Source organism: Psammomys obesus, unplaced genomic scaffold, assembly GCF_907164565.1.
Source record: "Psammomys obesus unplaced genomic scaffold, mPsaObe1.curated_primary_1811, whole genome shotgun sequence".
Lineage (NCBI taxonomy): Eukaryota > Metazoa > Chordata > Mammalia > Rodentia > Muridae > Psammomys > Psammomys obesus.
The window spans coordinates 17,220,510-17,321,467 of NW_026596046.1; the positions used below are offsets into that span (position 1 = coordinate 17,220,510).

General features: G+C 49.2%; 3 protein-coding genes across 4 annotated transcripts; 1 reads left to right on the forward strand and 2 right to left on the reverse strand.

Annotated features, from left to right (window-relative positions):
* Window positions 1-22,967: 22,967 nt before the first annotated feature.
* On the forward strand, window positions 22,968-56,097 carry Acan (aggrecan). Its single transcript, XM_055623673.1, has 17 exons — window positions 22,968-23,037; window positions 25,306-25,689; window positions 27,076-27,250; window positions 28,875-29,002; window positions 30,173-30,466; window positions 31,482-31,886; window positions 32,925-33,099; window positions 33,532-33,659; window positions 34,867-35,160; window positions 37,677-37,892; window positions 38,616-42,065; window positions 49,039-49,152; window positions 52,180-52,338; window positions 52,922-53,004; window positions 53,630-53,774; window positions 54,576-54,758; window positions 55,206-56,097. Exons 1-17 carry the CDS (start codon window positions 22,968-22,970, stop codon window positions 55,280-55,282), a joined length of 6,480 nt encoding a protein of 2,159 aa, XP_055479648.1. The 3' UTR covers window positions 55,283-56,097.
* Window positions 56,098-58,626: 2,529 nt separating this feature from the next.
* Hapln3 (hyaluronan and proteoglycan link protein 3) lies at window positions 58,627-66,671 on the reverse strand. The gene is made up of 4 exons (XM_055623483.1): window positions 66,548-66,671; window positions 63,081-63,449; window positions 59,091-59,393; window positions 58,627-58,910 (listed from the first exon to the last, which is right to left on the reverse strand). Exons 1-4 carry the CDS (start codon window positions 66,669-66,671, stop codon window positions 58,627-58,629), a joined length of 1,080 nt encoding a protein of 359 aa, XP_055479458.1.
* A 10,253-nt stretch (window positions 66,672-76,924) lies between these two features.
* On the reverse strand, window positions 76,925-93,354 carry Mfge8 (milk fat globule EGF and factor V/VIII domain containing). 2 transcript variants are annotated; one of them, XM_055623590.1, is made up of 10 exons: window positions 93,210-93,354; window positions 90,226-90,348; window positions 89,896-90,027; window positions 87,789-87,887; window positions 87,380-87,561; window positions 86,869-87,024; window positions 86,110-86,254; window positions 79,404-79,588; window positions 77,782-77,931; window positions 76,925-77,679 (listed from the first exon to the last, which is right to left on the reverse strand). In XM_055623590.1, exons 1-10 carry the CDS (start codon window positions 93,280-93,282, stop codon window positions 77,542-77,544), a joined length of 1,383 nt encoding a protein of 460 aa, XP_055479565.1. In that variant the 5' UTR covers window positions 93,283-93,354; the 3' UTR covers window positions 76,925-77,541. The 2 variants fall into 2 exon arrangements, with proteins under 2 accessions (XP_055479565.1, XP_055479566.1); XM_055623591.1 differs by lacking the exon at window positions 87,789-87,887.
* Between the last annotated feature and the right edge of the window lie 7,604 nt (window positions 93,355-100,958).

The following is a 100,958-nucleotide window of genomic DNA, read 5'->3' on the forward strand; positions in this document are numbered from 1 at the left end:
TGTGTGTGTGTGTGTGTGTGTGTGTGTGTGTGTGTGTGTGTGTGTGTGTGTGTTGGAGGGCTGGAGGGCTGGCCCTGTGGGCTGGCTGGGGTGTGTGAGAGGCAACTCTGCTTCCTCAATGGCCTTACAGTGTATCCTAAAGAAGCCTTTTGTTAAACTCGTGAATAGGTGGATTGGGGGTGTGAGGCTGGACATCACGAATTGGCTGTTTGCTTACCTTTGAGGCTCCGTTTTTCCTTTCATGACATCCACCCAGAAAAGGAACCATGTCTCCTTCAGGGGAGTCCAGTATGGAGGGAGGGGGCTCCCTGTCTCTGTAGTTGATTTGACTTGGGGAGCAAGAGGGGAAAAGAGACAGAGCTAGGCAATTCTGCAGTGCCCAGCCTAGGGAAAACATCTTCAGTCTCTGGTTCTGGCTGTCTCCAGACCATGAATGCCCAGGGTCTTCAAGGCCTGCAATGATCCTCATTTCAGAGATTGCCAAGCAGACTAAATGAAGGGAAGGACTGAACCTGGGTTACCCCAGCACAAACTTGTGAGGATCTGTATAAGGATGCAGAACATCAGGGTTTTATTTACAGCATTCCACATCTACAGCTACCATTCATTCATTCATTCATTTATTCATTCATTCATTGATGAGTACCTGCTATATACTGGGATCAATACTTAGCTGATCCTACCCTCTCTCCTTCATGGTCTAATGGGAACAGGAGCTGTTATCAACTTGACCCTGGCTCCTCACTTCTATAAAAGAGTAGTTCTCAACTGGGAGCTCTTTTGTTCCCCCTTCCTTAATATGCCTAAAGACATTTCTGTTGTCACGACTTGAAAGGCGACCCACACGCTATGAAGAAAGTACGGTGAATTTGTCAAGTACTTTTTAAAGTACAGGATATCATCTCACACACACATACATGCACGTGCATACAACACAGAATCCAGAATGTCATTGGAGAGGTGGGGGAAATGGCTCTAGACCTTCGTTCCATCATAGGGTTAAGCCACACCCAACAGAATGAGACAACCAGAAGCCAGGGGGAGGATCTGGTTCGAAGCCAGTAGCAGGCAACAAATGGGAAGTGAGGAGAAGGCAGGACCTCAGGGGCCCAACAGAAAGAACACTGCCCTATGAAAGTTGAAATCTTAGCTGCGTGCCTGTGGCAATGTGTTCACCCCTATGAGCCTGTTTCTGTATCTGTGAAATGGACCTGTGGGTCCAAGATAAAGCAGCTAAAGACACTGGCACAAAGTAGACCCTAATAAAATCTCAGCCGTTGCTATCTTTGAGGCTTTTCAAGGTCCTGCTGTGGAAAGTTACAGCATCAGCAGGTGAGAACATGTGACTTCCAAGTCAAAGGAAGTTTCTGTTTAGGGCTGGTTGCCACAGCAATGTTTTCTGCTGGGGAAGGGGAAGGAGTGCGTGGGATCAGCACCTCCCTCTCATACAGCAGAGAGTGCGAAGGCCACCAGGGCTTGCTCTGGTGAGAAGCCAGAGGTGTCCAGGATGAGTAGTAGAAACATTACTAATTTGGAGTCACAGGACACCAGCTCTGTGTGACAGAAGCAGCTTCTTCACCTCTCTGAGCCTTGCGTTGCTTATCTGTAAAACGAGACAAATGGAGACACTGAAAGAAGCCAATGTCCATGAAACTCCTTATAGGGTTGCCTGGAAACCAACCAAGGCAGAGATTTTATATGTCTCTGTCTAACGCAGTGCCAGGCACACATGCTAGACAAGTTGACTGAATGAATAGAGTGAGTGGATGAATGAATGAATGAATGAATGAATGAATGAATGAATGAACACATGAGCAAACAGACTACTACACTTTAAATTTCTTTCTTGACAAAAAGAAAACTTGTATCACCCAGATGGGTAATATTTCACTTGCCCGGTTCTCCATCTCTTGCTCTCCTTCCCCTCTCCCCCACAAAAATGGCAGCCTCTGGTTTCTCTGTACTTCTCCTGGAGGCAGCGCCCTCTAGAGCTAACTGAAGACACAACAGTTGGATCCCTATGGGGAGTGAGCAGGTCAGGGAAGCACCAGAGCTGAGGCCAGGCCAGATCCAGAGAAGAAAACTGAGTTGGGACCAGGAACTCCTTGCAGGCCTTTCCAAACTGCTACTCTGAGAAATGATGTTACATTAACTTAAGACTCAACTGAAAGCCAATAGCCAAAGGAATGGATTTTGATAGCTCACGCAGGGTCCCTGAACCTGAGCTTCATAGAGTCATAAGACATTAAAGCAGAGAGGGTTTTAATATTCACCACATCTCCTTCTTAATTAAGCTGGCAGGGAGGTGAAAGGGGGCATTTGAATGAAGGGGAGCTGCTCTTGGCACAGCCTCAGCTCCAAACAAGCTTCTGTTCTTCATTCATTCCCCCAAGCCACCTGAAAGCAGTGTCAGGAGGGAGGACATGAACTACAGTGTCGTCCCATCAGAACTCAGTCATAGCTAGATGTGGTGACCCAGGCCTATAGCCCCAGCTCTCAAGACTCTAATCCCAAGAGTTCGAAGTCAGCCTGGACTAGGTAGCAAGATCTTGTCTTTTTTAGGAATGCTGGAGCTGATTACCATAGTACCAGCCTGACATTACAATTTCCTGGGTTCCATTGAGTATGGTAGTGTACACCTGTAACCCAAGCACTCAAGCACTCAAGCACTCAAGCACTCAAGCACTCAAGCAGAAGGAACAGGAGGAGCAGGAGGAGCAGGAGGAGCAGGAGGAGCAGGAAGAGCAGGAAGAGCAGGAAGAGCAGGAAGAGCAGGAAGAGCAGGAGGAGCAGGAGATCGTCTTCAGCTACATAGCAAATCTAACGTCTTAAGCTACATGAGTCCCTCTCTCAAAAACACAAGGTATGGAGAAAAGAACCTAAACTCAGACAGTCCTGGGGCCACCACCATCATTCATCTTTGGTTCACCTTCTGGCTCTGCCCTCCATGTCCTGATTGGCTCCTTAGCCACGCTAAGGAATAAAATCTTTTACTAGAGAAGGGTCCAAGCACAGCATCTCAGGCCCTTACCCACCTTAGAGAGCAGGTGTTCCCGGTCCCGGCCAGCACCCTAGTCATATGGAAGAGGGTTTTCTCACAGAACCTGGACCCATGGCCTGATGTTCTTCATCATGTCACCCCACCCCCACCTTCATCTTCCCAGCCTTCCTGCCTCTGCCTTTGTATGTGGACGGCTGAGGGGAAGAGCTAGACTTTAGGATGACCCTAAGGCCTGCGGGATGTTGTCCAACTTGACCAGACACTGAAAGGGAACTGCTGTAGAGAGCAGGTAACCTGCAGCTTGGGAATCAGAACCATCTAAGGATCTGGTGAACAATGTAGAAGGCCAGTCAGCCTCCTCAGTGGGATGAGAGGCGGCCACGGGAATCTGGTCTCCAACATCGTTTCTGGTGGTTCTTCTGGCCTGAGTCTCTCATTGAGAGTCTACTGGCTGATTCTGAAGTTCTCTACAGGGGAGTAGGGGGAAGTCGCCTTCCACCTCCCATGCCGGAGATAGAGCCTTGCTTCCAGAGCACAACTGCTCTTGACCTTGGATTAATTAAATGAGTACTTTTGTCCCTAAGAACAAGACAGAGGTTTCTGCCATCCCCCCCCCCCATAGCTTCTAATAAATATGCCTTCAAAGACAAAAGACAGTATTAAAAAGGCTGTCACCTCTTAGGGAGATCCAGAAGTTAGGCAGGCTGCTTTCCTGCTGGACTGCCCTCGGTGCCAAAGGGTTGGAATCTCCTTCAAGTCTCTCAAGCAGAATGTGGCCAACTAAAAGCTCTCTCTTCCTACAGCAGATTGAGGGACTCAATCTAGAGAAATGCTGACCTGGCAGATTTGTGCAGGATTTGCTGCACTGGGCGGAAGGGGCAGGCCAGGGAAGAGGCAGGCCCTGCAGGTGGCCTAAAAATCCTCAGTCTCCCTCAGCTGAGAGTACGGCTCAGTTGGCATAGTGCTTGCCTAGCATGCACAAAGCCCTGAGTTTGACAGTACATACCGGTAAACGCAGCCAACCAGAGGTAGAGGACCAGAACTTCAGGGTCATCCTTGGTGACATAATGACATCAGCCAAGGCTACATAAGACCCTTTCTCAAAGATGAAAATAAAGAAAAAAAAAATCTCAGTCTTCTATCATCACTGGGAAGAAGCTCACTCCACCCTCCTGTACACTGGGCCCCGCCTCTTTTTCACAGGAGCCACCTTCTATTTAAAAGGGGGGACTACACACTCCTTTTGGCTCCTCTTGCTGCTGCTATTTTCAGAACCTAAAGGGAGGAGGAGCATTCAGTGTTGTCGGTGGGTGGGGTTGGGATGGGAGCCTCAGGCCAGTCCTGCTGCAGAATTGAGCTCCTCCAAACCTCATACCTGGGGCTGAACCCTGTGTGCTCCACTTCCCTCTCTGTGACACCCAAGGCCATGTGTCTGTGGATAGCGCCCCTGGGAGGTGAGCAATGCTTCCAGAGCCCAGGAAGGAGGTGCCATGTCTAGCACTTGCCTCTGTCACCCCATTCATACCATCACCCTCACCCAGGCCCACAGGATCCAGTCAGGAGCTCCTCCACCCCTATCTCAAGGCATCGGCCTCATCCCCAATATCCTTACCCCGGGATACCGACTTGGTTCCCCCAAACCAACCCTCATTAACTTCTGTAGCTAGTTTTGATATTTTAGCAGAGAGAGTCCCCCATGTCTCTAGGACCTGGTTGCTTCTTGTGGGCTTCATCTCCATTCCTTGGGGGCAGGAGTGTGGACTCAGGCTGCGACGAGGATGGAGAGATCTATAACCAAGGGAGAGCTTGGCACTGAGTTATTGCCTAAGCTTGGTAGACCTTCCCTGAGCCTTCCCATTGCCTTCCTCTTGGGAGTTCCACCTACCATCTCAGGTACCTAGGGGCCCCTGCTCTACCAGAGCCAAACTAGGAAGATGCTCCTCTGCCAGATAAGGCTCTGGCAAGGTGTGATGTCTGCGAAAGGGTAACTGGTGCACTCAAAGGCCTGTGAGGAATGAGCCATCCTTACATGTATGCAGCAACCAAGAGACCAAGGCCGTCAATACAGCCTTCCTCAGCACTGCATTGCAGAAGCTTCCAGGAGACCTGAGAGTGGTCCTGTCACGCATGTTGTCAGACCCAATCCTCTTCTGCAGCCCATGGGCCCTTCGTAGCTGGTCTGCAGACATGCCCACCCAGTCTCATTTCTCCACGCCACACTGGCCACTGGGCTCCCGCTTGTGTTATACAACCTACCTGCTCTTCCCACTTGGTTATTCAGGTTCACATGTCACTTTCGTTTTGGTCATCCCATTAAAAGAAGACAAATATCCCTGCTCTCGTACTCTGGCTATCGCTTTTTGCTGTGGCTTTTGTAGTTGATCATTCCTTGTGAATTTCTTTGATGACTTTGTCCCCTTCCACACCCCTGGCAAATAGCGGACAAATAACCTCAACCCAGTGCTCTTCAAACTGTGCTCCAAGGAATCTGCAATGGGGGCGATCTATGACATCTGCACATGAGTCACAGAGGTGCATGGAGTGGGGTAGGGTTGATAATTTGGGGGAGTCTTCTAATAGAATCTATCAGGGCCTCCCCAGTTGTCTGTCTTTTGAAACCCACCAATAAGGTGAGTTTATTCTATTCTTGTAATAGATAAGAAAACTAGGACCCAGGAAAGATCGTTTTCTCAGCCTAGGCACACACTCTGCACAGCCACCTGGGAAGCTGAAGAGTGTAAGTCCAGTTATCCCATTTTACTGATGGTGACCCCAAGGCAGATGTGGTAAGCAACAGGACTGACTCCAAAGCTCGAGGCTCTTCAGCTATCTGTCACACAACAGAAAGAAGCAGGGGCCTGTACCTCTGTCTGGGTCACATCAGTCAGGATGTTTGGGAAGCGCTTTTCTGTGGCCAAGAACTTCATATTTGTGTGCGACAGAGTCGGGGTCCCTTCTATGAGCTAAGAAGAAGGTCTTAGAGCCAGAATCTGCTGGACTCTGACAAGAGGTCTATTTCCCAGCAGAGTCCCATAAGGTGAGAGAGAGAGAGAGAGAGAGAGAGAGAGAGAGAGAGAGAGAGATTTCCATCTGGATTCCTGGATTCCAGAGGTCACCACTAGGTGTCATTCCTCAGTTGCCAGCCAACGTGTTTGAGACAGGGTCTCTCATGGGCCCGGGCTCACAGGTTCAACTATACTGACTCACCAGTGAGCCCCAGGGATGCAGCTGTCTCCACCTCCTCACCCCCACCGCCCCCACCAGCACTGGGATTGTGAGCATGCGCCACCACCCCTGAATTTTTTTAGGTGGGGTTGGGGTTTGAACTCAGGTTATCCTGCTTGCGCAACAAGCACTTTCCCCACTGAGCTGTCTCCCAGCCCAGATTCCCATGTGCTTGAACACACAGAGAGCATGCCTTTTCTCCTTCCGCCGCTGTCCCCAGCTGGGTGCCACCTGGGTCACTGAAGAGTCCATGGTTTTGACACACAAGCTCCAGTTCTCCTCATTGCTAGAACCGATTCCCTTCTGTGATTACACTGAATGAAAATTTTTCAAAGGATTTAAATTCTTATTTTGTTCTTAGAAAGTTTTCGCTCTCAATAACTAGTAAAGGACAGTGTAGAAAGTTTGGTAAAGATAAACACTGAAGTGGAAAAAAGAAAAAGAAAGAGAGAGAGAGAGAGAGAAAGAAAGAAAGAAAGAAAGAAAGAAAGAAAGAAAGAAAGAAATCTATTCTAAACTTTTCAAACCAAAGACCAATGTCATTATGTCTGTCTTTTTTTTTTCTTTCTCCTGAATGTGTGTAAGAATAAACGGGCCATATCCTACATAATATCATGAAGCTTGCTTTTCTGGTGATTAACACACAGAACATGTCTGCATGCCAGTTTCTGTACTGGGTGATTTCCTACACCAAGCTTCTTTCTGGTCACAACAAGGGACACAGTGAGAGGAATAGAAAGTTTTCCTTGTACTCAAGGAGCCTGCGGTGTGGGTGAGAGACCATCTGCAGGGAATTCTCCTAGTCAGCATGGTGCATGGAGTCCTAGCTCTTTGCCCAAGTCCTGCTGCTGATATTGCAAGAGCCAGTGAATTTTTCCACACACATACAAAAAAAAAAAAAAAAAAAAAATCACAGCTGCCACCAGCCAGTTCACATGGATCTGAGGCTCAGCTGAAGTGCCGTTTGGTATCATTAAGGTCTGCAGGGGCTCCTCCCAAAGGAAATGTGTCTCCGTAAGCCTGAGACCCAAACTTGCTGCTCTGAATTGGCCCTGGTTCCCTGGTTCTCCTGGGAGTGTCCAGCGCCGAATGACAAGTATCCCTCATACCACGCGGCCCTCAAAATGAACCAAACAGTTCATATGCTGCTCTGATAAATAATCAATAGCCTGACATCACAATGGAAGAAAGATGAGCTGAGCAGGACTCGTTGGCAGACGGCATGGTGGTCCGAGATATGGCACATGCCTGGGAGATTTCTGAGGGAGATTTTTGCTCAACCTCCATTCTGCTTTCTGTGGTGCTTTAGAACAGATGCCCACAAAGAAATAGCCCCTCTGTGGAGTGTGTGAAATGTCCCCTGCTTTGGATGCTGCTGGCAGTATGGCACCATATATCTTCCTTGGATATATAAGGGACTCCAGAAAGACATGAAAGTTGCCTAATTGAGATAATATGGGAGGGGATCTAGAAACTGTGTGGAGGGGAGCTATCAATTTCCCTCTATAGGAGGAGAAATAGGAGCCAGTTTCAGAAACAGAAAGTAAAGGGTGCCTGCCAGGAGCTGGGAGGAGGGAGAAATATGGGGTGGTTGTTTAATCAATGCAGCTGTTCAATTCTGTGAGAAGAAAATGGTCTAGGAGATGGATGGAGCTATTGGGAACTCAATGGGATGGCTGCTTGAGGCTGTTAACTTGTATCCTTAAAGTGGTTGGAATGATACATTATGTAGTATGTGTATTTTAACACAATTCTGAGGGGTAGTCATTAAAAAAAAATGAGAGCTAGGGATGCTAGGACTTTAGTGTAGTTGGGGAAGTGCTTGCCTAGCATGCAAAAAACCTTGGCCACACAGGCCAGGTAGAAAGGTTCACACCTGCAGTCCCAGCCCTTGGGAGGTCAAGACAGGGAATCAGAAGTTCAAGGTCATTCTTAGCTACATATTGAGGCCTAGACCAGCCTGAGTTAAGTGAGCCCGTTTCTCAAAATAAAATAAAAAGATAAAGGAAAGGCAGATTTGTCTACAAGACCAACCCTAGGAATGAAACGCAGGTTGAGAAGAAAGAGGGCAGCAGTGAGGAGCAGCCGATCTGACCTCCTGCTGAGAAGTTCTTGGACACCAAGCCTGACAGCTTTTCTGATGATGGTCACATAGCCAGAGCAAGCCAGCCAGAGGATAGGGACATGCTGCAGACAGCTGGAGGGGGGTGGGGGGAGGGAGAAGGAGATGGCTTCTGAGTGCTTGTGGCTCTTCTGCTGGCTGCTCCTCTTCAAGCCCTGATTCCATGGTGCTCTGCGAGGGATTCAGGCACAAGCGCCACCCCTTTAAGGGCACAATCATTCCCGAGAACCGATCTGAGAACACTGTATCAGGCATTCAGTGTGCATCTCTTAACCCGTGGTCCTATCCTCCTTTGGTGGTGTGAAGAATGGAACACGTGTTGTTAACTCTGTTAACTTCTGCCCTTCGCTATAGATAGACTCAGCTCCTACTCCATTATTTTGTTTTTAATTTTATTCTATGTGTATGGTTTTTTTGACTGCATGTATAGAATAAAATTTCTGACTGCATGTATATGCTTGCACACACACACACATGAACGCACGCATGCAGCATGCATTTGCACACACATATTCACACACAAATAAATATATAGACATATAAATAAATAAGCAAACGAACAAATTTAGGGCAATACTTTGTCAGAGGCCCTTTAATGACGCCCAGGATACTCTATTCAGCAACATCGTCATCAGTAACCTCCCTGCACATGTGGGAAGTGGGGACTGGTTAGCAGGTTTAACCCTTCTATATAACCAGAACCATCTGACTTCTACTCCAGCCCTGCTAATCCTAGACTGTGTGATGCCAGGTTAATCACCTCTCCGAACCTCTCTCGTCCCCTTGATTCTAAAATAGAACTGATGACCATGAGCCTCTTCCAAGACTAATTTCTATTCAAGCTCCATTGTAAAGGGTTCCTTCCAGGAGCTGGGAGGAGGAAGAAATACTGGTTGGTTGTTTAATCAATACGGGCTTTCAGTTCTGTGAGAAGAAAACGGTCCAGGAGATGAATGGAGCTAGTGGGAATTCATCAGGATGGCTGCTTGAGGCTGTAAACGTGTATCCTTAAAGTGGTTAAAATGCCTCATTTTCTAGTATGTGTATCTTAACATAACGTGAGGTCCAGCCTCTACCTAGAAACACCCTGTGGGCAGAGTTGGAATCATGAAAGAGGAATGGCCAAGGATGAGTGAGATCCAGTACCTGTCCTCCATGGACAGTCTCCTTACAAAGGCAAACAAATGCCCTAAGCAGCATATGCTCCTACTGTGATTAAGAACAATGGTGAACTTGGTCATGATAGCAGTTCTTTGTAGACTTCATGTAGGAGAGGCTCCATGGCAAAGATGGATTCTACCTGGCCATGGTATCCTCTCTGACAACATGTGAGACAGAGTCATCTCCTAAAGCATTGAGCCTTCCCAACGCCATTAAGTCCCTCCAGGGAGGCTTTCCAGGACCCAGCCCAGTGCAGTTTCTAGCTTCCAGATCCTACAGACTTGATCTGTCTGTGGAGCCTTTGGCTCCTGTACCACAAGCTTGCAGATGGTGGATTCCTGTTAAAGGAGGGGGAGGTACAGAAAACCAAGAAGGACTTGGCACTTTCTGAAGGAAAGGCACAAATTCCTGACACGTGAGGACCAGAATGCAGGCTCTTCCAAGAAGAGAGAGCAGTGCCATTACAGGCCCATCATGGGATGCAGAGGTCCCGTCCATTGTCCACTGGCCCATCCTGGATGGGACATGATGTCACTGGTGCCTCAGGGAAGAGTCCAGGATCTGTGTTGGTATTGCTCATGTATTAGAGCTCACCTCAGCCTCCAGTCCCTCCGGAAGCTGATAGCCCACAGCACAAGATCTCCAGCACCAATCTCCACCATTACTATAGACTGCCCAGCCTGGCCCAAGGCCAGGTAAACAATCTTTCTTATCAGGCAGGGCATTCTAAGGGCTCAGAGCTCACCTCTGGGAGCTGGGAGCAAAAGCTAAACTTTACCATAGAGTCATTTATGTACTTCCCAGAGGGGTCGTTCTGTGATACCCTGATCAGCTACACAAAACTCCACAAGCATGGGCTAGGTGTTCTATGAAGTTTGTCCATGATTCTGATTGACTCTCAAAAAAAAAAAAAAAGAAAAAAAGAAAGAAAGAAGGAAAAAAAGAAAGAAAGAAAGAAAGAAAGAAAGAAAGAAAGAAAGAAAGAAAGAAAGAAAGGACCCAAAAAGAGCTCAGCAGATGTTCTCTGTGAAGTAGTTCCCAGCATCTGAAATCAGAGGCACAAATTAGGGTCCAAGGAATAAGATTTGATTCCCCGTAATCTCCCACTATTCTCTACTGGATCCCTAAACTAAAGATGACTCTGCACAACTGTTCTAAAAGCTGAAGGAACTGGGCCGATTGGCTATATCCCAGGCCTGTGACCTCTGCTTTTCCCAGGAGCTCGGCTGTCACCCCTCGATGTCTGGTGGGAGCTTCTTTCAAGCAGGTATTTCCACCAAGACCCTCAACTTTCATTAATCTTTACTAAAGATCATTTTAGAAGTGTGGGCTCAACTGCCACCAAGGAAGGCCATCAAGGGCATCATCACTCTGGGTCACAGCCTCTCCCCCAGTACCTCCTAGTCTTGCCAGGTTGGCAGTGAGCACTGAGTAGCCAGATCTGAGCTCTTGGCCTAAGAGCCCTGCCCCCAGAAAAGTGCTCATTTTTGGTGGAAAGTTCAGGCTAAAGAACACTTCTTTCCAAATATCCAAGTCTCACATTTACACAAGGTCTGAAATTAATACAGAAAAAATGTCCTGGAGTGGAAGGCTGAGACAGGAAGAGGCAGGTCCTAAGTCCTGGGGTCCTTTCCACAGACAGAACAGGCCAGAGCTGAGTGGCCCTGGGTGGGTAAGCCAGGAACCAGAAACTTTGCCCAGGGCTTCTCCAATTCAACAAGAAATTCCTAGGACTCTGAAAGTGAGCACAGGGAAAGTGTGAAAAAGCTTTAGTTGAGTCTGTGCCCACTTTTCTCCAGGCGTTCACTTTGGAGTCATAGATGGCTGTAGCCATTGCTCCATGACCAGTCATTGTGAAGTCTTCCTACCGGGTGGTGCCTGAGGAAGCAGCCTTAGCCAGGACAATGCCCAGTTCTCAATGTTACTTTTGTGACACCTGACCCAGCCTACCTGACTGAGGGGTAGTCCCCAGGCCACACGAATGCCCCAGGCGTTTTGATAGCCCCTGCTTATACTCCTAAAGGCTTTCTAAACTCCCCAGAGCAGAAGAGGCAGCTGACACTCAACAGTAACCACCATCCTTGAACTTAGCTCTACTTCCATTCCCAGAATGAACCCGAAAGAGTGATTCATTCATTCGTTCATTCATTCACTCATTCACTCAACGAATACTGAGTTCCTCTAGTATGTGAAACACTGTTCTAGAGGCTATGAATAAAACAGACAAAAGTCTCTCCTGCATAGAGCATAACTTTAACAAGAGAAATAGCGATCAAATCAAAGAAAAAAGGCAATGATTTGAAATGATGGTACAGGCAGAGTATCCAAAGAGTTTCTGATCTCTGATTTTTTGGAGTATTTGCACACACATAATGAAGTTATCTAGAAAATTAGTCTTAAATGTAAACAATAAATTCATTTGTTTCATCTTCACCTTCTACATAGCCTGACGGTGATTTTGATACTGAGCATGGAATAGCATTCCATGGTGAGAAATTTGACACTTGGGGAATTTGTGTCGGTGCTCAGTTTTGGATTTGGGAGCTTTCTGGATTTTTTTTCAGACTAGGGGTACCCCACATGTGATGCCATCGACTAGGGGTACTTTATATGTGATGTGACAGTTTTGGGGTGCTCCTCAAAGTGAACAGGTGGACGTGATAAAGAAGGAATATGTAAGGAAGGGAACATTTGAACTGAAGCTGCAGATCGAAAAGTAGACATCCTTGGAAGGTTCTGGAAAGGCTGTACCAGGAAAAAGAAAGAGTGACTACAAATGTTGCTCAGTTAGAGGCAGCAGTCAGCATGCTGAAGGCACAGCTAGAAGGGAGCTGGAGTCAGGGGCAGATGCTTCACTTTATTTCCGGGACACTCATCTTTATCCAAGAAGTCCCTAGGCCAAGCTCTCTTGACGGAAGCTACCTGTCCCATGCTCAGCACCTCTCATTTAAGAGACCCATTTGATACCAGCTCTCTTTCTCCCAATGTCCTTGTCCCCTCCCAGCAGAATCTAATTATCCAGGGGCCCTAGTGACTCCTGGGAGATTTGAAAGTATGGAAAGGCATTTTAGAGCGGGTTATCACAGGAAGTCATCTTCCTGTCTCCCACCGACGGAAATTCCAGACAGTGATGATAAGAAACTTGCCCACGACCACAAAGGCAGCAGGTTTTGAGACAAGGTATGAACCCATGGTATGTTCTTAAGACACCTATCTCCCACCATACTGCACTGTCTCCTGGGAAACTGGAAAAGAGGCTGTTTCAGGAAGTTGTATATAGCCTAGGTCCAGAGTGGACCCCAGAACATCCTATCCCTTATCACAATCTAGCCAAGTCAAGAGATATTAGCAGGGAGATATGTACCTGTGGGGTAGAGAGATTCAAGAGAAATCAGTGCTATCTTCTTAAGTATTTAGAGTCTGCTCCTACCAGCATTCCGTTGTGCTCCCTCCTACCTCCACAAACAAAGCATCCTCTACAAACATTCTTTTTACCAACCATCCTGACGGTCCCTACAAGGACGGTAGCAAGGTGTGTCTGCAGCCCAGCTCTTGGTGTGGATGGTGGCCACTCTTGTGCAATTGGCCTGGTGGATGCTGCCAAGAGCCACCAGTTTGGGGTGATACATTTGGTTCTATAATGGGATTATAACTTGCAGTTGAGTGCAGTGAAAACAAGGGCTCAGAGCCCAGCAAGACCCTTCCCTCTGTATGAGTAGAGGGTCCCAGAGTAACCAGGGAATCCAGCTTGCCAACTGCCTTCTGCAGACTGTGAACAGCAGCAGCAGAAGCAGGCTCCCCGAAGCCTGCATCCTCCAGCCTCAAGGAATTTGTATCGATTTCTCTGTTTTTATAAGCTGACTCAGGGTAAATCACTCACTTCTCTATATTGCACATCCTTTTCATCCTGCTCATTTCTGGTTTCCTTTCATTTCCTCCGTGGATTTCTGAGCTCTCCCGTTTCTCTCCTTCGAATATAGTCTGTGTTTTCTTATTCTGACTCTCTCCTTCATACAGAGACTCTCTCCTCTAGCTCACACAGAGGCAGCTTTTAGTCTACCATCTTACCCAGATTCCTTTTCTTCTAAATCTGACATTGTCCTATCTCCTCCTCATTGGTTGAAATGTACTTGATGGATAAATATTGAGTGAGTGAGACTGAAAAATCATAGATGGACTGGGAATGAAGAAGTAAATAACTGTAGCCATGAGATAGGTACTTCAGACCAAGCCCAGCCACCTACAACTGTGTGACTCTGAGCAAGTTAATTAACCTCTCTGATCAGACACCAGCTATTTAGAGAGGATAGCAATACTTATCTTTTGCAAGGTGCTTTGGCTGTTTGGGTTTTGTTTTGTTTTGTTTTGTTTTGTTTTGTTTTGTTTTGTTTTGTTTTGTTTTCAGAGAGTCTCTTGGAGGCCAGGCTAGCCTAGATCTCACTGTGTAGCCAAGGATGATTTTAAAGTGATGATCTTCTTAGCCTCTCTCTCTCCCAAATGCTGGGTTTCCAAGCATGTACCACCATGCCTGGCTTGGAAGGTAGCCTTAAGGATGAGAAACAGACTTGGTAAAGCTAAGAACAGAACTTCTGACCCACAACAGGTCCTTTGCAGCTCTTTAGACTGTTGATCAAGCCATCATGTAAGCTGATTCTTGCTGTAACTGCTCCTTATTGCCTGAAGACAGAGAGAAGTTAGCAGTCCTCAGTGGCCATGGAAGTCCTGAGAGCTACTGAGAACCCCACATCACCGGAGACAGAGGTGGCAGCATCTGGATCCCAATTTATAGTCGACAGTTTTACTTGAAGTCACATCCTATATCCAGTCTCAGTGAACGTCATGAGTCTTCATTCAAGTAGGAGATGTGTTCTCACTGCCTGCTCTCACTGAGTGTGAACTGGCCACGCCCTTGAGGCATCCTTTAAATTAAAACTAGGCATGCATCACTCTTGAGTTACTACACAGTGGATGAGGGAGAGCTTCCTAGGTGCAGGGGCCCAAGGCTTAAGACCTTAGTAGGTAGTCAGCCTGGACTCTAGGTGAAATGCAGCAGTGAGGGGTGGGGTTCTCGGTGAGGGAGAATCCAGTCAGGCAAGATTCTATGATTCAAGGAGACACATCTATTGAAGGCCATACAGCGTCTCTCATTAGATTCCCACAGCGGCCCTGCGCTATGCAATCGATCCTGCCGTATCAGCACTATAGAGGTAGGAAGCAGAGCCTCAAGGAGACTAAATAATTGTACCAGTGCTGTGTGTTTCTGTTTAAGTATCACAGCTGTGACTTAACAAGATCTTTCTGACTCCGGTGCCACACTCCCGAAACTGCATCTTACAGCCTCTCCCAAATCCCTCCTGAATCTTCCTTGGAATCAACCCCCTCCATGCCCCATAAACAGTTGACTTCATAGATTAAAGCATCTATGAAAGAGAAGCCACCAGCCAGGATGTGTTCCTTCATAAATTGGTTTTAACATATGAACCAGCAAAGAACAAGCAAGCCTAGTTGGGTAGGCCTGTAATCCCAGGAGGCTGAGGCAGAAGGATCATCCAGTGAGTTCAAGCCTAGCCTGGGCAACTAAGCAAGACTCTATTTCAAATTGAAAAGTGAAAAAGGGGGTGAGGATGAAGCTGGGGTGTAGGACCCTTGACCAGACAATAGGAGGCTGTAGGTTCCATCAGCAGATCCTCAAAGCAAAAAGAAAAGACATAGTCAAGAGGAGATTGTTTCTTACCAAAGTCCTTAGGACATCTTCTAGGGATGGCTTTGTACTGGACCTCAAAAAAGAATCAGACGAGTCGGGAAGAGAGCTGAGGGGAGAATGTTGTACATGACTAGAACTGCTTGGCAGAAAGGAGGTTAAGGAAAGGGCCAGACCAGAGGCAAGCAGAGCACTACCCGAGACAAGGACAAGGCCACATTAGCATAAAGCTGACATCACAAACACCCAGCTGAAAGTCCCTTCTCTGCATCTCCTTTTCTTTTTTCCCAGTGGTGCCACCTGCTCTTGCCCTCATCCTCACCCCCTACATGCCCTCTCAGTCCTTAAACATGGCAGGACCCTCATGCCCTCCCTCCCTCTACCTCCTCCCTGAGTACAGACAAGAGCAACCAGCATCTTTCCACAGTGTGGGATTCTCCCAGAGAATGGTCTGGCCTATAAAACCCTCATGCAGGCAAGCATGAGGAGATCCCTAACCAAAGAAGTCATGAGAAGGAGATACAAAACTTATTCTGCCCTTGGATGTCAAAAGCTACTCCACTGCATGAACTCAGCGTTTAGAATCTCAGAGAACTCCAGGAATGGCTCTCCCTCCCATTTCCAAAATGGAAAATCAGTTGATGGAGTGCTTGCCTAGAATGTACAAGGCCCGGGATTCAGTCTCCAGCGCCATATAAACTGAGCATGCTGGTGCAGGCCTGTAAACCCAGCCCTCAGGAGTTAGAGGCAAGAGCAACGGAAGTCCATGTTTGTGCTAAAATACATAGCGAGTCCAGAGCTAGCCTGTACTGCATTAGATCCTGTCTCAAAAAAAGAAAACAAACTGAATGCTCAATGTCCATTTTGGTCGGTTAGGACTCAGCACCCCTCCTGCATATCTACTCTGTCTAGGTTCGGGTTTGTTTGACCCAGACATAGGCTACAAGCTAATCTGGGGGAAGAAAAGCCCCTTCCCAGTCGCTGGCCCCTCTCCTTCTGGAGCTTCTAGAGGGGAACCAACTTATGGCCTTGATTGGTTTATCTACAACAGCCCTTAGCCCACCACTAGTGCCTTTGCCACAGGGCTCATTAATTAGCTAGAAAGCGGGATGCAAAGAGCTAGGGTTAGACGTGGAATATGACAGCGATAATAAAGCACTTAATAAATTGGGAATGAGGGAATCAAAGATGAGAGATGGAAGAGACTGAGGGCAGGAGGGAGAAAGTGAGGAGAAGAAACAGGAAAGTATGAAAGAAAAAGGAGAACATACAAGAAAAATAACATTAACTCCAAGCACTCGTGCACGTGTGTGTGTGTGTGTGTGTGTGTGTGTGTGTGTGTGTGTGATGTCTCCAAGTCATTACACAAAGACTGTAAACAGTTCCTCTGTGTGTTCCACAGTGAAGTAAGACTGAGCTGAGATATGAAATCAGCTTCCAGTCCCCCTTTCTACCACCACCACCCCACCTTGTCTGAGATATATGGGAGATGAACAATTGGGTGTCCCCCCTTCCAGCTGGCCCTTCCTCATGCAAGATTAGAAATCTCAGTGTCAACGACACTTGCCAACACTGCTGGGCACAGATATCAGAGTAGATTTCATTCCTGGGTGGGTGACAGCAGGAACATCTCTTCTGGAGATTAGCCCGCAAAGAGGTGACTAGATGAGGGATGGTAGCCAGGGAAATGAGTGACTTGGTCCTTTCTCCAAGACTTGCATTAAAGGCACTGAATGCCTTGGTGCATTGCAAACTTTACTGGCTCACCAAGCTGCCAAATCCAGTGTCCACTCATCCACACAGTGAGGCCATGTCACGTACAGTGTGGTGTAGTTACAGGGTCCCCTTGCAAGTTAACACCGACCGACAGTGTTGGCTTTCAACCTTCAGCAGGCTGTGTTCTCCACATGGAGGCAGAGCTAGCACATGTAAAAATCAGAAAGAGATGCCGAGGACAGAGCAGATGCAGGCCCAGCTGAGAGACAGAGCCACAGGGCGGGCCCTACCGACTGACGAGGCTCCGCGTAGGAAGTGGGGACCTCCAGGGTCAGAGCAATCGCGGGGCATTGCCGTAAGGTGGACTCCAACGGGCGTGAAGATGAAGGCAGCCCGGCCCTATGGGGCTAGAAAATATGCAGGACAGAGAAAGGAATGGAGAATAAGGTTTCATTAGATGGAAAAAGAGAAGCACCTATTGTCTTTCTCCCATATTCATTTTATATTTGCATAAGTTATTTCCGGCATGCTGGTAAATCTGCTCTCAGGGGGAAAAAAAAAAGAGCTTTCACCTCACGGGTGTTTGCTGATTACTGTAGTGTAAACATTCCCATATAACACCCAAGTTCGAACTGCAAATGTGACAGTTGCTGGATGTGGAATAGAAAAGAGATGCTTTATACTGACTGTGGTGAGCTGGTAAAGTTGAGTGTAGCCCTGCCAAGGTTTTTCTTGGAATCCTGGTAGGGAAAGGCCCTGGTTTTCACTCCTCTGAGCTGCACCTAGACGGTGACTTTCCTGAAGTCACATGACCTACTAACGTGCCAGTACAGCCAATGCACACTGTGAGCAAGCCGCGTTGCTCTAGCTGAGGCTTACAAATGTGAAGGGTGGGGTCTGTTTCCTAGGGCTGTGCCCACATGAATGCCGAACCATTGCAAGCCTCCAGTTCCACCTCCCCACCCTCTAAGACCCTGGGCTGAAGGAGCTGACTCCTAAGATACCCAACCCCTCCTCTCTCTTTCTGTGTCTATGTTCATGTGTGTGCATGCATGTGTGTGTATACCACTACAATAAGTGTTTGGGAGACAGCAGGGGGTAAGACAGCTGTGATCAGTACTTTGTGAGGCTCACAACATCACTTGCCCTCTCATTCTTTAAACATGTCGGGACCCTCATGCCCTCACCACCTTGCTTCTCCTCCTCCCGCAGCACAGGCAAGGGCAACCAGCATCTTTCCACGAGTGTAGAATTCTCCCAGAGAATGGTCCTGTCTATATAGCCCTGGCTGGTGAAACAGAGCAGGCAAGCATGAGGAGGCCCCTAACCAAGAAGTCTATGAAAGGGAGAAAAACAAACAAACAAACAAACAAAGAAACAACTTATTCTGCCCTTGGCTGTCAAAAGCCACTTAGACTGCATGGAGTTAGCAATTAGCATTGCAGAGAATTCCATTCTCTGAGCACATGGGAGTTAGGAAGAACCAGTCCTTGGAACTGCACTCCCGCTATGACTCCACTTTTAACCTGCTGTGTGGTCCTCGACAAAATACTGGACCTCTTTGGGCCTTGGTTTCTTCAGCTGTGAAATTAATGCATTGGATTTGAAGTTCACAATGGTCACTCCCAGCTCTGGAGGAAAGAGTTCCGAACCCCGCAGAAGGTAGAACTGAGAACAGACATTCTCACCGCACAGAGCGGCGGGTAGGGAGCACACCAGATCCACCAAGTTGTGTCCTGTGTCTTGTTTGGATTGGGTGGTGGATGCCATGAAAAGGTCACGAGAGCGAGCCATTGGCCATGGAATGATGCACTGCTTAATGGACACACTGGTTAGACAAGGGACGGGTGGTGGGATTGAAACCTCACACTGACTCACCATTCGGGAAGAGGCTAAGGTCCTCCAGGCCCGGACAGGCCTCCTGGAGGGAAGGTCACACTGTAAAAGCCCGTCGTCATCTTTTCTGATGGAACAAAACTGCCATTTGATCAGCTGAGTTCTGCGGAAACAGAAAATAGGTTGCAAAACGATGGCAATTGCAAAGAACAAGCAAAAATAAACACTGGTTGAATTAGGAGGCAGGAGTAGGGCGATTCTTCCCCGCCCTCACCCCCCCTTTCCTGTTTCCCCGGCTTTTGGAAGGGTGGTGATATTAATTTTGAAATGAAAACGGTTTTGTTCTTTACGGAGCGTCGCCTAGTCTAATCCTCATGGCAGGTAGGAAGCCTCCCCTCCCACAACCATTTTCCCCACTTCCAATCAGAGGATTCTACGTGGCTCAAACAGGCTGACAGGTGGGTGATGGGAGGAAGAGACACTGGAGGTGCCTGCTGATGCTAGAGCCTGTGTGTACAGTGCCAAAGGCACAGTGCCTGGCCCAGATGAGAGGGACTGGCTGGCAAGGCATCTCACCCCATCTGTGAAACAGCATGGGCAGGTCTTGTGTTAATAGGCAGTAAGTGACCCAGCAGGGCCAGGACCTGAGTCTGAGTTTTGACTGAGCTGCTAAAAAAGGAAATCGGAATGAGAAAATGAGCTGCCCTTTCAACAGCATGATCTGATAGAGTCCCTGCCTCTAACTATGAAACACGGGCATGTACGCCGAGACACACAGGCACACACAGAAACAGACATACAGAGAGATATACACATATACATACATAACCACACACACACACACACACACACACACACACACACACACCACAGCTGAAAAGCAGGAGCCTGTTACTTTTCCTGGTCAAGCCTCTTAAAAATTGTCTCCCGAGAAGGCCAGTTCCTGGCACACAGGGATCTTGGGGCTCTCTGCTGGGCCATGCGCTGTGCCTCTGAGCCTCATTGCTGTCCATATCAGACCTTCCACTCCATCTTCCCATCACCAAGGTCCTACAAATACCATCCCTTCCCAGTGCCTCACTTTTCTTTCCATTGAGAAAGGCCTCTCTGCCCACAAGTGAGTGTAGGCTGGCAAAGTCACTCTCCTTACATAAAAGACTCAGTGAGTCCCAGAGAGGCTTGGAACCCAGACAGAATGGAATTTCTCCTTATTTTCTTTACAACTGAGAAAACACACACAAACACAAGAGCATATTTATTGCGATAATTCTATCCCAAAGTTTTTAAGAAGAAGAAATAAAATTAGTCTTGCTGCCCCTCTGCACCAACTCCCTCCTTCTCCCTCCCCTTTTCATTCCTTCACATTTCCTGGTCTAAGCCAGGGGGAAAAACAGAGCCAGCCCAAGCCCCACAGAGAACCATTGCATCCCAGACAATGTCCGGCTTGTTCAGTGAGCGAGGGGAGAAACACAACTCTGAAACATACACAAAACTTCCAAGTGAAGGGTGTTCTGAGGGAGGAACAGGCTAGCTTTGTGTCTGGGTCTTGGGTAAAGGTCCCTCTGCAAACACACCTCAGGCTGATCTTCCTTGATCCTCCAGAAAAACCATTTCCTAGCCCTGACTGGTTGGCTGACCTTGAACGAGAGCCCCTCTCCAACTCCCTGTCTCCTCAGAGTACCAGATGTGAGACCCCAGAGATGTTTTTTAAAGTTAGTATCTAAGTCAGAGAATCCCTAAGGAAAAGAAAGAGGTCATTTCTTAGACCTATGGAACTTTCCAGACTTCCTACAGCAAGGGGGTGATGTGCCTCTATACCCTCAGCCACACAGAAGGACATTTCATTTCTCGGGTGATGAATATGTATGGCATCGGTGGAGGATGGATGGTTGAAAATTTTCAAGCTCCACAGACAGGAAAGGGTCATCTTGTCCTGTGCCCAGACTGCCCCTTTCCGGGCAGTCCTGAGTGCAAATGTCTCCTCTTCCCACCATCTCAATGCTCCAAAGGGTGCTTGCTCATCTGATCCCTGCCATCCCTGTGCTGACCCGGCCCAGTCTGTGGTGACTAAGCAGAGAGCGACACCTGCTGGACTGGTCGACTCTGACAGAGCTGAAGTGTGGAGGCCAGGTGTCCTGCTCTCTGTGGTAGCAGACCCATCTGCCCCTTAGTTCCCACTACCCTGTCCCCAAGGCTTCCTTTCTTGTTCTTAGACCAGAAGTAAATGCAGATGCCTGGGGCACGTGGGTCATACAGCGCAAGTCTCAGAAGCTGTATGTCTGACATGGTTGTGTAACCTCCAGGTCAGTGGTACCATGAGGCCCAGACTGTTTCTATGTGCAGCTGGCTGAAGGCCCACTGCTCCAGATTGTGGCTTGATAAATTCAGTTATGTTTGCTGGCTGGAGTTGAGGATCTCCGAGGTTCAGGGGAGAGAGATAAGTGGTGGCTGCAACAGATCTGTGTATATAAATGTGACGACTGAGCAGCTAGTAACAATCAGGAACTCTTGACTTCCAATTCACATGAGGCCGAATCTGGGCCGGAAGAGGGCCCCAGGAGTCCTAGGTTCTCACTTCCTGGTACTGATTGTTCATCTCACAGCCGGTTCTTCCTGATTCTAGCCAGGACCATGAATCTTGCCTAAAACCTTGACACAGGGTCCTTGCTAAAATGTGCAAGGTTCCTGAATTTGAAGTGGCTGTGTCAGGCCCAGATTCCATCAGGGAAGCTAGAGAGTTTGTCATTTCTCTGCATCTGAAGAGTTGTAATGGTGTTCTCTAAAGGAACAACTCTCCTTCCCTTCTTCCTTTCTTCCTTTCCTTCTCCCACCTGCCTCCCTTTCTCTCCCTCTCCCCTCCTTTTTTCCTCCCTCTCTCCCTCCTCTCTTTCTCCCTCCACCGATCTTCATTCCTCCCCCCCTCCTCCCTCCTCCCTGTCCTGTGTCATTAGTGTACTTGAGAATATCAATGTCGTAGAGTTCAATCCCTACTCATGGCTGTTGCTGACTGTGCATGTGTACATACGTGTTTGTGTGAGTCACTGGTTAGGAAGCATGCTAGGAAACACTTGAGCACTGAACCGTGTCCTAGCTTCTCACGTGGCTTCTTGATAAAATTAAGATACGTGGTAAAAGCTAAGTGTCTAAGGCTGCCTAGTGAGCCCATGGTGGACTGTTTCAATTATATGTTTCTAATAAGCATTCTAAAATAATAATAATAACACCAACTGTAGTATAGGAAATATATCGTAGCAGCCATCTATTGTCATTACCAATTATTATATACTATATACATAATTATATCCCTCATACTTTCATATGATTGGCATGCATTACCTTTGTCTGCACCAGCATCATTACAAACAGTTGGGAAGAGTGTTTCGCTGGGACACGTCAGTGTCTCTAGGCAATAGGGAGTTTTGCACCTCGAATCTTATTGTTAGGTACCTGCTCCACCATTGACCAAATTGTCATTATGTATCTTTTTGTTTTTTTCAGCAGAGGACATCCCCTTGCAAGACTCTGTCTGTGTGTGTGTGTGTGTGTGTGTGTGTGTGTGTGTGTGTGTGTGTGGCAGAGGCAGGGGGAGAATAAAGCCAATAGAAGTGGAGGCTGTGGGTCCCCAGAGCTTCAGAGAGATGAGACTAACAAAGAAGCCAGGGCAGCCACTGCCCATCTTCAGTTTGAAGCTCCACATGTTTAAAAAAAAAAAAAAAAAAAAAAAGCTGATGCTCCCCAGAGTCAAGTCCAAAGGGAGCAAAAACCAGGTGGAAGGCCATCAGGGAAGAAGTCTCTCTCCCTTTCGTTCAAGCCTTCAGGTGTTCAGGTGGTAGGCTGTGACCCACCACACTACAGAGGGGAGGGTCATCTCAGTCTACAGACTCCAGTGTTTATGCAAAACTCCACACAGAAACATGCGGAACAGTGTGTAGAGATGAGCGTCTGTGGTACGCATCATTAGCCATCGCAGGAACTCATTAGGACAAGCCTCCACTGGCCAGAAGATGGGAGGACCGATGTACCAACCATCTTAGGCTAGGAAAGGTTAAGGGTTTCTGGTGAGAGGATTCTTGGAGGAAACACTTCCCAAACCACTGCAACCCCCTGTTATGCAATGCGATTTCGGAGACTTGGGCATGGAGTCTACCACCTCACTGTGCCTTAACTGTGCAGTTAACACCTTTGCTACCTGTTCCAGGTGAACTATGACCACTTTACTCTTGGCCTTTGTGACTCTGAGGGCCATCGCTACAGTGATCGCAGAAGAAGTTCCAGGTGAGAACAATTCTGTGCATGGCGCCTTTATTCAGTGGGGATCGAGTGCTGGGTCCTGAGTACAGGACACAACTTTGCTTGGGGACCTTGTTCCTCTTTTTTTTTTTTTTTTTTTTTTTTTTTTTTTTTTTTTGGCCTTTTCCTGGCCCCACCCCTATCTAGCTGCAGTAGGAAGAAACCCACACGTGTTTTACTCTGTGTGCACATTCACTCACACTCGGGCACGCACAGGTACACATCTACCAAGCAGCTACCATCCCTGGATGTCCTCTAGCAAGGACAAGGGCTGGGCCTCCTTTCTGGCACCCTTCCCTCTGGAATCTCATTCCAAACTGCTGCATGGTGAGAATGAGGCAGAGAGAAGACACAGGGGGCCAGAGGGGAAAGGCTTCGGGGAACATGGTGGGATCATCAGAGAGGAGAAAAGAACCTGAGGAACAGATGTGAAAATGATGGTCTTTCCTCTAGAGGTGAGGACACAGCCCTGGTGTGAGTTCCCCACCCCTGACTCAAGGGAGGGGTGAAGAACTTTATACCTGGTATGGGGATCTGGAATACAAGGACTAGACATGTCTGTGAGACCTCCAAACAGTGGGGGTGACAAAAGGACTTGGGTGCTCTTCCTCCCACCAACCTACTGTATTCCAATGCATAACTCCAGGACTTCATGGTCCTGGTAGAAAAAAAAAATCCATGGTCAAAAATGGAGAGGCACACAGTATTTTACTCACCCACATACTGGTCTGATTCAGAGCTTTTGAATATGTAGATGTGGGTAGCTGGACCTCCATTAATGCTCAGAGACCCATGAATATCCAGACACTAGCCATCACCTGGGAGATGTGCCCACATCAGCAAAACAGACCACTGGGTTGGCTGAGAGCTTCAACTACCACCAAGTTGGACTCAGCAGTGGCCTCCGGCTATCCTCTGAGGACCACTACTGCAGAGCCAAACTGTGGCCAGTGGTGTCAGGGCTGGGTGGCACATGGAGGTGTTTGTAGAGAGATGGTGGAGTCTGTCTAGACATCAAAAGATCCAGGCTGGACTCCAGACATTCCTGGCTTCTCTGTCTGTACCCTGCTATGTGTAAACCACCCACAACTATCTTAAACATTTTTATTTCAACCTGCAGCATCCCTTGAAGGGAAAGGTTCTATAAATTTAAGACCTGCCATGAAAGGTGCTATGTGGAAGGCTGTTTCTCTCCCGTTCCAACAGGATTCAGGAAACACTGCATCTTCTCTGTTGACTCACTTCACAATTTTTATGTTGTCTAGTTCCACCCAGGCCTGCATTTCCAGATATGACTCAGGCAAAAATGTCTGAGTTCTTCCCCAGTCTCCTCACCTTTTACTTCAAAAGCCTTGACCTTATACAAGGTCCAGCTAAAGCCCAGAGCAGACCTCCTGGAATGGGATATGTCTTTGAAGTTCTGTGTCTCAAGTTTAAAGGTTGTGTAGAATTTTGTATACTCTCAGACAGTTTCTGCCTCTGTGAGAAAATGTCTCAGGAAAACAGATTGCCTGTGGCAAGGCAAAAAAACATGCCTGAAAGGTACAGTGGAGAAGAGCAGTTCATCTAATGGTAACATGGAAGCAGACAGGCAGGCATGCAGGCAGAGACACAGAAACAGAGACAGAAAGGCAGAAACGGAGAGGCAGAGACAGCGGCAGGGGACTGTGAACAAGATGTGCCTTTCGAAGTCACACTTCCACTGAGCTATCCTCCCTCCAATGAGGCCCCACACCCCCCAACTCAGCTATGAGCTGACTGATGGCCAAATCCATTGACAAGGTTGGCACCCTCATAATCCGATCACCTCTCAATAACCCTGCCAAACCTCCCATACGTGATCCTTTTCTAGGGAACTCATCATATCCAAAAATAAGTACTCCAATATACTTTTTCTAAAAGTGCATTCCTCTGAATCAATGTCACTGCTGTAAGAATAGGAGACTGTTTGTGTATGGTTTGGCATTCCCTAGGTGTCCATAGTTTGAGGTCTTGACTGTGATGTCTCCCCCGTGCTCTTCTGGAACCCTTTCTTGGCTCTAAATTTTGTCTTAAGGTTCAGAGACCATAGATCTTAAGAGATGCTGATCTCAAGAGGGTGTTGTGAAGCTTCCTGGGAATCCCCATGGTGGGCTGAATTTGAGACTCTCATATGCCTGCATTTCCAGGACAGGGATTTGGGTGCGGGGCCAGAGATTTGTAATCTCTATAATGCCTGACATATGTGTCTGTCCTCCTTTCCTTCTCTTACAGACCATGACAACTCACTGAGCGTGAGCATCCCTCAGCCATCCCCGCTGAAGGTCCTCCTAGGGACTTCCCTCACCATCCCCTGCTACTTCATCGACCCCATGCATCCTGTGACCACTGCCCCTTCCACTGCCCCCCTGGCCCCAAGAATCAAGTGGAGCCGTGTTTCGAAGGAGAAAGAGGTGGTACTGTTGGTGGCCACTGAAGGACAAGTTCGAGTCAACAGCCTCTACCAAGACAAGGTGTCCCTACCCAACTATCCAGCCATCCCCAGCGATGCCACCTTGGAAATCCAGAACCTTCGCTCCAATGACTCTGGGATATATCGCTGTGAAGTGATGCACGGCATTGAGGACAGCGAGGCCACCCTGGAAGTCATAGTAAAAGGTGAAGGCCTCCCACAGAGATGCCATGTTGCCTGTAGAAAAAAAAAAAAAACGAATGATGTCCCTACCAGTGTGAGCCTTGGTGGATAGCTTTCCCGCTCGGCCCCTCTACATACCCACTTTATCCTTTCCTTCCTCTAATGTGGGGCTGGCAACGCTGTTCTCTGTAGGGTTGGGACAGTGGGGGTGGGGCACATAATTTGGTATTGGTAGTTGCCAACAGTCTTTGACTTATTGTTGTGTAGATCAGTTTTTCTTGTTGCTGTGATCAAAGACCTGACAGATATCAACTTGAGGAAGGAAGGAGTTACTTTGGCTCACAGTGTGAGGGGATACGGTGTAACATGTTGGGGACAGTATGGCAGTGGGAGGAAGAGGCAGCTGATCATGCTGCCTCAACAGTCCTTTTTCTTTTCTCTTCCTTACTCACTCTGGGACTCCAGACCATGGGATGGTGTCACCTACAGTAAGGGTGTGTCTTCTCTCTTTAGCTAAATCCTCACAGACATCACAGTGGGCCTTGTAAGTGTGCCCATTTTGCACCTGAACAAATAAGTTGAATGGCATGTCTGACATGACCTTAGATGTGAGAGAAAAATGGTTTCCTAAGGTATCATGCAGGTGTCTTTTTCCTCCTCCTCCTCCTCCTCCTCCTCTTCCACCCCTTTATTCTCAGCTTCAGAGGCCAAAGGAATGGCTGAGGACTCACTCCTTGGCCTCCTTTGTCTCTGAGAGATCTCATCTAAGAGATCTCATTTAGTATGCTCCTGAGCTACTGGAGGAGTAGAACTCTCTGTGTCTCCTTCCCGAGGGGGAAAAATTAGATGGTCCTGGGGTGACAAAAAAAAAAAAAATCACAAGGAGACAGTTTCTGCTTTAGTTCAAATAGCATTCTTATTGTTGGAATTATTATAGGTGTTCTTAAAGGAATGCCTTGTGAGGAGGTGTGAGCACCCCATTAAGGTGGTGGCATGGGGTGCAGAGGAGATGGGGTTCCAGCAAGCGCAAACTTCAGTAGTTGAGGATCTATTGACAGCTGATGACTTCTGGGAGAGGAAGAGTTGGTTTCTTTAAGGGTACACAGCCCTTGGTAGGTTGTCTGCACTCCAGTAAATGGCCCCAGACCCAGACTCAGTGATAGGGGTAGCCATGGGTAGAGCTGGAAGAAGTTAGGAGGAAGAGTCAGGGGTAAATGTAATCAAAATACATTGTATGTATGTATGAAATTATCAATAAGTTGATAAAATATTATAATAATAATTCAGAGAAGAATACTACATCAGCTTGGACCAGATAGTGTCCAAGGTCCCCTTGATTCTTGCCACCATTTCTCGAGGGCTTCGAAAACCAGAGCTCACACCTAACCAGCTCTCTGTGTGCCCCCCAGGTATCGTGTTCCACTATAGAGCCATCTCCACACGCTACACACTGGACTTCGACAGAGCCCAGCGGGCTTGCCTGCAGAACAGCGCCATCATCGCCACACCTGAGCAACTGCAGGCTGCCTATGAGGATGGCTTCCACCAGTGTGATGCAGGCTGGCTGGCTGACCAGACAGTCAGGTGAGACCCAACCCCCAGAAGAACCATCAGGGCTAAGGGCCAGGTGTAAGGAGACTAGCAGAGTGGGACAGGCAATGGGGTGGAACACTGACCAGCACTCAGCTGGTATGGACATGACCCTGTGGCCATTCTCCTGAGAGAAAACAGTGCCAGCTGCCTTGTTCTGAACCTCACCCCTCTCTTTGCCTGCTTTTCCTCTTGTCGTGTTTCCTTGCTTTTGGTTTGCTTGTCAGTTTTTAACTTTGGAGTTTCCTTTATTTTTCTTTACTGCCTTACATACATAGACTTTTTTTGTAAGACAAGGCATACATAAATCAAGCGTCAAGAAACATCTTTTCTGAGTGAGTTCTGGGAGTCCCATGGCAAAGCAGAGCAGAGAAAGGCCTTGCCGCAAGGATCCCAGTACAGTGTGGTGAGTCTGTGAAGACAGACTGTCTACCCCTGTGCGTCACAATGCTAGCTCCAAAGCTGGCACACAAGACCTCAGGAAAACAGCTGTGCCAGCTTGGGCAGGCAAGGGGACCATATGATCACAAGGCCACACGGGAATGTTACTGTTTCACCTCTGCTGCAGAGATAAAACACTGATCGAAAGCAACTTGGGAAGGGAAAAGGTTTATTTCAGCTTCTTCTTCCAGGTCATGGTCCATCGTTGAGGTGAGTGAGGGCAGAAACACTAGGAGGCGGGGACCATGGAGGAATGCTGTTTGACCCTCAGTGCCTGGCTCATTGTCTCCTATCTCATCTGCAGGCTCGTGATCCGTTAGCTTTCTTACATATCTCCAGCTCAGCTGTCTAGAGACTGTGTCATCCGTGGTAGGCTGGGCTCACCAACATTGTCCAAAGATGGAAACAAGCCCTTACAGACATGGCTGCAGGCTAATCTAAGCCATCCCCTCAATTGAGACTCTTTCAAATGACTCTAGAATGTGTCACACTGACAGCTAAAGCCAGCCGGGGCAAGCACTAACCACAAAGAGTCCGTAAATAAAAAATAAAAACAAAAAAAAGCAAAACGATAGTCTAATATGGCAGGAGTCCACATATTGGCCTCAGGAAGGGCTACACCCAAATCCCAACCCTGGAATTTGGAAGCTGTGTGACCGTGAACAAATCAGTTAACGATTCTGGACCTTAGCATAACTTTGAATAAAGTCCATCCCCTGTCTCACTTAGTGGACATAAAACTCCAGTAGTACAAAGTAAGCACCATAGCCAAATCCAACCCAACCCATCATTTTATTTCATAAATAATGTTGTGTTGAAACATAGCTATGCCTACTTTCTTACATATTATCTGTAGCTGCTCCTCATTGCTACAATACGAGTGGTCACCACAGAGGCCTATGGTTTGCAAAACTCACAAGATTCTGGCCTTTTATATGAAAAGTGTCTGCCTGGAGAGAGTATGTTTGGTACCAAGAGTACTCAGTAACAGAGGCTGCCTTGACCAGTGAGCACCATTGAGACGGGGGGGGGGGGGGGGCAGCCGGCATTTAGAGCAGACTTGTATAGAGGTAGTTGTAAGCCTTTGTTTCTCCCTAGAAGGCTAAGGCTACAAGAACAGTGACCTTGGTCTTCCCTCTGTCCCCAGTGTCATATTCCCATGTTGGCTTCCCAACAGGTACCCCATCCACACTCCCCGGGAAGGCTGCTATGGAGACAAGGATGAGTTTCCTGGAGTGAGGACCTATGGGATCCGTGACACCAATGAAACCTATGATGTGTACTGCTTTGCTGAAGAGATGGAGGGTGAGGCCACGCCCCCCACCGTGAGAAAGCCAGCTCCCTTCAAAAGGCCTCTTCCATCCCTATCCCCATGCTCACTTTTGGAATAGCTACGGAAGGCCTCCTCTGGGCCAGGGCCCTCCCTCAGTCCTCTCCTGCCATGGAGAGGACTGGGCTCTTGCTGGAACTCTCACTATCCGCTTTGAAGGGGGTCTTGGCAGCCACAGGCATGTATAAGTCATTCCAAAGGCTTCTGGGGCTTTCTCTCTTATCCGGGATCTCAGTACCTCTGGCCAGGCTCAGGACAACGGTGTAGCTCGGTAGCAGACCCCAGGCTCCATTTCCCACTCAGGAGGGATACCCTATGCCACTCTAGGGAAGACACATGGTTTCTTCCCAGCTCCCCTCACTCCACTTCCCTGTAGCCTGAAGTCCTACCCCAAAGCTTTTGTTGGGTTGCTTGAGGAAGAAACCTAGATCGTATCTTTCCTTTATAACGGTACTAATTTTGAACACAGCGTGTAGATAACACCCCTCTCTCATCTGCACCCATTTACCTCTCTGGACATTCTACACCCTCTCTGAATCTGGCTCTCCTATCTCCCACACTCCTCCAGTTGGTGCGATATACCCCACCTTTCTTGCCATCATAGCCTCCTTCTAATTCTCATCTCAGTAGCCAAACTCTCTACTAAGTGATAATATTAAGTCGCCATGTTTGGCTATGCCAGGTTTTAGGAAACATTGTTTAAAAGGTTAGCAGAACCAAAATTATCCCATCATGGCGTCTCTGGGTACTACTGACCCTGGTTTGGATGGCAGTACTCTAAAGGGTCAAAAAGTGAGGCCTGCTTTTCTGAATTTGGGGTGATTTCCTAGGAATGGGCGTTGCCCGTGTTGAAGGAGAGCTCCCCTAGTGGTGGGAAGGTGAACAGCAACCACCTGGTCTTCTGATCTCAGGGCCACTCCACCCCTGCTCTTGGGCAGCTTTTTTATTTGGAGGAGGAGAGGGCGCTTGCTAGGAGATTAATGTCATCCTACCCAAAATTCCAGTAAGGAATGGAGAGGGGTTGGGAGGGTGACAGACAAGCCGAGAAAAAGATAAACCTCTGGGAAAAGATGTGTGCCTCTTGGGGACACAGGTTGGACGGGATGGGAGCAAAGCCCTCAACCAGCGCGATGTGTCCTTCACAGGTGAGGTGTTTTATGCCACATCCCCGGAGAAGTTCACCTTCCAGGAGGCAGCCAATGAGTGCCGGCGGCTGGGGGCACGACTGGCCACCACGGGCCAGCTCTACCTGGCCTGGCAGGGAGGGATGGACATGTGCAGCGCCGGCTGGCTGGCGGACCGCAGTGTGCGCTACCCCATCTCCAAGGCTCGGCCCAACTGCGGGGGCAACCTCCTGGGAGTGCGGACTGTCTATCTGCACGCCAACCAGACAGGCTACCCTGATCCCTCATCCCGCTATGACGCCATCTGTTACACAGGTGAGGCTGGAGCTGAAGGGGGGAGGGGGGCCTCACCGCCGAAATTGGGTCCCGATAAGATCTTGGGAAAGGACCACTGGGTTCCTGAACCCCGTATTTTTATCATCTCCTTACCCGTTTTCACTGGCTCTTAACGCAGAGCCAATGGAGTCACAAGCCCTCTGGAGTAACCAGCCCTGTTTTCATCAGATCCGCACAGAACAGTGATTCGTTTTCTTGGGTTTGAATCCCAGCTCTTCAGTGCAATGACAGCTCATTTCATATTTCACTTCTACAGCCTGATTTTACATGAAGAGGGACATCCTCACTCCCAAAAGCCTCTCTTTCTTCACTTTTTGATAGTCTCACCACTCTTTGGAAGTATTACCCTTATGAATATTCCCTTTATCAATAACTACCTTATGTCTGCCAGACCCTCATTTGTCCAGGACTCTGAGGCAGGCAGTTCTCCAACAACGCCTGCATCAATTACACAAATTACCTCTGCAAGATTCAGGCTTTCCCTTTATCACTGACTCGCATCGTCCCATTGGACACGCAGAGGGCAAATGTGGCAGCTGGTAGAGAGGTAGAAATAGGAACTGATTTTATTTGATAAGCAGTGAACTGGTTGATCAATACGTCATGAGCATCCTAGTGAGCCGACCTTTTATAATAATTTAATTGAATCTATACTGAACAGGTGCAGAATTTTTCTTGCCATTGTTACCCAAACAATACATAAAACAACTATTGAAATAGAGGAATTATAAACAGCCAAAAGATGACATAAGATTCCAGCGGTGACACAAGGGTTAAATAAGGGGCTTCAACATTCGCAGAGTTTAGCATCTGTGGAGGTTTGGAACCACCCTGAGACAATGCGGAAACCGCAGAACTCAGATACCTGAGGCCCTTGTGGTGGGCAGGGCCAGGTCCTCCAGCCAAGCAGGAGAAAGTGGGGCACACTCAGCTCTCATCTCCTCAAAATACCCCAAGGCTGAGCACTAAAGCTTGTCTTCGCCTCCTGTTCCAGGTGAAGACTTTGTAGACATCCCAGAAAACTTCTTCGGGGTTGGTGGTGAAGACGACATCACCATCCAGACGGTGACCTGGCCAGACCTGGAGCTGCCCCTGCCCCGAAATATCACAGAGGGAGAAGCACGGGGCAATGTGATCCTCACTGCAAAGCCCATCTTCGACCTGTCTCCCACTATCTCAGAGCCCGAGGAGGCCCTCACACTTGTCCCTGATGTGCGGGCCACAGCCTTCCCTGGGGCTGAGGAGAGAACTGAAGAAGCCACCAGGCCCTGGGGCTTTCCTGGGGACACCACACCAGGTCTGGGCTCTGCCACGGCCTTCACCAGTGAGGACCTGGTGGTGCAAGTGACCATCGCCCCCGGGGCAGCTGAAGTCCCTGGTCAGCCCCGCCTGCCAGGGGGTAAGTATGCTCCTGGGGAGCAGGCAGGGCAGTTAGGTTTCACTCGCCGGCCACAAACCATTAGCTCCAAATGAAGTCACCTGTGGGAAACAGGGTACACATCAAGGAAATGAAAGTACCACATGGTTCAAAACAAAACAGACCCACTTGAAAACCGTTGCTCTGGGTGACCCCATGGCCTTGCCTGGCCTTGTCCTGCCACCAGGATAAAAAAAAAAAAAAAAAAAAAAATCAACAACGTTTAGTGAGCAGACTGAGTGCAGCTGTGCTAAGGTAGCCTGTGAACTGAAAAGGCCTCCACATTTCTAAGTAATTGAGGAAGGGGGAGGAGTTAAAAGGAGAAAGATGTTTTGTGGTACATGAAAATCATGTTAAGTTTCAAATTTCGGTGGCCACAAATGAAGTTTGATTGGGTCAAAGCCACGGCCACTTGTTTAAGGTTTTTTCCATGGCTAATTTAGGGTAGTTGTGGCTGAGTTAAACACTCGAATGAAATCACATGTCCCACAAAAGCTGTTCTAGAAACCAGGTGTGACGGCAGATTATCTGCAGTCCCAGCCCAGCACAAGAGGTTGAGGCAGAGAGTTGTGAGTTCAAGGTTAGTCTGGTTTATATAGGAAGACTTTATCTCAAGAAGAAGGAAAAGAAGGAGAAAAAGAATAAAAGCCTGATGTACTTATCTGGTTCTCTGTGGAAAACATTTGCAGCCTTTGGGCTAGGCAGGTGGTGTTCCCTACACTCAGGCAATGTCAGGAGAGTCAGGGATGTCCACTTAACACAGAGCCCAGCTGATCCCAGAATGCAAATCTTCAAACGGGAAGGACATTCTGGGGTAGGGTCTTGATAGTGTCCCCCCCCCCGGGATGGACAGATAGATGCTGTCATCTGCCATGACACTCATGTTATCGCCAAACAGGACTTCAGGTGGAATTGCCCAAGTCTATCTCTTAAGTCTAAGTGGAGAAGCTAAGCTTTGGACAGACTCCCACGAGCACCAATCTTGACTCTGTTTCTTTCTCCCCTCTCCTCTCCACCCAGGAGTTGTATTCCACTATCGCCCAGGCTCCACCAGATACTCTCTGACGTTTGAGGAGGCACAGCAGGCCTGCATGCACACCGGGGCGGTCATTGCCTCACCTGAGCAGCTCCAGGCTGCCTATGAGGCAGGCTATGAGCAGTGTGACGCTGGCTGGCTGCAGGACCAGACCGTCAGGTAAAGGACAAGCCTACCGTTCTCAGCCCCAACCAAGAAGCCCCCAGCCTAACACAACAGCCAGAACGGTGGGCACCCAGCACTCTGTGGACTAAATGAACGCACTAGTGATTGAGCAATCCCCTAAATGTCGCACACACCTCTAAACCAAAGCAAATTTTGAAAGACGGTGGCAGGAACTTTGCTATGCCAAGACCTTAGTAATTTCTCTCCAAGAGACAAACAGAGAAAGCCCCTGGAGGCTGTCTTCGAGCACTTCCATCCATGGAGGTATGGCAGAGTGTAGGGGGCTCTCTTCCGAAGTCCACCAAACGCTCAAGAGACTCGCTACATACTCACATCACCTTGCTTTGACTCACAGCAGATGACCCAAGATATGCCTTTTCCACCCCCAAAATGGGCCCTCACCCCCACTCCCGTTCTCTTTCACAGATACCCCATTGTGAGCCCACGGATGCCATGTGTGGGTGACAAGAACAGCAGCCCCGGAGTCAGGACGTACGGCGTGCGCCCGTCATCAGAAACCTACGATGTCTACTGCTATGTGGACAAGCTAGAGGGTACAGACTTATCATCACATTTTTATCCCCAGACCAGCAGGGACACAAAAAGAGTCTCATAAGGGAGGGATAGAATTGCCACCATCCACCTTGACCTGCTCCCACACAGTTTTCTGGACAGAAAACAGGCCTACCCCTCACCTCTTTCCATTCAAGAACCTTCTCCCTGCCAAAGGCTCATATGATTCACTCTCCTATCATGGTGTGACATTGGTCCTTGGGAAAGCCATGAGCTCAGTGGCTAAACTGATCAGTTTATCATAAATAACTGTTTGGCACACCTTTCCAGTGCCCATGAACAAATCAAAGGCTCTGAGACATGCTGCGGTCTAAAATCTCTGTAACTCTGCAACTTAGCATTTGCCCAAGCTTATCCAGCCACAGACCTGTTTTGTTTCTATCCTCTTAATTTCCATGAACGTCACCAAATTGCCTTTCCGCTGAGCCCAATTTGAAAAATGCCAGTGTTCCGTTCCGGAAAAGTTTCAGAGTGGCCAATCACTCAACCTCTGTAAGCCCTGGTCCCGTCCCCTCCCCTCCCTCTCCGTCTGTAAAACACATCTGCTTTATACCCACATTAGAGGTTTTCCTGAGCGTTAACGGAGAGGCATAAAAGCACCCGGGACAAACCAATGCTGGGTAGATGTGAACTTCCATCTCCCTAACCCCAGATAAGGTCCTGGATGAAATGTGGGTGCTGAATCCCCAAAGGAACGTGAATCAGGTCCACAGCAGTCGCTGAGTTCCATGAGGGAGCAGGGAGCATGTGGGGGGGAGGGGCAGCCAGCTGAACCACCTCTGTGAGTCAGGGGAAAGGAGCAGAGGTGGGACTGGAGAACCTAAACAAAGGGGCAGGGGTGGGATGGGTAGAAGCCAGTTCCTCACAGACCGACTGGCTCAGCCCAGCTCAACCACTGTCTTAGTTTTTTAGCAAGGGATGTTCCAAGTCCCAGGAAATTCCCACTTAGTACAAAGTGGAGCAGCTGGTCTCTATTGCCCAGGATCCCAAGAGATCCAAAGGGTGTGCGGGAGGAAGTGGCGGGTGGATGAGTGGGGCTGGGACCTATGGGGGGGTGTGCCACAAAGGTGGGTGAACAGCCCTGGTGAGCAGAATAGAGGTGCCAGGAGCTCTGCCCCAGAGCAGGGGGAACAGGACTGTTCTGGTGACTCACGTGAAACATCAAACCGCCATCGCCTCTGTCCCCAGGGGAGGTGTTCTTCGCCACACGCCTCGAGCAGTTCACCTTCCAAGAAGCGCAGGCCTTCTGTGAAGCTCAGAATGCCACCCTGGCCTCCACTGGCCAGCTCTACGCCGCCTGGAGCCGTGGCCTGGACAAGTGCTATGCTGGCTGGCTGGCGGATGGCAGCCTCCGCTACCCCATCGTCACCCCTCGGCCTGCCTGTGGTGGAGACAAACCTGGCGTGAGAACTGTCTACCTCTACCCCAACCAGACCGGCCTCCCAGACCCGTTGTCCAGGCACCATGCCTTCTGCTTCCGAGGTACTGTAGTCACCCCCATGTGCCCGGCGGGGAGTGGGGGGAGGGACTTCCTTATGGCTTCCTTTCTAAATAGTGACAAATGATTCCTACCTTAAATGTGAAGCACTCGACTTGTGTTTATATTATATATGTTGTATATTCTTGTCAGGTTCTCTTTCACTTGTAACTGTTTTTGTAATGGTTTTAATCAAATAATTCTGGTGTCCTGTGTCCAGTGCGGCCACCTACACACTTAACTGACCCTCCTCGTGCAGACATCACCACTGTAGTCCCAGCTGTCCTTACCAGCTAGACAGCTGAGGGCGACACGCTGGACGCTGACTGGTTGGAATCTCACAGCATCCACAGAGGGTGATGATACACCGGACAGAATGGAGACTGGACTACCGTGGGCCGTGGTTTCAGCATAACCCGGCAAAGTTCGCGGTCCTGACAACTGCTTGTCAATACAGAATTCTTTTATTTTTTTAAGATTTATTTTTATAATGTTTAACTACGTGTATGGGGGCGGGTGGGTACATGTGAGTGCAGGTGGCCTTGGAAGCCTGAGGCATCAGATACCCCAAGAGGTGGCGTTCAGGCAGTTGTGAGCTGCTGCCCTGGGCGCTGAGATCCAAACTCCAGCCCTCTGTAAGAGAAGTACACCCTTTTAACCACTGAGCCATCTCAACAGCCCCCTGAGGTTGCTTTTAACTAAAGGGGGAAAAAAACTGTTTCCAAGTTTCCCAGACTTCTAGGGACAACATTCAACTTGATTTCCTTTTTTTTTTTTGTATTTCAAGAAAGGGTCTCTCATATTGCCAAGGCTGGCTTTGAACTCCTGGTCCTTCCGGCCCCACTTCTTACTGTTTTGATTACAGGCGTGTGATACCATTCCTAGTGGCGGGGAGCCTTGCTTTTTTTTTTTTTTTTTTTTTTATGTGTCTAATTTTAACATGTTAATTTTTATTTAAAATTTAAATTAACATACCAGCATTATATTTCATTTTGCAGTCTCTTCTTTCTGGTCACCTGCCTTTTTATTAGAAATATATTTTGATCATGTTTTTCTCCTCCCAGATCCTCCCCACATCCCTTCCCACCTGACTTTATGTTTGTTCTCTCTCTTAAAAAAAAAAAAGAGAAACAAACAAACAATAGGGCTGGAGAGATGGCTCTGTGGTTAAGAGCACTGGCTGTGCTTCCAGAGGATCAGGGTTCAATACCCAGAATCCACATGACAACTCACAACTGCCTGAAACTCTAGTTCCTGGGGATCCAACAACCTCACACAGACACACATGCAGGCAAAACACCAATGCACATAAAATAAAAATAAAAAATAAACAAAAAAAAACTCTGCTGAAATAAAAATCAAAACAAAGAAGCAAAAGACCAATAAGACAAAAAAAAAAGGCCAAAATGAAGCAAAACATCTTTTAAAATCTCCGTAATTGCCACAAGTTTGAGGGCAGCTTGTATTGAATAGGAACAATCTTTCTCCCCTATTTATTTATTTATTTATTTATTTATTTATTTATTTATTTATTTATCTATCTATCTATCTATCTATCTATCTATTTATCTATTTAAACCCCATAGTTCATTTAAGAGGGCTAATCTCCTCCTGGGGGAATTGTTGAGGTACTTGTCTCAGCAAGAGAGGTCAAGCCAATATGTCTTCTAGTAAATTTCCAACCATAACTTTCATCACCCATCCCAGACCTTCAGTGGACTCAAACCTCTTTTCCGTTTGTCTCTTTGTTTTAAGAGAGGGTCTCATTATGTAGCCCTGGCTATCCTGGAACTAGCTATGTAGACCAGGCTGGCCTCTAACTAACTCATGGAGAGCTTTGTGCCACTCACTCCCAAGTGCTGAGATTAAAGGAATGTGCCACCATGCCAGGCTTCAAACCTCTTATCACCCTATAGAGTTCTGATTCCTTCCTGACTTGCTCCAGGTTGCTGGATTCCCCCAAATCAGAAGTTAGCCCTAGTCTATGAATCCTGTCCTCACCCTACCCTCACCCTGCCCACTGCAAATGCCGTGATAGCTGTGCGTGGAATTTAAAGATGAGCTTCCTATTTGAGGAACTGGCACGCTCAGAGCCTAGCTCTGCCTTCATGGTGGGCAGTATCATGTTAGATCTTGAACTCAGAGATTCACTCTGGTGCTTCTAAGCCATTGACCTTGGGCAAGTCACCACTTGTTAGATGGAATCTCTCATTTTGTAAGGTAAAACATGTTTATAAGCACAAAGGTTTTAGGTCCAGCATATATAGAACAGATTGTGGGGAGAGAACACCCCAGACCACTCTGTCCTAAGCTGCTGGGGATGCAGGGTACAGGGTGATATTAGACAGCAGATACAAATAGCAAACAGTTCTCTCTCTGACTTAGAGTGTGGGGTGGGTCAGCAAGGTTCTTGAACTGGCCAGGTGTAACCCAGGGTTCCCTTTGCTCCTCTACTCCTGAAGGGCGGGGCAGGAATGGGTTACTGCTGAGGGCAGGACCTCACCTCCCACATCTTCTTCAGGTGTGTCAGTGGTGCCCTCTCCAGGAAAAGAAGAAGGTGGCACACCCACATCACCCACTGACATAGAGGACTGGATCGTCACTCGGGTGGGGCCTGGCGTGGATGCTGTCCCCTTGGAGCCTGAGGCAACATCGGTCCCAGATTTCATCACTGAAGCAGAAACACAAACTGAATGGGAGCCAGCCTACACCCCAGTGGGCACATCCCCACCGCCAGGTGGGCATAGCTGGGCCCTGGAGCATGCCCTGAAGGCATGTGCACTAAACACACACACCTGCCTGCTATGGAATGCCCAGATGAGGGTGGGAGTCGGGGGGGGGGGGCTTGAACTCACTGGATAGCCCAAGCAGGTCTTGAACTTGCAATCCTCCTGCCTCGGTCTCCATCAAGTGGCATGAGTCCCTCAAGTACTTCTCTTCTGATATACATTTTAAATCACAGATATTGAGTCTTCTCAATATTGTCTGTGCCAATTAATATTGCAATGTGGATTTTCTTCTCTATCTTGAAAATACAGAGGGCTACATTGCTTCTTAAGAATACTTGAAGGGGGAAGTTGGTTTTTCAGGGGTGCACCCCACTTCCAGGGGGTAGTGTAAAGGGTGCCCCTTAGGGTCCCACAAAGCACAGTTCATATAGCCTGTGAGCCTGAGGGTGTAGAGGGAGGGTCCTAGTTCACTGTCCTTTTATCCATCCTCTCGCCCTTCCTTTATCTTCCCTTTCTTCCTCTCTCCTTCTGTCTGTTTCCTTCATTCCTCTCTCTCCTTTCTACCTCCTTTGCCATAACACTGAAGCATGTCCCTTAACAATCATCTGACATGTGCTCGCACTTTTGAAAGATGTTTTCGGTGAAAGGGAGGAAGTTCAGATCCACATACATCTTTGAAATGGAGCAGTTCCCCATTCCATACTTCACCTTGGCTCCCTTCTTTTCTCCAGGGATCCTTACCACATGGCTTACCACCGTCCCAGCAGCAGAGGAATATACCGAAAGCCCCTCTGCCACTGAAGAGCCCTCTGCCTCGGAAGTACCTTCCACCTCAGAGGGGCCATATACTCCTTCACTTGCAGCACCAAGCGGGACAGAGCTGCCAGGCTCTGGGGAAGCATCGGGGGCACCTGACCTCAGTGGTGACTTCACGGGCAGCGGAGAAGCTTCAGGACGACTTGACTCCAGTGGGCAGCCATCAGGGGGCAGTGAAAGTGGACTTCCCTCGGGCGACCTTGACTCCAGTGGCCTCAGCCCCACAGTGAGCTCAGGCCTGCCTGTGGAAAGTGGACTGGCCTCAGGGGATGAAGAAGAAGTCCAGTCGTCCCGCACTCCCACCGTTGACAGGCTGCCCTCTGGAGGTGAGGGCCGAGAAGGCTCTGCTTCTGGAACAGGAGACTTTAGCGGGCTGCCTTCTGGTGGGGAAGTTATAGACACTTCTGCTTCTGGGTCAGAAGATATCAGCGGGCTTCCTTCTGGAGGAGACGGTCTAGAAACTTCTACCTCTAGAGTAGATGGTATCAGTGGGATTCCTACTGAAAGAGAAGGTCTAGAAACCTCTACCTCTGGAGTAGAGGACCTCAGCGGACTTCCTTCTGGAGAAGAAGGTCCAGAAACATCTACCTCTGGAATAGAGGACATCAGTGTACTTCCTACTGGAGGAGAAAGTCTAGAAACATCTGCTTCTGGAGTGGGAGACCTGAGCGGACTTCCCTCAGGGGGAGAAACTCTAGAAACATCTGCTTCGGGTGCAGAAGATGTCACCCAGCTTCCTACTGAAGGAAGAGAGACTTCTGCCTCTGGAATAGGGGACATTGGTGTGCTTCCTACTGGAAGAGAAAGTCTAGAAACTTCTGCCTCTGGAGTAGAGGATGTCAGTGGACTTCCTTCTGTAGGAGGAGGTCTAGAGACTTCTGCCTCTGGAACAGAGGACATGAATGTGTTCCCTACTGAGGCAGAAGTTCCAGAAACTTCTGCCTCTGGAGGGTATGCCAGTGGGATTCCTTCTGGAGAAGATGGTGTGGAAACCTCTGCTTCTGGAGTGGATGGTGTGAGTGGCCAGCCTTCTGGAGGAGATGGTCTAGAAACTTCTGCCTCTGGAGTGGAAGATCTTGGTGTTTCCATCAGAGAGGGTCTGGATACATCTGCTTCCGGAGTAGATGCTACTGGGTTTCCTTCTGGAAGTGGGGATACAGAGATCTCTGTTTCTGGGGTAGGCGATGACCTCAGTGGACTTTCTTCTGGAAAAGAAAGCCCAGAGACTTCGGCTTCTGGAGCTGAGGACTTTGGTGGGTTGCCTTCTGGAAAAGAAGACTTGGTAGGATCCGCCTCTGGGGCCCTGGACTTTGACACACTACCTTCTGGAACTCTAGGAACTCCAGAAGCCAGTGGCCTTCCCTCTGGATTTAGTGGTGAGTATTCTGGAGTGGACGTTGGAAGTGGCTCATCCTCTGGCCTGCCTGACTTTAGTGGACTTCTGTCTGGGTTACCAACTGTCTCCCTAGTAGACAGTACCTTAGTGGAAGTGGTCACAGCCACCACTGCCAGTGAACTGGAAGGAAGGGGCACCGTTGGCATCAGTGGTGCAGGAGAAGTATCAGGGGTTCCCCTCAGTGAGTTGGAGAGTAGTGGGGACATCAGTGGCCTCCCTTCAGGAACTGGACTCAGTGGCCAAGCATCTGGATCTCCTGATGTCAGTGGGGAAACATCCGGATTTTTTGATGTCAGTGGACAGCCATTTGCGTCACCTGACACCAGTGGGGGAACATCTGGGATTCCTGAAGTCAGTGGGCAGCCATCAGGGATCCCTGAAATCAGTGGGATATCTGAAGTGACTGAGCTGAGTGGACTGCCCTCTGGACAGCCAGATGTCAGTGGAGAAGGGTCTGGCATTCTCTTCGGCAGTGGCCAGCCTTCTGGCTTAACTTCTGTGAGTGGAGAAGGCTCCGGGGTTCCTGACCTCAGTGGGCAGCCCTCAGGGTTACCAGTGTTCAGTGGAACAACACCAGGAACCCCTGACCTGGCTTCTGGCGCCGTAAGTGGCAGCGGAGACTCTTCCGGCATTACATTTGTGGACACCAGTTTTGTTGAAGTGACCCCTACTACATTTAAAGAAGAAGAGGGCTTAGGATCCGTGGAACTCAGTGGCCTCCCTTCCGGGGAGACAGATCTTTCTGGCACATCTGGGACCGTGGATGTCAGTGGACAATCTTCCGGAGCAATCGATTCCAGTGGATTCACATCCCCGACTCTGGAATTCAGTGGCCTCCCAAGTGGAACAACTGAGGTCAGTGGAGAATTCTCTGGAGTGGAGGCTGGGAGCAGCTTCTCCTCAGGAGCATTTGATGGCAGTGGACTTGTCTCAGGTTTCCCTACTGTGTCTCTTGTAGACAGAACTTTGGTGGAATCTATAACCCAGGCTCCAACTGCTCAAGAGGCTGGGGAAGGGCCTTCCGGCATTTTGGAATTCAGTGGCGCCCATTCTGGAACACCAGACATGTCTGGGGACCTTTCCGGGTCTTTGGACCTAAGCACAGAGCAGTCTGGGCTGATGGACCCCAGCACAGAGCCACCAAGCTCTCCATATTTTAGTGGAGACTTTTCTAGCACCACTGATACAAGTGGAGCATCCATAGCTTCCACGACTGGCAGTGGAGAAAGCTCGGGGCTTCCAGAAGTCACTTTAATCACTTTAGAGTTAGTGGAGGGTGTGACTGAACCAACTGTTTCCCAGAAAGTTGGCCAAGGGCCTTCTATGACATATACTCCAGAGCTCTTTGGGGCCAGTGGGGAAGCCTCAGCATCTGGGGACCTTGGTGGAACTGTGACAAACTTCTCAGGGTCTGGGATAGAAGCTTCGGTCCCAGAAGCCAGCAGCGAGACATCTGCTTACCCTGAGGCTGGACTGGGAGTGTCTGCTGCCCCTGAGGCCAGCAGTAAATTGTCTGGATTCCCAGATCTTCATGGAACCACCCCTGCCTTCCATGAAGCAGATCTAGAGGTGACAGGCACAGAGGTGAGCAGCACCCCATGGACCTTTCAGGAAGGCACCAGGGAGGGGTCTGCTGCTCTGGAAGTGAGTGGAGATTCTATCACTACCTCCAGCGTAGACACAGACACTTCAGGTGTGCCTTCTTCCACTCCCACGGCTTCTGGAGACAGGACTGAAATCAGTGGAGAATGGTCTGATCACACCTCAGACTTGAATGTTGTCATCAGCACCACCATCCCAGACTCCCAACCTACCCAGCGCCCTACAGAGATGCATCAAGAAATCGAATCCCCAAATCCCCCATACTCAGGAGAGGAGACCCAAACAGCAGAAACAACCATCTCCCTGACAGACGCCCCCATCCCCTCTTCTTCAGAAGGGTCAGGAGAAACAGAGTCAACTGCTGAAGGTATGGTTGGAGTTATTTTCCCTTTGAATGTGTTCAGAATGTAGGCAAATAAAATCCGGAAGGAGGCATGATAGCCTCATCCGTGGAGAATAGTACCAGAGGAGACTAAATACAGAATACGGATATAGACGTGAACAAAGCAAGCAGTGAGCATCATGCCATGCTCACAGCATGAATGTGTAAAGATAAGTGGCTCACTTCCATTGGTGTTAGATCACGCCTGGGCTCCACCCTCTGTGCTTAGCACAGGGAGATTGTGTTTGCATGCCTGTCCCCGAGTGAGTGTGAGATGACAGAACACTTCTGCCAGCGGCATTAATGTCCAAATATTTATTTTGTGTAGGGCTAAAACATGCACAGTTTCAGAACTATGAAGTCTCACTTTGGCTCTGTCCTGACTTTAGACTCTGTGTTCCCAACCCATCCCAGTCCATGAGGACTTTCCTGGGCTGTTGCAGTGCCTCACCTCTCCCTACTCAAAGCCACCAAGTAGCTTTAGACTACTTGACTCTCCCACTGTATTGGAACAGTCTTCACAGTTGGAGAAAAAGCACCCCACATATTGGGGGCTAAGTGAACAGGAAGGCAGAACTCCCAGAAGAGAAATGACTCAAAGCCATTCTCAAGGACTTGGAGGAGCTCATTACCCAGCTATGAGAGCTCAGAGGAGGTTATTGTGGTCTCTAGGCAGCTGGGTGCTTGACACTCATCCTCTGGGTTCTGTACAGAAGATCTCTGAGGCCCAGGGACATACCTGGCCACGCTGGCAAACACTGTTGACATAGGGAAGCCTCACTAGCTATGAGGGTGCAGACACCTGCTAGACAGACCGACTGCTGCGGTCTCCAGAGGGGGACTTGCACAGAAGCAGACCAAGGTCAGCTGGGAAGGAGAGACAGACAGTGACAGAAACAGAAAGACATAGTTTAAGCAGGATTCATGTTTCCAGAGCGTCTAATTGAAGAGAAGATTGGGAGGAAAAAAAGGCAAGTTCAGCAATGCGCTTGGTAGGTAGTCTTTTGTTAAACCTTTGGTTGTCTCATGAGTAGAGTTCAAAATACTTCTAGGTTCTAAAGGTAAAATGTAAAATGAGAGTTCTATGGCTGAGGAGATGGCTCAGTCAGTAAAGAACTTGACATACAATCATGAGGACTTGGGTTCAGATCCCCAGCACCCATGTAAAAAGTTGGGTACAGTATGCTCATCTCTAACGCCAGCCCTGGCCAAGGGAGAAATCTCAAGAGGATCTCTAGAGCTCACTGGCCAGCTCCTCAGTGAATCTATCCAAATTGGTGAGTTCCAGTGTCAATGAGAGATGCTGCCTTAAAAAGCAAGGTGGGGAACAACAGAGCAAGGCACTCGCCATCAGCCTCTGCTGATGCGTGAGCACTTGTGTGCACACGTGTGCACACAGGCACATGAACACATGCATAGAGCACACACATACACACACAGACTCACCCACCAAACACGTAAGCAAACCTTGAGACTTGAAAGAATCTTTGAACCTGGGGAGAGTATCAGTAGCGCAGATACTCCCCAGCCTCAGCGCAGGGTTCCTGGTGGGGGCTGTCTCTCATCACAAGAGCAAACTCCACAGAAGAACCCTTGTAGCCCTCCAGGTTTGGGTGGGACCAAGGTTCTTTTCTTGCCACCCAACTTGTGAATTCATAGCTGTGACCAGTGACATATTTCCCAGAGACCCCCACCACCCTAGAGGCTCTGCTTGTCTTTTGCCGGGGGCTAAAGAAGGGGGGGGGGGGGGGGGGGGAAGAGTGGGGTCCTCTGATTGGAGCTGGCTCCCTGAAATGATGCTCAGAATCCACCTGCCACCCTACGGACTCATCCTACCTCTTCAACATCAGTGCTTCTCAGGACCTTCAGGCCCACACTCTTGGGTTAGGTCTCTACACTTACCCCGACGTCCTTGTCCCCAGCCTCTCTCTACTGAGGCAGTGACTCTCATGAAGGAGCTTTATTCATGGGACACACTCCAAAATGGAGAAATGGATCCTAGTGGAATCCCAACTAACAAGATTTATCTGCCAGCCAGGTGTGGCGCCTCTGAAGCCTTTACGTCACACACTGATATTTGAATATCCGGGGGATTCTCTCCCAAGGAGAGGAACTGGATTTAGTCCTAAAAGAAAGCATTAGGTAGTAACTGGCACCTTGCTTAGTCAGTATTCTGTATATAAACAAGTTCTTGATAAATTAGCAGTCAGTAAGTTTTTGTGTTTTTGTTTGTTTGTTTTGGTGGTGGTGGTGGTGGTGGTGGCGGTGGTGGTGGTGGTTTTTTGAGACAGGATTTCTCCGTGTAGCCCTGGCTGTCCTGGACTCACTTTGTAGACCAGGCTGAGCTCGAACTCACAGAGATCCACCTGTCTTTGCTTCCCCAAGTGCTGAGATCACAGGCAGGCACCACCACACCCAGCTAGTAATCAGTACTTTTGGCATCAGAATAAATATCTAAAACTGTGTGTGGTGAAGCACACCTATAATCGCAGTACTTAGGAGACTAAGGCAGGAGGATCAGAAGTTCAAGGTCATCCTGGGCTACATAGTACCTTGAAGCCAGCCTAGAATAAATTAGACCCAATAATAGACTCAAATAATAATAATAATAATAATAATAATAATAATAATAATAGACTCACATAATTAGACTCAAATAATAATAATGTTATTATTAATATTATTACTACTATTGCTACACTGGCTTCATGAATGCTCAGGCTCTTAATCTGGTTCAATTAAAACTTAGCTGCCTCAATGCTGGTGAGATGGCTCAGCAGGTTTGCTGCCAAACCTGGTCACATGAGTTCAAGCCCCAGGACCCACATGGGGAAAGGAAATAGCCAAGTCCCTCTGACCTCCACACTCATGCCATAGCAAGCACCTACCCCCAACCCACACATGTTAATTAATTAGATGTACTTAAAGCCAGCAGCCTCTTCTGCTGTCACTGACAGCATCCACACAAAGCAGGCTTCTAACTGGGGCCTCTATCTCCATGCTGCTGGAGAGCTCCTAAGATCGACCCAGACTGGGCTCCACCCCGGGCCATTCTGAGGCTGGGGAGGAGAGAGATTCCACCACTGGTGTCTTTTCAAAACTCCTTTGAAAAAATTAACCACTCCAATGGCTTTAAAGCGTAGCCACGGTTGAAAAGTACTTCTCTAACCAGATTTTACATCCATTTTCATGATGCATCTCAGGCTGGCCTCGAGCTCATGGCAGCCCTCCTTACCTCAGCCCCTTGAGTGTTAAAATCACAGGTGTGAACCACTACACCCAACAAATAGATATAATATTAGATTATATAATATAATAATAGGTATAATAATATATACCTCCTTGACTTTATTTCGTCAAAAAGTCTATGACAAGCAGTTACTAGCTATTTCAGCTAGCAACTAACTGAGTTGAAAAAGCAGCATATCGAAGAAACATTTAAAATCAGCTTTTAAAATGTAAAAGACTTGGAACGCACAAACAACGCAGCCTGCTTTTAATGCAAAGATCGTTCTTTTAAAATGCAAATTGGGATTGGTAAATATACTCTTAGAATTTTTGTCCTTCTGTGTGAGATGCCCAACAAGAAATCAGAGCCAAAGAGGATTCATTAGGGTCAGATTATTTTTTTCTTCTGTGCTTAAAAAATCTCCCATTGCAGCTATACAAGCTGTGCGCTGAGTAACTTGAGGGCTGTAGGGGTTGTAGGGCTCCATTTGCTTATTTGTTTTTTGTTGAGGGATAAGCCATTTAGCTATCCCTTGAGGTAAACCGCCAGCTGTCACTCTCCATTCAGCATTTTCCACGAGCTATAAAAACCTCTTGTTCACTTGGAGGTCAAACTCTGATGTAGGGCAAACCTGGATAAGACCTACTCAAGTGGAGGCCTGATGTGTCTGAGTTAGGTGCCAACGTGGCTATTTGAAAGTCTGTCTCCTTCAGACTTTACTAGGAGGCCCACGGTTATTGTCTCTCCCAAATTAGAGACATTGCTTGAAGGCCTTGCTAAAGAAGCACACAGAACCCCACACACACTCTATATTCAGTGACTATGCATTAAGTTCTTGGGGAAGAATGCATAAATGGTAACAAGATGCTGACAGTCCAGGAACCAGGTCTCCCTCCCGTCTGGGACAGAGAATCAGCTTCCTGTTGCATTTCCTGCCTCTCCTCCATTTCTTCCCAACTGTCTCCCAGACTTGCCAATGTGGGCAAGCCACTTTGCTTGTTTCCCTGCCTGCCACTGGCATAATAGTGTCCATACCACTGCACTGTGAGAATCATAATGGGAAAAGGAGTCCACAACATCCAGTCTTACCAGACATTGGTCCCTTCACTTCCTGTCTTCTTCCGGGAAGGCTGCCATTATCCCCACACCTGCTACCACCTTGTCCAGAACCCCCCAGAACAGTGGTTCTCAGCCTTCATAATGCTGAGACCCTTTAATATAGTTTCTCATGTTGTAGTGACCCCCAACCATAAAATCACTTTTATTGCTACTTCATGACTTCAATGTTGCTACTGTTGTGAATCATAATGTAAATGTCTGATATGCAGGATATCTGATATGCAACCCTCATGAAAGGGTCGTTCAATCCCTCCTCCAAAAGGGTTGTGACCCACAGGTTGACAAACGCTGTCCCAACTACCTCTTCCTTTAATCCCAATAACCAGCCGATGTCCCAAATGCCTGACACAGAAAGAGCTAAGCAGTCAGGTCCAGAATGACTCTTGCAAGAAGAAAGGGGAGGAAAGATGCTCAGGTGCTTTTGAGCAAACCAGATAAGGACACTAGCCCTTTTGCATTACCATAGACACTACAGTGTAGCGCTCACTTGGCCTCTCTAAACTACCCTGTACTATACAGTTCTCAAGACAACGTCGCTTCCTCATCTTGGTGTCCCAAAACAATATTCAAACGTCATACCCTGGCCAAACACAGAAGGAAAGCAACACCACATCCAATATCCCTGGCCAGATGGGAGCCCTCTCTAAGCTTCTGGGACAACTGGAAGCCAACTGGCCTGGCCTCCACCAGACCTCTTCCTTTCCTTCCCTTTTCTCATGGTTCAGCCAAAGACCCCAGAGTTGATGTCTGATTTTTTCCCCCTAAGGCCACCCCATCCCTGCTCTATACAGCTGCTTTAGCGCCTCCATTTGCTTAACCCCCTTGCCCTGGTGCTTCCCATACTGAAGCTAATGAACAAAAGAAAATACAACTAGCTTTCCTGAAACAGGAGAGCTGCCCCCAGCTTCCACTCTGCCCACTGACCTGACCTATTGCTGCTACTGCTGCTGCTGGGAATCCTGGTGCATGCTGGGAAACCAAGTGCATGCCGGGATTTCAGTCAGTTCCTCCACGCATTTTGGGGTTGCTTGGAACTGTGAGTTTCTAATCCGTGGCGTGTGCTTCTTGAAATGGAGCTGAGAACTTCATGGGAAGAGAAAAGATGCCAGCGATATGGAGAAAAGCAGCAGCAAGGTGCCTGAGAAGCAGGCATTCTCACCAGTAAGTCGCATAGACTTGGCCAAGATGATCCGGAGCTTGAAGATCTAGAGGAAAGTGAATCCTGGCACAGGATTGACTTAAAGGTTTAGATTGCTGTTACAGGCAGCCAGATCTAAGTCCTGGAATTAACTAAAATCCTATTCTAAAGCCAAGGTTCTGGCTGAACCTAAGGAGACCGACCGACCACCCATCAGTGTACTGTCGGATCCTGGATCTCAAGTAAACATAATTGCTTGTACCAAGAATTAGTTTCTTCCAGGTTAGATATGTAGCTCAGCTGACAGAGTGAGTGCCTAGAATGTGCAAAGCCCTGGGTTTGATCTCCAGCACCACATAAAGCTGCTGTGATGGCCCATACATAATTTCAGAACTCGGGAAAATCAGAAGTTCAAGGTTGACTATACAGTGAGTTCAAGGCCAGCTCTGGAGTTATAAATATGAAGATGACAAAATCTGCCCCCAATCCCCAGGCCTCCTGGAGTCCCCAAAAGGTGTAAAAAGACAAGTCTAAGAGATAAAGTTCTCACTTTGGCTAACTGTTGGTACACTGAGCCAAAGGCTAGCGATTTACTGATTTGAGCCTCACAAAGACGTTCAGCCAGAAAGAATGCCTTGGAACCAGAAAAGCAGAAGGGAAGAGCCTGCCTGAGACAGAGAGATCTGGGCTGAATCCCAGGCTGGTGATGGGTCTTCCCATGTTTGCCACTGTCCAGAATGGATTGCCCATCTAGAAATCATGACCCATTGAAGATGCCAACATTTTCAAGGCTTTAAGCTAGAAGGAGATCACAAGGAGAAAGGTTCTGTTCCCTATCCCAAAAGACAGACTCAGGCTTCATTTTTTACCAACATCCTCAAATCTTATTTACTGAAAACAAAGACAATCTACAACAATCTAATGAGTTTCATGCCAATCCCATTTGGCCATCTTCTCATGACTCTATACCCTTCAGACCCACTTCTAGATGCTCATCTGGAACATGGTTTTACCCTTTTATAACTTGTCTCACAACTATAGAGTAAACCAGAAGAAGCAAGACTTCTACACAAGCTTTAAAATTTTCACTTCCAATTTCTTTGCTTACCACCATGCCCATGGTTGGCTCACAAGAGAAGGTCTCAAGAAGAAGGCTCAAAAAAGGCATTTGGCTTCAGAAGTACCAGATCTCTCCAACCTGGAAAGTTGGCCCCAAGGCTCCAAGCTTGCCTGTCAAGAATCACACACATCCAAGAAAAATCATCTGGATCTTTGGTTCAACAGTCCAAGATGATGGCAACAGTAGCAGCAGCAGCAGCAGCAGCAGCAGCAGCAGCAGCAACAGTTCTCAGGAAATCCAGCCAGGCCCCTTCCAGCCTCTGGAGAGCAGCAGGGCTGGCCACCCATAATGAAGCCATGGTGCTTGGGAATTGCCAGCAGAGGTCCTAATGGTGGCCCTTGGTTTCTTGCAGACATTGATGAGTGCCTCTCAAGCCCTTGTCTGAATGGAGCCACCTGCGTGGATGCCATCGACACTTTCACATGCTTATGCCTTCCGAGCTACGGAGGGGACCTGTGTGAGATCGGTACGGCCGTCTCGGCTTCAGCTCATGTTACTAACTGCTGCACACCTCTCCCCTCACCCTTCCCTTCTAACCACAGGTTCCAGGCCTGGACTGGAGCCCACAAGTCTACGGGAGAGCCATTCTTGGGGAACACAACTGAGAGGCCTACCTCCCAATTTTAACTCCTGTTCTTGTTCTTTTCCCCTTGAGAACCTTCCTCTTGAAATGTTGGCTGATCTGACCGCAGGAGAGGTGCATACTTTGGAAAGAGGGGCTCAAGGAGCCTTGCAGACACTACTAACCTTTTCCAGGGCTTGCAGACTCGCTGGTGTGACCACAGATCTCAGTGCCTGTGTCCACTAGGACGATACCGCTGGTTCTGTGCACTGGTCTGGAAGGGAATTATGGGTAGGAGCAATGGGTTCTCTACTGATGGCCACGGATATCCTCAGCATGATCGTGGGCACTGTCTATCTTGCTGTGTTCTCTGTGGGACTTCCATGTCCTTTCCTAGGGAGCCACAATACCATGCTAACCAAGCTGCCTTCCTCTTCTCCTGGCATGAGGGCTGTGATTGGTCAGCCTGAGAGGACTGATGTCACCACTATGCTCCAATCATGCATGAGCAGGATCTGTGCATGCCATCCTCTCTCTTCATCACACCATGGCAGCTGCCTTCCCAATGCTACACTAGTCCATGCGCCCTTTCTTTAGCCTGCAGAGCAGTCGTGTTGCAAGGCACAGGGAATGAGTTTCCTCTGGTGGGCCTTCTCAACACCTCTGCTTCTTTAGCTGTGGGCCAGGAGCCATAGGCAGGACCAGAGAACCAGGCTGACCCCAGCACTCTCACTGATGGTGCTTTCTAAGCTCCTGCCAACCTCCCGGGCCTCAGGCCTTCCCAACTCAGAAAAGGAGACCTGAGGCTTTAGGATGCTGGTAGCAATGGCTCCTACAGAACCGGAAGTGTACATGGGCTCAAACCCCTTTTCAATGAACTCTTGTTAGAGAAACTTCCAGAAAGCAGTTGAAAGTCCTGGGAAATCTCCCTTTGAGCCTGAACAGTGTGAGGAGGCAACAAGAATTGCATGGTCCTTGGAGGCATCAGTACAAGCTGATGGAGGAAGTTAAGGTTTCTGGAGTAAGAGGCTGGGACATTTATCTTCCCTGTGGCCTCCTGCCTTCGAGCTACACTCCAAGCAGTCAGATGCATGGGGTCTCGGCTGGGCTTGAATACAAAGTACAGAGATTTTTTTTTCCCCTCTACGATACCACAGGGGAGAAAGGTCTGGGACATCCAGAGAACAGCTCTGGAACTCATTTGGAAAAGGGAGACAAGGGAAACTCTGCTGCAACAGGGGCAGAGTTCTGTATCCTGACAGATCATAAAAGTGGTTCCAGAACCACTCAACTGGGCCCTACACCTGAGCGTCCAGCAAGGAAAGGCTCTGTCAGAACCTGGAATGCAATGGCCTGTGGGATCTTGTGCCTTGTCTCTGGTGTCACTGCTTTGTCCAGCCTCTGGAAGTCTGTCTTACCCTCTCTGCCTCTACTGGCATGGTTTCCATAGCCATACCCAGCTCCTGACCTCCCTGACCTTACCTGGCCAGCTCAGCCCTCAGGTTCTGGCCCACAGGCCTGGGGATGATACCTCTGTCTCAGTGTCAAACACCCTCTGAGGCCTCCTCCTTGGCCTCTGCCCGGACCTTTATCTCATGCCTTGCAGAGGGCACCTGTAGCAGGAGGACCCTCTCCTCTACTCTGCTTCTTTCTTCTCTAGCTACAGGCTTTTCACTCCTGCTCTTTCCCTTCCCAGCCTTGCTAGGCACCCAGCCCTTTAGCCCAAGGAAGACTCCCTCCCCTCAGGAAATTCCCCTGTCCTTCCTGGGACAGCCAGATTATTGAAGCCACCTACTTGGGAAGCTGCCACTCATCCTGAGATATCTGTGGCAGCTTCCCTTCCTCTCCAGGGTCCTCCCCTCCAGATGCAGGCTCCAGGAAAAGAATGGATTTAGGGTTCCCTTGGTCCAGTGCTCTGCTGACAGATGTTAAACTACTGGCTTTCATAGAAGAGAGAGAGGCCTGAGCAGAGGCTTCTTTCCAACCTGAGGTAGAAACCCTTCCGCCAGGGACCAGCTACAATAATCCATGAGCTGCCACCGAAAGCAGCTGCCTCAGAATCTCCTCTTAACAGCTTGGTGAGCTGGCTCCAATATGTGCCCACCTCTGTCCAGCATTCTAACCAGGCCCTCCTCTAGCACACAGCAGCTGTTTCAGATGAAGCTCCTCTTCCCCTCACTGCTGCCACCAAAATGTGAAGCAAAGTAAAAGACAGGACCCCTGAGTCACAGATCAACCTCTAGTTGGCGTGCAGCTCTTTAAGAAGAAGACATGGTGGGGCTCTCTGCTAGAGCAAGCTCGGGGACATGGGGCAGAAACAGTTGCCTAGCATGCCAGAGGGCCTAGACTTTATTCCAGCACTGTACAAAACAATTAGAATTCAACTAATAATAGTAACATCAGCATCTAGCTCAATCCATGGCCTAAAGCTCCATCTCCCAAGAGACTTATTCCTGGGGGGGGTCTCTGGCCTCACCCATGATTCTACCAGCTCCATCATGCCCAGCCTCTTCATCTACCTCCACTTGCTGCCCACAGCTCCTTTTCCCAGAATCCCTCAGAGACTCTGAACTATGTTTTGCCTTAAATTTCAAAACCTCCCACCAGATTGTCCCTTTGTCCCCCAGCCTACTGGACCCTGCCACCTACCCACTCAGGGTATGAATCCATTCATAGGGAATCTTGGGAGTCAGGGTACTACACCAGAGGAAAAAAATATTTTTTTTTTCCTAGGTGGCTTAAACATGGAGGCTCCCAAGAGCCAGATGTTACTGGCTTCCTACTTGAGCCTCTCTCTAGCTGAGTTTGTTGCCTCTCTCTTGGGCACAGCGTTTATGGTGGACTAGACCTAGAAGTCCACGCCACAAGACAAGCAGTGACCACACCCCAAGTGGCCTTGCCCCCTCTTCAAGTCCCTGACCTGTGTTACAGACCAGGAACAGTGTGAGGAGGGGTGGACCAAGTTCCAGGGCCACTGTTACCGCCACTTTCCTGACCGTGAGACCTGGGTGGACGCCGAGAGAAGGTGTCGGGAGCAGCAGGCACATCTGAGCAGCATTGTCACTCCCGAGGAACAGGAGTTCGTCAACAGTGAGTGTGGCAGGGGCTAAGGGAAGCAGCAGTGAGAGCAAAGGGCTTTGCTGGTCAGAAATGAGCATGCTGGAGACTGGGATTGTAGTTCATTAGTCAGCGCTTACAAGGTCCAGCATGTACAAGGTCCAGCAGAGCAGAAAGGGAAGGAGGGAGGAAGGGAGAGAGGAGGGAGGAAAGGAGGGAAAGGGTAGGGAGGGAGGGAAGGAGGGAAGGAGGGAGGGAGGGAGGGAGGGAGGGGTGTAGATTGGGAGCACTGCAGTACAGGGAGCTAGAAGAAAAGGGCCAAGTGCTCCCACAGTTCCCTCAGAGAAGAAGACACAGATCCCTGGGACCAGCAGCCCCAGCTGACCCAGGACAGACTCTGCCAGTCAAGGCCATCCCAGGCTAACCCTATAGCTATCCCCCACCTATGCCAGCCTCAGGAGGTGTTCCAGCATATACCGCAAATATGCATGTCCTGAGACCCTTGCAAGGTCCTCAGAAGCTGGTGGCATGCCTCCTTCCTCCCTTTCCATGAGTTCCAGTCCCCAGACAGGACAGGGTATCCAACATCACGAGCAAACCTGTCTTCCCTTTCCAGAAAATGCTCAAGACTACCAGTGGATCGGTCTGAATGACAGGACTATCGAAGGGGACTTCCGTTGGTCTGATGGACACTCCCTGGTGAGTTCCCAGAGGAAAAAGAGTAGGATAAAGACCCCAAGGACAGCACGCATTCAAGCCTCACGCAAACTCACTGAGCAGATGCTGCCTCTCCAGCGAGCACAAGTGGGAACTCTGTAGGGAAAGGGCTGTGTCTCTTTCCTCTCTGCCTCTGGAGACCAGCCCATGGCTGGATAGACTTCAGGAGGGGAGGCATAAGATGAGAGAAGGAGCCAGAAAGAAATTAAAGCATGATGGCAAGCCACGATAAAGGGTACATGACATTTGAGGGAGTTTCCTATGTGCAAAAGACTGATGTCTACTCAAGGAATAAAATATAGAGATCAAATGGACATTGTGAGCAGGCAGTTACAGGTTAGTGGAAAGCTGGACACCTTGGGAGTTATGAGCTCTAGAAAAGCACCAGAGTCAGGCTACATAACCAGTTGCCTAACCTGGGACCCATAGCATCTAAGATATCCCTGATCAGATCAGATTCCCACCAGCCTTTGCTTGTCCATTGCAACCCAGATGTTGGGTGGAAGGAAAAAGGAAATAGGGGAAAAACTGATTGGGAAGAAAGTGGGTGTCAAGCTGAGCCATGCTGCTTCAGCCTTTCTTTACCATTTTGCCTCTCTCGCCCCAGCAATTTGAGAAGTGGCGTCCCAACCAGCCTGACAACTTCTTTGCCACTGGAGAGGACTGCGTAGTGATGATATGGCATGAGAAGGGCGAATGGAATGACGTCCCCTGCAATTACCAGCTGCCCTTCACGTGTAAAAAGGGCACCGGTAAGAAAGGCTTGTGGGGAGATCCAGGGAGAGGAACAAGACCTTCAGCCCCAAGGGAGCCACTCACCACATGACCTGGGGAAAATTCTCTTGTCCCCCTAGCTAGCTACCGGAGGCTTATGGAAGCATGCTCAAAGCACCACAGGGCCAATGGCAAAAACAAGTTGGCTCCTAGGGACCCTTCACAGGGACAGAGAGGATAAAGGTCATGGGCTAGAGGATAGCCCAGGCATGGATCCTCAACTCTACACATACCACAGCCTCGGTTGTCAGCGACAGAAAGTCACCCATGATGGACCCTTTCTTTAGGGGTCCAGAAATGCTAGTCACAGAATCCAGAAATGCTAGTCACAGAATCAGAGCTGCCAGGCCTGAATCCTTCAACACAAGCCATGGGCGTCACGGTGCTTAGAGGACCCAGCCCTCCTGCTCCTCCCCATGCCTCCTTCGGGCCCTGCTTTTCCTGGCTTTGGACATCTTCATAAAGAAGCCATAGGTGTCTCACCAGACTGTCCTCTTTCCCACCTTTTCCCCTCCTTTTTTATCTTCTCACCATTGTTCCAAATCACCTTTAGACTTCCTTCCTGCCTTCCAGTGCCTCCGAGGAATCCAGATGTGAGCCCTGAATATCTCAGGATTTCTTAGCCCTGTATTTCCTCTGCAATCCAGGCTCAGCTCTGGGTAGCACAACCTAATCCCTTTCTCATCATGCCTTGGGCTCTGGGCTAACCTTGTCTCTGCCTAATGGGCCATCACAGGAGAGCTCATGAGACCCCTTCCTAAAAGACATTTGTCCCTCAGTGGCCTGTGGAGAACCCCCAGTGGTGGAACATGCCAGGACCCTCGGGCAGAAGAAGGATCGCTATGAGATCAGCTCCCTGGTGCGGTACCAGTGTACTGAGGGCTTTGTCCAGCGCCACGTGCCCACCATCCGGTGCCAGCCCAGTGGGTACTGGGAAGATCCTCGAATCACCTGCACAGACCGTGAGTATTGTCCCCCTGGTCCCTCACCTGGCGCAGAGCCAGAGTCCACCAACAGGAACTCCTCCCTTTCCCCAGAACATAGTGGTAGCTGGCACTGTTCTGTAGACTCCATGCCATGCTAGGAGCTAAGCTAGGCAGGGAAGGTATTGGGGGTCCATCCATCAAAAGACATTGGTCCCCGATGTCTCATTTCAGGGAATGTTGCTATTCCCTGGAAGGAAATAAGAAAGCTGGCTGCCTGGGCTCTGACTGTCTCCTGCCTGAGCCTAGTGACATCCAATGAAAAATCCAACCCAGAGGAGCATGGTGGGAGCAGATTTAGGTCGCCTTCGAAGGCCCATAATCCACAAGGAGGGGCTCCTGTGTACATGGGAAGGCTGGGGGGAGTCTGAGCTTGGCCCTGCTTTTTCCCCACTCTGTTTATTTTCCTCCTCCCTTTGGCTGCAGCTACTACTTACAAGCGCAGGCTACAGAAGCGGAGCTTGAGACCCAAACGCAGGAACCACCCCAGCATGGCCCACTGAAAGCAGCATCCAGACTGTGCCCAGGATGCTGAGCCAAGCGGCCAGCCAGGCTGACTGTTCATCCCACCCAGATGGTGTCTTCTTCTTGTCACTTTTTGTCATATAAGGAATCCATTAAAGAAGGAAAAAAAAAATCCCACATTGTGTGTGCCCCCGCTCCCCACATCACCCAAACTGCCCTAATTTATCCCTGCCCCTCTCCCCAGAAAAAAAAAAAAAAAAGCCAAAGCAAATTTTCTGTAACCCGTGAACTGAGTTTAGGGATATTTCCTCAATCTCCCACCGTGCCTTTCAAGGGACCAGTGCAGGGACAGGGTGAGAAGGAAGGGGTTAAATTAAATAAAAAAGATATTTTTTGTTGTTGTTTCCTGACTTTACCCAAAAGAAGTGCAATGGTTGGTTACTTCACCTCCAGGGAGAGCTAGGGGGCAAAGGAGGAGCTGGAAGGAGATGGGGACCAGGGAGGGTGGCCTCAGGGCATTAAAGGACTCAGAAGAGACTAACTACAGCTTAATGTGTCTGACAAAAGGAACAGAGGTCTGTGCCATCTCTGAGGGAAGGGACCTGGGGCAGGGGACAGGCTGGCTGAGGGGAAGTGAGGTTGCCTTCCCTCCAGGGCCCCTCTCCTTGCGACCTCTCACCTGGGTCAACTACCACAGCAGGTGTCATTTCTCGGCTGGACTGGGTAGGGGCACTTCCTTCCCAGGGGTGCTCCGCCGTCCCCTTCCCTCTCCCCACCCCGGGACGGTGCAGGCACCAGTGTTCCGTGCACCTATTTATATTTTTGAAAACTAAAGATTATGATGATTATAATAATAAAGACATTGGAAGAGATCTATTTCCTTTCTTTTCCTTTTTATTTTATTTTATGTCTCAGTTAAGCAAGTGGTGAACACGGTCCAGGACCTCCATGGAGTCACGCCTTCATCAAATGACCCCCAAAATGGTGTGATCCTATGTGTCCAGTCACATCTGTTTACCTCATTCTTACCAACGTAATACTGTTTGATGGACCCTCTGCACACGTGCGTGTGTGTGTGTGTGTGTGTGTGTGTGTGTGTGTGTGTGAATACAGCATGTGTGTGTGAGCACATGTGGCCTATATATGTTTGTATGCCTGAGTATGCCTGTCCACCCGTGTCATTCAGCAGTTTGGACCGAAGGTTTGCAAGTGGGCACACTGGAAACTCAAGATAAGGCGTGATGGTGCACTCAGGGGGCTGAGACAGGTGTACTGAAAGTTTGAGGCCAGCCTGGGCTACACACTAGGACCCTATCTCAAAACAAAAATGAAAGAACTACTCGAGGCAAATGTGTACCAGTCTTGGTGGCCTGGCCAGTAATCTGAGCTACTTGGGTAGCTGAGCTAGCCTGAGTCATTTGGTGAAACCCTGTCTCACAATGGTACAAGAGGGCTGGGGATGCAGCCCGGTGGGAGAGAGCTTGAGCAGCATGTGCAAGTCCCTAGGTTCAATCTCTACTACCAAAATGGGTAACAAGTCCCCAAGGGCTGTGATAGCACACCTGGAGTTTCTGACTCAACAGAACTGAAGCGAGGCTGAATTTCTAGCAAATTTCCAGGGGCTGTTAGTCACGTGTAACGGTGCACATTTGTGATCCCAGCACTGGGAAGGCAAGAGCATCAGAGTCTAAGGCCTTCCTCAACTATACAGGAAGTTCAAGACCAGCACGGGTTAAGTGACACTGTCTCAATCCCTGCCCCTATCCCTTCTCCCAAAACAAAACTGACTGAGGGGCTGCAGAGGCGGCTCAGGGTTTGAGAGGTCTTGGTGCTCTTGCGGAACACCCATGGCAGCTGGCTCGCAACAATCCACAATTTCAGTACCAGGGGACCAATGCCCTTTCTTGCCTCTTGGGCACCTGCACCCACATGCCCATACACACAGACACACATACACACACAAAGAGACATATATATACACACAGACACATACATACACACACAAAGATATATATATACACACACACACACAAATATATACGCACAGACACACACATATACACACAGAAACATACACAAACATACACAAAGAGGCACACATACACAGAGAGACTCACACACATATACACACGTATACACAGAGACACACACATATATACACAGAGACACGTCTACATCAGAGAGACACACATATACACACAAAGAAACACATATGCACACACACATATACACACAGATATACATATACACACATATACATACATACACAGAGAGACACACATATACACATACACAGACACATACATACACACACACACACACAAAGAGGCACCCATATACACATATCACACAAAGCGAGAGAGGCACACATGTACACACACGAAGAGACACAGACACACAGACACACAGACACCTGCACACTCACACTTAGAAACGCTGACTAGACACCTGATTGTTAAGCATCAGGGAACACCTGGTGTCTGGTGTCTGACTCCCTGGAGCACTGTTGGGCTGAGAAACAGACGCTGCAGGGATCCTCAGCCTCTGAGATCCTCCCCCCCCCCGCCGAATGCACTGGTGCCCCTTCTTCATGAAAGGCACCTCCTGCTCTGCTCCTGAGCCCCTCAAAGATGGGTCAGCATGGAGTGGAGATGGATGGAGGGGAGCCGGACCCCAACAACTGGACTAGCAACCTGAGGCAGGGTATGCTACAGGACAGAAAAAGTCAAAACCCAACCAACATGCAGGGGCGGCCCAGGGGGAGACAGAAGACAGAAGTGACCCCACATTTAGCCAGGGCTGGAATCTAGCCCCTGAGACTCAAAGAGACAAAGGGTCAGACACAGAGGTTGGCTGGAAAAGAAGGGAGGAAATCATAACACCATTTATTGGCCAAAGCTACGCACACAGAGAGGGCCACTCCCAAGGGGGGACATGGAAAGGATGCTCAGACTCTGTGGAACCAGGAAAAGGGAAGTTCTCTTTTTCCTAAGTCCTCACCCACAAGTCTAAGGACCCTGTGGAGAAATTTTTAAAAAGTCAGCCTTCTGCCTCCTATAAGCTGAGGAAAGGGAGCTAGCCACAGCCACCGCCCATGCTGGGCACCAGTTTCCTCAGGTTAGGGATGCCAGCTGTGGCAGACCACGGCAGAGCCTTTAAAAGCCAATGGACCTCAAATGCCCCAGAGAGGAATGCCAAAAGAATTGAGAGTTGGGTCTGTAAAATATAATAATAATAATAATAGTAATACCTTAAAAATGTTTAAGTTGGGAAGTATGAAATCAATACAAGCAATGACCCAGCCCACAAGGGACAAAGGTCCCTAACAAACATTCAGCCCGGGGAGTCAGGGGCCAGGGCAGATGCGCAGCTGTCCACCCTGCTAGCGCTGGCGGTAACAGTAGACGCCATAATGGGCGTGTGGGTCTGGGAAGCCAAAGGTCCGAACTCCAGGCTCCAGGGAGCCACAGTTGAGACGGGGGTGAACTATGGGATAGCGGGCACTTCCGTCTGCCAGCCAGCCAGCGTCACAGCGGTCCAGGCCATGGAACTTCCAAGCAGCGAAGAGCTGGCCCACCGTGGAAATTCGGGCGCCATCTTCCTGGCAGGCCTCCCTGGCCTCCTGCAGGGTCAGCTTCTCAGAGTGCTCCAGGTAGTACACCCGCCCTGTGTGCAAGTGGGGCGTGTGAGTGCTGAACAGCAGAGGGATCCCCAGGGAACTGCCCTACGGGAATTTGTATCCTTTCCAGGCTGAGGGTTCTGGGAGCTCCACAGAAGAAGAGATCCTCCCTCAGTGGCGGAGGACCATCAAGCAGGGCAGGTCTGTGCCTGGCGGTTCCAACTCACCCTTGAGGGCAGCCGCGAAGCAGAACACGTCATAACGGTGCAGGCGGTGGTGACGCTGGCCATAGCTGCGAACGCCAGGTGCCAGGCCCAGGCCTCCACAGGGCTGCCGGGGCATGGCTATAGGGTACTGCACGGAGGCGTCCTGGAGCCACCCCGCGTTGCACCAGTCCAGGCCCTCCTCCCACGCTCGGAAGAGCTGCTCAAAGGTGGCCACCACTGCGTCCTGCTCCCGGCAGGCCTGTTGTGCCTCATGGAAGTTAAGCTGATAGCGCCCTTTGCCGGTCTGGTAGGGAAAAACCACGCCTAGAAGGGAAGGAAGGAAGGAAAGGCTCAGAGAAGTCGGAAGGAGGAGGCCGCCTGAGCGCCCTACCTCCACTGGGATGCGAGCGCATCCAAAACACAGACACTGCTAGCTCAGACAGCTCAGCAAATGTCCTGTTTGTGTTCCTAAGCCCAAGGGGAGCCTTCCCCTGCCTCTCACCTTCTTCCAAGACTGGAGCAGAGTTCCCAAAAAGTATATATTAGCTTGTAAGGTAATGAATCTATCAAGTGACTACAGACTAGGAAGAGAGATAGATATAGATGTAGATCTAGATATATCCTCTCACTTGATAGGATAGATAGGATAAAATAATCCATCAAGTGACTATAGAATGTGATAGGAGACGAGGCCACGTTGTTGTGCTTTGGGCTCCGGGGGCTAAGCTTGGCTCCCCTCCTGGTCCTACAGGCATCTGTAAGTATATGAAGTGGCAATGTCTACACGTGACAACATCTGCACGTCCTTTAGAACATCTTGATCTATCTGTTGACTGCCTAAGATACCGACACAATGCCCACACGTCACTTCATCCTCGTGGATCAGTGTGGTGCTTGACCTGCAGTGTTTTGTTTTGTTTGTTTGTTTGTTTTTGGTTTGTCTGTTTGTTTTTAACTTCGTGCATTTGGGGCACAGGTGTATACTTTTGGTTTATGAGCTGGTTTATTTCTCCAATTGTACTATTTATTTATTCATGTAGGAAGGACATGTGCATGAAAGTCAAGGAAACGTCTTATGGCCATCAGTTGTCCCTTTCCAACGTATAGGTCCTAGAGATCAAACTCAAATTGCCAGGCTTGGCCACAAGTGCCGTTACCCACTGAGCCATCTCACAGGCCCCTACGACTCAGTTTAATTTTCAGAGGAGACAGGAAAGGCCAGCTGTGAATGTCATTAGTGCACAAACTCCTTTTTTTTTTTTTTTTTTTTGGACTGTGCTGGATAGTTTTATGTCGGCTGACACAAGCTAAAGTCATCTGAGAGGAGAAACCCTCAATAAGAAGCTGCCTCCATGAGATCAGGTTGTAGGCAGAACCATAATCTTAATTACTGGATTGATATGGGAGGGCCCAGCCAATTGAGGATGCAACCATCCCTGGGCTGGTTGGTTCTATAACAAAGCAGACTGAGCAAGCCAAGGGGAGCAAGCCAGGAAGCAGCACCCTTCCATGACCTCTGCACCATCTCTTGCCTCCAGATTTTGCCCTGTCTTCCCGTCCTGACTTCCTTTGATGATGAACAGTGATGTGGAAGTATAAATCAAATAAACTCTTTTCTCTCCAACTTGGTTTTGGTCACGGTGTTTCATTGCAGTGATAGAAACTCGAAGACAAGGACAGAGTCTTGCGATGTAACCCAAGCTGGCCGCGAACTTACAATCCTCCTGCTTCAACCTTCCAAGTACTGAGATTGTAGGCATGGGCCACCAAGCCTGGCTTCTTCATGCAGAAATTTCTTAAGAAAATAAAGGAAGCTGGGTATGATGGTTCATGCCTATAATCTCAGCACTCAGGAGGCTGAGATTGGGGATTACCATGAGTTTAAGGTCATCCTGGGATACAGAGAAAGGCACCCCTAAAAACTGCTGGAAGAAGGGTGGTCAAGGGTCGTTAGGAAAGGGGCCTGAGGCCAAGGATACCCTGGGGCAGTGGGCCTCCTTCCCGAGAAGGCCATAGCATATTTCCCTCAATATGCTATGCTAGCGGGGTGTGGTGGTTCACTCCTGTAATCCCTGCACTCAGGAGAATGAGGCAGAAGGATTACCATAAACTCAAAACCAGTCTGGCCTCCAGAGTGAGATCCTTTCACAGAAAACAAAAGCACAGAGCAGGTTTCGGTGGCACGTGCCTCTGATCCCAGTACTTGGGGCACAGAGGCAGGCAGATCTCTGTGAGTTTGAGACCACCCTAGTCACAGAGTGAGTTCCAGGACAGCCAGCCAGGGCTACACAGAGAAACCTGTCGCAAAATAAACAAAAAGAAGGCAGAAGAGGAGGGGAGAGGAAGAGAAAAAGAAGAAGACAAAAACAAGCAAAATCTGTGTTACTGTGCATGTTTGAAATTCTACTTTATAAAAAATTTGGGGGTTCGTTTTTGTTGTTTTGAGCTGGGGTTGAATCTGGGACTTCACTCAAATTAGATACCACTCACCACAGGTATAGATAGATAGATAGATAGATAGATAGATAGATAGATAGATAGATAGATATAGAGATAGATAGATATAGAGATAGAGATATCCACAGCCCAGTTAAACATTTTTAAGCATCGTTCAGTCCATATCAAGTCATATGAAGCTAAGGGTCCAGGAGGAGGCTGTCCTTGGCTTGTGCTAGTTAGAAGGCAGAACCTTAAATAAACCTTCCCCTGTGGCCAGGCACCTGGCACAGCCAGGCTGAGGGAGCAGTGGGGCTCATGGGATGGGGGGAGCACAGCAGTTACTGATCATATGCCTAGCCCCACCCTATGTCCTCATTCCTTGATGCCCCAGGAATGAGGACAAGGTTGAGGACTTTGTATCTCTCTAGGCTGGCCCTGATAACTTTTCCCTCCGATAAGCCAGACTTCAGAATGAGCAATTTGGCCCCTCTGAGCCACCATCCTCTAGGCTGGCCCTGATGACCCTTCCCTCTGATAACCCAGACTTCAGAATGGCCTCTCTGAGCCACTGGTTAGGCCCTGTAGGCTGCAGAGGAAAGATGTTAAAGGCTCAGGACGATCTTTTCCAGGAGGCAAGTTCACTCTCAGTACTAGAGGCAGATATCAAAGGAACTGTTATTACTTGCCCAATTATTCCCTTGTTTGTTGTACCTGAAAGACCCAGGGTCTCAGGGATGCGCCCTGCCTAGGGGCCAAAGCTGGGGTGGGCTAAGATGGAGTTAGAGGAGAGAGATGGAAACATGCTACCTCACCCAAAACACAAAGGAGTCCAAGCAAAAAGAGATCTCAAACTTGAGACACCAGAGACCTGCTCATAGGATATGATTCAGACAGTACTAAGTTATTTCTAAAAATTGATTATTTTTACATAAAAACCCAGAGATTCCAATGGCTGTATAGCTCACTGATAGACCACTTACCTAGCATGTCCAAGACCCAGAGTTCTTATTCCCAACATCACACACACACACACACACACACACACACACACACACACAATTTCATACTTAAATATAAAAATCTAACCGCAACAGGCCTGCATTCTTAATTGGCATTGTAACTAGCCTGAATTAAATAGCTTTCTTTACGTGGTGGGGCTTCAGCAGTGTGCCCTGGGCCCTACCAGTCCCTACTGTCACTCATCTTGTTCATATGTTCTGCTGAATAACCCTGCTGGAACCTAGGCTCTAGCTCCAATGAGTGGACCAGCTCCTATTTCCCTCTTTCTGAACAGGACTGGATGCGAGGGAATAGGAGACAGTGACTTTTGGAAGTTGCTCCCTGAGTTCAAATCCCAGCTCTGCCACCTATCAACTATGTGCCTTTATGTAAGTTACTCGATCTCTCTTCACTTCCTCATCTGGAAAACAAGGGCTGTGAGCCTATAATAACTTCCTTTTAGGGTCATTTGAGACTTAAGCATGCTTACCTGTGTAAAGTATAAAGGTCTAGGCCTTCTCTGGGTCCTCTCCCCCTCCCTCGGGTCCCAGTGGCACCAAGTCAGGGCCTCACCCCGCAGCTCCAGCTCTACCAGGCCACTCTCGTCCTCCAGCCCATCAATGACCTCACAGCGGTAGCGCCCGGAGTCCTCCAGCCGCAGGTCTCTCAGGTCCAGCGAGACCTCCTGCTGTTTGTCCTGCCGCAGCTGTACGCGCCCTTGGTAGTCCCCAAATGACCGGTGCCTCTGCCCGATGGCAACCAGCACATCCTGCTCTGGGGCTCCATTCTCCGACAGCTTCCACCATTTAACACGCACATGCCTCGGGGACGCCAGGGCTGGCTCATAGTGGTAGTGGCAGGGCAGGGTCACACTGGCTCCTCGGTGACTAAACAGGGTCTCCTCGGTCGTCTCCACCACCAGCTTCACTCCATTGAATAGGCCTGGGGGCAAGGTGGGGTACAGAGGAGGCGATGGTCTTGCAAGGACATTCCCATACCCTTATTCCAAGCTCCTCCAGACTCCTGTGTTTCAGGATGCAAAAAGAGCCTCCCGGCCCCACCCCTCCAAGTGCCTGCTGCTCCACTCCTCCACATACCCACTACCCAACCACGTGACTTTGCACCTACTTCCACTGAGCTGTGTTTAGTGGCAAATACCGGTAGGAAGGCTGAGGCAGAAGGGTTAGCATTAGTTTGAGACAAGCATGGGCTACATGTAGTGAAACTCTGTCTCACTAAAGAGAAAACAAAAAAGCAGGTGGGTGACATCAGTTCCTTGAATTTGTATTGGCCTTGCCACCTGCTTGCTGCTTGACTGAAAGGCAAAATGATTTTCCTACTGGGCCTGTTCTGAGGCTTGGTCCCAGTGGCTCTTGTTACTCTGCCTTCTCCAGGGAACATTCATTGCCAGTCACTATGTGCACAGGCCCAGACTTGCCTGCCTAGGGCACAAGAGATCCTCAGAAGCAGTGAGAACCCTCCTCAGCTGGGGTCATCCTACACCAAACACCTGTGAGGTGATCCACTACCCAATGGCAGGTCACTCGCAAATCCTGAAATGGGATAATTAGGAGACAGAGGGGACCTGAGGAAAAATAGGACTCCTCTCTCTCTCTCTCTCTCTCTCTCTCTCTCTCTCTCTCTCTCTCTCCTGCTTTGGATCTCCATCTCTCCCTTCCTGGCACCAGGGAATCTCAGTATAACTGCAGGGAGCTACGCTTACCCATCTGAGAAGCATCATCCCCAAGATAGTCAAAATGGCTGATAAGATGTCAAAGAGCTGAGAAAAAGAGAGTCAGTGTTCAGCCCTGCAACAGCCCTCTGTGTTTGATGCTCACAAAACATCGTGGAAGAGGTGGAAAGAATGTAAGAGCCAGCAGGTGGGAGCAGATGTGCCTTCTGGACATGGCATGGCTGTTGCGCTCAGAAGCTCACAGTGGCTGTGGTTACCTACACAAGATCAAGCCAGCCAGAATCCTGGCATAAATGTAGGAGACGATCCTCAGGCCCCTTCCTGAGGAACTATTGGCAATTACTCATTGCTAGGGAAAGGAGAATCACTTTCTATTGAGGATGTGGTTCTGATGGGATTCCAGTAGATGGTACCAGACGGTGTAGGTATGGGTAGCATTAACTGGATTTAGAGGGTTATTTTAAAAAAAAAAGTCAGGCATAGTGCTGACATAATCCCAGCACTTAGGAGGCAGAGGCAGGCCAATCTCTGTGAGTTCAAAGCCGGCCTGTTCCGCATAGCATGTTTCCAGCCAGCCAGGGAGATATATTGAGATGAATATCCAAAAGAAAGGAGGGGGGGAGGGGGAGAGAAGAGCAAGACATGAGCTTGGGATCGTGACACTGGGATGTAGAGAAGTTGGAAAAGGAAAGTGGGAGACAGAGGTGATCGTATTCTGTTGTATATCTATATGAAAGTCTCAAGAATAAAGGGAAAAGGGAGAAGCCATTTCCTAAAAATGGCTAATAAGTCATGCCTCAACTCCAGCCTCCTTGTGGCCCTGGGTAAAGGGCCCCCCTGACCCATGCTTTTATCTCTACCAGAGCTCCCTTCCCCAGCTGCAGCTGCTCGGTGTTTCCTCAAGGAGAGGGTTCTGTAAATTAAACGAAGAGGTGGGCAGATAGACCAGCACATCCCTTCCCTAACGTTGAGCTCAGCTAGACTAGCTGGTGTCACAGCCCCCAGATAACACGTACGGTGACTCCCAACACCCACAGATGCTCTTATAAGATGTTCATCTGATCCTTCTGTTTAATCAAGAACCTCTGACCTGAGCCTAAATTCTTTTTGCTGCACAGTCTGGCAATACTTAACCCCAATCCCACCCATACCCACACCCCCAAAACTGAGAGGGAGACTCAGGATACACATGGAGTTGTATTCCCCCAAAGAGAGGCAGGCTGTAGGATCAGGAGAAACAGACCTCACTCCAAAGAGCTGGGCCATAGGTCTCAGTTAATGGGTATGCCGTTAAGCAGCCATGTTTGGGACAGTTTGTTCTGTACCCAAAAGCTAACATGGTGGTTCCTGCCTGTGAGCACAGATCTTGGAAGGTGGAGGCAGGGGAGTCAGGTCCTCAAAGCTATCTTCAGCTACACAGAAACTTCCAGGCCAGCATAGGAAGCTAGGGCTGTAGCTCAGTTAGGAGAGTGCTTGTGTAACATGCACAACAAGCCCTGGGTTTATACCCAACAGCGCCTCAGCACAGGTGTAGAAGTGCATACCTGTCATCTCAGCCCGTGGGAGACAGAGTCAGATCAGAAGTTCAAGGCCAGCCCTGACTATATAGCAAGTCTCACAAGCCTGTGTGAGACCCTGTCTCAAAACCAAACAAATAAACAACAAAACAAACAAACAAACAAAAAAAAAACAATTTTAAATACTAGCTGCCATGACAGCCAACAAGAACTTTGCCAAGGTAAAAGACAGCTACACTGAATGGCCTGCCTCAAGTGTTCCTGAGTCCCCTTCATTCCACAGGGCCTCCAGAGAGCACAGCACACTTTTTTTTTCACAACCTGGGCCAACTATTGACCAGGGCTCCTCCCAAAGACTCAGTTTATCTCAGCCAAGGCAGGAGGCTGTCAGAGCTTAGGGTCTAAATGACAGAATTCCCTAAGTAACAGAACTAGGTTGATAAGAAGAAACCCACTGCAGGGTCACAATGATGGACATATCAAAAGTCCCATGCCTGAGGCCACCCAGCCAGAAAAAGATACAAATGATATCCAAACTCACATCTCTGTGACTTCATAGTTCCTTCTGCAAGGGAAACCAGGTGTGGCTACACTCCGGCTAGATCTTGAAGAACAAGCCGTTCTAGGAATCAGGACTACCCCAAGAGAACTCATGTCCCATGTCTATGGTACCAGCAAACTCAAGAGTATTTAAACCATCTCCTCTCGCCTCAGAAGCAAGGCTGGTCCACCCCTGGAGGCCCAGACAGGGAAGATCCCGCCATCTCCATCCCTGCCTAGAACCTGCATATCACAGCAGGAGCCAAGAGACAGGCCTAGGAGCCACCCACCTTCCCCGTAGCCATTGCCCAGGGTCCTGCCATGCAGGCCATTGGAATAGTAGAAGCCATTGTAGAATGGCAGTCCCACCACACAGGAAAGTGGCAATAGAAGGACGAGAAACAGCAGGCCCATCCTGGCCAGGGTGGTGGCAGTGCCAGGGTATTTTGGACGAGGCTGGGTCCGGAGGCAACTGCAGAGAGAAAGAAAACAAGCCTGTTACAGAAGTCCCACTATAGAGGGCTGGGACTCCTGCACCAGGCGCTGTCCTCAGCACAACAGGCAGCAAGAACAAGCTAGAACACGGAGGAGTCCACCTTGGGGAGAACTGCCTGCAGTTTGAATTTCAAAGGTGGTGAATAGCACTTTGTAACGGAAAACAGAGAAGACTAGAATAGAAAATTCCAGGGCGGGTTTCGTGTTTAGTAATAATAAGTCTGCATTGGGAAACTTGTTTCAACACCGAAACGTCTGTGTGGGGAGGGCTGTGACAATGTGACATTTATTTTTAAGCCTAGCACAAGGTCAAAGCACTTGAGCCATAAGAAGGCTCAGTGAGTAAAGACGCCTGCTGCACAGATATGAGAACCTGAGTTCAAGCTCTGGAAGCCACATAAAGTGGAAAAGAACCTACTTCACAATGCTGTCTAACCTTAATGTGTACATATACACAGGCACATACATGTGAGCGGGTGCACACACACATTCTTTTAAGAAGTGTTAAAAAAAAAAATCACCAGGGTTTCATGTGGCTCAGTTTTGCCTCAAGTTGGCCGTGAAACAAAGGGTGATCTTGAACTCTTGATCTTCCTGCCTCTATCTCAAAAAGTGTTAGCAATCAAAGTATATTTTAATATCTTTCAAACACAAAATAAGCAAACTACAGCCCACGGGCCAGCCGCCTCTTCTGTGGTCACCAACATGGGAATGGCTCCCCTGAGAGTTTTTTGTGCACACCTACAAATCCAGCACTGTGGAGATGGAAACGGGAGGATCAAGCGTTCAAGACCACCCTAGATCACACGTGGAGTTTGAGGCCAGCCTGAGCTACACAAGAACCTGTCTAAAGATGGGGGCACCCAAAGGAACATTGAAGCTGGGCAGTTTTTGAGATGTACAGGACAGACTGGTCTTCTGAGTAGGGCAAAGGTTTTGCAAGGTACAGTGGCCAGGGCCAGTCACAAGGGATGCTCTGCTTTTGTTCCCATGCGTTCCCTGGTCCACTGTCACCTTGTATCCATGCCTGTGGGTCACTTGTCTTGCCCCTCCCCCAGCGTTCTGACTTCCAGCTGGATTCTGCCGGTGGGAAGCACCGATAAGATGTGAAAGAAGACACTATTTCCTCCCTGCCCTCTCCAGTGATCACATCCTTTGTTGCCTGTGTCCCAGCAGCCTCCAGCTTCTGTTTTATTCATACAGTCGCTCTCTAGACGCAATCCTTTGATTAAAATCTCCTTGCTGCAACCATCTGGAGCGAATTCTGCTCCCCACCCACCCAGCCAATGACTAACACGGGAGAAGGAGGAGGTGATCGGTCAGGCAGGACTCTGAATTCCTTGGGAGGGGATGAACCTGGGATGCCCTTCTCTCTGTTCTGATAATGCAAATGAAGGCTTCAAGCAGGTAAGCCCCAGGCCAGAGTCACATCTTAGAAACCTCGCCTCTGGAGGCAGACACAGGAGGGAGGACAGAAGGCAGGTTTCCAGGCAGAAAGTCCAGAGTGCCCACAGGCCTTTGCAGTAGAACTGTGTGATTATTGTAGAGGGATGTGGGAGGACGCTCAGGGTGTCATTTGTGACGACAAAGCAAAACACACAGTTGCCACACTGATTGCAAACATGTGGCCTTATGGGAATTTCTGTGTACAAGACCAGAGAACGGAGGGGCTCCCCCCCTCCTAAAAGAGAGAGAGGAGAGAGAGAGAGAGAGAGAGAGAGAGAGAGAGAGAGAGAAAGGGAGGGAAAAAGAGAGGGGGAGGTACAGAAGAAGGGAGGGAGGGAGGAAGAGGAAGGAAAAAGGGAGGTTGAAGGCAAAGCTAAATTGACCTGTGAGGTTGACCAGAGACTCTGGAGGGAACATTCTTATTTCCAGAAAAATTAGTTCTTGCTGGAAGGGAGGGAGCTGAAGATTGAATTCAGGCTTCTCTTGGATGTATTTGCAGGGAATCTGAGGTGTAGACTTAGCAACTATGCCATGCACCAGAACCAGGACTGAGACTTACCGACATCCACAAAGCCCCTGATCAGGAACTGGAATAAGATTCTCTGTTCAAAACGACTTCCATCCACTCCTGCCATCCTCAGTGGACAGTTTTTCTCAGGACCCTCATGTGTGCCACTCCTCAAGGACACTCTGACATAAAGTGGCATCAGCCTGGAATATCGCCCCTACATACTCTGCTGCACAGTGAAGATCAACTCTAGGTCACTTAGATCTAATTCTGTATAATCAGTATTATAATGTGGTGGTCGGGGCTGCTGACAAGGGAAAGTCTATACTTTCCCCCTCCTCCCTGCTTGACTATCCACCCCTGGTTGGTTGAGTGTCCAGATGCAGGGATCAGAGGCCCACTGCTCATCTGAGCTAGGCCTGCAGCTGTGACGTGGCAACCAGAACCCTCGCCTGGAGCACTTCTCTCTGGAAGGTCTCAGTTTCATCCTACAGTGACAGGGTTTTAGATCAGAGCAACACAACCTATGAGCAGAAATACCCTGTCTAGGTCTGCAGTGATACCTACCATGGAGGCCGTATCCTGAGGTTCTTTCTCCAGCTTGCACAGTAGCCAAAAGCTTAGAGAACTGGGAACCGCAGCCTCCCTCCAGCCTGGATATCCTCTGCCTACAGTGGCCCAGGAACAAATCCCCTTGTACTTAAGCCATTACAATGAATATCTGCGAGCACAGCTCAGCCTCGCTGCGTCGAAGACACTCCATCCTGTTACAGTTTGAGTGTGACACGACCTCCTAGGCTTGTGTGTATAAATACTTGGTCCCATCTGGTGGTGATGTCGTAGGAGGTTGTGGAATACAGCCCAAATACAAAATAATAAAGCTAATCGTAAACCTTATGAGATTGGGCGGGGTGGGGGGGTGGTTGTGCCATATGTGTGCAGGTGCTCATGGAGGCCAGATGTGATGTTGGATCCCATACAGTTAGAGCTACAGGTGGTTGTGAGACGGTCAAGATGGCTGCTGGGAACTGAACTCAGGTCCTCTGGAAGAACAGAAAGTGTTCTTTACTGCTAAGCTGTCTCTCCAGTCCTGTGACCTTTATTTCATTTATTTATTTATTTATTTATTTATTTATTTATTTATTTATTCATTCATTCATTTATTTATTTATTTTTATTGCATGGTTCTCAAGCATGAACTCTGTAGGTGACCATATCATACCTCAATGTCAAAAGGTTAGATAAGCAAAACAAAAAATACTCACAAAAATTCTTCCAGGACTCGGGGACAGAGGGTAGGTCTTCCTGCCAAGGGGCAAATGCTTCCTCGTTGTTGATGCAATCCCTTGAAGCGCACTAACACCGATAGAAGCCAGTTCAGTTTCCAGCCCCCCCCCCCATGGTAGCTACCCCCCATGGTAGCTCACAACCATCTGTAACTCCAGTCCCAGGGAATCTAACACCTTCTCCTGGCAGGTGTGGTACACACGGATACATGCAAGCAAAATACTCACACACCTAAAATAAATAGATTTCTAAGAAGAAGAGGATGGGAGGAAGAAGAAGAGGAAAAGGAGGAGCCAAGTTTGCCAAATGACAAGAGGGACCAGAGCTGGGATATTGCTCCATGGTAGACCACTTGCCTGACATGCAGGATGCCCTAGATTAGGCTCGTCTCTTCTATTTTTTGTTTGCTTGTTGTTTGTTTAATTCAGGATTGTCTTGGAATATCCTCATCTGACTCCTGGTTTTATAAGAAGGGCTTCTGGTGCCAAATTCCCCTGAGCCAGCCACATGGGGCTGCTACCCTGAACCCTACTTTATCCTTGAGTTGGGATGGCAAAAGTTGATTTGGGGATTCAGGTTAGCAAAGGTTCTGAAACACGCTCATCTGTGTGCTTTCTGAGCTCTGGACAGTGACTCCGCTAGGAGTCTGGGTGCTGAGGTACACTTGTGGGTATGTTGAATGAAGTCAGGTATTCTCTATCAGCCTTCGTCAGAATTCACGAGGCAAATTGCTCCCCACCACTCAGACATCTCCAAGAACTGGGAAAAACTGCTGCCAAGTCAATGTGATTTCCCACCACGCTGACCCGGTGCCCCTTCATTCTTTCAGTCATAGAGAAGGTAGCCACAGCTCAGAAATGCCTGGGATCCTACAGTAAGCTTTCCCTCCAACACCAAAGAGTGTGAGTTCACAAGGCTGCCTTTCCCAGCCTCAGAGACCCTGGCAACACTCACAGCCTCCGGCCTGGGTCTCAGACTAGCTTCCTGGTTTTTTAATGAACTTCCACATCTACCACCACCCCCTGAGAGGCCCCAAACCATATAGGCAAGGAGAAGTTTAGTCTCTCCACTTACTCCACAGGTGAACAGACACAGAGACATGAATCAACCACCCAAAGGCCACACAGCCAGGAAATGACAGAGGTAGGATTCTTTTCTGCTGATGTGAATTATGACCGGTCCTCCAACTGTCTGTGCATCTTCCTTGGCTTACAGCAACGCCAGTGTCAGAATCATCTTCTCCTTTGTACAGACCAGAAAACTGAGGCTCCGGAATGCTAAGACTATCTCCGGATGCCTAAGGCTATCCTTGGGAAACAGCTGAGATTTGACCTAATTTCCTCAATAAATAAGCCCCATGCAGCCACCACAAGTAAGGCAGAGTGAGGCAGGGTTTCTAAATGTAGCCTTGCCTGTCCAAGACTTGCTTTGTAGAACAGATTGGCCTCATGGAGATCCGCCTGCCTCTGCCTTCCTGAGTGCTGGGGTTAAGGGTGTGTGCCACCACACCCGGCTGCTAGGCAAAGTTGCAAGCAATAGGGATTCAAAGCACAGTGTTCCTGGGGCTTCACAGTCTAATAGAGGTGAGTGACAGAGGAAGATGGAACAGGGAGAGGATGCTTACTTACGCATTTATTTTCAAAACAGGGTGTCATGTAGGCCAGGCTGGCCTTTAATTCTTTGTGTTACTGAGGGTGACCTCGAACTCCTGATCCTCCCACCTCTGCCATCCAAGTACTGGTATTACAGGTGGGTGCCACCTTGCCCCATTTGTGAAGTGCTTGGGATGAAACCCAGCGCTTTGTGAGTGCTGGGCAAACACTCTACCAACTGAGCCACAATCTGAGCCTTGAGAATCCTGGGAGAAGAGCGCTGCAGGGAGAGCAAATGGAAGGAAGAGCTCCGAGGCCAAAGAGGCTGGAGCCCCAGAGGTCTCAGGAAGCAATGCCCATGTGGTGGCCAGCGGCCCTGCCACACATCCCCTTGGACTTTCTAAGAAGGAAGACGGGAAGAATCTTCAGAAGACGCACAGTGTGAATCTGATTTGTAGTCTTCCAGGGTGGCACTGGGTGACTCCTGACCTCCAATCAATCAAATGTGGGTCATCAAAGCCTCTCCACACCAAACGCAAAGAACAGGCTCGCCACCCACCCCCAGCCCTTCTGACCTCAGTTGCCTGAGCATCCAACTCCACTTAAATCAGACTTTATTAGCACTATGCAAGTGGAGGGTATGATGCTGGCCCTGCAGGCGTGTGGCCTTCCACCAGGGATATGCCAGGCCAAATAAAAGAAGTTAGTAAGAGAGGACGTAACCCAGCGCCCTATAACCACATGACAGGGGAGAATTCATAAAACCCAAAGATTTACTTGCTGGCTTTGAACCCAGGCTCTGCCACCTTCTGAGTGATCCTCAGCAAGCCATTTGGCCTCTTGAATGCAAGCCCTACCCCTTCTGAGCAGACTGGCGCTTAAAGGCTGAAGACAAAGGTGGTCCCAGAATGCTACGATTAACCACAGAGCAGAAGCCTGGGTGGGCAGAAGCAATGTCTAAAGTCCTCTATCACTAATGCAGAATAGGCACCTGGGTTCTACTTCATCCTGTCTCAGCCAGCAGCTACGTAATACCGTGGCACTGACGAGACTGGCTGCTTGGATGCTGTTCCGGCTTTGTCCTTTTAGAACCAGCCTGCCCCTGAGCCTCAGTGTCTTCATTCATAAAAGGGTCCACGCCGCCCATCAGAAAACACTCTTTGGAAGACCAGAGGGCATCTGTAGAGCACAGAGCACACTGTTCGATGCAGACAAACCTCAAACAACCTCGGCCCCTCTGACTGGTGTTAGGAGAGGGTGCTCTTTCTCCTCTCTCAGCAGCTAGGAGAGAAGCAGCCACCCTCAGCTTCCCTTCACAACTGAGGAAAAGTGAACCACCGGAGGCTTTATTTATCTCTGGCTAGTTATCTGGGGTATAGAGGCAACGTCATGATCACCAACCCTCTGCCTTCCCAGGGCACCAATGGCCAAGGAAGGTCCAAAGAGAACAAAACTAAACTGAGTCCTGACAAGCAAAGGGACGTCACCTCTACCATATTCACGCTGCAACTGAGCCACTGATACGAATTAGACACCGGCAGGGGGCAGGATTGGCCCCCAGAAACACTAGGCTAGTTCAGGAAGGAATCTGACATTAATGCCCGGTTCCAAACAGGCTTTACCAAGCCTTTGATATTCTGCCACCATGAAGAGAGGGGCGTTTTCCACAAGCGTTCCAGGGCCTCCTGATGCTAGTCGCTGGAGGGAAGAAGGGCACCTCGGACCACCACCACTCTCTCATAGAGAAGAGGCTCTCCCTGGGTCAGCCTGGAGGCGCTTTATCAAACAGGAACGCAGGTGGCCGATGACCACCCAACGAGCTGGGGGTAGGGCTGGGTCCAAGTGCCTGCGCCTTTCCTTCCTGGCCTCCACCCTGCGTGAGGCCAGCTTGCACCCACGGTTTGCCCCGGGGCACTCCTGTCCTTAAGGCAGGCGCTCCAGGTGCTAGCTGGGCACCTTGTGCTTTGTCCCCACGTGTTCAGTGTGGACTAAAGGCACATGTCCTCCCCCACACCTATGCAGGTTGTCCCCAATCCGTCCCGCCCCAAAGTGGCTCCTGCTGAATCCCATGGATGCCTGGAACAGGGTTGGTACAGACAGTACCGAGCTACTACAGGCAGAAGGCGACAGTCCTCAGTATCCCCGGGTCTCCCTGTCGTTTTACCTGTTTTCTTTCTCTCTTCTCTCCCTCTGCCCCTTTTCGGTCTTCGGTTTATGGAGACAGGGTTTCTGAGTGTAACCTTGGCTGTCCTGGGCTTCTGTAGACCAGGCTGGCCTGGAACTCACAGAGATCAGCCTGCCTCTGCCTCCCCCGAGTGCTGAGATTACAGACGTGCACCACCGCGCCCAACTGGTTTTACCTCTTGGTAGCTCCCCCCAAAAAAATTGCACGCTCGCACGCAAGTCGTGGCAGACGGTCCCCAGTTCACTCTGCCCCTGTTCCCTGTCTCCAATCCCCAGCCTCCCTGGCAACCGCAGAGTCCCCTAGGAGAGAACGGAAAAACCTGCATGCAAAGCCCCCCCCACCAACACAGCCACCCCCAGCCACGTGTACCGTCCCCAGCAGACCCTTCGACAGCTCCAACACTCGGGACGACTGCGACACGCTGAGGCCACGGGCGGTCCAGGTCTGAAGCAGCAGAATTTGGGAACTTGAATGGCCCGAAAGGAAGCTGCTTCCAACAAACCCCGCGCTCCCAGCGGACCAACCCCTTAAAGGTACACACTCCCTTTGCCTTCCAAAGGCCTGATCCCCAGGGAGTAGGAGCTGTTAAGAGCTGGAGTCCAGACCCCAAACCTGGAAGTGCTGGCTGGCGAGTAGCGAATGGATAGTCAGGATTCTCAGGAGTCGTAGCTGTCACATCTTGGGGTAGGAGTTGAAAGGGAGCTGGCAGAGCACTGTTTGTTGAGGTGGGAGGTCCCATTAAAATACCGAAGCTTCTAAAAAGGGAAGCCCCTTCAGCACTCTGCGGGTGGGCTGTGAATGCCCCATGTGGTTCAAGAGGAGTAAGTTATGTGTGCCTGCTTCCTGTATGACAACCTTCTGCCAGTGGCTGGACACGGAGAGATGGCTAGCCACACACATAGACCTGACCCTAGGAGGTCCTGGGGTTGGGGGTGAGCAAGGATACGATAGGTGCTCCTCTAACAGCTCCTCTTGAAGGGCTCCTGACATCTGTTCCCCAGACAGCAGCATCTCAGGATGCTTCTGTTTGGACAGGGTGTTTTCTTTCCTGTCCAAAAGGACCAGGCCCTGGCCTGCATGGCCTAGTTGTTTCCTCAACAGAGAAACCTAAGGAGGTCCTTCAGCCAGGGTTTCAGAGAAAGGCCACAGGGGTCATGAGTCCAGGCTTTTCTAAACATACCTCTAGATAGCCCTGACCGTGTGTGTGTCTGTGTCCTCTAAAATGAATACCAGGCATACAAGCAAAGGATGCTGTGAAGGTTCCCCTGCAGGTTACAGATGGACCTGAGCCCTGGATGGACTGATGAAGAAACAGGATACAAGTACCAATGAGGAAACTCCCACAAGCCCCTGAGGCTGTGCCTGGGCCAGGCTTGGCATCAGTGCTCTGTGCTATTTCTCCTTTAGTCCCTATTTCCGTTTTGTAGATGATCAAAGAACCAACGTCACTCAGAGCTAGGATACGAGCCATGTTTGTCTGCCTTGAAGTTTTAGGCTCCAGAACACTCTGCCATATTTAAACTAGGAACAGACAGGAGCCTAGCCCCTTGGCAGAGGCAGGGTAGGTGGTCTCAGTGCTGACAGTCTGTGGTTTTGGAAGGGTCTACTGGCACAGCTTATGATAGGGTGGTCAGTAGACAGGAGAGTATCAAGTCTGGTGGTCTAGACTGCAGGCAGGAAAGGAAAAGAAAACGAAAGTCAAAGTGAGGGGCTCCGGGCTAGGACCACGGAACACAAACTTTCTCAAGACTGTGGCCAAGGCATACAAGGCTACAAAAGACAAAAACGAGAAACAAGCTTGGGCAATACTAGCCTCCCACACCAGGTGGGGGGCTTGTGCTCCAGGCCCCATCTACCCATGTGCCAGCAACCCAGTCAAATGTCTGGCCCACAGAAACAGCTGTTCAATGTGAGCTGGGTAACATATGTGGTGAGAGGTGTCATTTCCTGTGCAGTGAATTCCCAGGTGGCAAAGCCATCCCAAGCAGTGTTTCTGAAAGGGGATGCTTCTCCCATCCCCTGCAGGTCCTGGTCCTCAGGGAAGGCCATAGCAGGGACTTGGGTAGTGCCCTCCAGGAAGGAGGACCGAGGACAACAAACCCCAGAAAGTCTAGATTCCGAATTCCACCCACAGGACTCAGTGAAATGCCCAAGCAACGCTTCAGGCTGAGATGCCCTCCGGGTCAAGCAGTCTCCCGTCTCTTTCGTGGGGAGAATACCACGGAGCCTCTTACTCTGTTCTGTCCACAAGAAGCCCTGGCAAGAGTGGACAGCTCTCAGCAAGCAGCACTTCCTGACAGCGTCCCTTATGGGATTCTAAATACAACTATTTGTTTTCCCTTCAGGAGCCAAGCGGCCACCCTACTGCTTCCCAGAGAGCCATAGTGTGGCTCCTGAAGCTCTCATGGGACAGAAATATTGAAAAAGGTGGTCGTTTCCGACACCCTTTATTCATCTCAGACCTATCTGCCTCCCCCAGCCAACCCTCTCCAGAAGACCAGGGCATAGCTTCCACTGGCCACTTCCTATGGTCCCCTGCAGAGCAGAGAGCCCCTTTCCTTCTACCAGTGGCCTTCAGGAATCAGCATGCTCTTGCCCATAATCCTACTTGGCACCACCTCACCCCTTCCTTCCGTTCTACTCTGCCTCCCTTCAGCCCCACCCCACCCCACCACCTAGCCCATTTCTTTTTCTGAAATCCAGGTTTGCTGGATAAAGCAAACCGGGCTTCTAATAAAGTCTCCAGTCCAGCCCTCCTTTTACAAAGAAAATGAAAACTCCCAAAGGAGAAACCAGTAGCCAGGCCTCACCCACCTTCTTAGTGAGGGAAGGGAGCAGGGGAATTCACAGGAGCCACCTCTCTGCCAGGCCCTCCCTGACCCTTCCCCAGACGCCAGCCACAGGCCAGACCCAGGGCAGTATATAGATGTAGAGAGACAGGGGAAGATGTGCATCAGGCTTGGAGGAGAAGGAAACCGACTCCTAACCCCACCCCACCCACAGTCTCCCACTCCTGCTCTTAAGCTATCTGCAATCTGGCAAGTGACACAAGAGTGCTGGGCTCTGGAGGACAGGGGTGGAGGTGGGGGTGGGTGCGGAGAGCAGCACCGGGCGGTCTGGGGTGGACAGGGCAATGAGGAGGCAGGCACAGAAGTTCCAGTGGAGAACACAAATGTATTTTGGAATCTGCCTGTTAACCTGGGTAGCAAGCCAGCAGAGGCCCCACAGCCAGCTTGCCAACCAGCCAGAGCCCACCTGTCTCTCCAGACCCACCAGTGCCCTTGCCATCCGAGGCGGCAGAGCAAGGGTCAAGAGGGGTCTCGGGAGATAAGAGGTGGTATCTGGTGACCCAAGGGGCAGCAAGCAGGCGTGGGCCTCTTCTTCCCGGAATGGAAAATGGAGGAATGTGTGGTGTGCAGAGCGGGGCGGGGAGCCAGAGGTCCCTTTAGCCTTGAGTCGACCCCTAGCAGGAAGGTTAGGACTTGGGGTGGTTGGTACAGATAGCTCACGTACCCCGACTTCGCTCTTCTTCCCTATTCATCTCAGACCTATCTGACTCCCCCAGAATGCCTGAGAAAAGGGGCTAGCAGGAGGCCTGTGGAGGCTACAGGGTGAGGGGCAAGTCTGACAACCCCTCCCCCTGTCTCCGGCCCCTGTACAATCAGAGGGAGGGCTGAGAAGGCAGTCAGCCACAGAAGGCAGCAGGACCCGGGAGGCAGGGACGCGAGGCCCCTCAGCCTCTGGCCACTCTGGTCACTTGGGCTGGAAGGACTAACAGCCCAGCAGCTCCAGGCGCAGGGTGATGCGGTTATGCCAGGACACCGGAAGGATGCGCACGTAGCGAGCCATGAAGGGCGTCTCGAAGATGTTCTTCTTGTGGGAATTGTTGTCCGAGTTGCCACGGAAGACCTGGAAACAACTGGAGTGTCAGGAGTACCCCACAGCCTGCCACCTCCCCACCCCTCAGAACCCCACAGTGTCCCAGGAACCGCATCTAGACGAGACTCCCACCTTGCTGGTCCCTTGTTCCTCATACATGGTCCACTTCATGCCGTCATTACTGTGGGCCACCTTATAGGACGCCACATACTGGATGTGGCCAAAGTCACGGGCCCCCTGGGTGATGATTCCAGTCACTTGCTTCTGAGTGCCCAGGTCAACCTACAGGAACAAACAACAACGTTCTAGCTTCAAGCCTCTTCGGGAAGGTGTAAAGGCAGACACAGTGGGGATGACCTGTTAGCCCATTTCCTCACTGTGCTGACCAGGCAACTTGCCACAAGCTAGAGTTATCTGAAAGGAGGGAATCTCAGTTGAGAAACGGCCTCCCTAAGATCCAGCTGTAAGGCATTCTCTCAATTAGTGTTGGATGGGGGAGGGCCCAGCATGTTGCAGGAAGTTCCATCCCTGGACTGGCGGTCCTAGACTCTGTAAGAGAGCAGGCTGAGCAACCCATGGGGAGCAGGCCAGTGAGCAGCACCTCTCCATGGCCTCCGCATCAGCTCCTGCCTCCAGGTTTCTGCCTCATCTGAGTTCCTGTCCCAACTTCCTTCAGTGATGAACAGCAATATGGAATTGTAAGCTGAATAAACCTTTTCTTCCCCAATTTACTTTTTGGTCATGGTGTTTTATCACAGCAAACCTTACAAAGACACTCATTCACAAAATGAACATAAAGCCATGTATGATGCCACCCACCTCTAACCCCAGCACTTGGGAGGCTGAGGATAGAGTTGAAAGCTATGAAGCCTGGCTACATAGCAACACCTGTCTCAAAGTACCAAGGACAGGGGATATAGTTCAGTGGCAGAGCACTGGTCTAGAATGCCCAAGGCCCTGGGTTCTACCTCCAATAACACAAAAAATGTGAAGTACGAAATAAATAAAAGCACATAAATAATTCACTTTAACACACACAAACTCCAGCACAGTAAAGCTCAGTGGAGTATATTTCAGAGATCCGGGCTTTGGCCAACCCTGCCAGCTCCTGCATCAGATGTATACTGGGGTATGATGAACAGGTGGAGAGGCCACAGTCTGCAGGAGAGGAAATGGCTTCTGAAAGCTGTCAGGCTTCCTGGAGCCCCACAAGGTCCTGAGAGAGTGCCCAAGAGCAGGTGAATCCTAATGAAACCAACTCCAACTAAGCACCTCTCACCTACAGACAAGTGTTTGTCATTGTCCCTGACCGTCCTGGACATGCAGCCCCAGATCTAGGCTATAAGCCCAGCTCACCCCAAACCAGCAGGTAAGCCCCACACAATTGGCCAGGACTCGGCTTCCCTATCAGCAACCCTCCCTCTGGTTTTCCATTTCCGCTGAGATTTCCCAGTTATACTGAATGGGAGAACATCCGTGCATTGCTGAAGTCCTAAAGGACACTGCCATCCTTCCATGCTGCCACAGGGAGGCGCTACTCCTGCATCTCTCTCTCTCTCTCTCTGTGTGTGTGTGTGTGTGTGTGTATTCACACCCCTTTTTCATGTGGGGGCCTTGGTGGAAGCAGGATTAAGAGGAAAAGGGAAGCATGGGAGGAAGAAAGAAAAGGCAAAGAAAATGGAGACTTTTCAGGAAACCCTCTGCAGAGCAGAAGGTGGGGCCCCGCAGAGGTCACAAATCCCGCCCACTCTCACCTGCAGCCACTCCTTGGCACTGTTGCTCTGAGCAGTCCAAGCATTGATCTTGCCCTGCATGTCCAGCCGCCCCAAGTGGGGGTACCAGCCGAAGGCACGCAGGTTCCATGTCTTGTAACTGCTGGAGGCTGTCATCTTACTGTCAGGGATAGTGTTGTTCTTCAGGCCCAGGGGCTCAGAACACCCTGTGGGCAAAAGGACAGTCACCAGTATGTGTAGGTACGAAACAGTAAAGGAGAAAGGACTGTGGTTCTTTAACTGCTTTTATTTTGGTTTGGGGTTTGGTTTGGGTTTTGAGGCATTATTTCATGTAGCCCAGGCTAGCTTAAATTTACTATGCAGTCCAGGATGGCCTTGAATGTCTGATCCTCGCCTACACTGCCCCAGTGAGGGAATTACAGGAGAGCACCCTCATGCCCAGGTTATATGGTGCTGGAAGCCAAACCCACAGCTTCTTACAAGCACTGTTAGTGAGTGACAACCCAGCCTCTGATCTCCTGCACTCAAGGGCTCCTCCAGTTTCCAGGACAGCCAGGGCTGCACAGAGAAACCTACCTTAAAAAATATAAAATAAAATAATAAAAAAGATCCTCCAGCCTCAGCTTCCCAAACAGGAGGTACCAGGCCACCATACCCCAATTGGCACCCTCTTGGACTTTCTATCTGCCTTCCAAGGCCAACTGCTGTCTAACCCTTGCTTGCTCTCCTCTGTCTCTTCACTACAGAGCTGCCAGCCATCAGCTCTGACCCCTATCACTACCCCAACTTGTACCTAGAAGATCACCGAGACCTCCTGGCCTGGTCAGACTCCCAGCACTCCCTACCTTTCTCTCTGGACACAAGTGAGTGAGTCAGACACCTCACACAACCTCACTGTACCAACATCTCATACACATGATCCTGACCATCACACCAAATGTGACACCATCCCCCACGCTAGGACCTTTGAAGCCCTGTGGCATACACTCCTACCCTCCAGCAGCTACCTGCAGGCTAGTGAAACCCAGGAATTCCTGGAGTTCGGGGATGCTTCCGTGCCCTTCCCAAGAGCATTACTTAAGAAGTAGTGGGGAGCCTTGGTACACCCCAACGTTTCTGGCTTACTGGTGTGTATACCCAAAGCATGGCTTTTGTCGCCTCACTCTGCCCGCCAGGATCACTCTCAGAAATAGCTGACAGTTTTCACTCAAATTGCCCCTGCAGCACCTGCTCATGGCTGAACCAGCAGGTCCAGAGTGGAGTTAGAAGACATTGCTGAAATGGTTGGCCCATGGAGCTCATCACCCTCCACGAATCCTGTTGGGAGCCGCTGGTCTACCAGGCTGTTTTGTTATTCAGATCTCAGTGGAAAGACTGCTTTCACTGGCCTTCACTGGAGTCAGTGATAAGGTACCAAGTCTACCTCCTTTTGTTTGAGACGGCAGGCGGGATGTCTTGCCAAAGTCAGACCTTTTGCTTGACTTCTTTGTGAATTTATTTATTGTGCCGAGGTGCTTTTGCTCTGACTTAAAAGGAGTCTGGAATAAAGCAAGGCGCCTAACTTCTACTAGGGCCTCTCAGAAAACTCGCATGTGTTGTGTGTTGGTTTATTAATTTGGCGCCCAATGTGGGGCTTGAGATACAGGGAAGCAATAAAGGACACCGAGAGTGTTGGCAAGATCGAATTGTAAAGGGAGCAATGAGTAAAATCCGAGAGTAAAAATGGGACAAGGCAATGGCCTCGTGGTTTTTTGTATGGAATTTAATTAGAGATAGTCTGTATATGTGGCATGGAACTGAGAAAGTGAAACTTTCAGGCTTAGAGAGATAGAGGTAAAAAGATGGGAGGCTTTGAGACAAAATAAGATTAGACCATCAGCTCCTCCAGAATAGTTATATGTCCCTTCTAAATGATAATAATTTCTTGTTAGAAAAAGACTTTAAAAATAACTTAGATCCTGATGAGGTTGCAGAGTTGGAAAAATAAAAAAAAAACAATCTAGGCAAAAATTTAAAGAAGATATAACTTGAGTTTTATAGTTTTCCAGTGCTTGAGCAAACTGATGGACAGGATAATATGCTGAAAGTCCCTGCACTTAGAGCTTGTAAACAAATACAAGAATTGAAAACTGCATGCTCTCAATATAGTCCTACAGCACCTTTTACTCATGTTCTGTTAGAGTCTTGCCTACTGAGGCCTCCTGTCCAGGGGACCAGATGAAATTAGCAAGAGAATGTTTAGCAGGAAAAGATCATTTGTTATGGAAGCTAGAATTTGCTGAGCACTGTCATGCTAAGGCTAGGAAAAAAAAAAAAAAAGGCAGCTCTCAGTTTTTCCAGTAAAAAAGCTAATGGTTAATTCTACTACAAAGCTTCTATAGTCATAAAAAATAGGATTCACAAGTAGCAAGGTGTTTTGTCTGCCTGTCTTAAAGGTATAAGTTTACCATGTTCAATATGTCTTGGTTATAGATTATTAGTTATTGGGTATGAGTAAAATCTGTAACATAAAGTTAACTTACTTTAAAACCTAGGGTTAAAACCATTCTAAACAACAAATGTACATTACTCATACCCCAGAATTTAGAAAACTAAAATATGTTCCCATAACAATTGATACTTTTTCAGGATTTATCATGGCAACTCTCTTAGTAGGAGAAGCCCCAAACACTTTATAAGTCATTGTTTAAAGTGTTTTGCTACAATTGGTATTCCTTCCATTATAAAGGCTGATAATGGTAATGCATATATTAGTCAAGCTTTTCAGTGTTTTTGTAAGTCATAAAACGGGTATTCCATACAATCCTCGAGGCCAAGGAATTGTTGAAAGTGCCCACAGATCTCTTAAGAACCAATTGCAAAAAATAAAAAAAAGCGGAGTTGTATCCCCCAACACCACAGAATTATCTTAATCATGCTCTCTTTATTTTAAAATTTTTGAATGTGGATATACAAGGCTGTCCTGCAGCTGATTGATTGTGGCACCCAAATAACAAAGATAAAATGCAAAGATCCGATTACTGGAATATGGCAGGGCCCTGACCCTGTATTAATATGGAGAAGAGGGCACGTTTGTGTTTATCTGAAGGACACAGAAGGAGCCAGGTGGATCCCAGAGAGGCTGGTGCAATTTGCAGGAGCTGTTCCCCGGAAGGAGGATGTTCCTGACCATGGTGAATTCTGTCCTGATGGTGAACGGAAAGCTGCACTGGGCTTATGCTCCTGACCCACCTTTGTTTCATTCTACTCCTGTGAGATGTTATGCAGAGAAACCTCTTATACAACGTGATTGGACTTGATTAATCTGGTAATGAGAACAATTCTCAACAAAATCAGGAAGAATGGAAAAGAGGACTGACTATGGGACTTTGGTCTGATTCTGGTTTTCAGCAGACCTATATTTGGAAGGTTGCCACAGAAACTTTTGGGAGGTTCTATAACTGCCTATGTACATTTTCCTTATGCTTTGTTGTGTGGAAATGTTTACGTTTTTATACAAGATTCAAACTTTAATGTTTCTTGCCATCGATGTAAACTAACAAACTGTATTTCTAAGCTTTCAAATGGTTCTGATTGTTTGACAGTCTTTTATTATGGTTCCTGTGAATGTTTCTCAAGCTTGGTATTTACATAAGGGGTCATCTTTTAAGTCACTTTTATGGAGTGTTATTTGGACTTGGCTTCTTACTCTTATTAGGAGCATGTCTCCTACTAGTAACAACTAAAACCTTCCTGAACGCCTTTTAGAATGTTAAAGCTGAGCTGATCTGCATAAGATTAAACCCCAGTGTCTACCCTAGCGGAGGTTGGTAGTCCAAGACAGGCAAAATCTCTCTAAAAAAATAATCAACCTAAGACAGGGCATGAATGATGGAATTCATGTACCAATGATGGGTGAGAATATATCTTCTAAGAGAGACAACCTAAAACATTTTCTGCTCCATAGCTCTTAAGTTATGGTCAATTTTTAAAATATAAAAAAGGGAGACCTGTTGGGAGCCGCTTCTGGTCTACCAGGCTGTTTTGTTATTTATATCTCAGTGGAAAGACTGCTTTCGCCTGGCCTTCACTGGAGTCAGTGTTAAGTCACCGAGTCTATCTCCTTTTGTTTGAGACAGCAGGTAGAATGTCTTGTCAAAGTCACACCTTTTGCTTGACTTCCTTGTAAATTCATTCATTGTGCTGAGGTGTTTTTGCTCTGACTTAAAAGGAGTCTGGAATAAAGCAAGGCGCCTAGCTTCTACTAGAGCCTCGCAGAGAGGTCCCATATGTTGTTGGTTATGCTGGTTTGTTGATTTCAATCCTCACCCCAGACTCAAGAACCGTTGGGACTCTACCGCACACTCTAGGATCCAGCCCCAATGGCTTTCTTTTGTCCTTCAACAGGCCCCTGACCTTTATCCTTGCAATTCTCCTCCTAAAATATTCTTTCCAAGATCTCCCTGAGACAGGCTCTCCAGCTGGAGTCCCCACACTGCTCCCCCCCCCGACTATCACTTCCTCCTTCAGCGTTCTTGCTGCTAGCTGACCTTCCTTCTTCTGTTTCTTTCTTTCTTTCTTCATTTATTTATTTATTATGTGTGCCCAAGTGTATGTATAAGCACTGTGTGCGTGCAGTACCCATAGAGGCTGGAAGAAGGAACCAGAACTGGCCTGACACATGGTTGTGAAGACACCTGGTGTATGTGCTGGAAACCAAACCCAGGTCCTCCCGAAAAGCAGCAGGGCCTTCTGACCACTGACCCATCTTACCCACCATTGCTAATCTCACCTCTGGCTCCCCTGAGAGAATGCAAATTTCATGAAGTCAAAGGCCTCAGTTGTGTTATTCCTTGGATCTAAGTATTCGGGGGAAACTTATGAAATGTCTAAATTAAATAGTTAAGTCACAAAAGACACTGTCTGCTAAAAATAACAACCCCGGTGTGGGGAGGCTTGTGGATTCCCAGGACACCTGGGCGTCAGCCTACACACACTATGCTGCCAGGCAAAGAGGGAGGCAGATGGCACAGTTCTCTCCGTGGTGTGAGGCTTAGCTCACCCCACTCTGAGCCTCATACGGCTCGTGGCTTCACGGCTTTGGCAACTATAAGAAGCAAAGGCCTCAGGCTAAGACAGCAGTGAAAGCTGGGAGATCCCAGGGAGCAGTGGCCAGGCCTGACCTGGATCGTCCTTTGCCAGATACTAAGCCACATGAAGCAAAAAAAGGCAATGGCCCTCGAAGAAGGACAAACTTCCTGGCAGAAATTGATATTCTAAAGAGCCACTTGTGTCTCTCCATCTGACTATCAGACTACTGAAACAATGGACACCAAGAAATGCAAATTTCCCCAGGAATCCCACGCTGGGAGAAGGGCACGTGAAGGGGAATGTGCCATCCGGAAAAAGATTTCATACATGCTAACAACTTGCCCGACCAGGATGAGACAGCAGCCCAGACAATGGTGAGTCAGCAGGGGGCGGGTCCACATCTCAGGCAGGACTGCTTAAATGTGCATATCCCTGGCCCTCTATTTAAACTTTAAACTCATTTCAGGACACCAAATATGGACTTGAGGAGATCCGTCTTCCCTCATATGGCTACATAGAATAAATGTCTTCCACTTTTTACTATTAATTTGGCCATTTTAGTCCTTGAGGCCAGGAGGCCAAGTTGGATTTCTTGTGGTACAGACTGTGACCCCAAGTTTGGTTACGGGAGCATATTAGCTTAAATCCATACTTTAAAAAGGGGGGGTTGGGGCTGGGCATGAGGAAGCATGCCTTTAATCCCAGCACTCTGGTGGATCGCCATGAGTTCAAGGCCAGCCTAGTCTACACTACACAGTGAATTCCAGCACAGCCAGGGCTATGTAAAGTAACCCTGTCTCAAAAGCAAGAAAGAGAGAGAGAGCATCAGTGGTGGTATGTGTGCCTGGCATTCAAAAAGCCTGAGCTGCTAGCACTTGGAGGGAAGAAAAACAAACCGATGGGACTCAGAGCTCAGCTCAGGGTGGTACTGGGTGGTATCTAAAATGAAGTAACAGGAAACAATGCCATTGATAAGCAAAGGAAGCACCGAAGGGCGTGAGGGCGGGCTTATGAAGATTGAGCTCTCTAATCCAGCACAGCCAGCCCCACTTCCACCCCATGTAGCCAGCAGAGGGCACTGTGGCTGCAAAGAGAAAAGCCTCAAAAAGAGACAGTGGACCTTTAACTAGCTGGCAGTATTGATCACAAGGACCTCACCAGAGGGTACTCTCCCTGGTTCAGCAGCAAACTGTCCCTTTATGGTCCCCTTATCTGTAGAAGCTCTATGCTCTAGGGTCCCAGAAGCACCTGCACGACTTAACAAAGCGGGTAGCTGATGCTTGAAAGGAAGGTACTATGCTTGCACCTCCCAGCCGGGGATCCTGGATGAATAATGCATCTGCGTGTCCATTCATTCATTCATTCATTCATTCATTCATTCATTCATTCATTCATTCATCTCTCATCAAAGATTTACTAAGCACCCACATGTCTGAGGCCCTGGTAGTACAGCAACAAAGGAAACAGACAGTTCCCTGCCATCGTGGAATTCGCTGCCTGTTCTAGAAGCACCAGGAATTAAAATAAGCAGAAATACCGAGAAGTGAAATGGCCATCCAAAACGCCCAGAGCAATGGACTGGCAGACAGGAACTCCTGGGAAGGACTCTGAACAGCTCACAACGCAGGGACGGAGGAAGTTACATGTCAGCACTCACCATGCAACTCACAGCCCAGGAGCTCGAAACGGAGGGTGCAGCCTCGTTGGCACGAAACAGGGTACAGCCTTATGTATTGTGCCTCCAGCGTGGGGTTGAACATGTTCACCTTCAGGCCGCTGTTGTCCAGGTTACCCAAAAACTCCTAGAAGGGAGGGGTAGGGCTGGAGGAAGAAGCAGGCTTGCCAGCCTACTCTGGGACTTCCTCCTCTTCAAACCTGAGAGGCCTGAAGCCTGGAAGAACCGACTCCACAGAGCCCATGTGGACTCAGCCTGCAGCCCTTGCTTTGACAGCATCCTTCTCAACCCTCTCTTGGTCATCACAGAACCCAGGTATAAACCCCTGATCACACAGGGCTATTCAGGGTGTCTCTGTGTACATTCTCAAGAGATTTTATGGTAACAGCAATTTCCTGACAGAGAGAAAGACAGACTTGTATGTATCTGTGCAGTAAAAGGTGCCCACTTAGTAATTACATCTTCACAACTGCACACTGTAGTCCTGAAATGGTCAGAATGCAGCCCAGATCCCGGCCACCACCCCTACCAGGGTATGGCACTATTTTGAGTCTCCATCTGTATCTATTAGGTAAAATGAGGTCCTGTAAACACAGAACATGAACTGGGGTCTAGACATTTCTAGGTACCAAGGGGCGCTTGAAGATTCACCTCCACCCTATCTCTCAGGGTCTCTCTTGCTTCTTGGTGGGCGCTAGACTCTTAAGGATGCCGACTTTAGCAGCCCCTCTTCAGGCCCACCTTGTCCCCAGATCCACTTTCATCCTGGATGAACTCGAACTTGCGTCCGTCGAAGCTGTAAGCCACCTTGAAAATCTTTACGTATTCTGCCCTCCCTGCGCGGCTGGCGCCCTGCGTCATCACGCCTGACACCCGCATCTTCCGCAGAAGGTTCACCTGGACCCCGGGTGAGAAAAGCAGTGCCCTCGTCATCCAGCTCTTTCCATACAAATCCAACTGGCTACCTCTCTAGTTCCTTCTCCTCTGAGGTTCTAGAGCCTGTGCTCTGAAAAGCCCGTGTGAGTGCCAAGACCCTCCGGAGAGGCCTCCAGAGAGAGGCCTGTGGGTGCTGAACCCCCTCCATCTAAAGAAGGTCATTTCCCCTCATGCTCCACCTACCTGCTCCAGGCCCAAAGTTGCCCTCCATATACAGATACTTCACTCAGGGTCACCTATCATCCTGAGCCCCCACTGCGGCCACATTCACCTCTCTCTGTGTCCCCTATCACCCTGCCCTGGGTCTTTTTCCTACCTGGATCCAGGGCTTGCTGTCATAGTTGCTGGCTGTCCATGCATTGACGATCCCTGTGCGGTGCAGACGGGCCAGTTCCGGGCCCCAGCGCTGCAAACCCATGAAGCCCACATACACAGATGAGGCAGAAATCTGTGAGTCAGCAATCGCGCCCCCTTCCATGCCCAGCTTTGTGGAGCAACCTGTAGGGAGAGGGCGACCATCAGGGGCCTAATCCCAAGTTCCAGAGCCCAGCTATGAGGAACACAGATAAGAAAGAAAGAAAAAAAAAAAAAAAAACAATGCGGCCTCTGGTGAGGACCGAAAGACAGAGAGCGTCTCAGACCCTCACGCAGAGCAGATGACATCAAGTGGGAGAGAAGATGGCATGGGAGGCACCGGAGAGAAGGGACCAGCAGGGTTAACTCACGGGAGTCTAGGTGGTTGGAAAGACCAGGATTGGGGGCCGGGGTGGGGTCGGCTGTGTTGGGCTGATAGTATTCCTCCAGGTTGTAGATGATCTCATTCTCTGGGAGGAGAGAAGACCAGCATGACCTCTTCCTCAGCACCCCCGGCCCTGGCTCACCCAGGAGGAGTGGTTTGGGAGAGGAACTGTCTTGGATAGTATGGAGCAGCAAAGGTAAGCCACACAAACCAGTCTCTCCTTCATCTTCTGAGCATGTGCAGAGCTGGGGATTAAACTTGAGCAAGCTAGGCAAAAGCTCTGCCACTGAGCTGCATCCCCAGGCCTTACTGATCTGAGACAGATTCTCCCTCAGTTGCCCACGCTGGCCTGGGACTTGTGATTTCTCCTGCCTCAGTTCCAATTATAGGTTTCTGACATCACACCCTGACTCTGCGCGGTGCTTTCTGGAATCCCGCCCAGCAACAGTTTTCCAGGGAGTGCATGAACACCATTCGGCTTTCTTCCACATCCTCTGAGCCTCTGAGCACCAAGCCCTTACCCATCCACCCATGCGTTAACATGTCCCCAGCCACAGCCACATCACATCTGCCTCACCAGCAACAGCACACCAGAAACTCAGGACAGTCATCAGGCCTGTTGACAAGAGGACCTTCCCACCCCTCTGGACATCGTGTGTGTGTGTGTGTGTGTGTGTCCAGGCTTCTGCTGCCAGGGAAACCCAGGGATAACGTACAGCACTCCAGCAGTGTAGGCCCATGCTGAGCAGGGACTACCAATGTGACAGAGGATAAGTTGTCAAAGAGTCACCCAGGACCTGGGCCAGGTCAGTCTGCTGGTGCCTCACACCCACCATACCCACCACCAAGGAATGCAAAGGTACAGCCTCTGTACTGGCACCAGAAACAGCATAATGAACAAAGGAGAATGAGGTCCCTCCACCGCCTCACTCCTGCAGCCTGTGTGGGCACCGCCTACCCGCTGCTCCGGGTGCCACCATCCAGCCTAGCGCCAACTCTAGACCTGGCAGCCCAGAGAGAAGCCTACAGAGCTAATTCCCACACAGATACACCATGGTTAGATCGGCTCCCACTCGGTAATTAGCAGGCTTACCTGGCCCCACCCAGGCTGCCTTGGCAATCCAGGGAGCTCCCGTTCTCCCCACAAGGATCTCAAACTCATCAGGCTTAAACCCAGCTTTCAAAGACCAGGCCTTTGGTCTGTCTCCTTGAAGAGGAGCATTCCAGGCACTCTGTCCACATTCTCCCATCCTGGGGCCCAGCCTCCACATGGCTGACCCAGCTGTCTTTCTTCTACAGGTCAGCAAACCTCACAGCCCAACAACACACCTACATGAAAGCGGAAAAGAAGCCACCCGCTCCCACCCCCCAGGATGTCCAATGCCTGACCTGGAAACTAGACCCCTAATACACAGACACAGACACACACACAGACACACACAGAGACACACACACACACTCTCTCTCCACTTCTTCCTCCCTCCCTTGCCTGAACACAACCCTTCCCATGTGACAGAGGGTAAAAAAAAAAAAAACCCTGGTATGCTTGGGGCAGAGTTGGGGGCAGCATGTTGAACCACTGCCAGCAATGTTAGCTGGCACTCGTCCAGGCCACTCTGGAGCCCAAAGGGATGGTCAAACAGGTCAGACAGGGTCAGCTTCTCCCCATAAGGTAGGCCTCTAGCTTTCCTACAGCACAGGACAACCCAGCCTGCCAAGCCTCCCCCTCCTCCCTGACCTCTGTGAAAAGACCATAGGTCAGCCATGGCCCAAACATGATTCTCTGAGCTGGTCTGGGCTCCTACTTAAAGAACATGCCTGTTTTCTCTTATTTGTTTAAAAAAAAAAAGAAGTCCCAAGATTTTGCTCTGACACTGTATGTCTCCGGCTTACAGACTCAGGAAATGGCATTCCCATGACCTTGGTCACCACACTCCCCAACACTAGGCCTGACCTAAAGTCCCAAGAGAGAGCTAGGCCTGAAGCCTGGTCCTAGACAAGAAGATGCTCACTGAAGCTCTACTCGTCCTCAGTCTCCACAGAGGAGCCTCACCACAAGTGCCCACGCCCCGCAAGAGACCCCTGGTACTTACTGATCTCACAGTGGGTGCCTGAGTAGCCCTCAGAGCATTGGCAGATGTACTGAGTGAAAATGTCTCCACGCTGTGTGCCCTCAGTCACCCGGCATTTGGCACCATGGTGGCAAGGGTTTGGGGAGCAGGGACCTGGAGGCAAGAAAAGAGCTGAGAACAGTCCAAAAGACAACACAGGGTCCAGCCTCAAATGATCCATCCTCAGATGAGAAGATGGATTTGCCCAGATACTAAAAGTGCTGGCTTTTCCAAGTGTCTGGGAGCTTCTACTGGAACAAAGGCTAGCCACTTGGGAAGAGAAGGGGAAGGCAGGCCACTGGGAGCAGGTACCTTTCTCAGTCTCGTTGCACACGGGGCCCGTGAAGCCTTCAAGGCAGAGGCAGTAGACATTATTGTCTTGGTCCAACAAGCAGGTCCCACCATTCAGGCACAGGCTGGGGTCACAGAGGTCACCTGTAACCACAGTTCAAACATGATTGATTGGTAAAAGCCCTTACAGGGTCTGGCTACCACGTGCACACGCTGGACTCCTGAGCCAAGTTAGCTGTTATCCTCTCCTCAAGAAGCCAGTGAGCCAGCTAAGCATATAGCTTAATGATAGAGAACCTCCCTAGCATGGGCAAGGCCTTGGGTTCAATCCCCAGCACTACCAAAAATGAAACGCACGAGGATAGAAGCCTGGCTCAGGCTGCGAGCACTTGCTGCTCTTCCAGAGGACTGGGGTTTGGATCCCAGCACCCGGGTAAGGTAGTTCACAACTGCCTGTAATTCCTGCTCCAAGGGGTCTGAAACCAGACCTTTTCAGGTACCTATACTCACATGCACACACCCGCACAGAGACATGTGTACGTCATTTTTTTTTTATTTTTAAGATAAAATATACCTTAAAGACAGGACTAGAGAGATGGCTCAGAAATTAAGAGCACATAATGCTCTGGCAGAAAACCCTGCTTCGGGTCCCAGCACCCACATGGTGGCTTACTACCACCTATCTCAGGGGATCTGGTGTCCTCTTCTGACCTTTGAAGGCTCCTGCAAGCAAGTGTTGCACATACAATACACTCAGGCTCACACAAGCTAGACAATGAAGTAAATATGCATGTCATATATATCACAGAGTGTGGGGGGTGACAAGCTGAGGAATAAGAAAATAATATTCTAGAGAGAAAGAAGCAGATACACTGAGAACACGGTATGTTGGAGAACGGTGCAGATGTGGCTGGACTTAGGCCAGAAAGAGAAGGACTTTAAGAATGACAAGTTTAGACTTTGTATGCTGCCCCAGCATTGGCTAACAAGTCCCAGTCATATCATATTCTCTCTCTCTCTCTCTCTCTCTCTCTCTCTCTGTGTGTGTGTGTGTGTGTGTATGTGTCTGCCTCCCTCCCTGTCTTCTGTCTGTGTGTGTGTCTGTTTCTCTCTGCCTCTCTCTCTTTCTCTCTCTCTCTGCAGATTGAAGTTTGAAAGGAGGAAGGCTGAAAGTCCCACGAGAAGGCTGATGGTCCCCTAAAGTGCATGAGGTCTGGCGGCAGCTGATGAAGCTCCCAGATTGAATGATGAGGAAGCACATGAGGGCAGAGGGAACAGGAGCAAGCAGGTGAGTTTGACTGAGGCGGTGGAGGAAGGCTGGAAAAAAGATGCCAGAGCTTTTGGAGAGCCCTGGGTGACAGCTGTGCACTGTCAGCCAGGACGGAGAACACAGGAGGAGGGTGGCTAGGCTGGGCCTGAGATCACCTGGCCTGTGATCTGAAGACCTCAGCCAAGTGACTGGCAAACCCCACCCCACCTCCATGCCCAGACAGGGACTGGAGGCACCCTACCCCAAAAGCTCACCTTACTCCCATCTGTTCAGGGTCCCCTGACACTGGTCTGCTGGACGGGAGGGTCCTCTGCCGGACCTTGGCGTTCTACTAGACTGGACCCCAAACTTGGCACTGGGATCAAACCTAAGATATCTCTTCTCCTCCTAGTCAACCATCCAAGGCACAAGGGCCCTCCTCAAAGCTCAAGGCCCCGGGGAGCCCAGGCTCCCAAGTTGGAGGCTGGTGACACCATTAACAAGCACCAGCCCACATAACTCCACCTCAGCAGGGGCCTGGGGATCTTAAGGCGCTGCCGCAGAACTATTAGTCACTGGCTTTAAATAGCAGGTTAATCCCCTCTGACCTGGAAGGGCACAGTCAGCCTCACATGGAAGCTCCGGAATGGCCAAGGCATCCTGTCCCAACAAGGGCTCCTCTTCCAGCCTTTGCTACACGTGGGATCAAACCAAGCCTCCAGAGAAGAAAACAGAAAGGAGACTGAGGCTGGTCAACTGCCTGTGAGACACCAGCACCTCTACAAATTGGGGTCCTGTTCCGGAAACTGTCCCAGGGACATTTGGCCAGGGCGAAGGTTGTGAAGAGGGCAGAGGGGAGGAGTGGAAAGGTTCAGAGGAGATCCAAGCATCTCTGCAGCCTAGTAGAGGGACCAGGAGTTGCCAGTTCGTGAAAGCTGGGGGCACCCAATGCCTTCAGCTCTGTGCCCTAGGTCAGATCCTGTGCTAACACGACCGACAGAGCTGGGCCCAGGGGTGATGTCTCCTGCCTCAGCCAGTCCCATTTCTATGGGGGGGAAAAAAAAAAGACGGAAGGGCTGCCTGAAAAGCTCCTGAGCTCACCCCGCCCCATGTGGGCATTGCTTTCTCCAGCATAACTTTGCACGCGGCCCAAATGTCTACCAGGGACCTCCGAGCGTAGGAGGAGGGCTAGAGAAGATAAAGCAGCCGGCCAAGGCCAGTCAGGGGCAGGAAGCCCTTTTCTCGTTCCTGACGGGCCCCACCTACAGCCCGGTCTCTCACATCGGCTCAACAAGTGGGGCGCAAAAAAGTTCTTTGGATTCTCCAGCCAGGCAGGTTCGCGAGAGAGTTGCGGGGAAAGTTAGCTGCAGATGTACCTGCAGGCATGTACCTCTAGACTCTAGAGAGCAGGCATAGTCCGGTGGCCTCATTTTACAGAGGCTGCAAAGAGGCACGACGCAGCGGATTCCTTTGTTATGTGTAAATCACAACCCCGGGGAGGCACGGCTGTCACTGGGTGTCCAGGGTCACCGCTCTGTGCACAAGCCACTATCACTACCCCAAGGCCCCAGCGCAGAGCGCGCAGAGGCTGAGCACGTCCGCCTCTGCCATCCGGGAGCAGCCCCAGCCCCGGAGGGGGTCCCCTAGGCTTGGCTCAAGTTTGTCAACAGTAAGGGTGGAGGGAGGGCGCCGCTGAGAACTTCCGAGCGGCGGGCAGAAGAGGGGCGAGGCCCAAAGGGCGGTGCGAGGGACTCACCGGACGCGGCGAAGAGGCCGGAGGCGCAGAGCAGCACGCCGCCCAGGGCGGCCAGCGCGTGGGAGAGCTTCATGCTGCGGGACTCGGGAAAGAGTCCACTCTCTCTGATGCTGGGACCCGCGGCTTGCTGCGTCCGCTCCTCTCGCCCAGGAATAAATGAGGCTCTCGGCTCCGCCCACCGACCCACGTGCTCCGCCCAGACCAGCCCCAGGCTGACTCTGGGCGGAGCTCCCAGACCACAGAGGGAAGAGGGAGGGCTGGAAGGTGGGGGTGGGGGGGTCCAGGGCCTCAGCCTCCCGCCGAACCACGCCCTGCATCCCGCCGCCAGCCCTCCACCAGAGGCCAACTCCCGCTTCCTGAGTGGACTGGACAGGGAAAATTTGCCCAGGGGGAATTTAAAAGGTGACTCAATAATGAAGCGCTTTCTTAAGCATGCTGGTCACCCTGGAGTCAGTCCCCAACCCAGCAAAGATAAGTCAATAAAATAAAATAATCCAGGAGTGATGGTGGCTCTTGCTTGTAGCCTCAACGCTTGGGAGACTGGATCAGGAAGATCAGGCACCAGTTCCAGCTGGACTGGGCTACAGAGTGGGACCCTGTTTCCAAAATGTATTAATTTGCTTGTTTGTTGATTGATGGATTGATTGACTGGCCGATAATTTGATGTTTAATTAATTAATTAATTAATTAAAAACAAAAACTGTTCAGACCCAAAATGCTAACGTTTATTCGTAATCCAAGAACAGCAAACTCAGACTACAATGAACAGCGTGTTTCTGTTATCAGATTGGCAGTGTCAAGTTGTTAACAGTGGAGGCTGTGGGGCAACAGGCTGAGGCATGTGTACCTTGGACAGAGTATAAGCCAGCTGAGCTTCGTTATTTGGTAATATCTTTCAAAATGACAAATATCAACACTTAAGACCTAGCACTTGTACTCAGGGAGACTCGGTCCATTAAAACATGCGTGCAAAATGACACTGTATTGCTCCATCACAGCATCTTTAGAAACCATAAAAAAGACAAAAAAAGAAGAAGGAGGAGGAGGAGGAGGAGGAATTGGCAAATTTGTGTAAAAGTTCCAGATAGGAAATATTTTGGGATTTCAACGGGATGTGGTGACACAAGACCATAGACTTGAACTTAGCACTCTGGAGGCTGAGACAGAAGAACTATACAGAAAGTTCAAGGCCAGCTCGGATTACATAGTGAGTCCTCAGCTACCCTGAGCACCAAAGTGAGACCCTGTCTCAAAAATAAATAAATAGATAGACAGACAGACAGAGAGAAATATCTAGCCGAGAAGATGGCTCAGTGGATAACGCAGGGGCTGAGCAGGCATGTCAGCCTCAGTTGACCCTCCCAAAGCCAGCACACCCACATGCTAGCACACATGCGCTCATACACACACTAATGATAATGGCAGCAATACAATAAAGTTTTCAAATGTTTCTGGCCTGTAATCGCAATACTTGGGAGGTGGCGAAAACTGGACCAGGAATTCAAGGCTATCCTCAGCTACCCAACCTTTTTACACACAAGGGTTTTGATAACAGTATTCCAGTCAGAGTGGTGAAATGGAAAACCAAGAGCAGCCACACAGCTCCTGTACTAGCTGCACACTGGGATCTGGGGTGGGGCGTGTTACTGTTTGGAGACCCTTTTAAAAACTCTTCTGAAAGGAGCCTGGTGTGATGGGGCACGCTGTAATTCCAGTGCTTGGGAGGTGGGGGCAGGCTGATCAGGAGTTTAAAACCATCCTAGGCAGACTGGAGAGATGGCTCAGCGATTAAGAGCGCTGTCTGCTCTTCAGAAGTCCTGAGTTCCCAGCAACCACAGGGTAGCTCACAACCATCCACAATGAGATCTGGTATCTTCTTCTGGCCTGAAGATGTACGTGAAGACTGACATTGTATACATAATAAATAAATAAATCTTAAAAAAAAAAAAAAAAGCCACAATCCTTGCCTAGATAACAAGTTTGAAGTCAGCCCAAGCTACATTTGACCGTGTCTCAAAAGTGAGGCAGGGCAAGGGTGGAAGGTAAATCTCTGTTGCTGAACACATTTCAGAAACAGGAGTCAGAGACCCCTGAGCTGGAACTGACCTCCACACCTCCTCCATGAGGACTGTCAGAAGGCACCAAGTAAGCATGGAAAGGAGGAAAGCAAACAGCAATCCTACTCAGCCATGATGTTTATGAGCACAGCAATGGGCCAGCGTGGCATGATAACCCTGTGGGTACAGTAGTGGCATACATCCCTCAGTTACCTCAGTGGTAACCAACAGCTCTCTAATTGGACTTAGGACCCTCTCAACAAGACGGGAAATATTCCCGGTACTGAAAATATAGCCAACTACTTGGTGCCAGTGAAGTCATGGATCTTGGAAGAGAACCTGCAACCGTCACTGTACCAAACCAGCATAATCCCTGGTTGCATTCTAAATATTTGTGGGTATAAAGATACCCACAGATAAGTGTAGTCCTCACCCATTATCAATAAAACTTTTCTCTGCAGTAGATGGAGAGCATTGCAGAAAACCATAGCCAATCACAATGCAGAGTTGTGGAGCCCAGTGCCAGTGCAAACAACCGTAAAACACTCCTACACCTAAGGCTCACGTAACCTTTCAGAAGAGGGAGCTGAAAGACAGTCAGAGCAAGAGAATCAGGGAGTTTGCTGTGAGGTTGTGTCTCCTCGGAATGTCAGAAGCTACACCCATAAATTCTTACCAATATGAATGCCTAAACTTGAGCAGAATGAGGACAACACCAACAGACATGCCAAAGTGAATGGAAGAGCCCATGTGGCCTCAGCCTTACACAGAGAACTACAGGCCACTAAGAAAAGCTGGGGTGGGAGAAATAGTCATCTCCAGACAAGAGCATACCAATTGGTCATCCAGGACCTAAAGTTCAGTCCTAAAAACATACATATGAGTAACATTATACAGACAGAGCAGGTTATAGCTAGGGATTCATATACAAGCATACACACGCATACACACACACACACACACACACACACACACACACACACACCAGCAATTAATTAAAAAAAAAAAAAAAGAAGCCATGATTTTGAAAAAGAACAAGAAGGAGTGTATAAAAGGCTTTGGAGGGAGGAAGGGAATGAGAAAACATAACTATATTATAATCTCAAAAAAAAAGAGAAAAAAATCTTATAGAAATGTATACCAAAAAAGTGTAGTTTGCTGAATGCAAATTTAAAGCAACTTTAAAATATCATGGGGAATGTTAACTAGAGAGAAAACAGGAACTCCACATCAATAAGATTGCTTAGGACTAAAAGTCCAGTCCCAGTTCAGTACTGAGCACAAAAGGTTACAGGCTGGCTATCATAAAGCCATCAAAAAAGATGCCTTACTGGGAACAAAAAAAAAATAAATGACTCTTAGACGTGGAAATTTCTGGTTTTCTTAAAGACTCAGTTTGGTCATGTGATGTTTTGCTGGAGGTTGGCTGGTGAGAGGGCACATGATGTTTTTCTGTGAGCCCTCACATGTGAGGGGTATAACCTTGGCCAGCTGAGAACATCCATGGGTGAACTCTAAGAAGAGATACACTGAGGCCCACACACGGTGAGGGGTCCCTTTTTAGATTGACATCGCTGCACTGCTCTTCATAGTCAACACTTGACTTCGCAGAAAGGATGTTCCAGAGAACTTCTTGGGGCAATCCAACTGAGTCTTGTGGCTTTCCCTGACTTCATGCTGCTGCTTGGTGTTGGCCTTTGGACTGTACTGCTGGTGTCCTGACGACTGAGTTTGATAATCCCCGAAAGACTCGTAGACCCTAATCATCAGGAAGTAGATAAAACAGGTCTATAGCCCTTTTCCCTACTAGTCCCCTACCTAAGGTTGAGGGTTGGAAGGGAGGTAAAGGTGTTTAAGAACCCTAAATAAGGGGCTGGAGAGACAGCTCAGTGGTCAAGAGCACTGTCTGCTCTTCCAAAGGACCCAGGTTCAATTCCCAGCACCCACATGGCAGCTCACAACTGTCTATATTGCCAATTCCAAGGGATCTGACACCTTCACACTAATGCACATAAAATAAATAATTTTTAAAAAGAAGGAACCCTAAATAAAGTAGGTTTGGTGAAAAATCTAAGCGTACAACTCTCCAACTGGTTAAACAAAAGGGGGCTGGGGAGCTGGAGAGATGGCTCAGCTGCTACCAGCACTAGTTACCCTTACAGAGGATCAGGGTTCAGTTCCAGTGAGCTACCCACATGGTAGCTCACAACCGTCGGTAACGCCAGTTCCAAGGGATCCAACACCATCTTCTGGCCTGTGAGGAAAACACTGACATGCGTGCAAGCAAAGCACTAATACACAATAAAATAAAATAAATCTATAAAAATAAATATCCTGCTCCAAAGGGACAAAGCAATTCACCAAGCAAAGGGAAAGCATCAATAACATTCAACAACACTCTTTGACAAAGCGCTTAGCACACTGGGAGAAAAGGAAACTTCCTCAAAGGTCTTAGATACCTATGAACAAACACAGCTGATACCATCACTAAGGGGGTAAGACAGGAACAAAACAAGGATGTTTTGCTCAGCCACTTCCTCTAAAATGATTCAAGGAATGGGAACCTGGACGATTAGGTGGTCAGAACCAGAAAACACACCCAGGTAGAAAAGAAGGAAGAAAAATCACCACCATGGCTAGCCGATCACACCATCTTGTGTCCAGAAAGGTATAAAGAATCCACACACACAAGGTAACTATGAAAGCCCATGGAGGTGGTGAACAAGGCTGCAGGACACAGTATCGCTATGCGCATACTTCATGCATAGCCAAGGGACACCTTCATGCCATAGCACACTTGCTGAGGTCTAACGATAACTTTCCGGAGTTGGCTCCCCTCCTCCTGGTAAGTAGGTTCTGGGGGTGGAACTGGTGGCAGGCTTCTTTTACCCATCTCAACAGCCTAAGGTATTTATTATTTTATATTATTTCAGTAAAGATCAAACCCAGAGCTTTACATAAGCTAGACAAACACTGCCTCAGAGCTATATAAACTGCATCTCTAGTGCCCCTCCCCTTTTAGTGCTGGAGTCTTTGGATGGGAGTGGGGGTAGGACAAAGAAATATGGTAAGAATTTTTATTGTCAGGGACTGAAGAGATGGCTCAATGGTTAAGACATGGTCTGCCCTTCCAAAGGACCAGGGTTTAATTCCCAACACCCACTTGGCAGTTCACAACTTTTTTGTGAAAGATCCCCGGAGGGTATCTTCCGTCAGAGAGACCCCCTCCCAAAGAACAACGAGTCCATTCGGATGCAAACAGCAAGAGGCTTTTATTTTGATACACGGGTACCCGGGGCGAAAAGTCATTCGGGAGACTTCCGCGCCCCCTAGATGGGAAGCTGGGGTTTTTATAGGGTTTTAGAGCAGAAGCACTGGTACAGAAGCGAGAGGCATGGTTACAGGGGGCTGATTGGTACGTTTACACGAGACCACAATTTGCGTCAAAGTTTGGCAGGGGCACCAAGATTCCAGGAACTGGGTGTTCAAGGGGGCTATGATGACCCCTTGACGTGGCCCACCACCTGTTATTTTGTTTTTCCCTATCTTAGCTGAAACAGTCTCACAGATATCTATGAGAGTGATTAACACAAACTGTTTTTAGTATGACTGGGGCAGCCTGACCACAGATATCCCAAGTGGGTGACACAGCTAGGATTTCTCAGTAATTTTCCAGTTTCTCATCTGGCCTTCAGAGTTTTACAAAACAGTGGTGTCTCACAAAATGGCATTAGCTATGTTTAACTTAGGGTGAGGCTGGGGTCTTTCATTTGTAACTCCGGTACCAGAGGATATGATACTCTCTCACAGACATACATATCGACAAAACACTAACTCACATAAAATAAAAAATAAATTACTAGAAAAAAAAATCTATTGTCAAAATAAGACATTACAATAGTACTGAGCAGCTGCGTGTGATGGCACACACCTCTAATCCCTGCACTTAGAGAAGCAGAGGCAGGCGGATCTCTGTGAGTTCAAGGCCAGCCTGGTCTACAAAGTGAGTCCAGGACAGCCAAGACTACACAGAGAAACTCAGTCTCAAAAAGCAAGCAAACAAACAAAACAGTACTGAGCGTGTACCTCAGTTGGCAGAGCGCTTGGCTAATGTGAATTAACTCCTGGGCTCAATTCCCAACATTGAGTAACTTGACCATGATGTCCACATCTTTAATCCTGCTCCAGAGGCAGAGGCAAGAGGCTCAGAAGCTGAAGATTATCTTTGGCTACACAGCAAGTACACACCAACCTGAGCCACATGACACCTTGACTCAAAAGGGAAAAGGGAAGGGGGAGATTGAGAGAGGAAGAAACAGGCATGGGACTATGAAGAAGCCTTGAGTTCAAAGAGCAGATGAAGTCTTGCGTATAGTGTTTGGTATGGGTCAAGGACCCCCAATGCCTCAGGCAATATAAAACTAGCAGCCACAGCTTCCTTCTCCCAGATGAGCAGCCTGCCACTGCTGGCCTACCCTCCACCAAGACTAGCTAACCCCGTCCCCCAGAGCTGTACATAATAAAAATGCCAGGTTCCAGGCTGGTGAGTAATTGGTGCTGCTCCACCAGTGAGCATGGCCCGCCCAATCCCAGCTTCCCTGTGTATGTCTATTCTCTCTTCATTTCTTTGTCACCCCAGTCAGATGAAGTCCAAATCTAGGCAGGATAGAGAGAGAGAGAGAGAGAAGGAGAGGGAGGGGCTTACAAACTCATCATTGTATATCAGGTTGCTTGCCTGATTTACTGGCTTTCATGATTGCTTGTCACAGGCAGCCCCTTGCGTAAACCAAACACTACTCCAAGCAAAACTCCAAAGACCCCTTAGAGCACTGAAGCAGCAAATGACAGTAACAATGGGGAAGGGGCGGGGCAGCTGCTGCTCTATTTCCTCCCTCAATAAAATCTGTGCTGAAGAAAGGTATGAGGCATGTCTGGGTGAAAACTGCTTTCATATGAAAATGCTTCCCCTCCAAAATAGCTCCAGGCTCTGACACAGACAAGGAAATCAAAATAAAGCAGCCTTGATTTCACATGAACCGCAAGACTATAATCTATCTAATCATCATTACCATGGAATTTTTTTAAACGCTTAATATCAGGCTGAGAGTGTGCCTTGATGCTTTTCCAGTGTGCACAAGGCTCTGGGCTCTGATTCCTGGAACCACACACAAAAGAAATTTCATAGTTTAACATCCACATGTCACAAATCAAATTTTCTCCCGTCAGAAGCTCTCAACCAAATTGGACTTAGTCTCCTTTGAAGTGCAAGAAGAAATATCCAAGACAAGTGCTTGTTCTGTGATATGTGAAAGGTTCCCTCCTGCCACAGGGACCAAGCACCACATCAAGAATTGGCTAAGGATAAAGACATCCTTTAGCATGACCTGAAAGCAAGCCGGTTCCAGTTTCAGCCTACAAAGCAGGCTCCTGCCAAAATCTGGCCTTGTTTTGTTTGTTTGTTTGTTGGACTCCATGAAGTCCAGGTTGCCTTGAAATGACTGTGTAGCCCAGGTTGGCCTAAAACTTGTTTCCCATGAACCTCCCTCCTGAATGCTGAGGCCACCAAGCCTGGACCTTCGCTAAAACCAGACCTCAAACAGGTCTTAGGTCACCCTTCCCAACAAGAATGGCTCATGGCACCAACACAGTCGAGCAAGATGTAATCACCTGAGCTCATCAGTGGGCACAACCA

Bases quoted from the DNA above. Each gene is read 5' to 3' on its own strand.
- Acan (XM_055623673.1), top strand. From the start codon at position 22,968: ATGACCACTTTACTCTTGGCCTTTGTGACTCTGAGGGCCATCGCTACA. The intron at 33,100-33,531 runs GTAAAGGACAAG...TCTCTTTCACAG, and splicing joins CTGCAGGACCAGACCGTCAG to ATACCCCATTGTGAGCCCAC. The intron at 35,161-37,676 runs GTACTGTAGTCA...CATCTTCTTCAG, and splicing joins CCATGCCTTCTGCTTCCGAG to GTGTGTCAGTGGTGCCCTCT.
- Hapln3 (XM_055623483.1), bottom strand. From the start codon at position 66,671: ATGGGCCTGCTGTTTCTCGTCCTTCTATTGCCACTTTCCTGTGTGGTG. The intron at 63,450-66,547 runs GTGGGTGGCTCC...CCTTGCCCCCAG, and splicing joins GGGCAATGGCTACGGGGAAG to GCCTATTCAATGGAGTGAAG. The intron at 58,911-59,090 runs GTGAGTTGGAAC...ACTTGCACACAG, and splicing joins CTTCGCGGCTGCCCTCAAGG to GGCGGGTGTACTACCTGGAG.
- Mfge8 (XM_055623590.1), bottom strand. From the start codon at position 93,282: ATGAAGCTCTCCCACGCGCTGGCCGCCCTGGGCGGCGTGCTGCTCTGC. The intron at 87,888-89,895 runs GTAAGTACCAGG...CTCTCCTCCCAG, and splicing joins AGGCACCCACTGTGAGATCA to AGAATGAGATCATCTACAAC. The intron at 87,562-87,788 runs GTGAGTTAACCC...CTCTCCCTACAG, and splicing joins TTCCAACCACCTAGACTCCC to GTTGCTCCACAAAGCTGGGC.